This window comes from Adiantum capillus-veneris, chromosome 15, assembly GCF_014529385.1.
Source record: "Adiantum capillus-veneris isolate H3 chromosome 15, ASM1452938v2, whole genome shotgun sequence".
Lineage (NCBI taxonomy): Eukaryota > Viridiplantae > Streptophyta > Polypodiopsida > Polypodiales > Pteridaceae > Adiantum > Adiantum capillus-veneris.
In genome coordinates, this window is record NC_140945.1 from 120,929,381 (window position 1) to 121,034,284 (window position 104,904).

General features: G+C 44.4%; 1 protein-coding gene across 1 annotated transcript; it reads left to right on the forward strand.

Moving 5' to 3' along the window:
• The first annotated feature begins 12,667 nt into the window (after positions 1 to 12,667).
• LOC147441399 (Acyl-CoA N-acyltransferases (NAT) superfamily protein) lies at positions 12,668 to 67,250 on the forward strand. The gene is made up of 4 exons (XM_086483046.1): positions 12,668 to 13,088; positions 66,382 to 66,440; positions 66,681 to 66,737; positions 66,820 to 67,250. The coding sequence occupies exons 1-4, from the start codon at positions 12,699 to 12,701 to the stop codon at positions 67,007 to 67,009; spliced, it is 696 nt and encodes a 231-aa protein (XP_086339172.1). The 5' UTR covers positions 12,668 to 12,698; the 3' UTR covers positions 67,010 to 67,250.
• The last annotated feature ends 37,654 nt before the right edge of the window (positions 67,251 to 104,904 follow it).

The window sequence follows — 104,904 nt, forward strand, 5'->3', positions numbered from 1 at the left end:
CTCACTAAAAAAAGCCCATTGCTTGTTGGTCGTTCTCATGTCAGACAAATCTTGCAATCAGTGCATTGCAAGAATGACTTCCTCGATACAAAGCTGCATCATTCACTTCAAATCAAGGCACAACTCCAAATTTTGGTAGATCGTGGTTGTCTAACACTAGAATGGTAACATGACACTTTTATGTCCTGTTAAGTGACCATTTTGCTTGAATTATTAGAAGAGTATGAAATTGAATTTCTAGGTGCTATATATCCACAAAGTTGCCTTATGAGCTGAGAAAAACTTGACATTTTTTTGGAACATCAATCTCACCATTAACCTTACTCTTGCACAACATTTTTGAACCTAAACTGTGTAAAAAAACGGGTCTTGTTTTTGGCTTTTTTTCAAGGTTTTGCAACTATACCGCTCTAAACTTCATGCTTGTGAGGTTTAGATTGCTAGAGGATAAGCCTTCATAGTTATCAAAATGTTTTGATGCTTCTAGGGAGAACTAAGTGTTAAATTTGAAAGTTATGACCAGATTACAAGAATTACATAATCCAATTTTTTGGCCAAAATTAGCACTTTTATGATTTTTTTGGTGGCTTTCTTGATATCCAAATTCAATTTTGATTGTGAAAGTGGAATGTATAACATAAAGCTAATCTTCCTTTGAGTTTTGGGGAACCTAATACGCTATATAGCATAGTATATGATGATGGTTGAGTTTTTTTATTGTTGAAGAATACGAGACATTTTAGAGTAGCAAGTATAATTTCCTTAATATTGCTAGTTTCTTAGGCCAGTTGTGTATATTTTGTAGGTAGTAACCATATCTAATCATAAACTACAAACTTGGCTAGATATTAAATAGTTTCTATGGGTTTCTAGAGGTCATAATGAATGCTAAACCCAGTTTTTTCATGTTTGCTGTATTTAGCACTTTATCATTGTCCCCAAGGTTCCACTTAGTAAGAGATCCTTTATCCTTTTGACATGCTCCATGGCTCCTTTTGAACCCAAAGGCCCAAAGGGAACTAAGAAAACATGTATATAGTATCTGTATTGAGCATGACTATAGAATCTTTGATGTAGGTCCGCAGAATGGAAAAAATGCAACTTTTTTGTACCTATTTTTTTTGCCCAAAAAAATTTAGTGAGGTAAAAGCAACCATATGTTTTGATCACCAACCCATGAAGTTAACAAGGAATTTTATCTTTAAATATCCTACAAAAATCCCCACTCTTATTTATATGCATTCAACCGTAAGAAATGGCTGTTTTGGGCAAAATGCACTAGTCCATCAACTTTGGAGGCTTATAGTGACCAAGAGATGAGAAATTTTACAGGCTTCTCATTTTTTCCATATGTAGTAGTCCTTGAACTATAAGCTCATGAAGACGTCGGCTATGGCGGAGAGGTCACAGATCTTAGCAAAGAAATAGAGGAGGCTTGTGGGCAGCCATACAGAGGCTTGCAGGAGAGCTCTCAGGAGCTTCCTAGTGCTCACAGATCAGTCCACAGTTCCTCTACAGATCAGCCCACTGTGTACAACATTTTCCCTCTTCTCGGCAAGCTTTGCAACGGCTACATCAACGACAGATTGGAGCTTGGAGCTTCCATAGACATGGAAGCATTGTGAGATTGATGCATTCAGCTCACGCATCGAGGTGGGAACTGAGTTTGAGCCTTTCTATGAGCTCAAAGAAGCACTAAAGAAAGTCGTTCATTTTTTGGCAGTTTGATAGCAGTCTACTGTTTTGCTCATAACTTGAGCTACAAAGCTCCGATTCCAAAACTTTTTGGTTCAAAACGGAGCTTGCTTCAAGCTCTACGACTTTGTAGAAGGAATTTTTTTTCTGATTCCGAGTACAGGTGGGTCTGAAATTAAAAACACAGAGACTGTTTTTCAGGACAGTTTTGGGCTCTGTTATTTTCTTTGCTGCAGACAGCTTACCCGTGCACACTCCCACAGGTGTTGCCAGTTGCAGTTGAGTGGTTCTTCTGCAGTGTTGTGGCTTGCATACATGGTCTTTGAGCGGGTAATACTCTATGTATGCTTATGTGGTGAGCAGTAGATCTTGTGAGCAAGTGCAGAGGTTGGTTGTGGATGACATGTATGGTCACCCGTGGTACTCTTTGTGAGCATTTGTTGGACACAGGTTTGCAGAGCTTATGCATGTATGTTGAGTGTAGTTTGATGCGCATTGATTGCTCATTGTATTGAGCTTGCACGACAATGGTTATTTTGTGTTGATAGCCATTTTATGCTAAAACTCTGGTGAAATTTTTCGAAGAGTTTTATGCGCATCATTTATACGATCTAGGTAGACATTGCGGGTTGCACTCAACATTTGCGTGCGGTGTTCTCTACAGGTGGGAGATTTGTATGTGTGTATGCATCGATACCGCACAGTGTGGGCTTGGTGATTAGCTCACAGATTGCAGTGTGATACTAGAGAAGGCGAGGCTTGTATTGACATTATGGGAGCTCAATTTTGGAGTGTGTCTCACAGGTTTTACATTGTGTTTCTAGCCATATTTATAGACAATTTCTAGGTGTTGTTGGTGAGGTGGTTTTGCTATCTAGCTTGCTACTTGTGCTCATGGCACAGACAGGTGATCGCTCAGATTATGATCTCTCCGAAATGCGCATGTTTGATGCGTTAGACTTTGCAGCATGGAGAGAGTGTATGCTTGATGCATTGACACAGCGAGGGTTGCATGGACCATTGAGTGGTGATGCATGTAGACCTTCATGCTTGTCTGACAATCAGTTGGCAGGAGCTAGATGAGATGGCATTATCTACGATATGTTTGCACCTTGCGGAGTCTATATTTGCTCTTGTTATGTATGAGACGACTACGAGAGCATGTTGGCGGAGATTGCATGAGATGTATGACAGATCTGAGTCATCTGAGACTCTCGTGAGACAACGGCATTCACATATGCGCCGACGGGTTACGTGTTGGCATTGTGGTCGTTCAGGGCACATAAGACGGCGATGCTTTCGTCGTATGAGACAGCACAGGAGACAGGCTAGTCTCAAGGATGCAGTAGATGCTATAGGCTCAGTTGACTTGACAGTTGCAGGATCAGATACAGAGTCTGAGTACCCTAGTGACAGTGAGGTCACATTTGCTTCCTGTATTACTCCTGATTTTTTGACGTCTGAGGATAATGCACTGCTTTTGCAATGGGTGCTAGAAAGGGACGCTACTTTTCATGTCACTCCGTATCATGACTGGTTCAGTAGCTATTCTAGCAGAGTGCATGATAGTGTGCGATTGGCAGATGGGTCACTGCATGAGATTGCTGGTTCAGGAGATGTGAGAATGTCATTACCGAGTGGTGCATCGTATGTGCTCAGAGATGTGCGTCATGTGCCAGATTTGACGATGAGTTTGATCTCCATTGGTCAGCTCTGGGATAGTGGATGTCGGGTATCGCTGCTTGAGCGATCTTTTGCGTTGCATTTGGGTTCGCTAGTGATTGCGAGAGGTGCTAGAGTTGGCACATGGTACCCATTGCACGTAGTACTGGTGCGAGATGGTCGAGTCTGAATCTTGTTACAGCCATGCAGAGAGCGAGAGACCCGAACAGTCTCTTTTGCTCATGGGTTGCAGGGTGCTTTGCATGGAGTGCAGAGTAGTGAGCTCGTTGTGCACACAGTTGGGGCACGACTTGAGCAGTCACACAGAGAGGTGACAGAGTCATACATGAATGCTTTGCTAGTGACTGAGCAAATCAGAGAGTCAGTTGTGCGAGATACTTCTATGCCGAATAGACAGGTAGAACGGTCTTGCTCTAGTGAGTCACGATAGGAGGACGTTGTGCGAGAGTCTATGCATACGGAGTTAGAGCATGAGAACTCTAGTGAGTCACAACAGATTGAGTGGTCATGTTTGCAGTGGATGATTGTAGAGGAGGCTGAGATGTCAGCGATTATGCAATCATTCCTTTCTATGCTCGACAGTGAGCATGGGGATATAGTTGTGCAGGATATGTCTTCTAGCAGACACCTAGAGCAGTTGGTTTGCTCTGAGGTTGCACGACAGGTTGATGCGTCTTTTGTGGACAGTCCGGAAATGCATGTGGCTGACACGCCTTGTCAGTCAAAGATGCTTATTGCCAGGGATATATATGTTGATGCATGCTCCGTAGAGCAACCAGGGCCCGCTAGCATTGCATCGGCATTCGGTGGTCTCATGTATGAGATGCTGATCTTGAGACCGGATATCGCAGCTGTAGTGGGAGCATTTGCAGTTGGGGTTGTCAGTCGTTTGTTGACTGATGATGGCATAGTGCACGAGGGAGATATGCAGGTATTGCGTACATACTTGCAGTACGTGTGCGGTACGTCTGGTGGTGTATGGACTTACACGAGAGCAGGACAGTCGGATGCACACGATCACAGCCAGCCAGTGGACATCGGTTGAGAGCGGTTTTCTCTCGCCTTTTGTAGTCTTTAGACTAGGTTCTCTTGCTTAAAGGCACAATCGCCTTTAAGAGGGAGGTTGTTGGGGTATAGGTGCATGTGCCTTGCCCGGCCGCCCAGAGTCTGGGCACCCACTGACTTGTATACCTTATACATAGCATAAGTGTATAGGGGGCTGCTCACTCTTTGAGTCTCCCCACCCATATCTGTGTGTCGTGTGTCTCCTTCTCTCTCTCACCTCCCGCCCAGAGTCTGGGCGCCCACTGACTTGTATACCTTATACATAGCATAAGTGTATAGGGGGATGCTCACTCTTTAAGTCTCCCCACCCATATCTGTGTGTCGTGTGTCTCCTTCTCTCTCTCACTCTCCGTCTGTGGTGCTCTCCGATCCCCTTCATATGGGTCACCTGGAGCAACTTGGGATTAAATTCAGATTGATAAAGATGTAGGAGAGAGTCAGGCAAGGCCGCATTTTGATTTGAATTGCGGACTAGTGTTGCAAGACAGTGATGATGTTGTAATGTCAACAAGTAAGCATCATGGGAATCGGGCTCCATTTGTTTCTGATGTCTCAAACTCAAGTGTAGCAGATAGGGTGCCTTCTCAACCTCTTCATTTTGCTACACCCATCATTATGCATGCATGTGCCATGACCAATTATGAGTTCTCTTACCCTCTGGGAGCTGGTGCTCCTTGGTCAACCTCGAGCTTTTTTTCCCAGTTAGTATTTTTTATAGTGCCACATGCCTCAAAGATGCAAGCATAGGTGATTGCATCTAAAGAGACACCCTCGCTTTGCATTCACTGAAAATGGTAGAGGGCTTCTTGGTCGTGCGTCTGTTGGTCTTTTCTCATAATCAATGCAGTTCAAGAGTCAAAGAACAAATCGGTGAACATATCGATGAAGGCATTGCCAAGCATGACCTCTTTTTTCAATAGCCCATGACTAACAATATCACCATCGTGAATTCTTTTGCCTATATGAGCATCTTGTGAAACACAAATGATTACATCTGGAGAGACCACCTCACTTCCATCAGCAAAAACAACTCGGTGCCTACTGGCACTAGCAGTTTTCACAGCTACAATTGAGTGTGTATGGCTCAGACGCCTTATGGCTGATTTGGGTGTTGGACGGGACACTGCCAACACTATCTACTCTGACAGTTAGAGCACATTGGTAGTTGTGAGGAACCCAATTTTTCATGCTCGCACAAAGCACATTGAGGTGCATTACCACTATGTCAGGGAGAGGTTCTCAGCAGGAGAGATCAGCTTGGCTTACGTGCCAATACAGGACAACCTTATAGATCTTTTCACAAAGGCATTTGTCTCATGAGAAGTTTGAAGCTTTCTGCAAAGCTTTTGTTGGAATTAGGGTTGCAGAGAAACGCACACATCTTGGAGAAGACGAAGGAAGCTCAAGGCACACAATAGAGAGTGTGTTACTTAGTATGCAATGGAAAGATAGGTAGCCCTAGTGTGATGGGCGTATATACAATGCACGGGGGTTGTCATGTGTTGGCACATAAGCCAAGCTGATCTCTCCTGCTGAGAGACTCTCCCTGACATAGTGGTAATGCACCTCAATGTGCTTTGTGCGAGCATGAAAAACTAGGTTCCTCGTAACTGCCAATGCGCTCTGACTGTCAGTGTAGATAGTGTTGGTAGTGTCATGTCCAACACCCAAATCAGCCACCATAAGGCGTCTGAGCCATACACACTCAACCATAGCTGTGAAGACTGCCCTGTACTAAGCCTCAGAACTCGAAGTGGCCACAATAGGTTGCTTCTTGCTCAACCATGATATACATGAACTGCCAAGCATGAAACAAAAATGGCGGAAATGATCCCCCCTTGGGATAAAACAAGCCAAGGTGTAAAGTGCCACTAAGGTAGCAAAAAATCCTCTTGACAGGCTGCCAATGCTTAGACCCTGGGCTATGCATGAATCTGTTGACCTGTGAGACTGCAAACTGAATATATGGCCTCGTGTTGCATACATAAATGAGGCAGCCCACAGCAGTTTGGTAAAGAGTGACATTAGCAGGATCGCTAGCATCATGTAGACTCAACTTCAAACCTGTTTCCATGGGAGTGGCAATAGGTTTGCAATCCTCAAGTCCAAACTTACATACTAATGTCTCTATGTAACTTTTCTGACACAAGGCAATACCACCATCACACTGCTTAAACTGTATACCCAAGTAATGATGCAACAACCACAAATCTTTCATCTTGAAAGTAGCATTCAAAGCAGCCTTAAATTCAGCAATATGTCTCTCATTTGGTCCAGTGATCAGCAAATCATCAACATAAAGAACCACAATGAGAAGTACATCACCCTCACGCTTTACATACAATGTCCTTTCTGTTGGACTGTTACGAAAGCCTCGTTTAACCAAATGAGTGTCAGCTTTCTCATACCAAGCACGAGGAGATTGCTTCAACCCATACAAAGCCTTCTTACATTTGCACACGTTGTCCTCTTGTCCTTTTATGACAAAACCGCGAGGCTGCGTTACATAAACTTCCTCAAATATGTCACCATTCAAGAAAGAAGTAACAATGTCTGATTGATGTACATCCCAACCAAAATGAGCTGCCAATGCACATAGAAAACGTACAGTAGTCATACGACAAGTGGGAGCAAAAGTCTCTTCATAATCTATGCCTTTTTGCTGTCCATAACCCTTTGCAACAAGTCGAGCCTTATGGCGATCGATCTCACCATCCAGCTTGCGTTTCAACTTGTAAACCCACTTCGTACCAATGGCATTTTTGCCAGGAGGCAAATCGCATAAAGTCCATGTGCCATTTTCTATAAGTGCATCATATTCTGATTGCATGGCAGCCATCCAATTTTCTGAATTTTGTGCTTCAGACAGAGGCTCCTCAACATCATGTAAACTAGACACAGCCAAAGCATAACAATCTGATGGATAAGATGCATGGCCAGAGCCTGAACGAGTACGACTAGACAAAGGTGCATCCAATTTACTGTCACGCAAAGTGTGCACTAGCCATTTTGGCATACCTCTAGCCTGCTCATTTTTAGCCCTTTCCTCATCAAGTACATCATGTACATCTGCATCAGTATAATAGGCTGATCTGTAACATTTTCAGAAACCCCCATAGGCTGTACATTTGCCTCATTGGAACTTACATTCGTATTTCCACCACTGAAAAGAGGCAACAAAGTGTCATAAATGTCCTGTAAGCTTACATTACTGTCTCTAGTACATGACAGCGAGGGCCGAATAGAATCTTCCACAAACACTACATCCCGTGAAACCAGAATACGTTTTGTTTGCGGATAATACAACCTGTAACCTTTGCTTTCAGCATAACAAACAAAAATACATTTGACAACCTTATCATCCAATTTTCTGCACTGTGTTTGTGGCACCAAAGCATATGCCAAACAACCAAAAACACGCATGTGCTCAATAGAAGGCTTTCTATCATGCCATGCTTCATATGGAGTAATAGACTGCAAAGCATTCTTAGGACACCTGTTAAGTACATAAGTGGCACACATGATGGCCTCAAGCCAAAAAGAATGCGGCAAAGCTTGACTTTTGACCATACATCGTGCCATTTCCGTAAGTGACCTGTTTTTCCTCTTAGCAACACCATTTTGCTGAGGTGTATAAGGCACTGTACATTGGTGTTTTATCCCATGACTAGCCAAAAATGCATTAAATTCATGAGACATATACTCCCCCCCTCGATCGGAACGGAGGGTGACCATAGTACATTTCGAGACATTTTCAGCCATAGCCAGAAATTTTTTGAAGCACATAAAAACATCGGACTTTGCTTTAAGCGGAAATACCCATGCATGCCTGGAGTAATCATCAATGAAAGTCACGAAGTACAGGTAATTGCCCAAGGACGGAGTTTGCATGGGCCCACAAACATCACTATGCACAAGCTGCAACCTGCATGTGGCCCGAACTGAACCATCCTCTGGAAACTTAGAACGTTGCATCTTACCCAAAACACAGCCTTCACAAACATGTTTGACAGGTGCTTCAAGAGGCGGCAAAGAAGCAACCATATCAGATTTCTGCAAACGCAGCAAATTGGCAAAATTCAGATGACCAAAACATGCATGCCAGAGTTTTGCATCTGAAATAGCCCTTGAATCTGCAACAGCATTTGCAAAAATTTGTCCACACTTGTCATACAAAGTGAGCTTATACAGCCCACGGCACAAAAGGCCAGATGCAACAATTTCATCACCAAAACTGAGATAATGAACTGTACATCTGTCATCCACAAATTTGACTACAAGTCCAAGTCTAGCAAGTGCGGATACAGACAAGAGATTCTTCTTGATCCCAGGTACATAAAGTGCATCAACAAGTGTGAAGGAACTGCCATTTGCAGCAGTAAGCACAATCTTTCCAACTCCCTGAATTGGATAAGAGGCATTGTTAGCACAAGTGACTGAATTCCCATGAGGGACAGACTCGAGAGAGGTAAACAATTCATGATGTGAGGTAATGTGCTTTGTATCACCACTGTCAAAATACCACACATGTGAATCTGCAGCAACTGACAAGCATGCATCATGGACAACAGGATTGTAAGTGCACTTTGCGCTAAAAGCCCATTCTGCATCAACATCAGCATCACAGTCTCCTTTCACAGAAGACTCAACAATGGTTGCATTTGTAGTGGAACCACCCTCTTTCTTCTTAGCCTCTTTGGCCTTCAACTTAGGACACGACTTGATCAAGTGATCATTAGCTTTACAATAATGGCAACGCATCTTCTATTTGCCCTTATCACCAGAATTTCTAGATGAATTGCTGCCAGCAGAAGCATTAGGAACATAATTTTTGCCACTCGCAGTAGAACCATAAGAAGAGGCTGCATTACTGTTACCAGCCTTTCTTTGAGAAGCAATAAAAGCCTGTTCAACTGCACGCTGCCTAGTCCTGTTTTTTCTACAAAGTGACTCTTGCAATAGCAATGTGCATAATGCATCAAACTTGAAAACTTCAGGATTTCCTTGGGTCATCAGTCTCCAAGTACTAGCAAAAGTCTGGTAGGAATCTGGTAAGGCATCAAGAACAATTTGCACAAGGGAACTGTCTGAAATGACTTCACCTGTAGAAATAAGTTGCTCATTGATATCCTTGACACTAGCAAGGAAAGTGTCCATATCATCTTCCTCATGTATAATCTTTGACTCCAGCTCTTTACGCAGCAAAGCAATTTTAGCCTCATTGCGGCTTGCATAAAGACCTGCTAGAATATCCCAAGCCTGTTTTGCAGATTTTGCTGAGCGGATGTGAGGAATAATGGTGCGCTTCACAAACAACGCAATCAATGCATGAGCCTGCGCATCCTTTACATCCCAACGAGCTTGTTCTGCCGTAGGCAAAACAACTCTAACAGTAGCAATCCTTGCAGCAAGACCTGCAACATCCTCAACATCGCCTACATCCTCAGAACCAGGACGTACATCAATGCCCTGCACAATGTTCCAGACGCCCTTTGACACAAGAACATGTTGCATCATATAAGCCCACATAGGGTAGTTGTCCCCATCCAACCTGTCCTCAGCATCAAACATCCTAAACACATCTGTGTTGTTGTTGTCAGCCATGGTAAATGCTGCACCTGATGTGAAAACTGCCCAAAAATAGGAGAAATGGAGCGGGAACAACACGTGCTATATAGCACAAACCGTAGAAGACTATAAGGCACATGTTATGCAAAAAACGGCATTGACAAAAATTTTGCACAAAATGACGAAATAGCATGTGCAGTACCGCTTGTAGTGGAAACGGAGGCCGAAATGAGCCCAAAGCAAAAATCTAAGCAAACCAAGCTCTACGAGCTTACCCATAATTTTTGTCGACCTGCGAACGCTCGCCAAAGCTCACTGAAATCGAAGAAAGTGAGCAGGCGTGTACTGGAGCAGCTGGCGTCTAAGCCCGGGAGGACGCAACCTGCTCTGATACCAATTGTTGGAATTAGGGTTGCAGAGAAGCACACACAGCTTGGAGAAGACGAAGGAAGCTCAAGGCACACAATAGAGAGTGTGTTACTTAGTATGCAATGGAAAGATAGGTAGCCCTAGAGTGATGGGCGTATATACAATGCACGGGGGAAAAACGTCCTAAAGAGGGAAAAAATGCCCTGGTGGTTCTAGTGTGTTCACACACATCACTACCACATGTATATGGTAACAGCTTTGGGCTTACTCCCCTTTGTGGGCTGATCATGTCCTCAGGGCATGGCACTTCCCTTTACTCTATGTGCCAACTCTCGTTCACCGCATCACTCCAGGGGGGATTTGTTACCATGTACATGTGGTAGTGATGTGTGTGAACACACTTAGGACCGTCGGGGATTTTTTCCCTCTTTAGGAGGTTTCCCCCCCCCCCCATGCATTGTATATATGCCCATCATTCTAGGGCTATCTATCTTTTCCATTGCACACCAAGTAATACACTCTCGGTTGTGTGCCTTGATCTTTCTTCGTCTTCTCCAAGCTGTATGTGTTTTCATGCAACCTAATTCCAACAACTCCTTGGTCAAAATCAAATTTTTTTCCCATATCAACGTTTTGCCTAGTACCACATGCATTCAAGATGCAATTGCAGGTGATTGCGTTTGGAGAGTTTCCCTCTCTTTGCTAATCCCATAGCTTGCTGGCCCTACCCTTTTGGAAAAACCCCACAATGCCTCTTTATCAAGAGCCCCTGACTAACATGTTCTGGACAAGAAGTCCTTGAAGCACCTTTTGTGCTTTCTGACATGCACCACATTTGGCATACGAAGGGGGCATTTGCCATGAAAATCTTTTGTAGTGCCACATGCCCTCAAGATGCAATTGTAAATGAATGCATATGGAGAGAGACCCTCAATTTGCATCCACCAAAAACAACCAAGAGTTTCCTGGCCCTACCCTTCGATGCAAAAGAGCCTCAAGCCAACATCAATTAAGCATATATAACTTGGATAGACACGTAGAGAATCACACAAATCACACAAACATCAACTGATAATAGCACAAAAAGAACACATTAGAGGGCTTCCTGGCTCTACCCTCCGATGCAAAATAGCCTCAAGCCAGCATCAAATAAGCATATATAACTTGGATAGACACGTTGAGAATCACACAAATCACACAACCATAGCCAACATCGACTGATAATAGCACACAAAGAACATCACATACAACATACATGACCATAAGTGCATAAAATGTGCGCATAGAATGTATCTCGTGTGAAAGGTACATTAGGGGTATCAACACATCCAAAAGATACCAAAAAACGCATCAAATCTTGCTGCGACGTGAGCGTTCAAATTCAAGAAAGCTGTTTTTTGACATGCACCACATTTGGCATACAAATGGGGCATTTGCCACGACCAATTCTGAGATCTCTTACACTCTCGAAGCTGGTGCTCCTTGGTCAAAATCAATTTTTTTTCCCAGATCAGTGTTTTGCCTAGTGCATTCAAGATGCTATTGTAGGTGATTGTGTTTGGAGAGTTGCCCTCGCTTCGCCAATCCTAGAGCTTGCTGGCCCTGCCCTTTTGCACAAACCCCACAATGCCTCTTTATAAAGAGCCACTAACTAACATGTTCCAGACAGGAAGTTCTTGAAGCACCTTTTGTGCTTTTTGACATGCACCACATTTGGCGTACAAAGGGGGCATTTTCCATGAACATCTTGTGTAGTGCCACATGCCCTCAAGATGCAAGCATAAATGATTGCACATGGAGAGAGACCCTCAATTTGCATCTGCCAAAAACAGCCAAGAGTTTCCTGGCCAAGGGCTTCTTGGCCCTACCCTCCGATGCAAAAGAGCCTCAAGCCAGCATCAACTAAGCATATGTAACTTGGATAGACCGTAGAATCTACCTAATCCAAAGTGATCACCGTGTGACACCAACCATTCTAAAGTGATCTCCAAGTGACACCAACCATTCCAAAGTGATCTCCAAGTGCACCGTATGATTTCCACCCCGTCATTTTTGCTATATCATACTATGTTCTCACCCTCCTTTCAAGTGGCATGCAACATCTTAATGGGAGAGTCGATGTCTCTAGTGTCGGAGGTGGTGGGTTTAAATTGTGTGAAGTAAGACCAATCGAAATCTTTTTATTCTTGAGAGTAAATGGACGGCCCACATCTTTCAAAGATCCATCTTTCAAAGATCCTGGACCGCTGATCCCACGGTGTCAAATAGTCCCGTGGCTCTAAACTAAACTTGCGCTAGCACGACAGTTTTACATTTAGATGGCATTGTCAGGAGGACTACTGCCTCAGACCTCGATCTCGCTCAACAAGGATGCTGTGGACGTGGTACAGCTGAGCGCCTTGTTAGCAGCGACACGCCAAAATTGCTTGCAGTTTCCTCTGCTGCAGCCAGATGGCTCTTTGGCAGAGGCCGCCCATCCTTCCAAGCTCCGCCTGGCGCTTCATTACAGCACACTGGTCGTCTCCATCCACATGCGAGGCCCCATCCCGGGAGGAGATTATATGCACACAACAGATCGAAAGCATCAGCAGCAGAGAACCCCCTTTCTCAATTTTAGCCTTGGTCAGTCCCGTCCTGTCCCTAGACTGATAGCTTTCGGCCGTGCTACCTCTGATCACGCACTTACTGCCTCTATCCATGATCTGGCGGTAAGGTTCCATGTTCTTGTGGGTTTGTATGTGAGTGAAAGGGCGGGGGTCTCTCTGGTCAGAACTAGAGTGCTTTGTTAGCTATTTAAGCCAAATGACGTAGAAAAGAGCAATTCATCTTTATCTTAAAGAATATATTAAGTAAAAAAGTATGTCTATGTTTTTCTTCAGCATTTCAAAAAGTATAATTTCTTTGGTTCGATTTCACTTGACCTTGTGTGCTCTTGTCGATTGTCTAGGAAAACACTTATTTCCTTGAGTCTTTGATGTTCCGACATCCAATATTTTTAGCAGATAAAATTATTCAAGATCGATAGTGTTTGTGATATACATTCTTCTAATAGTCTCTCTAAAATATTTAGTACTTTGGGGAGGGAGAAAGAGATACCAAAATGTAGTAGTTGTAGAGAGAGAGAGAGAGAGAGAGAGAGAGAGAGAGAGAGAGAGAGAGAGAGAGAGACTAGTTTTGAGATATACAAGAGATGGACTGTGTATCCAAGAGCCGAGTCTCCAAATCTCAACATTTGATGACCTAACCAGTATTTCCTTAAATTTGGAACAACATATGGGGTGTGTGTGTGTTGAATAGTTTAGTTTCCAAGTCATGATCTTTGTGAAGTGCCTCCCCATAGCCGTCTTCTAGGGGCTCCTAATAGTACCATAGCAACTATATGACATGTATTGTATAATATTAGAGAAGTCCCAAAGGTAGATCAATAAGATCGCCAGTCGTCGATGAAGGTACTGTCACAAACGGCTGACGTGGCATGACCCGATACACCCCTAGAATGTGCAGCAGGATAGCCTCGTGAAACGCAGAAAAATTGCTGACGTGGCACCTCCCGAAAATTGCGGAAATCTGCTGACCTTGCATGTTGTACGGACCCGTAATTTGCGGCACTGCAGTGCTGACGTGGCTGAGTTGTACGAACCTGCTTTTTTCTACGCAAAAGCAGGGCTGAAATTGCGTGGCTGAATTTTGGCAGCTTTTAAGTCAAGCTGCTGTATTTTTAAATGCTTTTAAGTGGAAGCTTTTGGGGCTCTGCTTTAGCAACCCTTGTAACCTTTGTAAGAACCCCAAGGGGGCTCCCTCTGTAGAGCATCTGGACGCAGAGTCTGAGAGAGAGCACCCGCGGGAGTTGTATTTTGCTCGAAGATTTTTATAAATAGAAATACCGAAAGGGGTGCCAGTCTTTGGGGCCAATATCTCTAGGCACAGAACTCAATGTAACAGGGAATGGGCGGAACACAGCTCAAACGTTTCGAAACGGCGTTCCGGACGAGTCCCGTTCCCAAAACGGAGTCGGGAATGGAACGCCGTTCCGGAACGGAGTGTAACCAAAATGGTGTTCCGGAACGGAGGGAACATGAGGCGGAACGGCGAAACGCGGGGCGGAACGGGCAAAAGCATGCATTTGTGGACAAAAAAGTAGGCATTTGGGGGCAGATTTGGGGTTGTTTGGGGAACATATTTGGTGCAGTTTGAGGGCAGATTTGAAGGCAGATTTGGGGCAGTTTTTGGGTTGTTTAGGAGTTTATTTGGGACTAAGCTGAATGGAGGTAGTTCAAGCCTTACTCTAGCCGACCATTCCGGCCCCGTTCTCGTCCTGTTCCGGACCCTCCCGTTTCCTTTCCTCGTTCTTGTTCCGGGTAACTATGACAAAACTCCGCCCGGCCGTGTCGAATCAACTGTGAATTGTGAACTGTTTTGAAGTGATTCTCTGCTGTGTCGCGGTAGAATCTTGACTTGGAGTGTCCAAGTCTGTTACAGTGGTATTGGAGCACAGAAAAATTCTTCTTCTACGGAGGATCCGATCCTTTTTACAACGCACACAGCTTTTGGGAAAGAATCTGTGTCCCGACCCCAGACTTATTAGCCACTCCCAGCCTTCATACATCGCACATCGAGCGTGCTTCCGTCTTCATCGCTCTGTCTTACAGGGCATAAAGCCATTAAAAATCCCAGATTACACATGGGTTTTGGTGAAGAATCTGACAGAGATGACACCTCTTAGTGGGAAGGCAAAGAAAAGTTGAAGATCCGGCGCGAGAATTGAAGATGTCACAAGACGGGCACCACGTGCCAATAGAAAAGAACAGAGTGAACAGACTTTTAGCACTTCAATAACAACTGAACTGAAAGAGAGACGACACGCGACACGGAGTGGCGGAATTCCACCCCAGAGAGGCCCCAAACCTTGCCGCTCCTTTCGGTATTTCTTTATATTGCATCAACACAGTACAAGCCGGTACTCCACACTTTGCACCTTCGCTAGGAAGCATGCCAGAGAATGAGCCCTAGCCTCATATTTAGAGGCCCTTGGCCTAAAAAGCAATTACAGTGAAAAGCCTTCAAACTTAAAAGCATCTGGTCCAAAAGCAAAGCCAAAAAGCTTCCAGCGTAAATCACGGAAATCCGTACAGCCTGCCATGTCATCAGCCAGTGCAAAATGTGGAAATCTGTCCTTAGGGTTAGGGTTAGGGTTTTTGCAGTTTTAGGGTTTTTGGCAGCAGAATTAGGGTTTGCAGGTTTTAGGGTTAGGGTTTCCAGAATTAGGGTTTGCAAATTTTAGGGTTAGGGTTTTCAGAATTAGGGTTATAGCAGTTAGGGTTTCTGGCAAAAATTAGGGTTAGGATTTCTGCTCTCGGGCAACCACGTCATCACTTTGTGACACTTCTTCTGTTACTTGTTCTTCTTAGGGTTTAGGCCCCTCAGCGGTAGCTCCGTTCTTCAGTAGGTTGACACGTCAGCAGTTTGTTACAAAAGAAAAGAATGAAGATTTGGGCCTTTTTTTTTTTGGACAAGTTTGCAAGAAAAGGAGTATAAACCTCAACTGCAGATTGGCATATGTGTGAACAGATTGATTAAGTTCTCCAGGAACCCGAGATTGGTAATACACCTGAAGAATTACCCGATTGATATGATTTACTCGAGATGGCGTGTGGCCATTGCTTTTGCTCTCAGGAAGGGAGTAAAGCCCAAAAGACAGACGAGTACAGAAAAGCAGAACTTGTACTCGCAGAAAGACATGGAAAAGCAAAGCTTCAGAAAGGGCAAGAAAAGGGAGATTCTTTGGACGCTTATTGTGAGAGATTTTGGAACTCTTTTCTACTAGCCTCTTCATTTATGAAGGTCTTGTGTAAGGAACAGATTGAGGGGTTTTGTTGCGGACTTTCTACAGAGATCCGAGACTACTGCTTGGAATAGAAGTTGAATTCTTTTGAAGAATTGATGGGTCATGTGAAACGGGGTTTTTGTGATACATCGGGAAATTTGACTTACCCCACTGATGAGATCTTGACTCAGAGAACCCAATAGACCTCTCACAATGAAAGTAGAAAGAGAGTTCCCAGAACAACGAAAAGAACGATACACGTCCCCGACAGATTCTTAGAGAAAGGGTTATCTATCTCAAAAAGGGGAAGTGTTTGGGATGCGGGGAACATGGACACGTCTCCGCAAAGTGCCCCAAAAAGGCACATCAAGAACATATTGAAGACAGGCCAGAGAGTTCTAGAACAGCAGAGGAATGTGGCAGAAAAGGCAGATGAAAACAAAATTGGTACCACATTGCGTGGGGCCCGAACTGAATTAGATGAACGAAAGTACAAACTTTGCCGCACCTAGGGCAAAGTGAAAGAACAGGAAGCCCTCTTTTTCTTTTATGAAGGAGCCAAGGCCAACTTCTTTTCACTTGAATTGGCGGCTCGATTTGGAATTACGCTCGACAGGCTGAGGCCATAGGCAGAGGTAGTTCTAGCGGCACCCGGACGGGATGTTGCCATTACACCGATCATTGGCAAACTTCGTTTGCAATGTCAAGGGTGTTAAGGGCACGAGGATTTCTACGTAATTTCCTTGGGAGGTTGTGACATCCTCCTTGAAATCCCTTGGTACCATACGCAATGCCGTGGTTGACTCTCGGGTTGAGAAGGCGACTTTGACAAATGAAGGGCACAGAGATTGTACTGGATGAAATTCAGCTTCTTTCCTCGATTTTCTGGAGAGAACTGAATGATGATTGAAGGTCGAATATATTTTGACATAGAAAAAGAACGCCAAGATTTTCTCCACACTCATGCCGATTGCTTTTCTGAGGGCTTGCCAGGCGAGTTACCACCAGCTCGTCCCGAGGATCATACCATTGATATGATACTTGGAAGTACACCACCGAACCAGCCACCTTATCGTGTGAGCTGAGCCCAGTCACAGTTTTACTTTCGGAGTGTCCATGTGCAGGGACAGAAGAAATTGGTAGCAGATACTTTGTCCTAGAAGCGGTTGGTTCTGGCTATTTCCACGATACATCATAGAAGCCTTGAGGATATGGTCGGTCAGTATGCCACAGATACAGATTTTGCAGAGTTATTCAATTGAATACAGAATGGGGAGGTAGTAGCGGAATATTCCCTTCAGGATGGCTACTTGATGAAGAAAACGATGGTTGTGCGTTACAAAGCCGTTGAGGGAACAAGTCTTAACCGAATGCCACTGTCCACCTTTTACGGGTCACTGCGGCATTGTTACCACCTTGAAAGGTGTGGAAAGATACTTTTGTTTGGCCGAGACTCAAGGAGGACGTGGATGATTTTGTATGCAGTTGCTTGGTATGCCAGAAGGTCAAGTTTTGACAGGCATAAAGCACAGGGATTGTTACAGCCTCTACCCATACCCATCCGCCCTTGGAAAAGTATTGCAATGGATTTCATTTCTGATCTCCCGAAAACACAGCGTGGGCACGATTGTTTATTGCCCAGATCTTCAGATTACATGGCATGCCTGAGACGATTGTCTCCAACAGAGACCCTAGATTTACGAGTTTGTTTTGGAAGGCTATTTGGGAGAACATTGGCACGCGGTTGCAGTTCTCGTCATCGTTCCACCCGCAGATTGACGGGCAATCAGAGATTGCTAATTCACTGGTACTGGATTTGTTGAAGTCTTTTTCTTTGAATCTGAAGACTTCATGGGAAAAGGTTTTTACCTTTGGGGGAATATGCCAACAGAAACATGCTTAACTCTTTGATGGGGAAGGTGTCTTTTGAGATTATTGAATTTGCTACGAAGGTTCCACCCTTCCTTAGCACGAAAGATAAGATTTTTCTTTGAAGCCGACCAATGCACGAGGGACTTGGACTTGGTCCGGAAGGCTTTGGAGAAATCTCAGAAAAAAGCAGCAGATCGACATCGTTGCGATTTTAAATTGAAGGAGAACGATCGGGTGCTCTTATATTTTGAGAATGCATGCCTGAGAAAGAAAAAGGGAAAGGAGCGGCTTTCTTGAAAGCTTAGCATGAGATACTATGGACCTTTCTAGGTTTTCGAAAAGATAAATGATGTCTCCTTTAGACTGAAGCTGCCCGACACTTCGGAGACTTTACAATGTTTTCATGTGAGTCTGTCACGAGCGTGTGACTACTATCTATCCTTTTTGTTGATTTCTTTCTTATTATTTATTTACTTTCACTTTTTGGAAACACCCCTGGGGAAATCTAACTGCCCTGCATTGCATAGCTAGTGTGGAACTGTCCAGAGGGAGTCTAGGCCTGAGGGCAAGAGAGCACTAAGGTTGGACAAGGACTATGGTTAGCCAAAGTGGGGTCATTGACTAGCCAAAGTGGAATCCTTTGCTACAGAGGCTACATTTCAATTCTGGGTGTGGCTGCAGTGTACAAAGGGGGTCAGATGACCTAGAAAGATACAATGGCAGCATCTCCTAAAATTTAGGGAACTGCTATTTTGGGACCTGAAAATGTGTTTGCGTCATTACCTCCGGAATGACAAGGGGAACATTTTCTTACTCTGTGAAGTCAATTGGGCAACCGGTTGGGAGATTTTTAGGCGGCAACCCCGAAACGGGAAATAGGCTGTAAATGTGCCAAGTGGCACATTTCTGTGCACTTTCCTCATGCAAGAAGAAGTGGCGTTGCATTTATAGCTGGGAGGCTCATTGTGCAAGTTCCTGTCACAGGTTAAGAGCTATGGAGTGCTTCCTTTCCCTCCTATGTACAGTGCGGTGCCAGGAGTGATGCCTTGCACGCTACGCACTGCTCTCTCTCTCCCCTATGGCAGTATGTTATGCCCCACTAGTGGGCTTTTCAATTGACTAATGTACAGTTGTGTGGGTTCATGCGCGATTGTCGAGGCAAGAGCCTCTTGCACAGGTACTAGATTAGCTAGCGGCTAATCCCCCGCAGGTACAGGTGAATTCGGAGAGGTTTCACGCCAGAAATCTCGTCCGATTCAAAGGGCAAGTAGCCCTACAGGTGCGGGAGCTCGAGGACTTGCTACGGATGCGACCGGCACGCGAAACGGAGCCCGAAACAGTAAATTACAGCCTGCTGTGTATTTTTGCAGGTTTAGGGTTTTGGCCCTAAACGGACCCTAATACCCCCAGGAGGTTCGGGGACGTGAGGGGACCGCTGTACAGGTGATCTGGCGCATTTTCGTGGCTGAAAACAGAGAATTCAGCGTGCTGCAGATTCTCGCCAGGTTTTGCAAAGTGCCCGTATGCGTCGGGAAAGTCATTCAATGCGTGGGAATACTGACTGTGAAGGGTTCTAGTACAGTTATGTTACCGAAATCGGGCCGGAATAGTTGAAATTCAGCCAAGTTTGTGCAGGGCAGCTTGTAGGGAACCACAGCGTTTATTCCCTCTTTTAAACAATAAAGAAATACCGAAAGGGGCGCCTAAGTTAGGGGCCAATCTGGTGTCGGTCTTCTCATACATGTGCAATCTAGCAGCCTGTATCCCTCTCCCCTTTGTTGTGTCTTGGAAGTACAGGTAAAGTGGGCGACAAATTAAATGGGTGAAAGCAAATAAGGTTTAAGGTTTAAGTTTAAAGTCTACGGCCCTTTTTGAAAGTACAGGCCGGTTTCATGGTTCCATCCCCGGGATTGAATCACTTTTTCCCATAGAAGTGAGCCTTGGTCAGTTTGGGCTTGAAGACATAGGGGATCATAGACCAGACACAGGGAATTGCAATTATGGCTGACAGAACAGATGATGTGACGGAAGAGGTTTCCTCTTCACAGGGACAACAGACACATCAAGACCACCATAGACGGATGATGATATATTCAGGACCCAGTTGGCTACTACTGTGGCTATGTTCACACAAGTAATGCAGAACCTGAGGTTTTTAGCCTTTCTGCAACCTCCTCTTCCGTCTCAGCAAGTTGGGTCACTGGATCATATTCAAAAGCCTGTTAAGGCTCGAACACAGGTGATTTATACTGCAGAGTCAATGGAAACACCCGTACACTTAACGGAGAACATGCAGTCTCCAATACCTGTGCCTAAGGTGCAAGAACAGGTGGCTGAGATGCCAGTCTTTCAAGCTGTACCAGTTCAGCCAGCCACTTTTCAGCAGCCTATAGCTGGTTCTAATGGTCAGGGAAGCAACCTACAGGCTATGCAACAGGTCTTCCCACCACCTTCAGTACACCCTGGCTATTTTGGAGGTGGATCGGTATTCCAGAGCATGGCTGGTCATGCACCTGGAAATTAGTTTTACACGCCAAGAACAGTGTTCGGGGGTGCTCAAACAATGATGCTTAACCCCATGTATGGTGTCACGGGCATGCTACCAGGGTTTCAGAGCACTCAGGACCAATTTGGGATGCCACAGGCAAATTTTGGTATGGCTGGAATTACAAATCAGCAGCCAAATATGGCATTTCCAGGTCAACTTAATTGCGGTCAGGGAACACAAATGAACCCTAACAGTGTTCCCATGTTTCAGTCACTTCCATATGACAATTTAACGCTGCTGGAGAGGCCAACTCCGTACAAAGAAGGTGGCAAAGGTGTGACTTTCACGACCTTTACAGGGTTTGATGACAGGAAGAAGGCTCTCTCATTCCTCCAGCAGTTTGACAAGGCCTATGCAGGGGGAAACTTTACAGAGGCTTCAAAGGTCCGCAAGGCAGCCACTTTCTTGACAGGGAATGCGAGACAATGGTGGACAACTTTATTGCTTCAAGGGCAAGCTCCGTCCACATGGATTTACTTCAAGCAGATTTTTGCAGCAGCATGCTTATCTGATGACTTTGAAGCAGATGTCATGACAGAATGGCACCAGCTTAATACTGCTACTTGCAAGAATCTGGATGATTACAATCGGAAGTTTTGGAAAGCTCTACCTCCAGTAACTTCCTATAGGTTTGTGCCATTGACAGAACAGATTGAAAAATACTGTTGTGGCCTACCCAAAGGATTGAGAAAGTACTGCATGAAGACCAAAGTCACTACTTTGACGCAGCTCATCGAGGTAGCAAACACTGGCAATGGTTTGCTCAAGGGAGAAGATTGTGAATTCAATACTGGCGTCAAGGAAGGATCAGCCAAGAAAAATTCAGCGAAGAAGCACGTTCCCAATGAGGTTCCTAAAGGGACTCAGGAGCCAGCCAATGCAGGGAAAGACAAAGCTACGGCTGATTCAGAAAAGAGACCAGCAAAGAAATGGAAAAGACGTTTTCCTCGCAAGTCGGAAGAGCAAAAGAAGGTCCTGAGGTTAGAGAACAAATGCTTCATCTGTGAGCAGCCTGGCCACATTGCTTACAATTGTCCTACAAAGAAAAGGCCAGCTGATTCTGAAGACAAGGAGGACAAGAAAGGAAAGAAGCCCATGGCTGGTTTAGTGCCAGATATGGTGGGCGACAAGCCAAATTCAGATGCAAGTGAGCTTTGCAGAGCATGAGGAAAGGTCAGGGATCAAACAGTGCTTATCTTCTTTGATCCAGGTGCCAAAGCCAACTTCATTTCCCCAGAATTGGCTTCAAAGTTGGGAATCAGACCTGAAGAGATGGGGTATACAGCAGAGGCAGGTTTGGCATGTCCTGGTCATACAGAGGCTGTGACACCCATCATCGGAAAGTTGCGCCTACATATCCAATCCTATGTAGATGCTGAAGAATTTTACATTATGCCACTGGACGGATGTGATGTGGTGTTAGGTATTCCTTGGTTATTTCGTGTACAGGGAATCATGGATGCCTACAACAAAAAGATCCCTGTACAGAGCAGTGGAAAGACTCACATTCTGGATGTAAAGCTTAAAGGGGAGTCTATTCCCACTGTATCAGCTTCTGCTATTACTTCTGTAATGAAAAAGCATCTTTCTTAGTACTTGGTTTTTGCACGTGAAGTGTCAGATTGTGATGAATCAAATTCATTTGTGCTAGATAAAGAAAGGTCAATGTTTTTACAACAGTATAGTGAGTGTTTTTCCGATTCATTACCGTCTCAGTTATCGCCAGAGAGACCTGAGGACCATGCGATAGATTTGGTGCCAGGCAGTAGCCCACCAAATAAGCCTCCGTACAGGGTTAGTGCGGCTCAGCAGAAAGAGATAATGGGCCAAGTATAGGAGCTGTTAGAAAAGGGGCTGATTCAACCCAGTTCATCTCCATTCTGTTCTCCAGTGTTGGTGCAGAAAAAGGATGGCTCATGGCGTATGTGCATCGACTACCGTGCACTGAACAAGAATACCATCAAGAATAGGTTCCCTATACCTAGAATTGATGATATTCTGGACAAATTAGGAGTAGCAGCTATGTTTAGCAGGATAGATCTAAAGAGTGGGTACCATCAGATCCGCATTAGATAAGAGGATGTGCACAAGACTGCTTTTAGAACAGCGTTTGGCCTTCACGAATTTTTAGTGATGCTCTTTGGTCTCACAAATGCTCCTGCTACGTTCAATAGGATGATGGACAGAATTTTCCGTCCACACCAGCAGTTTGTTGGTACATTCTTTGATGACATGATAGTCTACTCAAAGAATGAAGAGGAGCATATGCATCACTTGGCCATTGTGTTCGAAGAGCTACGCAGTCATAGGTTGCTCATCAATGCAAAGAAAAGTGAATTTTTTCTGGAAGAGATCCACTTTCTGGGACACATTGTCTCAAAGGATGGTGTCAGAATGGATCTTGCAAAAGTTGAAGCGATCAAGTCAGGCCAGATTTGAAGACGGTGCACGATGTCCAAAGTTTCTTGGGACTATGCTCCTATTACAGAAGGTTTATTCGAAATTTCGTTGAGATTGCTTCACCTTTACATGCTCTTCAAAAGAAGGCAGTCACCGTTAGATGGACACAGAAAGAGATTTCAGCTTTTAATCTCTTAAAGGAAAAGATGACTTCAGATCCAGTCATTGTGTTGCCAAATCTTAGGAAGTCATTTGTGGTCCAGTGCGACGCCTGCGGTAGTAGCATTGGTGCAGTGCTAATGCAAGATGGTAGGGTAGTAGCCTATGAGAGTAGAATCTTGCAAGGGCCAGAAAAGACTATGCAAGTCTATGAAAAAGAACTGCAGGCCGTGATTCATGCGCTCTTAAGTTGGAAACACTACCTGCTAGGTGCAGACTTTGTTGTCCAAACGGACCATCAGACCTTGCGATACTTCTTGACACAGGCAAAGTTATCTGAGAAGCATATGCGATGGGCAAATATCTTGTCCATGTTCCACTTTCAGATTGTGCATGTGGAAGGCAAGAAGAACGTTGTGGCTGATGCCTTGTCAAGGAAGCCACAAATTTCAGCTGTGTCAATTCCTTATCATCATGAACTTGATGAAATGAGGGAAGAGTATGCAAATGATGAAGATTTTGCAAGGGTCTTCGAGCAGCTAATGGATGGACAACGTCATGAACACTATCTTCTAAAAGATGGGTTCATGATGATGCATGGCAGATTGTGTGTCACAAAGCCATTGCGATGCAAAGTTATGGAAGAGAGTCATGTCCCACCGTATGCAGGGCATCGTGGTATCGATGCTACAGTTAAAGCGGTTGAGACATTCTTCTACTGGCCTACATTGAGAAGAGATGTGGATGCCTTTGTGCGAGAATGCCTAATTTGCCAGAAGGTCAAGTTTGACAGGCAAAAGGCACCAGGGTTGTTGCAACCACTACCTATTCCAGATAAACCATGGGAAAGTATTGCTATGGATTTTATCTTTGATCTTCCGAGAACGCAGACAGGAAACGATGGTATTTGGACCATTATTTGCTGATTCAGCAAACAGGCTCATTTTATTCCTGTCAGGAAGAAGATAAAGCCAGATCAAATGGCACGCTTGTTTATGAGCAATATTTTCAAGTATCATGGCATGCCACAGTCGATTGTTAGCGACCGTGATCCACGCATGACAAGTTTGTTCTGGAGAGGCTTGTTTGAGAATATGGGCACAACGCTCAAATTCTCTTCGTCATTTCATCCTCAAACAGATGGGCAGTCAGAAGAGGCAAATTCTACTGTCCTAGATCTGCTAAAGTGCTACGTGTCAGAGCATAAAGGAAAGTGGGAGCAGTATTTGCCATTGGTGGAGTATGCATACAATAATACAGTGCATTCATCAACTGGCAAGGCACCTTTTGAGATAGTTGAAGGTGGCAAGAAAGTTTCTCCCATACTGCATACAAAGGACAAGATATTTGAAGCAGATAAGTATGTTCAGGATATGGATGAAATGTACAAGAAGGTCAAAGTGGCCTTAGAAAAGACTCAGGCAAAGCAAAAGAAAGCAGCTGATTGTCACCGTCGTGAAGTGGTATTTTCACTTGGTGATTGGGTGCTTCTATGCTTTGAAAAGGCAAGGTTAAAGAAGATGAAGGGCAAGGAAAGATTGTTTCCAAAGCTCAGCATGCGTTACTATGGGCCTTTTCAAGTATGCGACATAATCAGTGATGTTGCATATAGGTTGAAATTGCCTGATAGTTGGAAGATTTACAATGCGTTTCATGTGAGTCTTCTCAGACCCTATGTGGGTGATGTGCCAGAAGATATGCCAGCTGAAGATTAGCCGGAAGTCGAGGAACTTGATGAGATCTTGGTCCCCGAACAGATTTTGGCACATAAAGAAAGAAAAGTGAAAGGCAAGGTTGCTAGGCGTTACTTGGTAAAGTTGAGAAACTATCCACCAATGGATGCTAAGTGGATGGAAGAAGGTGAACTTGCAGAGTCACCAACTGTGTTATCACTTTACCTTGAAGCCTTCGATTTGCAACCTACCTTGACCCCTTGAGTTTCAAAGCTACATGGATTGTCTGTGTGACAATGGCTTCTGAAAGAACTGATGTACATGGTATTTAAAGTGAGCTCAAATGAAATACCTGTTACATGAATGTTAGAGCTGTACAGATTGTTAGTTTGGCAATTGCTCTTATGGAATGTCCAAAAGTTTGGTTAGTGCTATAGAAGTGAGTATTTCTTGTCAGTTTGTCAAGGATACAGTAATTGCTTCTATTAAAGGGTACATGTGTAACTGCATTCTTAAACTGTCGGTTTGGGTATGCTCGAAAGTGTTACTGGGCCCAACGTGTACTATAAGACAGTGGCAAAATGTGTGGCTATCATTTTGTCATTGGAAAGTTAGTGACTCAAAGCAATGGCAGAGTGTGAAGCTACAACTATGTCATTGGGATAGGGTTCACACGCAGGCAATACATGTGTCGACGAGGTGTTGAATACACCAGGGTTGACAATGAGCATGTATGTGTCGTACATATGTCGACAGGTGTTGAATACATTAGTGTTGACTGTGAGCATGTACGACATAGATGCAAACGAGGACGTTTGAGATTTCAAGAGGGGGGCATGTCACTAGCGTGTGACTACTATCTATCCTTTTTGTTGATTTCTTTCTTATTATTTATTTACTTTCACTTTTTGGAAACACCCCTGGGGAAATCTAACTGCCCTGCATTGCATAGCTAGTGTGGAACTGTCCAGAGGGAGTCCAGGTGTGAGGGCAAGAGAGCACTAAGGTTGGACAAGGACTATGGTTAGCCAAAGTGGGGTCATTGACTAGCCAAAGTGGAATCCTTTGCTACAGAGGCTACATTTCAATTCTGGGTGTGGCTGCAATGTACAAAGGGGGTCAGATGACCTAGAAAGATACAATGGCAGCATCTCCTAAAATTTAGGGAACTGCTATTTTGGGACCTCAAAATGTGTTTGCGTCATTACCTCCGGAATGACAAGGGGAACATTTTCTTACTCTGTGAAGTCAACTGGGCAACCGGTTGGGAGATTTTTAGGCGGCAACCCCGAAACGGGAAATAGGCTGTAAATGTGCCAAGTGGCACATTTCTGTGCACTTTCCTCATGCAAGAAGAAGTGGCGTTGCATTTATAGCTGGGAGGCTCATTGTGCAAGTTCCTGTCACAGGTTAAGAGCTATGGAGTGCTTCCTTTCCCTCCTATGTACAGTGCGGTGCCAGGAGTGATGCCCTGCACGCTACGCACTGCTCTCTCTCTCCCCTATGGCAGTATGTTATGCCCCACTAGTGGGCTTTCAATTGACCAATGTACAGTTGTGTGGGTTCATGCGCGATTGTCGAGGCGAGAGCCTCTTGCACAGGTACTGGATTAGCTAGCGGCTAATCCCCCGTAGGAACACGTGAATTCGGAGAGGTTTCACGCCATAAATCTCGTCCGATTCAAAGGGCAAGTAGCCCTACAGGTGCGGGAGCTCGATGACTTGCTACGGATGCGACCGGTACGCGAAACGGAGCCCGTAACAGTAAATTACAGCCTGCTGTGTATTTTTGCAGGTTTAGGGTTTTGGCCCTAAACGGACCCTAATACCCCCAGGAGGTTCGGGGGTGCGAGGGGACCGCTGTACAGGTGATCTGGCGCATTTTCGTGGCTGAAAACAGAGAATTCAGCGTGCTGCAGATTCTCGCCAGGTTTTGCAAAGTGCCCGTATGTGTCGGGAAAGTCATTCAATGCGTGGGAATACTGACTGTGAAGGGTTCTAGTACAGTTATGTTGCTGAAATCGGGCCGGAATAGTTGAAATTCAGCCAAGTTTGTGCAGGGCAGCTTGTAGGGAACCACAATGTTTATTCCCGCTTTTAAACAATAAAGAAATACCGAAAGGGGCGCCTAAGTTAGGGGCCAATCTGGTGTCGGTCTTCTCATACAGGTGCAATCTAGCAGCCTGTATCCCTCTCCCCTTTGTTGTGTCTTGAAAGTACAGGTAAAGTGGGTGACAAATTAAATGGGTGAAAGTAAATAAGGTTTAAGTTTAAAGTCTACCGCCCTTTTTGAAAGTACAGGCCGGTTTCAGAGTCTCTTGAAGCCTTTTAAAGGCGATGTGCCCGATGATGGGGAGCCAGATGAGCAACCCGAATTGGAGGAAAACGAGCAGATACTTGTTCCAGGACAGATATTGGCACCAAAAGATAGAAAGATAAAAGGTAAAGCGATAAGACGGTTCTTGGTTAAATTCAAGACCTATTCTGCATTGGATGCGAAGTAAATGGAGAAGGAGGACCTGGCAGGTACCACCTCGGATTGTGAATTTTTACCTCAAAGCATTTGGTTTAGCATAGTCTATTCCAAATGGAACCCTGAACTCAGCTTTGGCGGAATTTGGTGCAGCGGGTATGCACGAGAGGGGAGTCGCTCCACTTTTTGTCAAGAGATTGCCCCGATTTTTGATACTAAAGTCACTGATGTCTCTTTTGAGTTTCAGGGATACTGTGAGCTAATAGTATTTTGTTGTATGACTTTATAAACTGGAATTCCCGATACTGACTTGTTCTTGACTTGTTTAAGTGCAAGAATTGATAGACGAAATGACTGCAGCATTTCAGTCTGAAGGATCTCGATAGACATGGTTGCAATAAGGATTAGTTAATCGGGTATCTATGAGGTCCCGAGTGGATCTAGATGCGATTGCTAAATACGTTGCCGATTAATCATGGTCTGAGATCCGAATGAATTTTGAATGTGATTTGTCATGTGATGTCCTGTCGATTGGTACATGTGCTAGATGTGTTTTCCTAGTGTGTCGGTACTAACAGTTAGTGTCTATGGAATGAACACATCCAATATTGCACTACAGACCGCTCGTTGTCACTGCCTCCTCTCCCTCCCTCTGCGCACGTTTTTTGCAACCCCTCTTCCTCGCCATTGCCCTTCCCCCCCCCCTCCCCCCAAAACCCACCCTCGCACTGCCTGCCTTGCCCTGCACTCTGCGCAGCCAGCTAGCTTGCAGTCAACCAGCTTTGTAGCCCGCCTTAGTCCTCAGCCTCCGCCTTCCGCCTGTGCAGCCTGCCCGCCCGCTTGCCTCAGCCCTCAGCCCGCCTGCCCCTAGCTCTCCCGCCTCAGCCCACCCCTTGCGTTCCCGCATTCATTCTTCCCCCCCCCCCCCCCCCAATCCTCTTTGATAAGCTCGCAGGAGTCTATCCTTGTAGCTTTTTGGGAGCTTCCGTCATTTTCGCCCTCTTCGACTCAGCAGCAGGCATAGAATGGCGGCTTCTGCTCCACCTTAGAGGGACTCCACTGAAGCCCCGTCGCCCGACACCGCGGAGCCGACCCTTCAACTTGCTCTTTCGCCAGAAGAGCAAGTGAGCTTGATGGCCGAAGTGGAGCGCTTGCAAGCCACTTCGGTTATCTGTAAGATCATTGGCACTCGGCCCAGTCGGGACGAGGTTCGGGATTTACTATAGGCTCGTCTTCTCTCCAATGTGGGCAAGATCACCGATGTCCAGATCCTCGGAAGAGGGTACAGGTCGAGTTCGAGTCTGCAGATATGACGACCAAGGTGATTTCGATGAGCCCACTCGGCATCAAAGCAGCTCGAGCTTACTTCCAACGTTGGCATCACGGTTTTGACTATACTACAGATGTGTTCGAGGAGGCAGACTTACCGATTTTGGTCTGTTTCCCAGGCCTGAGGCGAGAGTACCATCCCCTCCTACCCAGGATTGGTTCCATGTTCGGGACAGTTCTGGAGTCTCTACGCACGGCAGCTTCAGTTGTGGCCAAAGCCGCAGGTCTACCTACTGTGCGGGTTCTCGATCGTGGCACGCACTCACTCCCCAAGGTGGTACTACTGCCTAGGGTGAGTGGGGGATGGATCAGACAGAGTGTGGAGTATTCGGGTCTCCTGAAGCAGTGTTTCATTTGCAGGCAGATGGGCCATATGGCAAAGGCTTGTCCTCGTAGAAGACCTCGACCAAGGTTGAGCATGCCAAGCAGCCAGTTACACAGGATGCACAGGCTGGTACATCGACAGAGACTAGTGATCAGCCAGCTGATGGTTGGCAGCAGGTGCCTGGCCGCCCCCGTCAGGGGAGAGCTCGACCCACTGCTGCTCCTGGTGGCCGACCTTCTGCAGCTCAGCAACACTGGGTTCCGACTGGGAACCGTTTTGACCCCCTTCACCAAGACCTGCCTGAGGAGGTCCGGTCCACTTCAATTCCTCCACCACCGCCTCCTCCTCCCTCAGCCCCCCACCCCCCCCCCCCCCCCCCCCCACCTCCACCTTCACCTTCGCCTCCCGCCTCTCCCCTCTTCCCAATGATGCCCTTAGTCTCATCTCTCGACCCTTCCGCCATTCCTCTCAGACACAGGGTACTGGACATGCTTTTGCCGCGAGGCGTTCTCTTGGTAGTGCTTTCGCTACGAGCCGTGTGGCTCGAGAGGGACAGCCCCACCTGAGGCCGCCTTTTTTGGTGCTCACTTCTCCCTTTGCAGCGGTCCCTAGAGGTCTGACCAGCTTCGACATGTCGTAGACGTTGGGACTTCTTCGATTACAGCTTCACTCAATTTCTGGGTGACTTCTCTCCCGACTTGGAGGAGGCCAGCTTTCGAGTCCATGTCCTCTTTCTTGTAGCTAGAGGCATTGAGGCCCTGGACACAGCAGTGGGTTTCTCCTTTCCATTGTGTGGCAGGGATCTCACAGAGTGGACCCAACACATAGTCCTTGACTAGCTCCAGACCCAGGCTACTGAGTTCTCACACCACACAGGGGACTTAGCATCGACAGATTTGGTGCAGACTCTTTGGCCTCTTGCCACGTGACACCTCCAGATGCAGCGGGTTGCAGGCACATTGTGGTGCATTTGTTTGCTGACACTCAGTGCCCTCTGCATTATGTTTTTGTGCATGAGGATTCTTGGACAGAGGATGTAGCCCTTTGGGCTACACGCTCGGCTTGGGCCTGGGCGGGACAGTCACTTCTTGCACGCTTGTCTAGAGGTCGTTCGGATGCGGATTACTCTCCATCTAAGCCTCAAAGATAGCGAGGTTGGCTGCTGTGGCAGCATCTGTTTTCTCTCATTGACTCCATGAGGATCATCTCATGGAATGTGCAAGGCTTAGGAGGGTCCCAATTTCATTGCCAGAGGGGTCGGCTGCGTCAGAAGCTGCAAAGATGCCTTGTGGGTGGTGAGATTGACATTCTTATGCGGCAGGAGCATCATCTTTGTGAGAGCCGTATTCGGCGATGTGGTGAAATTTTGCGTGGCCGTTATGAGACTTTTTGGTCAGCTGCTTTTGGACCTGGAGGCATACAGGGTGGGGTATGTATGACCATTGCGGACTCTTTGCAGCAGGCCATGTGGGAAAGGGTATTATTGTGCCAAGCAGGGCTCAATGGATTACTATGCAGGTTCAGGGTTTCCTGATGGGCTTCCTGAACATTTACGCGCCCAATGTGACGAGCGCATGTGCAAAGTTTTGGGCTCACATTGCAGAGTCTCTGCCACAGGCAGAGCAATGGTGCATTGGGGGAGACTTCAACATGTTGGAGGACCCAACTGACAGGGTTGGTGGTAGCCATACTATTGTGCATGGAGATGAGTTGGCAGCTTGGGAGAGGTTATGTATGACTCCGAGTTTCAGATCTGTGGTAGCATTCTAGCTTTGTGAGGCCACGTGACAGCGTGGCCTTCTCTCGTTCGGACCATCAAGTGGGAGGAGTGAATCTATCTCGGATAGATCGCTTCTACACTAGTGATCACTTCTGTGACTTGGGTGGGACTGTCGGCATTTTGGCTGGGACTTCCTTTTCGGACCATGCACCAATGATCCTCACAGTGACTGATAGGCAGAGGAGGGGGAGCACGATGCTACGCATCCCTGAGAGGGTCTTGCTGGACTCTGCGCGTAGAGAGCGAGTGGAGGCTCTTTAGACAGAGAGCTTAGACTTACAGGATTCTCCTGCTGACAGAGTGGCCTCTGGACTTGCTCAGCTTAGTCGTCTCTTCCTTCAGGAGTCTTCGGCTCGCCTGGCTACAGCGAGAGAGGTAGTGCAGCGTCTCCGACGGGGCGTTGCTTCCCTGCAGAGGATGCAAGAGCAGCATCCAGACAGTCCTTGGTTGGAGGAGCAGTTGCAGCAGGCTTGCCAAGAGCTCGCCAGCACAGAGGAGAGGCGCCATGAGTTTGCTTTCCATAGACAGACATCTCAGTGGACCCAGGTTGGTGACAGAGTGACAAGCGCTTTCTTTGAGGCAGTGGGACCCTGGCATACGCATGCCAAGGTCAGTCAGTTGAGGAGGCCCGACAGGTCAGTCGCTTTAGAGCCAGAGTATATGCGTGCAATTGCTACTGACTTTTACCGAGCTCTACTGTCTGCAGAGCCTCAGTCAGAGCGCCAGGAGGTATGCAGAGAGCAGGTGTGGGCACAGATGCCTTGTCTTGTGACTGAGGAGATGCGCCAGAGGCTTAAGCTACCTCTTCAGCTAGAGGAGCTACACGAGGCTCTCAGAGCACTCCCCCGTGGTAGCTGTCCAGGTGAGGATGGTTTGACTCCCAGCTTTTTCCTGGAGTATTGGGACTTGCTTGGCTCATATCTTTGCAGCGCTTTTCAGTACATCTTGCACACAGGAGAGATGCCTGACATCATGAGTGAGGGCCTGATCTACCTCATTCCCAAGGAGGGTGGCTCCTTGGATGAGATTCGACAGTGGCGACCCATCACCATCCTCATCTCATGTCACGAGGGCGTGGCAACTGCTAACCTTAGTTGTTGGTTTCTTTCCAATGATTTTTGTTTTATTTCTGAGACCCTCTTTTTGAAGTTGCAAATGGTCGGGCATTGTATGGCCAACGTGAACGGTAGTTTCACCCGCAGAAGGGAATTGGTCGGCACTGGAACTCGTAAAGTAAAAGGATGTCTAGGCTCAGTTCAAGATCATGTAGGTCCCCCCGTCGCACTTAGCAAGTTGGTGGATACTAGGAAGTGAACTCAATAAAGGCATAAAGTCAAGGTGGGATCACCAACAGAAAGTATCCGACAGTTGGGCCACATTGCACTTTTGGATGCGGTCCCAATGAGGATAGATGGTCAGATGACCAGTGGGAGCTCAACAGAAGCATCTCCTAAAAATTAGGGAACTACTATTTTGGGCCGTAAAAAGTGTTCGCGTCATTACCTTCGGTATGACCAGGGGAATATTTTATTACTCTGCTGCAAAGTCAACTGATGCACCAGTTGAGAGATTTTTAAGCAGGAGCGCCAAGTGGCACTTTTTGGTCAATTTACCAAGTCTGGGAGAACAGAACTCGTAACTGACTTTTTGGAGCAGTTTTGGAGGCTGTTAACGCTGATTTTCAGCCGTTTCTCTCCATTTTTGAGCTTCCCATGACTTTGCCTAGGTCCAAGGAGCTCATTTTCAGCATTGGAAGGCATTAGATGCGTGTTTACAAGGCTGTTTCGCTGTGTTTTCAGCGATACGCAGGTTTTGGCAGCCATGGAAATCTTTCCCTTTTTGCATCTATTTGTTCACAGATGCATTACAGGTCAAGGGCAACAGAGGGGACGCTCGATTTATGCTGGGGGGATGCTTCATTGAGAACCTGTCTCATAGGTTAAGAGCTATGGAGTGCTTTCTTTCCCTCTCATGTACAGTGTGGTGCTAGGAGTGATGCCTTGCACACCACACACTGATCTCTCTCCCCCCTACGGGCAGTTATGTGATGCCCCACAAGAGGGCTCTTCATTTGACTGATGTACAGTTGTGTGGGTTCATGCTTTTGTGTTGAGGCAAGAGCCTCCTTGAGCAAGAACAGGGGTAGTTAGCTGCTACTCCAAAGCAGGCACCGGTGAGGGTCATAACCTCACCGTACAGGTGCAAATTCAGCGCTGTGTATGCACAGAAATTGACTGTTTTTCAGCCACACGGATGCCAGAACCATTGGGAATCGTGCCCCACTGGTAGAGGACAGTTAGGGGACTGTTTGGGGTTGAAAACAGGGCAAAAACCAGTAAAAAGCGTGCTGAATTTACTGTTTTTGGGCAGGAATCAGAGGGTTTATGCCAGTGGAAGAGAGTTCCAGCAGGGGAATTGGTTTCGCGCAAGTTTTGGGGCTCTTATGTTGCCGAAATTTGGCCAAAACAGGTGGTATCTAGCTCGATATAGATAAAGGATTCCTAGGACTCTTCTTTGTAATTTACCCTCCTAAAGAACAAAGAAATACCGAAAGGGGCGCCAATTTTGGGGCCTACAGGTTGTCGGCGTCTGCTCGGGGCATTCTAGCTTCTGAGCTGTGTGTGTATTCAAGTGTTAATTCCCGTCGCAGGTTCTCTTTGCGAAGTGCTCTGTGTGTGTGTCTAAAGTAAAGAATTTCGAGTGAAAGCCAACGCCTACCGCCCCACCACGGGCCGGTTTCATCTCATCCTACAAAATTCTTGCCAATGCTCTGAGATTGAGGATTCAATCACTTCTAGAGAGCATTATACATGGGACACAGACAGGTTTTTTCAAGGAGTGTAGTATCCTTGACAACATCTTTACTTTTTGGGAGGCTTCTGCCCTCGCGTGGCTTCGTGGTGAGGATCTGGTGATACTTCTTCTCGATTTTGAGAAGGCCTACGATCGAGTTGACTGGGACTTTTTGGAGGGCACTCTACGCAGGATGGGCTTCTCAGATGCTTGGATCAGAGGTGTGTCAACTCTATACAGACAGACACACAGTCAGGTACTTTGTCAGGAGGTAGAGGTGATCGTTTCATGCTCACACGTTCGGTCAGACAGGGCTGCCCGCTTGCCCCCTTCCTCTTTCTGTTCTATGCTAAGGCAATGAGCACGTTTTTGGTTTCATAGCAGGTTGGTTTACGAGGCTTAGCGCTTCATATTTGGGGAGATGAGCTACTGGATGCTGAGTTTGCAGACGACTCAGCCCTGTACTTAGATGGCTAGGAGGCCAACCTTCAGAGGTGTGAGCATGCTCTTGAGACCTTCTGTTGTGCATCAGGCGCATTGATCAACTTGAGAAAGACTGTGGCTTTCTCGGTTGGTAGTGCTCCTACACCTGATTGGATGCCATGTGAGGGTTTTAGGTGGATACCCGCAAGGACTGCAATTCGTTACTTGGACTGTCAGGTTGGCTTGGGCTGTCTCCCGAGCAGCAGATTGCTCCCCTCCTCCTGTCCATCAGGAGGAAGTTGTTACATTGGAGCTCCGCACGACTTTCTCTAGCAGACAGAGTTGTAGTGGCCAACCAGGTGTTGTTGGCTACTATGTGGTACATCACTTCTTGTTGGATCTTTTGGAGTTCTTGCATCAGCCAGGGGCAGAGGCTGAACAGGAACTTCCTTTGGTTAGGGCGTGACACTTAGATAGCCCGGGCCAAAGTGGCATGGCAGGTCATCATCCTTCCTTGTTCTTAGGGAGGGTTGGGGATCATAGACCCAACACAACAGAATAGAGCCCTTTTAGGGAAGTTCATCGTCAAAGGACTCCTTCCAAGAGAGGAGCCCTTGAAGGAGTTCTTGCTTCAACGGCTTAGTGCTAGAGTGCCTCAGGCTGGAGGCCCCTGGCGACCTTCGACTAGATAGATTTTCACAGAGATGCGCAGAGTTGGCTTGAGCAGGAGACTGGAGGATCGCTTTGTTGTGAGTCTGCTTTGATCCTGGGAGCAGCTACGGGAGAGCCTAGAGTAGCGGCAGCTTACTTGCATGGAGGAGCGCCTGAGACAACCCCTTGTTTGGAACCCCATGGTTAGCACTCAGAGAGGCCACTTTGTTGGTAGTAGGCCTCATGTGTCCTGGGGTCCCATGGTAGAGGGTCCAACACGCACTTTAGGTGATTGGCTTCAGTTTTTAGGATTGTCAGAGGAGCTTCATGGCATCCAGCTACAGGGCATGAGAGGGGTGCAGAGCATGTGTCAGGACATCTCAGAGGCACTACCTGCTGAGTGGCTCACACCTCTCGAGTCAACAGCGCCTAGATGGATGGGGGCCTTCACGTGACTGGAGGTTCTCATCTCAGTTTGGACTTGCTCAAAGACTATACCCTCCGTGTTCTTCGAGCTACAGGGTGGGGGATGCTTACACCGAGTTGCAGCAGAGGCCCCATAGGTGGCAGAGTGCTGTTTTCAGAGGATCTGAGTGGTGGGCATTTGTGGTAGGACTTGTGTCATTGGTCTTGACCCAGTAGCTCTTGCAACTGGCCACTTGAGATTGTGGGCTTGGGAGAGCTGTCCACTGGCACGGGTGCAGTGGGACCCTGGAGAGTGGTGTTGGAGGGACTCCTCCTGAGCAGATCATCCAGGTGTCCCATTCTTTCAGTACCCCGTTCGATTGGGGCGTCACATACTAGCAGCGCAGAGAGAGGCTCGTCCTACTGCAACACCTCATTGGCAGGAGGAGGATCTCACAGCTGAGTTCTTGGTAGCTCTTTGGGAGAGGTTGTGGGACTCCAGACAGCCGAGGCGAGTCACGCTGTTCCAGTGGCTGGTTGGACATCGAGCTACAGTGTTAGGTGCAGCGGAATGAATGGTTGCGCTTTGCTCAAGATGAGTGCTCCGAACTGTGCTCAAGGTTCCTTTTGTTCTTATGGAAGGTAGAGCCTTCCGTTCTTAATGAGAGAATGCTATGATCACAAACAAGTGAATGGACACTGTGCGTGCAAGTGTATGAGACTGAGAGATAGAGAGAGAAGAGAGATACGACACCGGAGACGTAAAAACCCTCCTGCGAAGGCCCCACTCTCGTCGGCGAGAGTGGTCTACTTATGATTGCACAATTTGGTACAAATGGTATGCATGAGACTGATGCAAGTCTAGGCTATGCCGGTGACGACGACGGGGATGACGACGACGACTTTAGGGCTGAAATCTGCGGTCTTCTATCTGCTGTCCATAAAAACGCTATGGCTGAAAATCTGGGACTGTTTTGGGTGGCTGAAAAACGCTGTTTTGGCTGCGTTTTTGATGGCTGAAAATGACAATCTTTTGCAAGTGGCTAGGGCTGAATCTGTTGCTGTTCCTAAGGGTAAAAACACTGGTGCATCTACTGCAACAAGGGCTGAAAATGGAAAACGCTGGGGCTGCTTGTAGCGTTAGTAAAAACGCTAGGAGTCTAGGACTGTTGGCGAGGACTGCAAGGCTGAAATCGCCAAGGCTTGAGGGAGGTGAGGATGGAGACCAAAAACGCTAGCTGATGGGAGAGGGAAACGCCAAGGTTGGGGGGTACTACGGGGTTCTTGCTGAGAAGATGCCTGTTCAGCGGGGAGCTCCTGTTGCCTCTTCGGCCATTTAGTGCTAACTTTGGTTTGCTTATATATTTTCTTAGCAAAATTGCCCTACCTACTTTTGTTGGAAAGTCACTTAAATTAATAAGTGAAAAATGTCAAAAATAGGGAAATCAGGCTAAATGAACTGGAAAATTTCCCTGAAGGAATCTGATGGATTTTGGTGGGAATACTGATGATCATGTTGTGTGCAACCAGAGGATATGCATCTATACTAAGTGACTGGGCATGCACGGTCTACGAATAGACTCACAAAAAAGTGCCAGATCACTTCTAAATCTAGACTAACTGGACTGCCTGAACCCTGATCATGTTGTAGCTTGTCCACGGACACATAGGGTTGGATGTGTCACGTGACATCCTCTCCTTTTCAAAGTGAGGAACTGGTACCGAACTGTATGGCGTCGAGGGAGATCGCCAATAGCATCCGGAATCTTGGAAGGGACTCTTCGTCGGCCCACTCTGATGTGTGGGTCGCGCGGTACTTGAACTTCATAAAGGTCTGCAACGCTTGCTTCTTTGGGTCGCGCCGAAAGCAACACAAAGTCTTTTGTGGCTCCTTCGATGCTTCAACTTCGTCGAGAGTCATGCTTCCTTCTTCTTCAAGAATCTCCATGGCTGAAAATTCCTGAAACCATTTCCAACACAAAACCATGAACATACCAGTGGAAAAAATCTTGTCTTCGCTAAAGACTGTGTATGCAATGTAGATGAACATAGAGACGGAGTGCCAACCCGTTCACCACACACACGCAAACAATGAGATCGAATCTTGTCATTCTAATCCAAATCAATCAACTGTGGCAATTCGCAACGGAAATGCCCATGCTTGGTGCTCATACTTTCATGTGCTCGTTCTATGAATGTGTCATGCCAAGGAAGAGACATGGAATGTGACTTCCTTACATACATACTTTTCAGCTTTTCGTGAAAAATCCGCATACATCCGTGCTCATCCACGAGAGAAACGTGCTCAACATACAATATGTCATGCGTAGGAAAAGGGATCACATAACGATGCTGACTAAAATACAGGAAACGATCATGAACGAAACACTCGAACAATGCGTGCGTATCAATCATGCGAACACATAATACTTCCTGTGAGGGTTCTTTGGACCTAAGCTCGAGAGCCAAGATCGGTTCTTCGTGAATGATCGAATCGTCCTGTGGGGGTTCTTTGGACCTCGACTTGAAAGCCAAGATCGGTTCTTCGTGATTGATCGAATCTACAACGAGGTTAGCTGCGCTAGAAAAAGCATCCACTAACACATCATCCTTGTGAACAATCACATCATCTTCATGCAACTCATCATGCTTGTGAGAAATCACATCTTGATCATGCAAAGAATCATGCTTGTGAGAAATTACATCTTGATCATGCAAATCATCATGCTCATCATTATCATTCAAATCATCATGCAAATCATTGTCATTCAAATCATCATGCTTATCATTGTCATTCCAATCATCATGCAAATCATTGTCAATCAAATCATCATCATGCTTCACACAATCATGCAAATCCTGTGTATCATGCTTTGGAGACGAAGAGATTGAGAGAGTCTCCTTTCCCCAAATCTCTTGCATATGTGCCTGAACTTGAGAATAGAGTTGCCATAACTCTTTGTTTTGTCGGTCGCTCTGTTCTTGTATTGCTTTTCTTTCTGCTTTGTCTTCTGCGTGCCTACGATCCATTTCTGCTTTTCTTTCTGTGTGTCTGCGTTCCATTTTTGCTTTTCTTTCTTTGTGTTCACGATCAAATTTTGCCATTCTTCTTGCATTTCTTGCTTCGTGTTCTAACTTCCTTTCCATAAACATCTGGTCTAAAGCCTCGATAGGAGTTAGTGCAATCCTTGACGTAGATGGGGAAGGGGGAGGGTCGGAAAAACCTCATGGTGGGGAAAATTCTTCTTCGCCTCTCTCATGCTCATCACCTCCAAGCGAAGTATCCATTCCACTTCGAGTGATGACCATTCTGCAATCGTGGGTTCTTGTGGTCTTAAGTTCACGAGGAGCTCGGGTTCTTGAGGGTCTTGGGTTCTTAAGTTCACGAGGAACTTGGGGTCTTGGGGGTCTTGGTTCTTGAGGTTTTCTTTCGCTTGCAAACCGTGTTTGAGAAGAATCTTCTCTTCACCCGAGTTCTACTCCTTTCCGCGGGCGCACCCCTTGGCGGCCTTGCGCTCACACAAGGTTGCTTTTTCTCACCTCACGTCGATTGGCCGGCCGCTAAGTGCACGGTCCGCTCTCAATGAGTGAAAAGAGACACAGGGGAGGCTGGACAAGCCCTTCTTTCTTGGGATTCTTGTCACTCTTCAAAATACACGATTAGGAATCGACACGCCCAAGCGAACTTGGGTTCGTGCGACCTCAACAAGCAAAAAAAATTCTTGTGATTCTTGTGGTTCTTTCCTTGAGTGATACAGAACACTGCCAAAGCTCTGATACCAATGTTATGTGCAGCGGAATGAATGTTTGCGCTTTGCTCAAGATGAGTGCTCCGAACTGTGCTCAAGATTCCTTTTGTTCTTATGGAAGGTAGAGCCTTCCGTTTTAATGAGAGAATGCTATGATCACAAACAAGTGAATGGACACTGTGCGTGCAAGTGTATGAGACTGAGAGATAGAGAGAGAAGAGAGATACGACACCAGAGAAGACGTAAAACCCTCCTCCGAAGGCCCCACTCTCGTCGGCGAGAGTGGTCTACTTATGATTGCACAATCTGGTACAAATGGTATGCATGAGATTGATGCAAGTCTAGGCTATGCCGGTGATGACGACGGGGATGACGACGACGACTTTAGGGCTGAGATCTGCGGTCTTCTATCTGCTGTCCATAAAACTCTATGGCTGAAAATCTGGGACTGTTTTGGGTGGCTGAAAAACGCTGTTTTGGCTGCGTTTTTGATGGCTGAAAATGACAATCTTTTGCAAGTGGCTAGGGCTGAATCTGCTGCTGTTCCTAAGGCTGAAAACGTTGGTCCATCTGTTGGGAGAGGGAAACGCCAAGGTTGGGGGGTACTACGGGGTTCTTGCTGAGAAGATGCCTGTTCAGCGGGGAGCTCCTGTTGCCTCTTCGGCCATTTAGTGCTAACTTTGGTTTGCTTATATATTTTCTTAGCAAAATTGCCCTACCTACTTTTGTTGGAAAGTCACTTAAATTAATAAGTGAAAAATGTCAAAAATAGGGAAATCAGGCTAAATGAACTGGAAAATTTCCCTGAAGGAATCTGATGGATTTTGGTGGGAATACTGATGATCATGTTGTGTGCAACCAGAGGATATGCATCTATACTAAGTGACTGGGCATGCACGGTCTACGAATAGACTCACAAAAAGTGCCAGATCACTGCTAAATCTAGACTAACTGGACTGACTGAACCCTGATCATGTTGTAGCTTGTCCACGGACACATAGGGTTGGATGTGTCACGTGACATACAGCAATTGGGAGTTGGCTGGTACATAGTGGTCTCTCGGCTGCATGTGCATCTTGTGACCATCTTGTGGAGAGTTAGCGGCATTGTCTTTGGGACTGTCCTCTGGCACAGCAGGTTTGGCTTCGTGTTCTTCGGCTAATGCCAGCTCTTTCCACTGCTCGGCAGTACACGTGGGGGCAGCTGCTTTGTCCACTCTCACGGGCCCGACACTTCAGTTTGAGCTATCCTCCACCAGCAGGATGATAGTGATGTAGGGGGGTCGACCTACACTCCAGCCTGCTACAAAGCTTACGCCATAGGAGTGGTGCAGTGAGAAAGAGGAGTGTTGGGAGCTCATCTGCGGCTTGACACTTTGGTTCATCTGGCGGGCCCGCTGCTTCTGCATCTTCGAGGCTCGCCTTGTACCACCAACAGAGACTGTTCGGGATTTTTGGCTAGAGCTGATCTATAACCGGCCTCTATAACGTAGAGCGGTACTATTTCAATTACTTGTTAACTTTACACAGAGCACTGAGAAGGGAAGAGAACACAGTTGCGTCCAGCGACTAGAATGTCACTGCGCACACGAGACCGACACCCTGTAGGCCCCTAAGACTGGCGCCCCTTTCGGTATTTCTTTATTCAAATTAAGGTAGACGATCCGACCACTTCGCACAAGCTTTCACAAAACTGTCCAAACCTGGCGAGGGCTGAAAACGCAGGTTTTCGACCTGATTTTGGCAGCATAACGGCGCAAAAATCCCTGTAGGTCAAAAGCACCTGTCTAGGACGGATTCCCTCGCTATTTGGAAGCTTTTTGGTGAGCTGTCACAGAAATTCAGCGGGCTGTAATTCCCTGTTTTTCACTGCCGGGTGCCCAAAAGCCTGTACACGCATCCCAAGGCTCTCACGAGGCTCCCCCGGTGTTCCCTTGCAGTTTAGGTGCGAAACCCTAAACCTGCAGAAAAACACAGCAGGCTGTAATTTGCTGTTTCGGATCGTTTTTAGCGGAGCGAACATGCCTACACGTGTCCCAAGGGCTCCCGCACACAATGGGATAGTTCCCCTGTGAATTGGACGAGTTTTCACGCGAGAAAACTCTCCGAACTCGCAATCTTTCGCGATGGAACTGTGCGTACCTGTGGGGGATTAGCAATTAGCTAATCCAGTTCCTGTTCAGAAGGCTCTTGCCTTGGCAAACGTGCATAAACCCCCAGAACTGTACATGTTCAACTGAGTAGCCCAACTAGTGGGGCATTACCATATGTGCCAAAGGGGAGAGAGAGATGCGCGAGAGCAAGTCATCGCGCTACATGAGACAGAGGAGAAGGCAAGCTTTCCATTAAAGCTGTAGACCTGCACCCACTACTCACACACACACTGTAGGTCACTTCTGTGTGAAAAATCAGCCCCCTCTCTCTCTTGGGCGCCTCCTCCAGCTGAGGTGTCCTGCAGATGGCTCTACAACTACCAAGTGTCCAGTTTGCCCCTTTGAGTTAATTCCCTAGTTTCCACTGACTTATAAAGTTATAAGTGACTTTCCGAGTGGCCCAGAGTTCATTTGGCGCACACAGGCTTCCACACTCATCAGAATTCAGTGCTAACTGGCCCGACCAGTCCCAGACTCCCGCTGTGAGAAACCTATTCGGCCGCAGCCGTTTCACACTGGCCAAGCAATGTCCACTTGCACCTTTTCAAGGGTCCTAGGGAAAACAAGTAAAAATAAAAATAAAAAAAAATATCTAATACTTATTTACGGAAGGCAATAGGAAAAATACACTTCCTGGTGACACACCCCACCCTTGAAATACTGCAAGCGACCTCGCTTGCATGCCAATAATACATGCAGTATCTCCTGATATCACATATATTCTATGATGGGAATCCAAGATATACATGCTTTCGGAAATGTAGCGTTGGACGATTAAACAATCCCACCAACCAGGCTACGACACATATATCAAGCATAGAAGTCTTTTAGTGTACTCTCAAGCACAAACTTCTCTAGCTAAATTCTGTATGGAAAGAGTAGATACAATTGCTTAACTACTCTCTTGAGCATCATGAACCATGCTCTTGCCTTGCTCCAGAAAAGGCTACATCAAGTCACTGTGGGTTCCATTTGAAAGGCTTCAAGATACAATTGCAATAGCTGAGGTGAATCAACCAATTCAGACTCTTCCATCCATTTGGCATCCAACGATGGATAGTTCTTGAACTTCACCAAATAGCGTCTTGCAACCTTTCCTCTAACCTTTCTTTCTTTATGTGCCAATATCTGTTCAGGAACAAGGATTTCATCCAATTCTTCCACTTAGGGTTGTTCCTCATCAAGCATATTCTCTGGCACATCACTAACAAAGTGTCTTAGAAGGCTGACATGAAAAGCATTATGTATTTTCCAGCCTTCGGGTAGCTTTAATCTGTAAGCTACATCGCTGATCTTTTCTGAAATCTGAAAAGGACCATAATATCGCATACTGAGCTTAGGAAACAAGCGTTCCTTGCCTTTCCTTTTCCTTAACCTGGCCTTTTCAAAGCGCAAAAGCACTCAATCACCAAGTGAAAATACAAGTTCACGACGGTGACGATCAGCAGCTTTCTTTTGCTTAGCCTGAGTCTTCTCAAGAGCAATCTTTATCTTCCTGTATGTTTCATCCATATCTTGCACATACTTGTCTGCCTCAAAAATCTAGTCCTTAGTCTGCAAAATGGGCGGGACTTTCTTCCCTCCTTCCACTATCTCAAATGGTGCCTTACCTGTTGACGTATGCACAGTGTTATTGTAAGCATATTCAACCAATGGAAGATGGTGTTCCCAAGTTGCCTTGTGCTCTGACACATAACATTTGAGCAGGTCCAAAACAGTAGAATTTGCCTCTTCTGACTGTCCATCAGTTTGCGGATGAAACGAAGAAGAGAACTTTAGCGTAGTGCCCATGTTCTCAAACAATGCCTTCCAGAAAAGACTCGTCATACGTGGATCCTTGTCACTGACAATTGACTGAGGCATCGCGTGATATTTAAAGATATTGCTCATAAATATCTTGACCATGTGTTCTTGCTTTATCTTCTTCCTCACAGGAATGAAATGGGCCTGCTTACTGAACCTACAAATGATAGTCCAAATCCCATCATTGCCTGTTTGCGTTCTTGGAAGATCAAAGATAAAGTCCATTGCTATGCTTTCCCATGACCTATCAGGGATCGACAATGGCTGCAACAATCCCGGTTGCTTTTGCTTGTCAAATTTGACTTTTTGGCAAACTAAGCATGATCTTACAAATGTGTCAACATCTTGACGCAAAGCTGGCCAATAGAAGAATGCCTCAACCCCTTTCACTGTCGCATCAATTCCACGATGCCCAGCATAAGGTGGAGCGTGACTTTCCATCAAAATCTTTGGCCGTAACTGTTGAGTAACGCATAACTTTCCATGCATCATGAGAAAGTCATTCTTAAGCATATAGTGCTCATGATGTTGCCCATCAACAAGCTGGTCATAGATCCTTGCAAAATCTGAATCTTCAGCATATTGTGTCTTCATTTCGTCTAGTTCACAATGGTACAGAATTGACACTGCTGAAATTTGGGGCTTTCGTGACAACGTATCAGCCACCACATTCTTTTTCCCTTGCACATGCACAATCTGAAAATGGAACATTGACAAGATGTTTGCCCATCGCATGTGCTTCTCAGACAACTTCGTCTGTGTGAGAAAATATCGTAAGGTTTGATGATCCGTTTGGACAACAAAATCAGCCCCTAGCAGATAGTGTTTCCAACTAGTGAGAGCATGAATTACTGCCAGCAATTCTTTCTCATAGACTTGCAAGTTCCTTTCAGTTTTCAAAAGAATTCTGCTTTCATATGCGACTACTCGGCCATTCTGCATTAGAACTGCACCAAGACTATGGCCACACGCATCACACTGAACCACAAAAGGTTTTGAAAGATCTGGCAAAATGATTACCGGATCTGAAGTCAGCTTCTCTTTCAAGTGTTTGAACGCTAAAATTTCCTTGGCTGTCCACTTGAAAGTAACTCCTTTTCGTTGTAGTGCATGGAGTGGAGAAGCAATCTCAGCAAAATTTCGGATGAATCTCCTGTAGTAGGAACATAAGCCTAGAAAGCTTCGAATGTCATGTACGGACTTCAAGTCTGGCCATGACCTAATTGCTTCCACTTTAGCAGGATCCATGCGTACCCCATCCTTTGAAACAATGTGCCCAAGGAAGTGAATCTCTTGCAAAAAGAATTCACTCTTCTTCGCATTAATGAGTAGCTTGTTCGTACATAACTCGTTGAAAACTGCAGTCAAGTGATCCCTATGCTCCTCTTCAGACTTCGAATAGACAATCATGTCATCAAAGAAGGTACCCACGAAGTTTCTATGTGGTCTAAAAATTATGTCCATCATTCTATTAAACGTGGCAGGAGCATTTGTGAGACCAAATGGCATGACAAGAAACTCATAGAGACCAAATGTTGTCCTGAACGTAGTCTTATGGACATCTTCTGGCCTAATGCGTATCTGATGGTAGCCACTCTTTAGGTCTATCCTTGTAAACAATGACGCTCCCTCAAGCCGATCAAGAATGTCATCTATCCTCAGTATGGGGAACCTGTTCTTGATGGTATTCTTATTCAAGGCGCGATAGTCAATGCACATGCGCCATGAACCATCCTTCTTCTGCACTAAGAGTACAGGCGAACAAAAAGGGGATGAACTGGGCTGAATCAGCCCCTTCTCTAAAAGCTTGTTGACCTGACTCATAATCTCTTTCTGCTGGGCTGCACTAACCCTGTATGGTGGTCTATTCGGTGGACTAGAACCTGGCACAAGATCTATGGTATGATCCTCAGGTCTCTCAGGGGGTAACTCCCCTGGCAAAGAGTCCGAAAAACAATCACTGAAACCACTCAAAAAAGTTGACCCGTTTTTATCTAAGGTAGACAAATTAGATACAACTTGAGGTACTTCTTTTGCAAAGATCAAGTACGCAGAAAGATGATTCTTTATTACAGATGAAATAGTAGAAGCAGAAACAACTGGAACAGACTCGCCTTTAAGCTTTACATCAAGGACATGAGTCTTTCCTCTATGTACAAGGGTAATCTTTTTGTTGTAAGTATCCACCATAGCATGCAACCTGTAACACCATGGGACACCCAGTAACACATCATAGCCCTCAAGTGGCATAATATGAAATTCTTCCGCATCCACATAGCTCTGAATGTGCAGACGAAGCTTCCCCAAAATGGGAGTAACAGGCTCTGAATGACCTGGGCATGCCAAACCTGCTTCCCCTGTCATACCCATCTCCTCTGCACGAATGCCCAACTTTGATGCCAATTCTGGTGATATGAAATTTGCACGGGCTCCTGGATCAAAGAAAACGAGCACTGTCTGGTCTCTAACTTTGCCCCAAGCTCTGCATAGCTCCGTGGCATCTGTGTTTGGCTAGTCTCCAACCAAATCTGGAACAAGTCTTGCACTTGGCTTTGGCTTCTTCCCTTTATGGTCTGACTTGTCATCCTTATCCTGTGACTTCTTCTGTGGGCATTCATTTGCAAAATGTCCTTCCTGTTCACAAATGTAGCATTTCTTGGCCTCCCTAAGAGCTTTCCTTTCTTCAAAAGTTTTGCCTGAAAAATGCCTTTTTTGTCCTTGTCCTCGTCCCGAAGAAGACTTAGACTGCTTCTTGGACGTATCACCTTCTTCAGTGGAGGGCTTCTTTGTGGGAGGCTCAGAAGGCTTTGTTGCAACATTGCCCTTGGCTGAAAACTGTTTGCCCTGGGACCCTTTCTTGTGGCTATTAAATCCATCGGAATCTCCCTTCGACAGATTGCTGGCCACTCTTGCATTCTCTATCAATTGAAACATATTCATGACAATAGTCTTTGTGCAATAGTCCCTGATTTTCTTGGGCAATCCGCAATAGTACTTCTCAATCTGTTCTGACAATGACACAAACCTGTAAGAGGTGACTGGCAACAGTGCGGCCCAAAACCGTTTATTGTACTCTTCCAGATCCTCACACTGTTTAGCATTCAACTCGTGCCATTCCGTCATTACATCCACTTCAAAAGTGTTTGTCAACCATGCAGGCGCAAAAAGTTGTTTGAATTGGACCCACGTTGTTGGGGCTTGACCCTGGTTCAACAATGCGGTCCACCATTGGAGCGTATTCCCTTTCAAGAAAGTGGCAGCCTTGCGTATCTTTGAAGATTCCGTGAAGTTTCCTCCAGCATAAGCTGCATCGAACTGCTGTACGAAGGTCAAAGCCTTCAATTGGTCCTCAGTTCCTCTGAAAGTTTCAAACTTCACTCCCTACCCACCTTCCTTGTAATCCTTCAGCTGATTCAAAGGAGCCACATTATCATAAACAGGTGCCTGTAACAGTGGTGCTCCATGATTGTTCATTCCAACACTCGCATCAACTGTTTTACTTGTCATATCTGCATTTTGTACGTATGGCTGCGAAAAACCAGCCATACCAAATTGTGTTCCAGGCACTCGAAACTGGCCATAAGCACCCTGAAAACCTGGTTGGACACCCATGTTCGCGTACATAGGGTTACCCATGCCTGTTTGCATTGTCTCGAACACATCCCCTGGCATATAACCTGTGGAAGGTCCAGCCATAGCTTGAAACACCGATCCACCTCCAAAATAACTAGGATAAGTATTAGGTAATGGAAGGGTCTGACGCATAGCGTGTTCATTACTTCCTTGACCATTCACAATTGGTTCCTGTCCAGCTAAAGCAAGTTGCTTTGGATCATTGGACACCGCTAGTTGCTCAACCACATGGGCTTTCCCTCGAGCATCATGAGTCCTCTGCGCATTGGAAATCCCTTTTCTTGCAACGGCTTAGTCATGCCCTGTGTAGGAGGCTGAAAACCTTGTGTCGAAGCCTATAAGAACTCCTGCATCCTTGGGTTGTTAGCCAATTGCTGAAACATGTCCATGCAGCAACGCAGTTGAGTTCTAAACAACTTGTCCTCTTCTTGAAGAGTTGAAGGAACTTTCTCCGTGCCATGTGAGGAAGATCCCTCTTCAGGTACTTGGTCTCTCTTCTGTGCCATAACGACAAGCTCTGTGTTGCTTTCACCCACAACAATCCACGCTGCACTTTTTGAAGAAAAAGTGATTATCCCGTCGATGGAACCATATAACCGGCCTATACAACGTAGAGGGCGGTACTATTTCAATTACTTGTTAACTTTACACAGAGCACTGAGAAGGGAAGAGAACACAGTTGCGTCCAGCGACTAGAATGTCACTGTGCACACGAGACCGACACCCTGTAGGCCCCAAAGATTGGCGCCCCTTTCGGTATTTCTTCGACCTGATTTTGGTAGCATAACGGCGCAAAAACCCCTGTAGGTCAAAAGCACCTGTCTAGGACGGATTCCCTCGCTATTTGGAAGCTTTCTGGTGAGCTGTCACAGAAATTCAGCGGGCTGTAATTCCCTGTTTTTCACTGCCGGGTGCCCAAAAGCCTGTACATGCATCCCAAGGCTCTCACGAGGCTCCCCCGGTGTTCCCTTGCAGTTTAAGTGCGAAACCCTAAACCTGCAGAAAAACACAGCAGGCTGTAATTCGCTGTTTCGGATCGTTTTTAGCGAAGCGAACACGCCTACGCGTGTCCCAAGGGCTCCCGCACGCAATGGGACAGTTCCCCTGTGAATTGGACGAGTTTTCACGCGAGAAAACTCTCCGAACTCGCAATCTTTCGCAATGGAACTGTGCGTACTTGTGGGGGTTTAGCAATTAGCTAATCCGGTTCCTGTTCAGAAGGCTCTTGCCTTGGCAAACGCGCATAAACCCCCAGAACTGTACATGTTCAACTAAGTAGCCCAACTAGTGGGGCATTACCATATGTGCCAAAGGGGAGAGAGAGATGCACGAGAGCAAGTCATCGCGCTACATGAGATAGAGGAGAAGGCAAGCTTTCCATTAAAGCTGTAGACCTGCACCCACTACTCACACACACACACTGTAGGTCACTTCTGTGTGAAAAATCAGCCCCCTCTCTCTCTTGGGCGCCTCCTCCAGCTGAGGTGTCCTGCAGATGGCTCTACAACTGCCAAGTGTCCAGTTTGCCCCTTTGAGTTAATTCCCTAGTTCCCACTGACTTATAAAGTTATAAGTGACTTTCCGAGTGGCCCAGAGTTCATTTGGCGCACACAGGCTTCCATACTCATCAGAATTCAGTGCTAACTGGCCCGACCAATCCCAGACAGACTGACCGACCCAGACTCTCGCTATGAGAAACCTATTTGGCCGCAGCCGTTTCACACTGGCCATGCATGTCCACTTGCACCTTTTCAAGGGTCCCGGGGAAAACAAGTAAAAATAAAAATAAATAAAAATATCTAGTACTTATTTACGGAAGGCAACAGGAAAAATACACCTCCTGGTGACACGATCCATACTCTCAGAGGACGGTTTGAGAGACTCTAGGGCAGCTCTGGCAGCATAAGGGAGCGCAGAGAGGCTTTTCTTCGACTCTGGCCCCTTGGGCCTTTCTTCATCATGGTCCAGGGTGTGCTCAGATGGCATTACCGTCCACCTGTGTGGCTTTTCCCTCCTTCCATCTCTTGATTTAGCCTCATTGTACATATGCGGTTTCTTCATTGGGAGAGTCTCCCCGTCATGTTTGTTGTAGCCCTCTCTTGTAGAGGTTGTTGTAGCCCTATGGGCAGCTTCATTAACTAATAGAAGGATCTTTTTCTGGGAAAAAAAAACAGTCAGTGTCTACTAAGACAATTATGGCCTCTGTCTATTTTGCAGGCGTAATGGAGGGCGATTACAATACTTTCAAGAAGGGGGTGTCACAAACCGCTGACGTGGCATGACTCGATACACCCCTAGAATGTGCAACAGGACAGCCTCGTGAAACACGGAACAATTGCTGAAGTGGCACCTCCCGGAAATTGCGAAAATCTGCTGATGTGGCATGTTGTACGGACCCGTAGTTTGTGGTACTGTAGTGCTGACGTGGCTGAGCTATACGGACCTGCTTTTTCTACGCAAAAGCAGGGCTGAAATTGCGTGGCTGAATTTTGGCAGCTTTTAAGTCAAGTTGCTTCATTTTTAAATTCTTTTAAGTGGAAGCTTTTGATTACTTTGTTAGCGTAGCAGCCTCTTTTGAATTCTCGACCTCTCAAGTCTCCACGTGGATGCACTTTCAAACGGCTACGTCCTTGTTATTTTTATCAGGTCTGCACTTTTTTTTCTCGACCTCTCAAGCCTCCACATGGATGCACTTTCCAACGGCTACGTCCTTGTTATTTTTAACAGGTCTGCACTTTTTTTAATCGTCGTAGGAAGATCGCACTCATCAAGGCAGGCAACACTCACGACTTTCAGAATTGTCACCCGTTTTCAGAAAATGCAAAGCGAGGACCTCGCTCTAGATGCCTTCATGTATGCATCCATGAAGGCATGTCCAGAATGTTGCCTCTTGAAATGCATTTATTACGGGATGTGCCCAACAAGAACATGGCTGTTGATGGAAGATGCCATGCTTGGGACTGTCTTGGTCGATATGTAAGCCAAATGTGGTGTGCTTGAGAGAGCACAAAAAGTGCTAGAGTAGTTTTTTTTCCGGACTGTCGCCCCTTGGAATGCACTGATTGCGGGTTGTGCGCAACAAGAGCAGGGCAAGAAAGCTCTAGGTTTCTTTTAGCGGATGCAAAGCAAGTATATCTCTCCAAATTTAGTCAAGGCATGTTGCTCTATGCAAGTGTTCGAGGAGCTCCATGTCCTGAGTGTGGACTCTTGGAATGCGCTGATCGAATGATTTGTCCACGAGGGCAGGGCCAGCAAGCTCTATTCTGTTTTTAGTAGATGCAAAGCGAGGGCCTCTCTCCAGATGCAATCATGTATGCATGCATGAAGGCATGTCCGGAATGTTGCCTCTTGAAATGCATTGATTACGGGATGTACACCACAAGAACATGGCTATTGAAAGAAGATGCCATGCTTGGGACTGTCTTGGTCGATATGTATGCCAAATGTGGTGTGCTTGAGAGAGCACAAAAAGTGCTAGAGAAGTTTTATGTCCAGAATGTCGCCCCTTGGAATGCACTGATTGCGGGATGTGCGCAACAAGAGCAAGGCAAGAAAGCTCTAGGTTGTTTTTAGCGGATGCAAAGCAAGTATATCTCTCCAAATTCAATCACTTATACTTTCTTCTTCAAGGCATGTGGCTCTACGCACGTGCTCGAGGAGCTTCATGTCGCGAGTGTGGACTCTTGGAATGCGTTGATTGCATGATTTGCTCCACAAGGGCAGGGCCAGAAAGCTCTATTTTGTTTTTAGCAGATGCGAAGCAAGGGCCTCTCTCCACATGCAATCATGTATGCATGCATGAAGCCATGTAGCTCTACACAAGCTTGTATGGACACAAAAATTCACAATTATATTGTTAGTTAGAGGCTGTTGGATGCAAAGAGAGGGCCTCACAAAACGTGCCTGGCGAGCTTCCTGTCTCAAGTGGCACACTTCTCCTTCCTCCTTTCAACCAAAGCCATCATTGCAGCACGTTATAATTTCCACACACACATACTCACAGGAGTAATTGCTACAGGAGGTTGCGACTTCTTTCTAGCTAGTACTGCAGGAAGTGACAAGCATTGCTGGATGTGGATCTACATATTACCCTTCTCTTTCCATGCTTTTCTTCTGTGCTCCAAAATAGCTCGCATTTACTCTACGCTTAAGCAACTTATTAGGAGGTTAATTAGCAGCTTCTACTCACATATAAAGTCATCTAAGAGAAAGCAATGGAGACAAAAGTTAGAAGTACTTGTTCGCGCAGAGCTTTAATGGAACCATCAAACGCGGACCCTACTGCCTTCGACTCATCCTCTGATCTATGGTGCTGGGAGTGGCAACACCCATCTATGGTGTTGGAAGTGGCAACGCCCAGCTAGCTGTTGTACTGGCACCTTATACCTGTTCACATGAAAGCAAAGAGCCATGAAGAAAAGCCTACCTCGTCGACATGGCGAGAGCATTCTTCAATATCATAGAGTCTGTAGGCAAACAACTCCATACAAATGCAGCTACAAAGGGATGCTCTCTCTCTAATTGTAGTCGCCTTGAAGGCTTGTATCGTTCCACCAGTTTGTTACCCACTTGTAGTCATGTAGGCTAACGAAGCACTCTAGTTTTGAATCTTTTAGGGCTCTGCAGAGCATCTGTACGCAGAGTCTGAGAGAGAACACCCGCGGGAATTGTATTTTGCTCGAAGATTAATATAAAAAGAAATATTGAAAGGGGCGCCAGTCTTTGGGGCCAATATCTCTAGGCACGGAACTCCGCCCGGCTATGTCGAATCAACTGTGAATTGTGAACTGTTTTGAAGTGAATCTCTTTTTTTGTCGTGGTAGAATCTTGACTTGGAGTGTCCAAGTCTGTTACAGGTACTGTTCCCAAGGTTGTAGCAGTCCAAGATAACGGCACGGACAACCACCGGATGGTGTCCTGACGAGCAAGGGATGGTTCAACCGCACAAGAGGTAAAAATTCAGCGTGCTGTCCGGCCAACAAATGCTGCAAAGGGTGCTGAAAACACTGCTGTAATAGAGATTTTAGCGTGCCTGTATGCCACCGGTCAGTGCGGGAGCGTCGCAGAGTGTCAGAGGAGAGGGTTCTCGCACTTTTCAGCCATCGAGGGGCTGAAAACAGAGAAAAAACAGCAAGTAATAAGTACTGAAAATGGTGCCGATTGGGTGTAGATACCTATTCAAGGTGTAGATTTGCAAGTTCCAGGCAGTGTAGAAGACTCCTGGGTGTTCCTTGGTTGCTCTTGTTGGTGCACAAGATCAGCATTTTGTGAAAAAACGCCGCAAATCACCAAAAACACCAGCCAAACACAAAAAAACGTAGCAAGATCTGCAAAACGCAGATCTGTCCAAAAACGCCAGCAAATGTTGGTGCCGGTTTTGGTGCGATTTTGCTGCAGGAGGGAAGTGCTAGGGAGAAAGCGATGCAGATCAAGGCTACAGATGCAAAAACGCTGCATTTCTTGCAAAAAACGCTAGGGTTGATAAACGCTAATCATCGTTTTGGAGATCCGCCGGTATGGAAACCGGCAGAAGTGCTAGCGCTAGCCTCAGGAGGAGAGATCGACGCAGATTCTCCGTTCTTGGCGATTGATACCATGTGAGTGAGCAATGAAAAGAGTGTGAGCCACGCGCGCCGAAAACGCTGAGAGAGAGAGAGAGAGAGAGAGAGAGAGAGAGAGAGAGAGAGAGAGAGAGTGCTCTGCAAATGATGCTCTCAATACACAATCTGTATGACTACAAGACCCTAAGCATTCTATTTATAGAAGAAGCTTAGTTTGAGGTAGGGCAAAAATGTGTAACTGGTGCAAAAAACATATAAGCCCAAAAATGGCTAAAAATGTGTGCACCCAGCTAGGCTAAGAAAATGACCGGCCGGACACATGCTAAAAGTGTCCGCCCATGCAATCTACATGATGTGCGATGGGTGGCCAACCCGGGATAATCACTAGCCGTACAAAATGGCGAAGCAACGGTGGTGTAACTCTAACAATGGTGTCAGTCGCCTGTTGAGTCCAAGGCTCATCATCCGCATCAAGTTTTCCTCCCAAGGGCTGTATCAGCCAGTGTTTCTGCAAAATCTGCCAGCGTTTTTGTATCTGCCAGGCAAGCAAACAAAAATGGAGCTTTTGATCGTGGAGAAACCTTCTCAACCTGCATTTTTGCAAGAACCTACGTTTCTCACCTAGCGCTGGTCTTTTCGGGCTCTTTCCTCGCCGGAAATCCCCCTCCATCAGCTTTTTTTCTGCCCATGCACTTCTCCCTTGGGAGCAGCTACGTTTTTGGGAGCATCTGCGTTTTTAGCCAGCTGTTGTGTTTTTGACACGCTGCTGCGTTTTCAGCAGAGGAGGGAAGCGCTTGGCCACACCCTCTACGGATCTTGCTTTTGCCCCACCGGCTTGGCATTCGGTGCCTTGCCGGGGCACATCCTCTCCATTGTACACTGTTTACAGCCAGGTTCACATGCTGTTTTCTCTGTTTTCAGTCCACTTGGGGTTGTGACTTTGATTCCCCACCCTCCCTAGACCCTCTCGTGCCGCTCTAGACTTTGCTGGGAGTGTACGAGCATGCTGAAAATCGCTGGACGGCAGCGTTTTCATCACCTCGCAGTTGCTTTTTTGGGTGGATAGTAGCCTCTTGGTTTGTGTTTTTTCACTGAGGATGAAGTTACCTCTTGCCAGGACACCATCTGGTGGTGGTCCATGTGATCTCTCAGTGACTGATGTAGTACACGATATCTTCGACATCGGCTTGATCATCTGCCGGCGTACGATCCGTGGGAGATCATTCATTCCAGCCATCATCCGGCGGTTGCGTACTCTAGAGGGAGTGGTGACTTGTGGTTTTCTATGGACACACCTATGCACTCATCAGAGGAGTTCACACAAGACATAGCCATGCTCATGGGATATGGGATTCCGACATTCCTAGAGAGGACACCACCATCTTGGGTGGACAGACACTTACCACTTAACCTCGACACGTCAGGTCACTTGCTTACATAGGAGCATCTACATGGACTTACGGAGATGATCTTGGATCTCTTGTCAAACAGGTTCATTGATTGGATCTACAGACTGGAGTGGGACTCAGTGCTTTGGACTCTCTTGGAGAGTTTACCTGCGAGATGCGGGAGATCAGGCATCCTGCGACTACATTCGGAGTCACCCGAAGCTTGGCTTAGATGGTAGTGTGGTTGCACTTCTACACTCCCGATCATTTGGATTGCTACCTTTAGAGTTGCTTACACTCACCCTCGGTAACCTTACAGCAGACTTATCCCCTGACCTGGGCAGTAGGCCACTCCCAGCTCATTCACATTGAGAGCCACACCGAGTTGCGGTTTGGTGGCGTTGTTGGCATGGATTTTGTTTTGGCGGAGGATTGGAGGCAAGAGATACAGGCAAGACGGCTTGGACAGCCCCTCCTCTTCTCAGAGGAGCTTCAGACCGCAGACTACTTAGTCTGGCTTCCCTTCCTCATACAGGATGATCACGATGCGAACAGCTTGGTCTGATCACACCTTTTCTTAGAGGCCCTTCACATCGCAGACTGTTGAGTCTGGCTTTCCCCTCATCTTGGATTACCCTACCAACTGACAGGACACCATCCGGTGGTGGTTCGTGTGGTCTATTAGTGATTGCTGCAGCTTACGGTAGCTTCTACAGTGCAGATTGTTTAGTCTGGCTTTCCTTGTTTCAGAGGACGTTTACGACGCAGATTGCTACATCTGTCCTTCCTGGAGTTTTAAAATTTACACACCTTAGCCACCTGACCACACTAGGTTGCAGGTTCATGTATTAACAGGATTTCCAGTTATTCTCATGAGGGTTCTTGGGCTTCTCCATTTTCTCCAGACAGTTTGACCACACACTTGACCACAGACACCGCAGATCCTATTGATGGTCTATTGGCAATTCTTTGATGACAAGGAGTTGTTTTTTACACTCAGTTCGGGACCTTTACGCAGTATCTTCACCCTGTAGCTACGGAGTACAGCAGTTTGCTACACTGCTTGTGACAACACTTTGCCATGGAGATCTCTCGGAGGTTGGGACACCCCAGACTGCTGCTACACTCATGGAGTATCCTTCAGTGGACATTGCAGCAAACATCTTCATCATTTGCCTCACATCTTCGACTTCATGCGGTTTGTTTAGCATCAAGTGCTAAGAGGGGGTGTTAGACTTACACTACTCTGCTGCTTCAAAGGTCTAGGGCATGCATGTACGGCTAGTGTGCCTCTGGGTTGGCCACCCTTTGCATATGCATTTAGGTTGCATTGTCCGACCGCCCACTTCTGGGCCGGCCACCCACCTTGTATTGGGCGCCCTACATATTTCTTTTTCTTGCTGGGTCATAGGGCATTTTTAATACATTGCCCTACCTCCCCTTAGGCTCCTATATATGGAGCCAAGGGTGTCACAAGACGGGCACCACGTGCCAATAGAAAAGAACAGACTTTTAGCACTTCAATAACAACTGAATTGAGAGAGAGAGAGAGAGAGAGAGAGAGAGAGAGAGAGAGAGAGAGAGAGAGAGAGAGAGAGAGAGAGAGAGAGATTGAGAGAGAGAGAGAGAGAGAGAGAGAGAGAGAGAGAAGAGAGAGAGAGAGAGAGAGAGAGAGAGAGAGAGAGAGAGAGAGAGAGAGACGCGACACGGAGTGGCGGAATTCCACCCCAGAGAGTATTGGCCCAACCTTGGCGCCCCATCGGTATTTCTTTATATTGTATCAACACAGTACAAGCCGGTACTCCAGACTCTGCACCTTCTCCAAGAAGCATGCCAGAGAATGAGCCCTAACTTCATATTCAAAGGCCCTAGGTCCCAAAAGTAGTTTACAGTAAAAAGCCTTCAAACTCAAAAGCATCTGGTCCAAAAGCAAAGCCAAAAAGCTGCAAGCGTAAATCATGGAATTCCGTACAGTTGCCACGTCAGTAGTCAGTGCAAAATGCGGAAATCCGTACAGCATGCCACGTCATCAGTCAACGTGATTTTCGGAAATCTGCCACGTCATCAACCAGCTTCGCGATTTTCTCTGTGCGTTGTGAGTCCTGCTTTACTTCCTGTTGCTATGCCTCTTCACTGCCCCTCGGCCAACATTTGTAAGTTGGCTCCATTCTTTAGGCTTTAACACGTCAACAATTTGTGACAAAGGGGGTACCCACAGATATACACATCTCAGTTGTATAGGTCTCTTGTTCTTGTAGACAGGGGGGGGCTGATCGCCCCCTTTTCCCATCTCTAGCATTTTGTCTCTCTCTCTCTCTCTCTCTCTCTCTCTCTCTCTCTCTCTCTCTCTCTCTCTCTCTCTCTCTCTCTCTCAAGTGCCCTACGGAGCACCGGTTTCCCTCACCAGCCAAAACCTTGCATTAAACCCCGCCGGGGTTCCGAAAGGAAATGCCTAACCCAATCTGGGCGTCGGCTCAGGCAGTGTCCCGTGGGCCACTAATGACACCCGAAGGTAGCCCGGTTTTCCACCAAGTGCCAAAACGCGTGCTTCGTCTAGCCAGCACCACACCTTAATCCCGGGCAGGACCTTTCCTAATCTCCATGTGATCTGACAAGCTAGGCACGCAAAAATGCGGGTCAAGCTTGCGAAGTTCCCCTTTGACAAGGGGGTGGACTTAGTCCACGGGGTAATGGTGGGAGGGGGGATGAAAGGGGGGAGAATAGAGGTCTACAAGACAGTGTTCAATCTTGACTTCCTGGGTGTTGATGAAACGTAGCAACCGCGGACTGTCATTGTACGGACCCGACGTAAGGGGGTGATCATTGGCGGTCACTCCCTCTTCCAAGGCCGCAGGAGGGCCCATGAGCGGCAACCACTCCCTTGGATTTACTCTCTCCATGAGTCAAAGGCAGGTCCACCCAGGGGGGGACTCTAAGCACCCTCCTCGTAGGGGGATGGGGCAACGGGGTCTGGGGCGACATGGTATCTCTCATTGGGTCCCAGTTTAGGGATGCTGCGTGAACCACCTCCAGCTGGGCTGACACCCGAATTTCACTCATGGGTGATTTTCACAGAGATTCCCCTAGGACCTAGGTAAAGTCATTGGAAGCTCAAAAATGGAGAGAAATGGCTGAAAATTACAGTTAATAGCCTCCAAAACTGCCCCAAAAAATCAGTTACGAGTTCTGTTCTCCCAGACTTGGTAAATTGACCAAAAAGTGCCACTTGGCACTCATACATGCAATTTCCCCGCATTGGGCTTCCTGCTTAAAAATCTCTCAACTGGTGCATCAGTTCACTTTGCAGCAGAGTAATAAAATGTTTCCCTTGTCATACCGAAGGTAATGACGCGAACACATTTCATGGCCCAAAATAGCAGTTCCCTAATTTTTAGGAGATGCTTCCGTTGGGCTCCCACTGGTCATCTGACCATCTATCCTCATTTGGACCGCATCCAAAAGTGCAATGTGGCCCAACTGTCGGATACTTTCTGTTGGTGATCCCACCTTGACTTTATGCCTTTATTGAGTTCACTTCCTAGTATCCACCAACTTGCTAAGTGCGACGGGGGGACCTACATGATCTTGAATTGAGCCTAGACCATAGTCACATGGGGACGGGGACAGGTCTCGGGGACGGGGACGTGGCAAAACAAGGGACGGGGGACGGGTCAGGGGACACGTGTTAAAAAACACTTGTTCTATACTAGACAACACTAGGAGCAGAAGGTTGCAAAGAAAAAGTGGGGTTTGCACTCATAAATGCCAAAATATAACATGCGGTAAGAACGCGGCGAGCACGCGCCGCACATGTTGACGTGATGATCAATCATCATACTCAAAGGGAAAAAAGTAATGATGTAGAAGTGAAGAGTGGGTTAGAAGAGTCTGGTGGGAGACATTGGCATATAGCTCAAGACTCTGAAAAGCCTAAAAAAAGAGTGTGGGGTCCCCTGTCCACGTCCGGCTTGCAAGTGTCACCGAGGACCCGCGTCCCCTCAGTGTCCCATGTGAGGGACCCGTCCCCGTCCCCGTCCCCATCGTGTCCTCGTGTCTCCCGTTGCGTCCCTACCAAAAAAGGCCACGTCCCCGGGTCCCCTGTTTCTATGGCCTAGACATTCCTTTACTTTACGAGTTCCAGTGCCGACCAACTTCCCTTCTGCAGGTGAAACTACCGTTCACATTGGCCATACAATGTCCGACCATTTGCAACTTCAAAAAGAGGGTCTCAAAAATTAAACAAAAATCATTGGAAAGAAACCAACAACTAAGGTTAGCAGTTGCCACGTCCTCGTGACATACCCCCCTTTTGAAATAAAAAACGTCCTCGATTGCATACCATAAATACATGCCACTGATGATCTTGTGTTTTTAGCACTCTTTTATCATCGCATGTATCCGCAAGAAAGGTCGTAACACATAGATACAAATGACTTAATGATACCTTCATACTTTTGTCATTTCCATCTATTACACTGAATCCATATGTACATATGATGTGCTAGCTCTATCATTATCCCTCCTTTGCACACGTTGGGTTGGGGCATAAGTAGGCTGTAACCCAAAGACCTCAAGGTAAAGCTACAATACATTTGGTGACTATGACAGTTCATGCTCTTCCATCCACTTTCCATCCATAGGTGGATAGTTCTTGAACTTCACCATATAGCATCTTGCAACCTGTCCCTTAACTTTTTACCTGTGCAAAAGGCTGTTGCCTCTGCAAACGAGCATAATTTCACAACACAGTAGCGTACTACCCACGACCAAGAAAGCTCAAATCTCAAGATGATTTACCAGTGTGTCAAAGAATCCAAGCAATCGCCTTAGAGAATCGGCGAGCAGCGTGCCACTTGGCAGACCCACATCACTTCCGCAGGAGATCTAGTGGCCAATCTACCACCGTGAGACCTCTCCCTATCTCATCTTGGTTCATACTTGCAAACCCTAAAAACGCAGCAGAAAAGCAACCTTAATTTGATCACTTTTTGGCAAGGCGAACATGCGGAATTTCCTGTTTGTCTTGTGAAGAGGAACCCTCTTCCATAATGCCCTTCTCTTTGTCGGCCATAGTGTAATCCCGCGTTCTTGTACTCTTGTGTCTTTACCCAAAACAACCAAGGCTCACTCTTTGAGGAAAAAGTGATTGATGTCCCGGCAACGGAACCTTGAAACCGGCCCGTGGGGCAGTAGGCTTTGGCTTTCACCCGAAATTCTTTACTTTAGACACACACACAGAGCACTTTGCAAAGGAAACCTGCGACGGGAATTAACACTTAATCACACACACGGCTCGGAAGCTAGAATGCTCCGAGCAGACGCCGACAACCTGTAGGCCCCAAAATTGGCGCCCCTTTCGGTATTTCTTTATTCTTTAGGAGGGTAAATTACAAAGAAGAGTCATGGGAATCCTATATCTGTATCGAGCTAGATACCACCTGTTTTGGCCAAATTTCGGCAGCATAACAGCCCCAAAACTTACGCGAAACCAATTCCCCTGTTGGAACTCTCTTCCACTGGCATAAACCCTCTGATTCCTGCCCAAAAACAGTAAATTCAGCACGCTGTATTTACTGGTTTTTGCCCTGTTTTCAGCTTCAAACAGTCCTCTAACTATCCTTTGCCAGTGGGCACTATTCCCAATGGTTCTGGCGTCCGTATGGCTGAAAAACAGTCAATTTACAGCACATACACAGCGCTGAAAACGCACCTGTACGGTGAGGTTATGACCCTCACCGGTGCTTGCTTTGGAGTATGTCACGTGCACATGGCTCTGTGTGCCACGTGGACATACTTCATCGACTTCCAGAGCCAGTTTTCCCCTTCTTCCTAGATAGGGATGTCTAGAATCCTAGGAGGATTAGTACCGGCAATTTTGTGAGCCTGTTTGCAGGACCTGCATGTCCGGACAAATCCATTAGATTAGGTTTTCCAATTTGGAACCCTCTTGCATAAATGGTTTGTATACGCGTTTTGACAGATGTTATTACACTACGGTGGGCATCTGGCATGACGAGCATGTAGTTCTAGGTTAGAGGAATCCGACGTGCCAAACTGCGCGTCGATCGGATTCCCAGGTGGGCAGATGTGCGACAATCTCACCAAGTTTGGACCAATTTTTAATAAATCATTTATTTGTTGAGAAAACTTGCCCTACCTAAGGTCTAATAATTACTTAAGGCCTATTCTTTCCCTATAAAGGCACCCAAGGAGCTAGTGCTATTCTCATTCTCTCAGGGACTGCAATTCAGCCAGCGTTTTTGAAGAGGAGCAACCAGCATTTTCAGAGCTCAGCCCTGCACAACAGCCAGCGTTTTCAGTTTTCAGCCCATCGCCGTCGCGGTGTGGGTGAGATCTAACCTACACAGCTGCGGTCCGGTACTTCGGCAGCCCATCGAGCCTCCTCTCGGCCATTCCCTCGCCGGCATCGAGTGCTCACATTTGCTGCCCATCATCGCCGTCATCGAGATCTGCGTTTTCAGCCCTGCTCTATGGAGAGATCTGCTGCGTTTTTGCAGCCATCATTCGCCCCTTTATTCCTCTCACAGCGGGAGCGCAAATCAGCCCCAAATCTACCCTTGGTGGCCATCCGCAATCCCACATCGAGAAGGATCCAAAGGTGCATCAAATCAGCCCCGGAGGTGCCTCTTCCTGAGGAGTTACCGTGGTGATTTTCCGTCGTCAAGTCATTAGTTCACTGTGAGAGGTGAAATCAAGGTTCTAGTGGGTCACTCTTTGCATGGCAGCATAGCCACCAGTTGCGAAAGACCGAAGCAAATTGAACATAATCTCTAGGGCAAGAGACTCACCCGCGTGTTTTTCATTTCAATTTGAGGTATTGCATTGTGGTATTGCATTGTGTATACATTCCATTTACGCAATCTAAAGCAAATACCACAGCGGTAACGGTGTGGGGGGCCCTTGAGAGGGTTGGTTGGGACCCCATCGGGTGTCGCTCTCTTCTCTCTCTTTCTCTCTCCCTCTACACAGCTCTATTGCATTCTCTCAACCCCTTTCTTCAGGGAAACATAAAAGGAACATTCATTGAAGTACAAAACATTCACTAACGCAAGGAAAGAAGGAAAGGATTTTGTGGAAGTGTAAAACTAGATCTTCACCATTTTTATTCTGCTGCACTTGACATTGGTATCAAAGCTTTGAAGATTTTGCATTAATCCGCTAATCCACAAGAAGTTTTTTTTTCTCTCTTGTGTTTTTTGGTTGTGTTGGCAGCCCTTCGGTGTATACTCCTCCCACTCTTGGAACAACAGGCATGCCATTGCGCGTAGAGCCGTGTACCTTGAGCATCGGAAAATAGCAACCAATTGTATACCGGGTGTTGCATGCGGGGTGCGCCGACCAGGGGGTAGATAGTCTCCTGAAGATTAGTCTGCGACCTTCCTTGAACCAAGAGGAGAAATTTCAAATCCTTGCATGGTCAAGACTCGTAGCGGTATGAATACCTCCACAAATCAAGAAGGCGAGCAAGAGCCACCTATGGATCCTCCAAGCCCTCCCCCAATTCCTCAACCTTGGCCATCAAATCCCATGGATGCTATGATGCGCATGATGATGGAGATGATGATGCGGCAAGACGAAGCTCGACGACAAGAGCGTGTGGAAGTGGCGGAGCGTGAGGAGCGTCGTTTGGCGGCCGAAGCCGAGGCTCGTAGGCTGGAAAGGGATTCAATGCGTGATCTCATCACGACCTTGGCGGTGCAACCCAATCCCCCATCTTCGGAGCCCGATTATGAAAAGCTTGCCAAGACCATCGCGGAGGCAACCATTGCTACACGGACGACCAGTGATCCAATTCCCGAGAAGATCACGTTCAGTAAGTATGACGGTAAGATGGATGCTATTGTCATTTACTCTTGGTTGTATCAATTTACATCCTATTTTGCGGTTGTTAGAAAGTCTGAAAATAACAAGGTTCTCTTGGCTTCCATGCATCTCACGGGTGATGCCATCACTTGGAAGGATGAATGGATGGAGAAGCAAGAGGTGGCCCATGCGGCTGCCCATGCCGATTCCTACCTCGTTCCCCCTCTCGAGCTTAGTTGGGAGGAGTTCGCGGAGGATCTCAAGACTCGCTTCCTCCCTCCACAGTACTTGAAGCGTTTGAAGGAGGATTTTCGGGCTTTGTCTCAACAAGGTAAACCGGTGATGTCGTATGCTAACCGTGTGTCACAGCTAGGTGGACAATTGCGAAAATCGGATGAGGAGAGGTTAGAGGCTTTTCTCTTTGGATTGGACCACTCGATCAAGTTTGACGTGGAGGCCGGTGATCCAAAGACATTGCAAGAAGCAATCCGCTTGGCTCAACTCCAAGAGATGAAGCACAACAAGGGTAAGCTTAAGACGGCCTCAGGTAATGATACTTCTTCCTCTCATGACTCGTCTAAGGAAAAGGACAAGAATTCTATTGGGAATGGTAGCCATAAAAAGAATTCTCTCAGTTCTTCTTCTCAATCTAATTCTCCATCTCGATCTCAATCTAGGGGCGATAACTCTAAGGAAGGAAAATCTGATAAACCTCAACTCACACGTGATGAAAAGATTGCCCAAGGAGTTTTAGGTGGTCAATTAAGTGAAGAAGAACAAGCATTGTATGCAAAGGAACATAGGTGTTTTCATTGTCATGTAGTCGGTCACATGAAAAGGGAATGTCCTAAGAAAGAATCTAACAAGGAAACCTCTACTGCGTCAACTTTTGACTCTACCCCTCAGGTGAATGCCATGTTTGGTAGAGAAAGAAGCTAAGCAGGAGGGGACTTTCGAAGAGGATGAACTCATAAAATGTTATGGACATGTTAGTGGTCAAAAGGTCATTGTGTTGTTTGATTCTGGAAGTTCTCAAGATGTCATAAGTGAATCTCTTGTAAAATGTGCACGTCTTCGGACTTCTACCATCCCCACCCTCTCGGTGTAGGGGTTCTCTAAAGGCATGGACGCTTCGATTTTTCAAGAATGTGATGATGTCAAGTTGATCATTCAACAAACCCAATTCACTCGTCGTTTTGTAGTCTCTAAACTTACAGGTGTGATATCATTTTGGGTATTAAGTGGTTTCGCATGTTCAAACCCATTATCGATTGGGAGAAGCTCACGTTTCTCATCAAAGATAATGTGTTGCAACCCGTCCTCATTCGAGGCGAGAGCGGTATTCCCTCTCTCCCTCTCATCTCTCATATCCAGGCAAACAGAGAACTACGTCGAGGAGCCCAAGCAACGGTCATCTATGTCAACCCCACATCAAGGAACTTGGGTATTCCTTGCAGGTATAGTGAAGGTTTTGTTAAGGTCAATTCGGTATTTTCCCAGGATCATCATTCCCCTATACACCCTCCCCATCGATCTATGGACATTGTCTCCGACAAATTGCATGACGAGGAACATGTAGGTAAAAAATTTTCTCCATTGGATAAAGAGAAGCCAAAACCAGGCGATTTCTCATTTAGGAGGCTTCGCCCTCCCAAGGTACGGTCTTTTGGTTTACCATTTCTCTTTGTTCGTAAGAAATCAAACTCATTTCAATTTTGTGTGGGTTTCAGGGAACTCAAGTCAAGGATGGTCAAATTCCAGAAGACGAGACCTCACGTGACCGTTCCTTTGGAACGTCCACAGGAGGCACAACGAGTTTCCAAAGTGGACCTATCGAGTTGCCGCCACAAGGGTTGACTTCCAAGGAGCCATCCAAAAGAAGAACCACCGGAGATCATTGTTTTAGTCAAAGTCACCAAGTCGAAGTCTTTTCGAATGCTTCCATTTCAGTTTGGTGATAAGAAAGAAGTGAAGCAATATTTCCTGAAATTCAAGGATCGAGTGCCACATGAAGCGGCGTGGGTGGACGAGGAATTCGTCATCGATTATCCGGATTTGCTAGCCTCATACAAGGAGGCCATGCAGATCGGTACCCGTACCTCACCTTAAGCAGGAGGGGATGTCACGTGCACATGGCTCTGTGTGCCACGTGGACATACTTCATCGACTTCCAGAGCCAGTTTTCCCCTTCTTCCTAGATAGGGATGTCTAGAATCCTAGGAGGATTAGTACCGGCAATTTTGTGAGCCTGTTCGCAGGACCTGCATGTCCGGACAAATCCATTAGATTAGGTTTTTCAGTTTGGAACCCTCTTGCATAAATGGTTTGTATACGCGTTTTGACAGATGTTATTACACTACAGTGGGCATCTGGCATGACGAGCATGCAGTTCTAGGTTAGAGGAATCCGACGTGCCAGACTGCGCGTCGATCGGATTCCCAGGTGGGCAGATGTGCGACAATCTCACCAAGTTTGGACCAATTTTTAATAAATCATTTTATGATTTATTTGTTGGGAAAATTGGTGGACACTTGCCCTACCTAAGGCACCCAAGGAGCTAGCGCTATTCTCATTCTCTCAGGGATTGCAATTCAGCCAGCGTTTTCAGAATTCAGCCCTTGGTGTTTTCAGCCCTGCACAACAGCCAGCGTTTTCAGTTTTCAGCCCATCGCCGTTGCGGTGCGGGTGAGATCTAACCTACACGGCTGCGGTCCGGTACTTCGGCAGCCCATCAAGCCTCCTCTCGGCCATTCCCTCGCTGGCATCGAGTGCCCATATTGCTGCCCATCATCGCCGTCATCGAGATCTGCGTTTTCAGCCCTGCTCTACGCGAGAGATCTGCTGCGTTTTTCGTCGCAGATCTGCGTTTTTGCAGCCATCATTCGCCCCTTTATTCCTCTCACATCAGAAGCGCAAATCAGCCCCAAATCTACCCTTGGCAGCCATCCGCAATCCCACATCGAGAAGGATCCAAAGGTGCATCAAATCAGCCCCGGAGGTGCCTCTTCCCGAGGAGTTACCGCGGTGATTTGTCGTCGTCAAGTCATTAGAGTCTGCATTAAGGTATTGCATTGTGTATACATTCCATTTATGCAATCTAAAGCAAATACCACATCGGTAACGGTGTGGGGGGCCCTTGAGAGGGTTGGTTGGGACCCCATCGGGTGTCGCTCTCTTCTTCTCTCTCTTTCTCTCCCCCTCTACACAGCTCTATTGCATTCTCTCAACCCCTTTCTTCAGGGGAACATAAAAGGAACATTCATTGAAGTACAAAACATTCACTAACGCAAGGAAAGAAGGAAAGGATTTTGTGGAAGTGTAAAACTAGATCTTCACCATTTTTATTCCGTTGCACCTGACAAAGTAGCAGTTAGCTACCTCTGTTCCTGCTCAAGGAGGCTCTTGCCTCAACACAAAAGCATGAACCCACACAGTTGTACATCAATCAAATGAAGAGCCCTCTTGTGGGGCATCAGATAACTACACGTAGGGGAGAGAGAGAGCAGTGTGTAGTGTGCAAGGCATCACTCCTAGCACTTAACCTGTGAGACAGGTTCTCAATGAAGCATCCCCCCATCATAAATTGAGCGTCGCCTCTTCTGCCCTCGATCTGTAATGCACCTGTGAACAAATAGATGCAAAAAGGGGAAGATTTCCATGGCTGCCAAAACTTGCGTATCGCTGAAAACGTAGCAAAACAGCCTTGTAAACACGCATCTGATGCCTTCCAATGCTGAAAATGAGCTCCTTGGACCTAGGTAAAGTCATGGGAAGCTCACAGTCAATAGCCTCCAAAACTGCTCCAAAAAGTCAGTTACGAGTTCTATTCTCCTAGACTTGGTAAATTGACCAAAAAGTGCACTTGGCACTCATACATGCAATTTCCCCGCATTGGGCTTATTGGTTAAAAATCTCTCAACTGGTGCATCAGTTGACTTTGCAGTAGACTCGCAGAGTAATAAATGTTCCCTTGGTCATACCGAAGGTAATGACGCGAACACATTTCACGGCCCAAAATAGCATTTTCCTAATTTTTAGGAGATGCTTCCGTTGGGCTCCCACTAGTCATCTGACCATCTATCCTCATTGGGACCGTATCCAAAAGTGCAGTGTGGCCCAACTGTCGGATACTTTCTGTTGGTGATCCCACCTTGACTTTATGCCTTTATTGAGTTCACTTCCTAGTATCCACCAACTTGCTAAGTGCGATGGGGGGGGACCTACATGATCTTGAACTGAGCCTAGACATCCTTTTACTTTACGAGTTCTAGTGCCGACCAACTTCTCGTCTGCGGGTGAAACTACCGTTCACATTGGCCATACAATGTCCGACCATTTGCAACTTCAAAAGAGGGTCTCAAAAATTAAACAAAAATCATTGGAAAGAAACCAACAACTAAGGTTAGCAGTTGCCACGTTCTCGTGACACAACAAGGTTCTTCTCTTACCTTCTTCAAGAAGGCATAGGGTAGAGCCATCACAATCCAATGGAAGAGTGAAGACATGCAGCCCATTTGCAATCCAATGTAAGAGAGAAGACCAACGCATATCTAGAGAGGACAGGCCTGGAGATAGGACGTAACGAAGAGGATGGCTTGGTTGACAAGTATCTTGCTGTCGTCCAATCCCAATGCTGCTGCAGATGGTTGAAAATGCTGCTGTGCGAGCGTAGCGGTAGTGGCAAACGGACACAGCAGTAGAGAGAGACGGTGAAAACTGCCAAGGTCGATCAGCAATCAGCACTGAGCAGGTGCCACATAGCTGCACGGGAAGGCCAATGTCATGTGCAAAAAGTGCTCATGAGGAAGGTCAAAGTCTTCTGCTGTCCAGCCAAACGGTAATGGAAATTGGAAGAGGCCATCTCAGATCAGCAAAAATGTCAAAGATGAGGGAGGATGCATGGCCACCAGGAAACTTCATCACCAAAGGAGCCAACAGACATAGATCATAACACATGAAGGCTGGTGGAGGAAACGTCTCCCCACGTAAGATTCGAGTTTCCCCACTGTCCATTTTATAAGATGTTACGAGCTTGAAACAAATGCCAGCTCAAAATTTATGTTTTAGAGAGCAAGGGAGCTTCTGTGTGGTATTGGCAAAGGAATGGGTGCAGTAACGTCTTTCAGGGCCTTGAGGATTTGAGCTTCAAGTTTATTGGCTATTTGTTGATAGTTATGTTTCAAAGTTAACACTCTGCGTCAGTGCTTTTCTCATAATTTTTTCCCATTGACTCGCAGGTAGCTCCATCCTTACAAAGGCGAGGTTTTGGTCGTAGAATTCTGCAGAAATTACTCAGGTGAGACAGGGCTGTTTGTCTCTTTCTGCTCTCATAATAGAAGGTATCTTCTGATACTGTTGAGTCGGGATCCTTATTTCTTAGTTCCTTATTGGCCCTCATTTGCAACTACAAGAGGGCAACTAGTCTCCTGCTAGTTGCCCTCTTGTAGTTGCAATGCGGGCCAATAAGAAACGACTATTTTTCAAGGTCTAAAGAAAATAGGTTATGCTGTAGACATGAACTATAACAACCATGCAGAGAGCTTGGACGGAGGGGAATAACTGACATTGCGGCACTTGCAGCACCCGAGCAAAGGTTGGCTGCAGCTAAATTTTCTTTGAAGGAATTTCCCCCTTTGATGGGCTATTTCTGGCTATAATTTATTGAGCTGGTGCAGGCCTTTTTTCACTGCCTGTGGATTTGGAGATGATGAGCTGAATTCCACCACCATGTTATATTTGAGAAGCTCCATGACCTCACGTGAAGATTCTGTGAAACGGTTTGGAAGAAAGAGTCTGGTCATACCAGCCGCATTGAGGGCAATGTACATGCCTAGCAGTGGACAGCATGACATGGAGAGAAGCTAATATAAATGTTGTATAAATCTCTGGAAGGGTGCTGGCGAGTTGCAAATGTCTCTTCCTAGATACGCTTCTTGTTGCTTTGTAAAATTCTCTCCTCGTGTCACTCTTTGAAATCCATTTGAAAAATTATCGGCCACCCTACAGAGTACAGCACTGGATTAGTATGTTTGGTGTCCTTAGGCACCTCCCTCAAAGATTATTTGTTTTATAGCTTTACAACAATCATAAATATGCAATTCCAGTATGTTGATGATGTGTTGTAGATTTGGGCATTTTTAATAGGCTATCAAGGGGTGCCTTGCTTCGCAAATTGCATGTAAAATCGGGGTGTGATTGCATGGTTCTCAAGTGCAGGTGTGTGTGTGTGTGTGTGTGTGGTTGTTTTACTTAAATAAGACAACATAAATGAACTTTTCAATTCAAAGGACAATTGGCTTTAGACAAGTGACAATGATTAGTACCAAAATAACTTAGTCTTAGAACTATTTTTATACATTGCTATAAGAGAGGTTTCATCTTCTACAGCGTATGTTTCATAACATGACAAGAACGTGGTATGTCGAGGGTAGACATTTGCTTCAAGCCAAAAAAAATTCCAAGAAAGGATAGAGTCTTTACTTGCATTGATCCAAACAAAACAACAAACATGTTAGCTTTGAATGTGTTTTGCAAGTGTTAACGGACTATATTAGTTGTTATCTATGTCCAGCTTACAACTTTTTAAACTTAGAACAAATGTTCGAAGTGTTTATGTAATTTAGATTTGTAAAGTATAAGGTGTGTTTAAAAAATATATATATCCTTTTGAATTATGGCAGCAGTTATATGTAAGGTTTTTATATAGTTCTATTCTTATTAGACCTTAAATAGATATTAATATACATATCATTCTGTTTGGAAGGCCACCATCTCTTTTGATCCAAGTGTTCTAATATCCTTTTTCTTTTAACCCAAAGATATTATGTACTTATGTCTCGGCCATATAACACCGTAAAACTTTTTGCAAGGTTGTCTTGCTCTTACTTGAAGTAGTACATTAAACACCACATCTAGTTTCAATCAAGTGTACCTGGTTTCAAAAAAGGCCATCAGGCAGACCGTACTAGCCTATGCTTCATTTTTAGATATAACTCTGAGAAGAATCATACCTGTCTTTTGTTTTGGTTCGGGTATCAAGCTCAGCTAGGTCTATCAAGCCAACATAAATCCCTAGATTAAATGTAAAACAGAGATTGCTTCAACGAGCATATATCCGCCAGCCTAAAAGAGCCATAAGTAATTGTATTATGATTGTAACCCTTAGTAAGCAGTCCAATATCCTAAAGGCAGCAACATCATTACATTAGCAACGCATCCTGATACTCGATGCAACAACAATTACCCATAGCAAGAAATGATGCATATAATGCGCCAAATCCCAACATTTAGAAATCTATGACAGTAGCCTTTTGGACCAAGAGTATCAAAGATACCTATACTCTAGTTTAATCTTGTTAACATCGAGGGTCTAACCACTCACTCTTCTCTTACCAGCTTGGGCAACATGTTTTTTAGCCAAGTTAAAATATATCGAGCTAATGTCTGTCAAAAAATCAATTTATTTACAGAAGCTTAGTACAATGACAGCATCTAAAAAATCCAAAGAGAACGAAAATAATTGAAGAGCTAGTCTATTGCTCGTAGCCAATAAACCCAAGCCAAACAATCATAACCATAATTGCATGGGTAGAAAGTTTTCCTCCAAACCATGGTATAGTATATAAAACCAGACAGTGCAACGAAAAAAATCGAACTCAATTTAATCACGTAACCACCTAAGTGAGAGTAGGTTTTAAGCTTGAAATAAAAAATGAGAAGTTCTTGGTAAGCTACCGATCTGAGAAGTATCCCCAATTTTCACCAACTCCATAGCTATACAACAATCAATCGAGCAGAGGAAGCCCTCAAAAACAACTCCCTTTCACATACACACACAGTACGCAAAAGACAAGGCTAAGTGAGGGGTATAGAGCCTCTCTCACCTTGTTTAAATAGTGGAGCTCCTATAATGGATGTACTCAGTAGCGTTTAGCAAGGAGAATCCCTTCCACATTCATTCATCAACACGCCAGAATCCCAAGCTATAATGACAGGTGGCAGTTGCCATGGCAACCTCAATGGGAGAGAGGAGTCGTCCTTCACCCACTTGGTGCATACGTATAGTAGAGAGATAGTTTTTTTAGAGAGAGGTGGGGAGTGGGACGTACAGAGTGCATACACGCCAGTATGATGTGTCTCATAAATGAGCCAAGCTCCCTTATTTGGGAAGACATTTTTACGCGTAGAATTTACCAGGGGAGGCCAAGCGCCTAGTGAAGGGCCCTATCATATGGGGATTTAAAGTAAAAGCTCATCTGGTGAAGGGGTTTATCCCACCAAGATTATGCGGATGCCCTTTAAGGGAAAAAACTAAGTTCAAGTCAGAAGGGGTCCCGAACTGCGTATGTGTATAGAGTACTTGCCCATCCCATGGGAGTTTTTCTGGAAAAAAATCCCAATTCTGTCAAGTAGTGAGACTTAGTTTGTAAGCTGGTCTTGTTCTGGTGTAGAGCCACAACTGTATAAGTAGAGAGAGAGAGAGAGAGAGAGAGAGAGAGAGAGAGAGAGAGAGACAGAGAGTACTCGCCCTGTCCATACACAATGGGTCGACAGTAGGCCCTTGTGCATGGGCCTACTGCCTAATTAAAGAGATGAGATTAGAGCGGCTGGATTGCAAGCCAGGTAAGTCATTCAGGGAAATAATTTTAATGATTGTAGTAATTAGATCATTCTTTTTTAACCCATTAAGGCAAAATTTGTGTGTAAGAACTGTAATGTCTTCCCAAGCTAGGAAGCAAATAAAGAAGGAATACAAGATCAAGTAAAGGAGGTTGATGCATGTATCAAGAGCTACTTTATGAGGTCGGTTACCTTTTTTTTAATGAACTCAATATATGAGATATTCAAAAGATCTCTTTTCCAGGTGAAACGGTAGTCAAAGCTGCCATTACAGGGTTTATGCAGCATAATTGTAAAGTTGAGGAATTGAGCAGAGGTGGAGAAGAAACCAGAGGATGTAGTGAAATCTTCACCATAAGGTGGTTCAATTTTAAAGAATTTTGGGTAGATGAGGCTAATCTCCTCTGAAAATATATATTGTTGAGGCTTAGAATGTCATCCACGTATCTGTAACAATGTTTAAACAGGGAGAGTTTGTGACAGTTAACCTTATCCTTCCAGATTTTGAGAAACCAGTTGTATTCAAAGAAAGCTAAATATAAATTACACATCAGGGGGGAGCAAGAAAAACCCTTAGGGATGCCAAGGCTTTGGTTAAAACATTGGCCTCCGAAGGTGATAGAACAGTTGTCAAGAATCCAAGTAATGTTATATATCAATTTTTCCTCATTAAAGTGGTATTTATGGGATGAGTGGGGTTTCTCAATCCATCTAGGTTTATTAGCGAGGGTGATGTAAAACAATCCTTCTTCCTTAGCGTGTTGAATGCTATCCCGGTCGTCTTTTTTAGAATATACTTCAACCCCGATTCCCTGTTCAAAGTAATATTTTCATAGCATTGAGTGATATCTGCAGTAAAGAGATGACATTTTTGTCCAGGTAAGTTGAGAGTCACTTTGGTGAAGTTTTTTACTAACCAAAAGGGGTTATAATCAATGGAAGTTTCAACAATTTTTTTGCTTAGTTGCACACACGGATTCAAACTTAAAAAGTATAAGGTCAAGGTAGAGGGTGATATCCTTGGTAATGTTGGTGAATATTCAATTTCAGGCATCAGATATCCATCTGAATTTATGTTTATGATGTCTATATGTGGGAAATAGTACAGGGAGTTTGACTATTTTAAGAGAATATCCAATATTATTAAGGTGATTAATGATCCTACCAATGTTCATTTTGGGGATTGTTTGAAAATCATTCAATCGCTCTAGACCAAGTGGTGGTTGATCGTTTTGGCGAAAGGGCGGTCACTTTTGTGACTTTTACCCTTCCGCCTACTCCGTTTTGTGTGACCGATTGGCTACGACGCTCACCCGCTCTGAGGTTTCCTGCGAATTGAACCCACGATCTTTGGGGAGTGTTTGAAAATAGTTCAATCGCTCTAGACCAAGTGGTGGTTGATCGTTTCGGCAAAAGGGCAGTCACTTTTGTGACTTCTAACTAGGGGAATGGCTACGCAACGTGAATTCTCTTCCAGAAATTCAAAATTGTGCTGCTTTCCAAGCCAAGTTTTTGCAAATAAGAGTAGGACAATTGGCGCTTTTATCAAGCCCTACAACGAACCAATTATGTGTGAGTTTTTGAAATTGAAGTCCAAGGTGCGGTGTGACCCAAGTATTGTTAGTGGACAGCCATTTGTACGCTAAAAAAGAGCTTTTTTGAAGAAAACATTGTTGAACTAATTTAGGTAAGTCCATTAGGAATGTCTTCTCCAGTCGGAGAGAACTGACAAGGTCAGTTAAGCAGTTAAGTAAAGAGTATAGGGCAAGGTATGGGTTTTTTAATAAACTAGGGATGTGATTCAGTCCTTTAGCAAGTATTTTTTAGACTGTAATATCGTCAATTATATTAAAATCACAAGTGCAGACATGTTTGCCCAAATTACCAAAGTCTTTTAAAAAAGTGATATCTACCACAAGTGCGTTCTGGGATAGTGTTCTGACGTAGAAAATCATTACTGTAGACAAGATTCTTAATAGGTTGCTGATATTTCCAACCAATAAGGATATAATTAAGCATCTTATGGTTGCCAAAAAGTAAGTCAAAGCACTCACAGAATATTTTTTTGGGGGGAAACCAATCCAAAAGCTCATTTTGGAAAGGACAATGCAAATAGATATACTCCAAAGTAGTGGTCTTCTTAGTGAGATACATTCTTCCACATGGACCAGAACCAACCTGACATTATAGATGATCATAAGTCAAGGAGGTGCCGGATGGGAGTATTTTTGCCTCTTCCTCTAGTAAAGCTACGAGATTTTCCTCTATTAAAGCTGAAGGAAGAATTGGGGGTTAAAGAAGATGTAAAAGAGTTACTGGGGGTGGTTAAAGAGTTAGGTCTTTTAAGTGAGGAAGAATCGTCATCCTCAATGTAGGGTTTAAGTAGACTAGTGATGATTTTGACACCTTTATAGTTGGCATAAGTAGTTAGATAAGTCTCTGGTTCATCAGATTTGAGCTCCTTAAGGATATCCAACATTAGCCCATGAAAGATGTTGAAAGCAATTTGAGCAATCACCAGTTGTTTGGCATGTCCTCCTAGCCCAAAGCAGATGAGGGACAAATGAAAGTCCTTTGGTTTCTTAGAAAAGTGTTGATCAAGATGGTTGAGGATATACTAGATAGCATGGTCAAACCACAAGACGTTGGACTCACAAGAGGCTTTGGGGTTAAGAAATTTGCAGGCACAGTTCAAATAGGGTCAAAAAACATTCCAGATGGATTTAGTGTAGAAGTCAGGATTGCTTTTAGCAAACTCCATGATTCCTTTTGTACGAATGTATAACCCTGCACTAGAGGAGCATTTAGAATGGTCAAAAAATTTAAGGTTTAAGGGGGCTTTAATGAGTTCTCCTTTGTCTAAAAATTGTCCTCCTTTTAAGATTTTGAGTCTGCAATCTTCAACCGTGGATGCTGGTAGATTAGCCAAATAAACCCAAGTTTTGCTAAGGATTAGTGCCAGAAAGCCCTTGCTGGGGAGGACCTTGAGTTGATGGTCCACACCAAAGGACTCAACTTCAATTTGTCTAATAGGTAAAATAGAAAAAACTTTAGAAACTTTGAGCACCATTTCTAAAAGGTTAGAGTCGTTGAGGGAGCAAACTTTATTTTTAAATTCTTTGATGGCCTCCAGAGCAGCACTATCTCTGCCAAAGATGTCTCCCGTTTGAGGGATAGCAAGAGTAGTGGGGGCACTGATAAAAGCTGGGTTAAGACCACATAATTTTTTGAGAAAGTTAGATAAATCCGATCTTGATGAAGAGAACTGAGCTAGCTCTTTCTGGTATTGTAACAAAAGTATGGGTAGTTGGGCAATGTACTGGGCAATTATAGCAACCTTGTCTTTGGTGTCTGTCTAGAGTAGCCAAGAATTTGACCCAATCGTTGAAAGAAAGCATATGCAAGATAGAAGACTTTTTATTTGTAGCTAAGGACGATTCATAAATAAGTTGAGAAGCATCCAAGCTTCTTATACATATGAGGACAAGAGAGGTTTCTACAGAGAGAGGTTTAGAAGTTAACTCCAGGCCTTGTGAGAGCACAAGGGTCTGCAAAAAATTGCTCAATTAGCAAGAGATTACTTAGGGTATGAGGTTACAATGCTCTTGTCCTTTCTAGCAAGAAAAGGTCTAGTTCTAGTAGCCATGGCTTTTTTAGGAGGATGGTCCTTTAAGTAAAATCTAATTTGTTCTAAAATTATTGCATGCTTCTCTAGGTCGTGGATTATCCTCATGCGAGCAGTCAAATTATATTGTGTGTGAACTTGAAAGTTTATACAAAGTATAGGTCAGTATTGTAGGCTGGCCCTGCAACCCTTAAACCGGCAAAGTAAAAACGACTACGATAGTCGTGAGCAAATATCCAAAATTATAGTCTACGAAGGACCACCTAACACCAACCAACGTAGATAGGGTTGATAGACAATGGGTCCAACATAGCACTAAAATTTGATCACAATCCTAAAGCCAGCATCCTGGCTTCCCAGAGAACTAGGAAAGCCTTATGTATAGGACGTATGTGTAGTTGTTTTACTTAAATAACACAACATAAATGAACTTTTCAATTCAAAGGACGGCTGGCTTTAGACAAGTGACAATGACTAGTACAAAAATAACTTAGTCTTAGAATTATTTTTGTATATTGCTATAAGAATGAGGTCTCATCCTAGTGTAGAAGTACAGTGTATGTTTCATGAGATGACAAGAGCCTGGTATGTCAAGGGCAGACCTTTGCTTCAAGATAAAAAAATTCCAAGATAGGATAGAGTCCTCACCTACATACATCCAAACAAGACAACAAGCATGTTAGCCTTGAATTTGTTTTACAGGTGTCAACGGACTATATCAGTTGTTATCTATGTCCAGCTTACAACTTTTTAAACTTAAAACAAATGTTCAAAGTGTTTATATAATCCAGTTTTGTAAAGTATAAGGTGTGTGTTTCTTTCAAAAAAATGTATCCTTTTGAATTATGGTAGTAGTTATATGTAAGGTTTTTATGTAGCCCTATTTTTATTAGACCTTAAATAGATATTAATATACATATCATTCTGATCGAAATGCCACCACCTCTTCCAATCCAAGTGTCCTAATATCCCTTTTATTAAAACCCAAAAGATTTTTGTAACTATTTCTCAGCCATATAACACCATAAAACTTTTTGCAAGGTTGTCCTGCTCTTTCTTGATGTAGTAAATTAAACACCACATCTAGTTTCAACCAAGTGTACATGGTTTCAAAAAAGGCCATCAGGCACACCGTAGTAGTTCAAAAATCTGTGAGACAGGAGCCTTTTGGACCGAGATTATCAAAGATACCTATACTCTAGTTTAATCTTGTCAACATCAAGGATCTAAACAGTCACTCTTCTCTTACTGACTTAAGCAACATGTTTTTAAGCCCAAGTCAAAACATATCGAGGTAATGTCTATCAAAAAATTGATTTATTTATAGAGCTTAGTACGACGACGTCGTCTAAAAAATCCAGAGAGAACGAAAATAATTGAAGGGCCCCTTCATATGGGCATTTAAAGGAAAAACTCATCTAATGAAGGGATTTATCCCACCAAGATTAAGCGGATTCCCTTTAAGGGGAAAATTTAAGTTCAAGTCAGAAGAGGTCCCGGACTCCTTATATGTATAGAGTACTTGCCCATCCCATGAGAGTTTTTTTGGAAAAAAATTCCGATTCTATTAGGTAGTGAGACTTAGTTTGTATATGGTCTTGTTCTGGTGTAGAGCCACAACCGTGTCATTACTTGAGAGAGAGAGAGAGAGAGAGAGAGAGAGAGAGAGAGAGAGAGAGAGAGAGAGAGAGAGAGATCCCCTCAAACTTGAACCTTGTAGGTGAAATTGCATCAAATAATACATTAAGTATTGATACATTATAATCACATAGGACTAATAATCCTTTCTTATCATATTATTATGTTGTACTTCCTTGGATTAATCGTTTCAAAAAAAAGTATAATTTGTTACTTCATATTACAACATTGTTTAAATATTCTCTCCATGTCTATAACTGTGCATATGGAGGGTTGCTACAAACCTTAGAAAAAAGCGAGAGTCCAGCTATCATGTTACCAGCTATCATGTTACCATCCACAACAAAGACTGATTGAGGATTTAAAATGCTTAAAGCAAAGCATTGACACTAGACTCTAGTTGTTATCCATGTCACGCTACCGTAGAATCTAACAGATATTCTATTGTCTGAAACTCGATTAGTATGCAATGCTGAGTTAAGCATCTTTGTTTTGATTTCTCAAAAATTCATATGCAGCCATCTCATATGAGATCCTCACAAGAGGATTGAGGTAAAATAAATGTGTGGGCAACAAATCTCTCGGTATAGGAAATCATGTATCATAAAAATCAATGTTCCCTTGAGAAGGGGCCATTAATGACAAGAATTTGGCAAGGTAGATGCTATATGATGTGAGAGTGGGTGAGAGGGAGATATGAAACCCAAAGAAATATTTTTCTCAACTAGATTAAGAAATTATCATTTGTTACACTTTCTTGAACATTTGATCCAAAAATCACACTCTTGAACAATCGATCTATGAGAACATTCGATCATATATTATGCTTCTTCACACATCTGGCATTGATATTCTTTGCTATGTTTATATGTTAACCATGTGACCATTTCCATGACCATGTAGTCTCTATCAAATGGTAGATCCCAATCCGGAGGCAACAAGAGTCCGCAGATTAGATGCGAAAGTGCATACTAGTATACTTCTAACATGACGCACAAAAAACCTTCACAAACTTAACAATTACTTTGAGCACCGAAGGACAACATTGGTCTCAAATCAATCTATAATTTATTGAGCAATAGGTCACCATAAATATGTGAAGGCAATAAGAAATTACCATTATACTTTCATTCTCATAGAACAATTGAGAATTCACAAAGGAAGCAATGACATAAAGAAAGAAATTGTTGAAAAAATTTGGTTGAAAAAAACCACGGGATAAGCTCTTTTTTAATCATGTAATGATTGCGCTCAAGAAGGAGAGATACTCAATAGATGTAGTAAATGAGAGATTCTACTCTTGGTTCTTGGGAGGGCCATGAGTGGCCACAGCATAGCATTAAAGAGGTATCACAAGTGTGTGTCTTGATGAGAGAGTAAGTGAAAGCAAGATAAGCTTCAAGGAAGAAGATGTCAATAGAGGCCTGAGATTTGGTCACTTAAGTACGTTGCAAGAGGTATGGGGCACGGAGTATCCTTGAATATTGGGTGACCTCTAAACACTCATGGTATGTGAAGCCACACGTAAACTATCAAAATGATTTTGAAGTGTTAAAAAGTTGATTCTCATCATGAGATCAAAATGGATCATTTGAATCTGCCACAAATGACCACTAGAGCTAGAATTGCCCCAAATAAAAGGTTCTCCTCAAACAATTATCATGCAAACCAAATACCGGGGCAATCAAAGGTGTTAGTATACGTATGGCACAATACATGGTACTCCAATCAGTAGGGGTAGAAACTTGGTATTCAGACAACGACCCAATGATTAAGGTCAAGGTAAATTAGATCCTACATATCAAGATGTCAATATGTACGCAAAAATTAATGAACTTAGTCTAATTACTAAGTAAATTAACCCATATTCTCTCAAAAATCCTTTCATTAAGGTGAGGATAGATTAGAGTAGGTCTAGCAATGTTCAAAGTATTATTTTCATTACAATCCACTTATAAGATACTAAGATAACCAAAAACTAGTACAAGGAAACAAAAATGTGTGTGTTTATGTATGAAAGATCCCCTCAAACTTGAACTATAAAAGTGAAATTGCATCAAATGATACATTAATTATTGAAACATTATAATAACATAGGACCGATAATCATTTCTTATCATATAATCATATTGTACCACCTTGGATTAATAATTTCATTAAAGAGGACAATTTGTTGCTCCATATCAGAATACTATTAGAATATCTTGTGTATGTCCATATTTGTCCATATGGAGAGTTGTTGCAGACCCTACAAAAAAATGAGAGAGGCTAGCTATTACCTCTCACCATCCACAAAAAACACTAAGTTAAAACTTAAGATGTTTCAAGTGGGAAGACATGTATCACCACCACACTTTGGTTGTTATCCTTATCATGCTACCCTAAAATTTAATAGATGCCCTACTGCTAAAACTTGGTAATTATATATTGTTGTGAATAAAAAATGGGCAACATATCCTCTCTTTTATGGATAATTTTTCAAAATTTTTGTATGCATCCATCTCAAATGATATCCTCATAAGAGGATCAAGGAAAATAAAATGTGTGGAGCGACAAAACTCACGGTACAGACAATCATGTATCATGAACCAATGTTACTATAAGGAGGGACCCTTTATCCAAGAACAAGAATCTGGTACGGTAGATGCCAGATGATAAGAGGGTAGGTGAAAGGGAGAGATGGTCCCAAAGAGATATGCTTAATTCTCTACTAGATTCAAAAAATATCATTTGTTACACTTTCTTGGACATTCCACCCCAGATCACATTCTTTTGGACATTCTTAAACAATCTCTCTATGATAACAATCTATCATAAATTATGCTTCTTGACACTTCTAAAACTGATATTCTTTGCTGATGAGTGTTGTTGCGAAGTGGGCAAGAAAAGGAAGCATGCAAGAGAATGGGGAAGAGAATTGGGGAAGAAGAAGTTACACAGAGAGTTGGGTTAGTGGAGAGGAAAGTGAGAGAGTGTAGTCAACTCTCTCACTTTCTCTCCCTATATTCATTAGGTAAAGAAAGTGAGTAAGGGTGGTTTCCCACGGCCACCTGGTGTACACCCCAACAACCTCCCACTTGAAGGTCATAGTGGCCAATAGTGGCATTAGTATAGTTAGTCTATACAAAGTTGATGAAGCATCACCTAGGCTTCATCTTACACCCATAAGTTCTATGCAATGTGTAAATTTCTCCGAGGCTAAGCTCTTTGTGAGAGCATCTGCGGGGTTGTCGTCAGTGTGAACCTTGACAAGCTCGATGCGCTTGCCAGCCAATGCATCTTGTATAACATGGTATCTGACCTCTATGTCTTTCAACTTTGAGTGAAACACTGGATTCTTTGCCAAAGCAATGGAACTCTTATTATCACAATGCAGTATTGGAACCTCGCGAATACCCAAAGCTCCCACTAGATGAGCCAACCATATGTCTTCTTTGCTTGCGTTAGACGCATCAACATATTGTGTCTCAGTGGTAGATGAAGACATGCAGTCTTGCAGACATGATCTCCAAGAGATAGTTGCTCCAGCAAACATGAACACATAGCCAGATGTGGATCTCCTACAATCCACACTTCCAGTGTACATCAAACTTCCAACTGCTATAGAATATGGCACTTTTGTTATTTCCTCCTTCTCGGTCGCTGTCTTGGGAGAATCTTCCTTGCTAAGTTTGGAGTATGCTTGCATTGGGATACTCAATGACTTCCCCCCGTGCATACTAAAATGTTGCAAGACTTTGTGGATGTACTTTTCTTGAGATAATTCAAGAATTCCACGTTGCTTGTCTCTCTTGATTTGCGTACCAAGAAGTGATTGGCATCTCCCAAATCTTTCATGGAAAACTGAGTGCTTAGCATCTTTTTCAACTGATTGATCTCATCAATTGATTTTCCTACGATAAGCATATCATCTACATACAAGATCAAGATGATTAAAGAACCATCATTCAATTTTTTCGTGTATAAGCTATGATCCTCTTGACTTCTTATGTAACCCTAAGACCGCATGAATTTGTTGAATTTTTTATATCACTACCTTGAACCTTGCTTGAGGCCATAGAGTGCCTTTTTAAGTCTACAAACTAATTCTGCCCTGGTTGGCTTTTGGGTGTCACATACAAAATCCTCTGGTTGTTTCATGTAGACATCTTCATCTAGATCCCCGTGAAGAAATACTGTGTTCACATCCATTTGGACAAGTTCCATGTCCTGGATAGCAACCAAGCCAAGCACAGTGCAAAGAGTAGTCATCTTGACTACTGGAGAGAAAATCTCATTGAAATCCACACCTTTTTGCTGCTTGAAACCCTTGGCAACTGGATGAGCCTTGTACCTAGGCTTGGGATCTTTTGTTGTATACTTCTTCTTGTATACCCATTTGCAAGGTAAAGCATTTTTGCCTTTTGGTAATTCAACCAAATCCCATGCCTCATTAGCCACAATCAAATTGTATTCTAATTGCATAGCTTGCTCCCACTTAATGCTATCATCCATTTTCATAGCTTCTTTGTAGCAGGTTGGCTCTCCATTGTCAATGACCAAAATGTGGTGTATACCCAGCTCAAACCGCTTGGGTGAACGTGATACTCTTACAGAGTGTCTGAATGCCTGATCAATGCTTGATTGTTGGACTCTGCTCTCTCTGGAGCAATAGTAGTATCTTGCACTTGAGGATTAGGTGCAACACTACTGATTTGAGTTGGTTCGGAAGCTACACCCTCAAAGCGAATGTATCTGTACTCAACTTCTTTAATGGGCTTCTTGTGCATTTTTGATTCATTAAAAATCACATGTGAGCTACAAATGAATGTTGGATTCTGGGTGCTAGAGACGATAGCCCATCTCTCCATTTGCACTATAGTCGAAAAAAATGCATTTGTGTGACCTAGGATCTAACTTGTGACGAAGGTCTTTGGGCACATGTGCATATGCCTCACATCCAAATATAGGTAAATGCTCATAGATTGGCGTTTTACCAGTCCATAACTCCTCTGGAACTTTGAAATTCAAAGGAAAACTAGGTGGCCTGTTGATAGGACAACTTTTCCCCAAAACTATGGCGTAAGCTTCACCATAGACATCATAGAGATAACTCGTTCTTGAATCGTGTGATTCATTTCTTTAGCTATCCCATTTTGTGCAGGTGTGTATGGAGCAGTAAATTGCCAACGAATGCCTCTTCTATTGTAAAAATCCTTGAACTCCGTGGAGACGTATTCTCCACCATTATCTGTGCAAAAAGCTTTGAGCTTTTTTCCAGATTGGTTCTCAACCATGGCGAGGAATTTTTGGAATGTTGAAAATACCTCTTCCTTACGCTTAAGGAGATACACCCACACCTTTTTGGTAGAATCATCTATGAACGTGAGAAAGTAGTTTGCCCTCCCTAGAGTTTTGTGTGGCATTGGACCACATAAATCACATTGCACTAAGTCTAGGGGTTCGCCTAGTTTCTTGTTCAATGGCGAAGATGTCAACCTAGTTTGTTTTTCGTATAGACAACACTCACACAATGGAAAGTCCATGTAATCTAACACAGGTAAGTAGCCAAAATGCTGAAGTGTTTTCATTCCCTTTTGGCTAATATGCCATAGCCGGCTATGCCACAACTCAATAGATGGCAGCTTGGTAACATAGATAGAGTGTTCTTCGACACTCAAAACAAACATAGAGTACAGGGATCCGTTTTTACAACCTTTCATCATGATAAGGTTGTTCTTGCAGATCATCCAAGAATGATTGCCAAAAAATATAGTGTAGCCAAGATCATCCAATTGCCCTATAGAAAGCAAGATTTTTGTAAGCTTGGGTACATGTCTGACATTCTGCAACACAAAAGTAGTGACATTATGCATCTGAAGTTTCACATCACCAATGCCAATAATATCAAGCTCATAGGAATCACCAAGCTTGACTATGCCATGCATGGATGCATAAGAGGAAAACCACTCTCTATGCCGTGTGACATTAAAACTTGCACCAAAATCAAGAATCCAATTATGTGCATAACCCTCATCTTGTGCAATCAAAGCATTTGGAGTGAGATCTGAAGTGAAAATGAGAACATCTGAGGGATCTGATGTCACCTCTGCATGAATCTATGTTGCATAATGATCATCACTGGAGGAGGAGCATCCTCTACTGCAGTGGTAGGTATGGGAGACTCAACCACATTGAGCTCCTCTATCTTTACCGTACTTTTGCCTTTGCCAAAATTATCCTTTTGCATGTTTTTTTTATCTCTTAGGAAACTGCAACAATCCTTTTTGTAATGGCCCTTCTGTGGAGAATAGTAACACTCAACATTTCTGATATTGCGGTCTCTACTTGAGTTCTTGTGTTTGCTAGGACTACGAGGATTTCGCTCTCTACTTTTGCTTTTGTATTTGTGCTATATATGCATCTCCATGACTAGCATCGTCAAGAGATTTACGTCTATTCTCTTCGGTGAACAACACATCTGACAGCATTGAACACCAACTTGCCATTCAGAGCCGAATTGCTAATGGTTGTGCAAAAGATGTCCCATGAACTGGGTAGAGAGCATAGCAAGAATCTAGACTTGAGTTCGTCGTCAAACTCCTTACAGCCTTGAGATGTCAACTAACTAAACAAGGAGTTAAGTGACCAGAAAATGTGCTACCTTCTTTCACGTTGAGCTTCATAAGATTTTTCATGAGAAAAACTTTGTTGGATGCACTTTTGCTCTCCCATGTTGAACATAAGTTGTCCCAAAGTTCCTTGGTTGTTGTCTTCCTTATGATAGTGAAGAACACTGACTCAGCTAGATGTAGACGTATTGTAACCATGGCTCTCGCATCCTAAATCTCCCACTGAGCTTTCATATAGTCATCATCCTCTACGCGCTCTTTCAACGGTTCTGAGAGGCCTTTGTTTGTTAAAACATCTTTCAAGCGCTCTTTCCACATGGTGAAGTTGCTGCCATCGAACTTGTGTCCTCCTTTTTTGAAGAAGAAGCCATCACTGACAAGAGGGTTTGAGAGGTGCCAAACTATGGCGAGAAACTGCCAAAAATTGGGCAGAGTAACCTTTGTATCAGGAGTAAAATCTCAACCGAAATAGGCTCAAAAGTGCCAACAATGAAAGTCATGACTCGCAGGAAGGAAATCCAATAGATTCTCCTTTGTATGAGGAGTCAAAACTCAACTCAAAATACACATAAATGTGCCAAATGCACTAACTAGGCATCTATTGCACAAAACCACTGTTGTGTGAAAAACGCAAGGGTGAGCCTACTGGCGGGAGGCGAGCTGACAAGCAAGGGGTTGCAAGGTGGAGGTGTTGCAAGAATAAGCCTGTCGGTGGGAGGCGAGCTGACAAGCAAGGGGTTGCAAGGTGGAGGTGTCGCAAGGGTGAGTCAGCTTGAGGCGTGTGTGTGGTAGCCACTGCAAGCTCCACACAATGAGGGTTGGACGACCAGTGTTTTTTTTTATATTGAAGATACCAAGTACCTTACAACGACTCTGTTGGGCTCCTATGGTTAGCACAGACGATTCAATGCTCATGTGTGTATGGGAGAGTTTGCGTCTAGGCTGCAATGCATGGTTTTGTGTCGAGATTTGATTCAAGTGGGTAGATGAGAGGAATTTAGGAAGATACTAGCTAATAGAAATAGAAAGAGCCAGTAAGTAAGCTATGGTAGATTTTTCTCAATCTATGCAAACATAAAAATTAAATCACAATGAGGGCTGTAACAAAAAATCGCAAAAGTAGGCATTACATTCGGTACAATTTTCTATAGCCATGTGTATCATTGAAGCATGTCATTTCCTAATATAAGATGCTTCTATTCTATTCTTTTCTATGGGGGGCTCTGCCAATGGGCTTTAAGGTTCAAGCTAGAGTTCTTGGTTTAGATCGGTACTCGGGGTGCCAAGCAGCGAGGATTCCTCCCCCCCCCCACCCCACTTATTCAAGGAGTGAATATCAACTACTAGAGTCCTTGCGGACAAGATATGCAAATGGATTCAAAAGACCCAGAAGATTGGGTTCTCCAAGAACGATTTATTCTTGGGAGTGAAGGTGATGAAAAGCCAACCTTTGTTAATATGCACGCAAATTGTTTTCTTTCGCTACTTTAAGCAAGTTTGGAAGGCTAGGATCCGCTCGGTAGGTCTTTGAAAACAAGCTCTTGATAGCTAGCTTCAAAGAGATTATCCAAAAAGAAAAGATTGTATTCGTTGGAAAAAGGAAGAACTCGGAAGAGTGGAATCAAGAAATCCTTGCCGTCATGGCCTCAACTCAATAACATTGCATAAGGAATCAATGCATATATACTAGATCTATGACTCCATTACTTAAGGCGATACTATTTGATGGTCATGCAAGCCACATTTGGTCATTTATATTGTTAACCCTCACGGCACACGGACACCCTATGATCTATAAACGTTGTATTATTTAGAGTCAGGTACCGGGCTTGTCGGACCAATAGGGAAAGGTAGAGTGATCGCCGATGAGAGGCGCACTTTAACTTGGACATTCAAGGGGTTAGTTGGCTAAGCATGGGCGCCCAAGTGTGAATGGGGTGAGCTCCTATAAAAGCCAACTAAACCTAATTTTTACTCATTCTCTCATTTGTGCAATTGAAGAGTGCTCTTGCTCCATCTCCATCTTCTTCTTCTTCACCCTCTTGTGTGTGTGTGTGTGTGTGTGTGAGAGAGAGGGAGAGTGTGTGTGCGATCGAGCATTACGAAGGCACGACGGCGGCGAAGCGGTTGAGCGCGGCACGACTGCAGCTTCTTCTTCATCGCGGCGAGGAATCCACCACGAAGGCGAGCGTAGAGCGGTGAGTGACACACCCTTTGTTTTCTTGAGCTTGCTAGTTTAGGCTTGTTGTGTGCTTGGAGCCGTTTGTGGCTCGCATACGGTGTATTGGCAAGTCCCTTGCTTCGACAGTGCGGCAAGGAGCGCACATTTTTGGCGCCGCTGCCGGGGATATGCCCTACACTAAGCTCGGTTAGCACTTTACGCTTCCTTGTGGTGCAATTTCTATCATAGGAAAGGCAGGGAAGGAGTGTGTGGAGATTTCTGTTTTTTGCGTTTTCTGCATTTGCTGTCAAGTTTCAATTTCTGCTATTGTCTGCGTTTTTTCAATTTCCGCAATTTCTGCATTTTCAAGTTCGGCGTTTTCAATTTCAGCATTTTCTGCAATTTTTGCATTTTTTCTGCAATTTTTGCAATTTCTGCAATTTTCTGCAATTTCTGCATTTCTGCGTTTTTCAATTTTCTGCAATTTCTGCGTTTTTTCAATTTCTGCGTTTTCTGAAATTTCTGCATATTTGCGTTTTCAATTTCTGTATTTTCTGCATCAAAAAAAAAAAAGTTTTTTTTGGAAAAAAAAAATTTCTGAAAAAAATAAAAAAATAAAAATAAAAAATCGGAAATTAAAAACGCGAGTGAGCGGGGCGGCGAAATTTTTCGAAAATAAAAAACGTGACTCTTAAAACGGACGGGTTGGTTTGTATAAAAGATAGATCGGGATAAGGATCATTTTCCCAAGCCCAGGCCCAAGCCCAGGCCTCAGTCCTCAGTCTTATGATATATACTATACTCACTCTTATATATATACCCTACTCCCTCAAGAGAGAATGAGAGCATGTGGGACAAGTCCTCCACTCTCCTCCTTTCTCTTCCCACTTGCACCCTTAGACTTTCTAGTTTGGGCCTAGTTCCCTACTGGAAATTGACAGTTTTAGGGATTCTGAGGGCATAGAGTGACCAAACGGAGGGCTGTAAAGCACGGCACGACCCTCTGACCGATACGCTCGTTTCGAGCTATCACACGGCCCATTCCACGACACGCTCTAAAAAATCTAGCAAAAAAACAAACAAAAAACACGCTAAAAACTAGTCACAAGGCCTCCTAGAGCAGCTTTTTGACACCTTAGGGTATCAAAAGCACATGCACTTACGCTCTGGACGAGTGTTAGAGCACGATCACATTGGTGGTGCCTCTGTTCATACGGACACCCATTACCCATCCACGATAAGCTCTAGACCCTCAGCGGGGACACAAGGTAGCACCACCCAAGACCCTAAAATAGCCGCTAGTGATTCCTCCTCCAACTCAGAAATCATGGAAGCATACCCTACCCAAAACACTGAGAGAGAAGGCCATGCATCTCCCGAAGCTCCACAGCCTAGTACTAGTATGTTTAGCCGTTTCATGGAAACATTAGGTAGAGCTACTCGCTCGGAACCTGATGCAAATGAAGCACACGAAGGGGGTGGGGAAGTGGACTCTCCTTTCACATCGCACGTGGACCCCACACCCCCAAAGAGTGTCCATGTGGATATCCTGCCAACTTCTTACCAAGAAGGCCCTGTTGAGCTGCCCCCTTCAGAAGTTCCCTCTAGAGTACCGTTGGTGGCAAGTAAAACCACGGGGAGCAACATTGCTTCTACCTCACAAGAAACGGTTAACACGTCGACTCTAGAAGGATTGTTCATTAATGATCATTGGACATACGACCTCCACACTGAGGTGTTGACGGATCTACACTCTGGCCACGCCTACCATGTAGGATGGATAGAGATTGTACAATCCACCTCTAGTGCCACGAGCATCGAAGATCAACAGAAAATGATCTGTAATGTTATCCATGGCATTATTCAATCAGAAAGGCAAAATCGAGGGGTAAATATACTCTCAACTGGCCCCATGAGATTTCTGGATACGAGCAAGGCTCAACAGCCTACTCTATCACAAATGGAGACTCCTCTAATGAGCCCCATGGACCCATCTTACGTCATTTCACCTGGGGTCTCTATGCAATCTGAGCCTCCGAGCGAAAACTTTAGCTTCCCTAACTTGGCTCAACCCTCTATCAAGAAAAACACAGTGCTCACTCCAGGGATAAGCCTGACAGAGAATGTACCGATGACATCTACGGTTAGCGCAGTGCCACTACCTAGTGTCGTAGTACCTAATATGGGGCCTCGACCATATGTGCCTCTAGCCCCTTATGCACACATGGCCCCCACACCTCCAATTGTACCACTTGCTTACGCTCCTCGAGTGCCGCTCCCTAGCTCTTATCCGAGTGGACCTATGCCCGGTTATGTTCCATATCCTGCATCATCTACACATATGCCAAGACCGGTACCCGTTCCTCTCCCACATATGATTCCAAGAGTACCTCCACCGGCCCTGCCTCCTCACATAGGTGACTTGGCAGCGTTTGCTCAAACCATAGGTCGATCTATCGCGGAAAATATGCATCATGCATCTGATAGAGAGCCTAGAAGTAAGGCAGTACAAATTGCCAAACTCACGCAAAAATTCAATGGGGACGAAGATGCTAGGAAACACATTGAAGTGTTTGAACAAGTATGTGATTCCTTAGGGGAACGCAACGAACTACATAAGTGCAATGCCTTAAGCTTGACATTAAGTGGGAAGGCTGGAGATTGGTATAGGACCCTAAGGGTGGACGAGAAAACAATCTACCCTACCCTTCGAAGGTTGTTTCTAAAGGAGTACATACGAGAAGGTGTGCTTTGGGGTGTAGCATCTCAGCTACAGAAGGCCGAACGTAAGGAAGGAGAGTCAGTAAGGGACTTCATTAGTCGTCTAAAGCACTTAAACTCTCGTTTCCCTGTAAATGAGCGCTTCAACAATAACCAACTGCTTGATCGATTCATTCGAGGGTTGAGGAATGAAGGAATCTATAATGGACTAGTGATTAGAGGTATCACAACCTGGGAAGATGTCACTGCCAATGCAATCCAATTAGAGGACAACTTGATGATAGCAGGCATGAGGGTGTCTACCGACACGAGATCCACTAGCTCACAAGCCATTGAGTATGAACCCATGACTGCAAAGCCCATTGCCAATGAGCCAAAGGTATTTGAGACATTCTTGACAGACCTCACCAAGGCAATCCAAGAGTCTCTTAAGGATAATCGACCCCCTCAAAATAGTCACATGTATCCAAGAAGGGAGCAACAATGGTGTTCCATTTGCTTAGGTCCACATAGCACTAGTGAGTGCCCTACGTTTAGAGTAAAATTTAATGGAACTTGCAACGCATGTGGTAGGTATGGTCACCAAGCTAAGGATTGTTTAATGATCAAACGTATGATGGCAAATAGACCACCTGTAGCCTGGACGGATGCGCCTCGAGCTCCTGTATTGATGCCTACTCCACCTGTTGAGCAACTACCGCAACACATGGTCCCTAGATCTCAAAATGTTGTACAAGCTACACCGCTACCACCTCCTGTGCTAGGACCGCAGCCCCCGCATCCAAGAGTCGTCCCTATGAACCAAGTGGGTTGCGAGCCATCAAATGCTTATGCAGATGGTTGTGAGGAGGAAATAGACACTAGTATTGCCTACGGACTTGATACATTGGAAGAATGTCCTATATACTACATGGAAGATTGTTGGGGACAAGTCAAGCCGGTTTATCAAGCTGCTGCTCTCGCATCCAGAGGTCAAAATATCAACACCCAGGCTAGGAGGCCACCTCTTCAATGCTACGAGTGTGGTGGACCACATCGAGTAGTGGAGTGCCCTATTAGGCTGCAAAAGAATGCTGCACAGATGCAAGTGAATCAAGGGAGCACGTCTGCAATGCCAATACTCACATGTAATCGTTGTGGCATAGATCACTTGATTGCCCAATGCCCCTATAACCCAAATGCGCCTAAAATCACACCCCTAAATTTGGTCGAAATTGCTAGTGTGACATCACCAATGCCACCCGTCACACCCGCTTATGCGATTACACGGTCCATGCTTCAAGGGCCAGGACATATCCTCGAAGAGAGAGATACCGCGTCAGTTATCCAAGCAAAGAAAAAGAAGACACGAAGGAAGAAGTCGCAGAATACGGAAAATTCAAAGCCAAGTTCCAAAACAAACATAGGAACAGGAGATGACCCCGTGTATATGAATGACCTCGAGGATGATTCAGATTCAGTCGAGACAATGGAGACTAGAACCAATACCACAAAGGGAAAGACCGACAAAGAAAACCGTAACATGGAACCAGATGAAAACCGAATAAGAGAAAACCATAAAGAGCCTCTGAAAACACCACAAGTGTTTCCAAATCCAATCCAAGACCCCCAAGATAAATCGCAGGGGCAAAAAGGGAAAAATCGTAAAAAGAAGATTGGGACGTACCCAAACCCAGTAGACGAGATTGAGCAGGTGAAACATCTAAGAGGTTTAGTGGAGGAGACTCAAAGGAAACTAGAACCAGAACCCATGCATGTCAAAATTCATGACACAGTGTTTCCCACGCAAGTTCATCCACCCCACATGAACCATAGACCGTTAGCCATATCTAGTATCATCCAAGAAGGGAGTGAGGACAGGACATCAGAAAGTGAGCATACACCCTTCTTGTTGGAAAGGATGTTTAACGAAGGAATACCTGATCCCATTGAGGAATATGAGATTCCATCCTCACCAGTTCCTAGTCAAGGACCTACACCCTGCAAAACGCCAATGAATGTTGCCAAACTAGTGGACTTCATGTCTTCAGAGGTCCGAACCACGATCATAGCAAAGCTGTATGGAGATCCTGAGTTATTCCTTGCACTTCGAGCATTCCTTAACGGAGAGCTACGAACGGGATTACCGCAGTTTGCGCAACCAAATAGGCCTGACTCGATTATGATTGATGAGGAAAATCATGTGCAATCACTTGACTTAGATGGACACGAGTCTGTGATCGAGGTACCCATTAACGAATTAGGGCAGTATTTTGAAGGCGACGAGTCTAATGCGACCCTACCCATCACTACCAAGGGATTAACTATAAAGGGAATTCTTGATGGTGGTGCGGGAGTTAGCATCGTTACAAAAGATTGTTTGGAATCCATGGGAAAACCCCGCCTCAGTGTTACTAACATTGTGGTAAAGATGGCAAATGGTACCATAGCCAAACCTATGGGGATGCTCAAGGATCTTAAGATCAAAGTTCTAGGACACAAGGTTCGACATACGTTCATTGTAATGGATTTCTCTAAACACCTTATGTCATATGAAATGATTTTAGGATGACCATTCATGAGGGAAGCACAAATGGTTCACGATTGGTCTAAAAATCATGTCTATTTGCAATTCCAAGACTCTGTCCTTAGAGTGGATTTGGTGACTGGTAAGGTACACCCCTTGGGGAGTAAAACCATTATTAATCATCGCTCTGACACCACAGTTCACTCGGCCCCACTACAATATTGTTACACTTGTAAGAAGGATACAGACATTGGCCAAGATTCTCCTTATATGGATATCCTACCTGGGATGACTGAATCAGACAATGTGGATTGGGTCCACCTAGCATCAGCCATAGACACTTGGGGAAATAGGGGGACGACCTGGGTAACACCTGAGGGGGATGAAATGCCTATACCCTTAAATATGCTACAAGCAATGCATATCGCTTCTGACAAGACTCATCCTAAGGTAACGAAGAAAACATACAAGTGGGTCCCTAAAGCTTCTTTAGTGACCATAGCTAGTGCTAAAAAACAGAAGCCTTGTAAGAAACGTACCACTCGCTCCAAGAAAAGTAAGAAAACGTTGCGATGGATCCCTAAACGACTATTGGAAGCCCAAGGCTACTATCAAGGAAATGATCAAATCTGGGTGCCAAAACGTAGATTGTGCTCTTAACTGTCACCTGGCCCATGTAAACCCAATCCCGTAGCTCCAAAATGAATCAATGATCATGGAAAGGAAAAAATCATAGAATGCTACACACCCGCTCCCGAGCTAGTTTGGGTACCAAAGAAAGAACGATTTGTTCCACCTAGCTCAGGAAGGGGGGAGTCCCATGAAGCTTCTAGCTCCTCATGTAATACATCCATAGAGGTAAAAGCTTCTACACAGCCTCCATCTATAGTAGTGGACCTCCATGAAGCTACAAAAGAATCCACACCTCCCAGTGTTCAAGAATCACCTGATGAACCACTTCAAGTTCGGCGATCCTGGGAGAGTACCTTACCACCCTTGCAACTTGACGAGGCACCTAGGGTAATAGAAAACTACTGGCAAAAATCCTCACCTATTACCAACTGGAACAATTGGTTTCAAAGGGTGACAAGCTCATTTCAAATGGTATGATCTACCCAAGGAAGGGGGGAGTGTTTGCTGACAGTCATCATTCATTTGTTTCCCTCTCAACCTTTTTCCCTGACCTCTCAATTCCAATCTTAGGGAATGTACATATAAAGCTTTATACTCACAAAAAAAAAAAAAAAAGAGCAAGAGCAATTAGCAAACGAGTATGCACATTAAAAGTCAAAACATTGACTCAGACCTACACATGTCACATTTGGTACAGTGAAACAGAAACCTATGCCATAAAACACCTTTGATCCTCATCACTTGAGTGATGGAGGGTAGGTAAGATTGGTACGATAGGAGTGTTTCTGTTTTAGAGTTGAGTGATTAGAAAAGTTCTCTTTTCCCACTGATGTGCCTCCTAGAGGTATTGTTTGTGTTTCATAGTGTGTACAGGAGCGTGTTGCTATTGATAGGATTTGGACCTTCATGGAACCTTTCTCTCGTTCACCCTTCAAATCAAGCGCGACCATCAACACAAACAGGTGTTTCTTGTCCATTAGCATTGCCCTTATCTTTTTTGCATCCATGTTTGTCTGCTTTGATTGTGATTGGTAGCATACTATTCAGCGCATTGGCTTAGTATCCAACATTTAATTCAATGTAATGTTTTGTCATAATCACTTGTCTAGGTTTAAAAATCAAGCAGTCCGACTAAGCTAGTTTGACCAAGCTAGGTGTTAGAGATCTTCTCTTAATACCATGGGGAATGCCTTCCTAATAAACAATGGTTACTTAGGTTCTTAATCCGATTTAGGCAGCATTGTATGAAATGTACTAGGGCTTTCTAGTGGGCTTAACCCTATTGACCTTTAGCGTAAGTATTATAAAGGGAGTTTACTAATGTGATGAGCCTGGGGAGGGTAACAGTGTTATATGGCCCCCCAAAGTTACAAAATTAAAATGTTGAAAATGAACAAACAAAAAATCAAAGTGCCACAATGTAAAATTTTAAGCTGGAAGAGAAATCTCAGCTTGATTTGGTACTTCACTCACATGTATCGCCTATGGTACTAGAGCCCTAGAGGTTCCCAGTGTGGGCGCTTTTCCTTGAAAAGCAAAAAACCCAAGGCATACAAAATAAGCACACACATCATAATTGAATCAATGTGAAAAGACCTTGGGGGGTCAAAGAAAAAGTAATCAGTCAGGCGATGATTTCATGAGAAATTCCTTTTATGGTAGCTTAACTACAAAGTTTTCTAGATATAGCCTCTAGTCAGCCCTCGAACATGAATACTTGGCTCTCGCGATTAAACAACTTACTTGACCACAGAAAATTAAGAAGCTTACCCATGGTATTAATATTCGATCTCTAGTGCTTTTCGACCGTCAAATTAGCGACCCCAGACTTGTTTAATTTTTTACCTTTACATCTGTTTATGCATTTGATTACATTGCAATTTAATGTTCATTGCTAACAAATTGTTTGAAATTCTTTGACCAATCAATGTGTCTACCTAAAACTGCATATGCTTTTTAAGAGAATGCAATTACTGTGCCAATGTTGTTTGATTTTGCAGTGACTGAAGAAGGCTAAGGACATTCATCTCAAATGCTCTTCCACCTCGACGAACCAGCTTCAACTCAATAGCTTCCGAGGACGGAATCTACATCAGGAAGGGGGGCATGTTAACCCTCACGGCACACGGACACCCTATGATCTATAAACGTTGTATTATTTAGAGTCAGGTACCGGGCTTGTCGGACCAATAGGGAAAGGTAGAGTGATCGCCGATGAGAGGCGCACTTTAACTTGGACATTCAAGGGGTTAGTTCGCTAAGCATGGGTGCCCAAGTGTGAATGGGGTGAGCTCCTATAAAAACCAACTAAACCTAATTTTTACTCATTCTCTCATTTGTGCAATTGAAGAGTGCTCTTGCTCCATCTCCATCTTCTTCTTCTTCACCCTCTTGTGTGTGTGTGTGTGAGAGAGAGAGAGAGGGAGAGTGTGTGTGCGATCGAGCATTACGAAGGTACGACGGCGGCGAAGCGGTTGAGCGCGGCACGACTGCAGCTTCTTCTTCATCGCGGCGAGGAATCCACCACGAAGGCGAGCGTAGAGCGGTGAGTGACACACCCTTTGTTTTCTTGAGCTTGCTAGTTTAGGCTTGTTGTGTGCTTGGAGCCGTTTGTGGCTCGCATACGGTGTATTGGCAAGTCCCTTGCTTCGACAGTGCGGCAAGGAGCGCACATATATCAAATCCTAAAAATTGTGCATGTTGTTATTCTTATTTTTATTTATCAAAGATTAGTCTTAAAATAAATTACACTTTTGGATGTTTCCATTCATGTCACTTATTTGTATACAAATACCTCATATGGACACAATTGGGGAATTTATATACACACTTTCATTAGTTTTTGTGCGGTTTTACCGCACATGTTGGAGGCTGGGAGCTTTCCAAACAACGTGAGCAAGCCACAAATGGCTGCAAGCACACAACTAGACTATCCTAGCAAGCTCAAAGGGGCAATGGTGTGTCACTCACCGCTCAATGCTTTCCGTCGTGAAGGATCCTGTGCCACGAAGACGAAAGAACCACTGCCACCGCCGCAATGCTCTCTCTCTCTCTCTCTCTCTCTCTCTCTCTCTCTCTCTCTCTCTCTCTCTCTCTCTCTCTCAAAAGCATACACAAACGCACACACTTGTGAGCACACGAAGGAGAAGAAGATAGAGGTAGAGCATGAGCACTTTCTTAGCATGCACCTCAAAGAATGAGGATTTTAGGTCAAAATGGACATTTTATATGAATTCATACCATTCACACATGGACGCCCACAATGGCCAGTCATTGCCAAAATACTATAAAAATAAGATAAGTGGTGCGCCTCTCATCAGTGTTCACCTACGCATCTATTGGACCGACAAGCCAGGTCCATGACTCAAATAAGTGATAAGGCATCCATCAAAGGTGATAGGATGTCCATAAGGGTTAACATGCCCCCCTTCCTGATGTAGATTTCGTTCTCAGCTAGTGAGATGAAGCCCGTTCGTCGAGGCGGAAGAGCATCTGAGTTTGTATTCTTGAGCTTTCTTCCTGATGTTAAAAAGCATATGCAGTGAGTAGGCACACAGATTGATTGGTAACAGAATCTTAAACAATTTGTTATCAATAAATATTAAACTGAGTATAATCAAACACATAAGCACTTGTAAAGGTCAAAAAATAAACAAGTCTGGGGTCGCTAATTTAACAATTGAGAGGCACTAGAGGTCAACTATCAATAGCATGGGTAAGCTTCTCAATTCTCGTTGATCAATTAAGTTGTTTAATCGTGAGAGAAAAATATTTCATGTCCGAGGGATGACTAGAGGCTATACCTAGAAGACCTTCTAGTTAAGCTACGATAAAGGAATTGCTTATGAAATCATCGCCTGCATTATTTCCTTTGTTTAACCCCCAAAAGTGTTTTTTTCACATTGATTCAATTTTTTATGTATGTGTTTATTTTGTATGCCTTGGGCTTTTTTTAAAAAAGGAAAAACGCTCACACTGGGAACCTACCTCTAGGGCTCTAGTACCATAGGCAATACATGTGAGTGAAGTACCAAATCAAGCTGGATTTCTCTTTCAGCTTAAGATTTTACATTTTTGGCACTTTTGTCTTCTTCTTTTTTTTCATTGCATTTCAATTTTGTAACTTTGGGGGGTCATATGGCATTGTTTCCCTTCCTTGGCTCATCACAATAGTAAACTCCCTTTATAATACTTAAGCTAAAGGTCAAGAGGAATTAAGCCCGCTAGAAATCCCTAGTACATTGCACACAATGCTTCATAGATCGGATTAAGAACCTAAAGGAACCATTCACAATTAGGAAGGCATTTCCCACGGTATTAAGAGAAGATCTCTAATTTCTATCTTGGTCAAACTAGCTTAGTCAGACTTCTTGATTCATAAACCTAGACAAGGGACTATGACATAAAATTATATTGAATCTAATGTTTAATACTAAGCAAGCGTGCTGAATATTGTGCTACCAATCACAGTTAAAGCAAACAATTATGGATGCTAGAAAAGACAAGAGACAATGATAATGGACAAGAAACACCTGTGTGTATTGATGATCGCGCTCGATTCAAAGAGTGAACTAGACAAAAATAGCATGAAGTTCAAAATCCCAACACCGTAATGCGTTCATATACACACTAGAAAACACAAGGAATACCTCTAGGAGGCACATCAGTGGAAAGAGGCACCAACCTTTATTGAACACAATCAAAACAACATAAAGAACCCTAACCTAATTATTTGCACCTCCCTAGAGGGTCAAGGGAGCAGGATGCTGAATAGATGGGCGGGTAACCCTAAGTCCAAATTCCTATCCTCGTCATTGTCGAGAAAAAGTCATCATCCGTGAGACCATACGTACCATCCATGTAATCATGTAAATCTTTCTCATCATTAGATGCACATATGTTCACTGAGAATATCACTAGGCGTATATAGTCCTCTTGGTCAAAAGGGTAAGCTTGAGCAATCAGAGAGACGTTCTCTACTAAGTAGGGATCGGTCGTGGTGGTCAAGAGATGTATCAGCCATTCTAATTCCTCAAAATTTCTCTCACACGCTAGTGTGTCTACCAAATCGCATTCACAAGCAAGCACCGGGTAGACTATGTGAAACACTTGCAAAAAGTAAAGAGGGTACCTCTCACCCAAGGCAGGAGTGGATGACTCTAGCGTACTAGCCATATCTGTACACAAAGATAGATTTTGGTTAGTGTGTAAATATTATAAGGGTCATGTCAAAAGGTCATGTCCTTGTTATAATGTGTTATTATGATTTTTGTGTCATGGACTATAATTTGTAGGTTTCCAGTTTTTGTTTGGTGGCTCTTGCTCTCTTGCTTTTCTATTTTTGTTAACTTGAGTATAGGGCTATATATATATACATTCCCTAAGATTGGGAGATTGAGAGGTTAGGGAGGAAGGTTAAGAGGGGAGCAAGTGAATGATGGATGTCAGAAAGTACTCCCCCCTTCCTTGGGTAGATCGTACCTTTTGGAATGAAGTTGTCACCTTTGGAAACCAATTGTTCCAAGTTGTAATGGATGAAGACTTTGACCATTAGTTTTTTACCACCCTAGTTGTTTCATCTAGTTGCAAGGGTGGTAAGGTACTCTCCCATAATTTTACTTGCAACGTTGTTGTAGCCTGGTGAACTTACAAACGGGAGGTGAAAATTATTTCTTGTTTGTATGGATATTTACAGTGGTAGGTGAAAGTTGAATCGAAGCTTGTATTTCTGTATAAGAACTACATGAAGAGCAAGAAGCTTCATTTTTTTTTCTATGTTTGATCCAAGCGCTACAAGTCGTTCTCGCTTGGATACCCAAACTAACTCTGGATCATGTGTATAGTGTTATGTGATCTTCCCTTTCCCACGATCTTCAATTGGCTTTATCGTTACAGGATTTGACTCGCATGGGTTTATAGGTGACATGTAAGAACACAATTTACATTTTGGCATCCAGATTTGATCATTCCCTTCATAGTAGACTTGGGCTTCCAATGGTCGTTTAGGAATCCAATGCAACATTTTCTTATATTTCTTGGAGCAAGTGGGGTGTTTCTTACAAGGATTCTATTTTTTAGCATAAAAAATGGTCGCTAAAGAAACTTTAGGGACCCATTTGTATGTTTTATTTGTTATATTACGATGGGTCTTGTGTGTCTCATGTTTTGTTCCAGTTATAGAAGTTGAAGCTCTAGAGGGTTGGGCCATAGGTACAGATGGTTCAACCTCTTGGACATGCAATGTTTTGGGTTGTATTTCCTCATGAGGTGATTTCTCAGGGACTATCGCTTGAGTGGTAGGGCTAAGAGTTGGTTTCTGTGTTGTGACAGCCCTAGTCCTCCAATCAATAGTGCATTTGGTCACTATCGCCTTCCATCCATAGTTCTAGCAGGCATGACCAAAAAGTCTAACCCCATTGTCATAAATAATAGAAGTGTGTCAAGTTCCAAAAATCGTAGTTTTTTTCTTGTTGATACCCTTCACTTGGATAGTACTCTCAGCTAGAGATGGTTTTCCTAACTGACGCCATACTCCATATGATAGCAGACTATATTTAGCACCTATGTCCAATAAAGCGTTATATAGCACTTTTCCATAGGTGCTATTTGACTCAATAGGGTATCATAGAGGTGTGTCATATTCCAACCAATTATCCTCTGTTTCAATGTGAAATGCATGTGTATCTCCAAGGTTGGCCTCTCGTTGGCGTCTAATACATTGTTGTCGCTCCTTAGCCTCAGCTTGAGCTTGTATCTTTTTCAATTCTGCTTGTGCTTTCACTACCTTTTTTTTATGGATGGCACGTAGCTCCTCTTGGATTAAAGGATCATAGTATCTTTTTAATTTACTCCCATTGAGGAATCCAATGGTTTCAACTCCATCAAGAGATTCCACGCAAATGGTACCTTGTGGGGTGATTTTGCATACTCTATATGGTCCTTTTCCCACATATTTCAACTTTTTCTTCTTGTTACGCACTCCATACATAAGGACTTTAACCCCAACCTTGATATCTTTGGTCTTTAAATGACGGTCAAACCATTTCTTTCTCCTATCTTTCTCCACAAGTGCATTTTGCACAGCCAATTGTCTTTCTTCATCTAACCTCTGAAGGATATATAAATGCTCAACTAGAGGGTTACCATCCCAACCTTCTTGTGAAGCTACCCGTAGACTAGGAATTATAAACGCCAATGGCATGATTGCTTCTTGGCCATATACCATCTTGAATGGTGTACAATTAATAGCCACTTTGTAAGTAGTATGATAAGACCATAGAGCTGACGTCAGCTTCAAATCCCAATTTGTGCGATGAGCTTCCACTGTTTTGGTCAAGGTAGAAAGTAGTACTCTCAGCTTTTCCATCTGCTTGTGGATAATAAGGTGTAGACTTATGGTGGGCTATCATGAAGTTTGTCGTGAGTTCATTTATCACTCCATTTATAAAATGAGTACCATTGGCATTCACAATCTCAAAGGGACAACCAAATCATGTAATAATGTTCTCAAGAAGAAACTTAGTAGTTGACCTTGCATCAACCTTGCGTGTTGCCTTGGCTTCTGCCCACTTTTCCACATAGTCAGTGGCAACAATAATATATCAAGATTGAGTATTACGGGTTGTCGGACTAATTGGGCCTACAAAGTCTAAACCCCATTTTATCAAATGGTTGAGTCACTTTAATAGGATGTAAGGACATCTTATCCTTTCGTTGTGCGATCTTGTAATGTTAGCATTCATCACACCCTTTTGCAAGAAGTGATGCATCTTTGAATAAGGTAGGCCACCAATAGCCTGATTGCAACACCTTCCTAGCAGTTAGTTATTCTGAAAAATGTCCTCCAGCTATACCCATGTGGGCTTCTTACAGTATGTATAAATACTCATCTCACGAGCACAACGTCTAAGAATATCGTCCTTCCCTAGCTTGTAGAGAGTTCTTGCAATTAGAGAATAGGGTTCACATTCCTTTAATAGTTTTTGAGCTACATCCTTACAAATTTCTTTGGGTGAAAAACCATTAACTAAAAAGTTCACAATCTTCTCACTCCATTCAGGCATGGTCTCAACTAGGAACAAGGAAGTATCGGGTAATTCATCATCGATTCCACTAGGGGCTTCACCATTGGGTATGCGATACAAATGATCCGCCATGACATGTCTTTTATCGGGTCTCACCCACAACAGTAAAATCCAACTCAAGAAGAATTCATAACCATTGTGTGATTCTTCCTGTGGAACAAGGTTTATTCACTAGATACAACAACGCTTGATGATCCACATAGAAAACAAACTTGTTGGCAAGAAGGTAGTAGCAAAGTTTCTTTACTGCATAAATCATAGCTAAACCTTCCCGCTCTTTAGTGGTGTAGTTCCTCTCAGCATCATTCACTTGACGACTTGCAAAGCTAATGGGGTAGTCCAATTTATGTTCTCCTAGTTGAGCTAGACACCCAATAGCAAAGTTTGATTAGTCCAATTTATGTTCTCCTGGTTGAGCTAGACACCCAATAGCAAAGTTTGATGCATCAATATTCACATGAAAAATTACATTCCAATCGGGCATTCATAGAATGGGAGCACTTATTAAGGCCTTTTTTAATAATTGGTAAGCATGGTCACACTTCGCGGTTCAGTGGAACTCAATAAGAAGCTTGTATAATGGATGAGCTATCTCGGCAAAGTTTAAAATAAACCGGCGGTAATAACCAACATGGCCCATGAACCTTTGAACTCCTTTATAGTTTGTAGGTGGTGGAAAATTGGAAATGGCTTTAATTTTGCTCTCATCTGTGGAAACCCCATTTTTGGACACTATATGTCCTAAAATGACTCCATGTTTAACCCAAAATTGACATTTGAAAGGGTTTAATAAGATGCGATACATTTTGCACTTTTCAAACACTTTTTGTAAACATGATGGATGTTCTTTCCAAGAGGAATAAACACAAAGGTCATCTAAGAAAGCTTCGCAAAACTCCGTCAAATATTCCCTAAAAGCAGTGTTTATTAATCTTTGGAAGGTAGAAAGGGCATTGGTTAAGCCAAAAGCCATAATACGAAATGCGAACACGGTTATATAAGCAGTTTTAGCTTGGTCCTCTAATGCAATTGTGATTTGATTGTATCCAGAGTACCCATCTAAAAAGCTATAAGCTTCCTTCCCTACGACTCTTTCAAGCGCATGTTCTGAATATGGCAAGGGGTAATGGTCTCTCCTAGTGGCGGCATTGACCTTCTTTAGATCCACACACACTCTGAGTTTCCCATTCTTTTTGGCACAATAACTAATTGAGACACCCATTCTGAGTGCTCAATAGGGTATATGAATCCTCATTCAACAAGCTTTTTAATCCTTCTTGAACAATGTTTGCATACTTAGGATTCATTGGGTAGGGTCGTTGTTAGACTGGTTTAGCCGTGCTATTCATAGGAATTGTGTATTGCACCATGGAAGATGGAACGCCTTTCATATCATGATATGTCCAAGAAAATATATCCTTGAATTCCTTGAAGATCTTTTTAAGTACATATTCCTCAATCTCTGTCAGATCTTGGGAAATGGAAATAGGTTTTGACTCCTCACCTGGATCTGCTAACTCTATTTCCTTAACTATCGCTGGACCATCATAGACTCTATTACTTCTGTTGATAGGTGTTTTGTGGACCTTTGTATACACAACCTTACACTCCTCCGTGGTATAGGATTTGACATGATCAGTTGTTGCAGGGTGCAAGTCTGTGGGGTCTTGTTGCTCTGTGGACTGTGATTTCTCTTCCGTTTCCTTTTGTTGTTGAGCTAGCTCTTGATTTTGTCGTCTCCTTATAGTACGGCTCAACTTTGGCTTCTCTGTAGCTTCTAGTTGTGCGATGTCAATGGGTTGTGGACTACACCACATGACGCTTTGAAGGTATTCACCCCAATTATCTACCAACTTCCGATGAGCATCACATGCCTCCGTATAATTAAGCCATTCTGCAGTAGATTTCTTTTCATTTATCCTAGCACGGACATTTTCTTGATATCGTCGCCTCTTATATCTTTTAATTCTGTAGTCTAATTTTTTATTATGGCCGATCTCCAGTGAAGAGTCACTAGATGAATCGCTACTCGTGTCTTCTCCTCTCCCGGATAGATTGTCATCTAGGGTACCATTGGGTCTTGAATGGTTTGTCCCCACATTTGCACCAACATTTAACTTAGATTCTTCGTCCTCAAAGTCAATTTCAATTGATGATTATGACTCCGAGTTGTATGGTTTATAGTCTTTTGAGACGCTACTGGTTTCAATGTCAATCAAGCCTTCATCTGGTAGGTTATTAGAAGCTATATTCATTGCTCCTTTCATATTTAAAGGTACGAGTTGTGGCATTTCATCCCCCTCAAGTGTTACGCAGGTCATCCCCCTATTTTCCCAAGTGTCTATGGTTGCTGCTAGGTGGACCCAATCCACATTTTCAGACTCAGTAATCCTAGGTAGAACATCCCTATAAGGGGAATCTTCCCCAACATGAGTGTCCTTTTTACACGTGTAACAATACTACAATGGGGCGAGTGAATTGTGGTGTCAGTTCTATGATCAATTACAAATTTGTTTCCTAGAGGATATGCTCGACCAATTCCAAGATCAATTCAAATGACAGAGTCTTGGAACTGCAAGTAGATATGTTTTTTATACCAGTCATCCACCATTTTTGTTTCCCTCATGAAAGGTCGTCCTAATATCATCTCAAATGACATAGTGTGCTTGGAAAAATCCATAACAATGAAGGTATACCTTATTTTGTGTCCAAAGACCTTGACCTTGAGATCTTCTAGCATCCCGATAGGTTTAACAATAGTCCCATTGGCCATCTTTACCACTAGGTTTGTAGTCCCAAGGTGAGGTCTTCCCATAGATTCCCAGCAATTCTTAGTTATAATGCTAACCCTAGCACCACCATTAAGGATTCCCTTCACAGTTAATACCTTGGTAGTGATTGGTATGGTCGCATTGAATTCATCACCTTCAAAGTATTGTCCCAACTTGTTAACAGGTATTTCAACAACAAAGTTCTCGTCTAGGTTGGGTTGTGGATCTAAATGTTCCTCGTGTATTGGCACCTCCCTAAATCCATCCATCTGTGCAAATTATGGTAGCCCGACTTTCAGTTCTCCATTGAGGAAAGCTCAAAGAGCTAAGAATAGCTCGGGGTCTCCATATAGTTTAGACATGACGGTGGTTCTAACTTATGAAGCCATGAAATCCATCAATTTGGCAATATTTAACGGCACTTTCTGGGCTTCAATTTCTTGACATGGGGAAGATGGTATCTCCATTTCTCCGATAGGGTCAGGTAATCCCTTTGTAAACATTCTCTCCAACAAGAAGGGAGTATGTCCACTTCTCAATGACTTAAAGTCACTTTCTTCTTGGATGACACTAGGTATGGCTAGTGGTCTATGGACTTTGTAGGTTGATTTAGCATAGGGAACACTGTGTCGGTAATCTAGATCTACCTAGGTGCTGAATCTAGATCCCTTCGGGTCTCTTCTACCAAACTCATTAATTGCTTGACTCAATCGATCTCTTCGATAGGGTTTGGGTAAGTTCCTATCTTCTTCTTGGTTCCTTGGGTCCTAGCCATTGTGGCTCATGATGATCTTCCTTGTTTTTTTCTTTTCTAATAATCGTTTTAGTCTCCATGGTCTCACCTGAATCAGAATCTTCTTTAGCGTCATTCATATACATGGGATCGTCACCAATCCCTATGTTGGTCTTTGAATTGGGGTCTGACTTCGCTGCTTTTTGTGATCTCTTCCTTCGTGTTTTCTTCTTCTTTTGAGATTGGGCAATTGATGATGTGTCACTTTCTTCAAGAATATAATTTTGGTTTTGGAGCATCGATCATGTGAGTATATTTACTGGTACCACAGGTGTACTTTGTGATGGCTCCTTGGTAACCTTAATTATACTCAATGGCATGATCTTTGGTGCATTTGGATTATTAGGACATTGTAAAATCAAATGATCTATGCCACATCGATTACACATGAGTATCGGCATTGTAGATGTGCTCGCTTGATTGGTTTTTATTAGTGTGGCATTCTTTTGTGGTCTAATAGAACACTCGGCTACACGATGTGGACCCCCACACTCGTAGCATTGAAGAGGTACTCTCTTGGCAATGAAATTGATATTTTAGCCTCTTTCCACAAGAGCAGCTACTTGATAGACAGGTTTGACTTGTCCCCAATAGTCCTCCATGTAGTATTGTGGACTTTCCTCAAATGTGTCAATTCCATAGGCAATATTAGGGTCTATATCTTCCTCACCACCTTCCAAACAAGCAATAGATGACTTACAACCCACTTGATTCACAAAAATGATTCTCGGATGTGGGGGTTACGATCCTAACATAGGTGAGGTGGTAATGGTGTTGTTTGAACAACATTTTGGGCCCTAGGGACCATGTGTTGTGATGTTTGTTCAAGAGGTGGGGCCGGCATCAATGTAGACACTCGAGGTGTGTCCGTCTATGCTAGGGTTAGTCTATTGGCCATCACACATTTAAATACTATGCAATCCTTAGCTTGATGACCATACCTCCCACATGTGTTGCAATTCCCATTAAATTTTACTATAAACGTAGGGAATTTACTAGTACTATGTGGTCCATAGCAAACTGAGCACCATTGTTGCTCCCTTCTTGGATACATATGATTGTCTCTAACTTTCTTGAATGGCCTTGGTAAGATTTGCTAAAGTCATCTCATATATCTTTGGCTCTTTAGTAATAGGCTTTATGGTCATTGGCTCATGCCCTGATGCTTGCGAGCTAGTAGATTTAGGCTCAACAGACACTCTTTCTCCTTGAATCATTAAATTGTCCTCCAATTGGATCGCATTGGTGGTGACTGCTTCCCAAGTGGTGATACCTCTAATGACTAGGCCATTGTAGATATCCTCATGTTGTAGTCCCCTAATGAATCTATCGAGCAATTGATTATCATTGAAGCGCTCATTTGGATTACGACGAGAATTCAAATGCTTCAAGCGACTAATAAAGTCTCTCACGGACTCTCCTTCCTCTCGTTGGGCTTTTTGGAGCTGAGATGATGCACACCAAAGCACTCCCTCTCATATGTACTCTTTCAAGAACAGTCTCCTAAGAGTAGGGTAAATCGTCTTCTCTTCCATCCTTAGGGCTCTATACCAATCCCCTGCCTTCCCACTTAAGGTCAGGCTTGAAGCATTACTCTTATGCAGGTCATTGTGCTCTCCTAGGGAATCGCATATTTGTTCAAATACTTCCATATGCTTTCTCACGTTTTCTCTTCCATCCTTAGGGTTCTATACCAATCCCCTGCCTTCCCACTTAAGGTCAGGCTTAAAGCATTACTCTTATGCATGTCATTGTGCTCTCCTAGGGAATCGCATATTTGTTCAAATACTTCCATATGCTTTCTCACATCCCCATCTCCACTAAATTTTTGTGTGAGCTTGGCTATTTGTACTGCCTTACTTCTAGGCTCTCTATCAGGCGTGTTACGCATATTTTCAGCAATAGGTCAACCAATAGCTTGAGCAAACGTTGCCAAGTCACCCAAGTGAGCAAGTATAGTAGGGACACGCGCTCTTGGGGCTACATGTGGAGTAGGGATTTGGCATTGGGCTTGGTGTATAGGCAGCCCTTGGGTTCCAAGTTTGGTACACTGTTGTGCCATGTGGTGGCCCAAAGTTCAGGCATAGCCGACATGGGATGTGACATGCTAATGCTAGATGGTATGGTCTCATTGAAATAAGGGCTTGAACGTTGTGGTCGTGGAGCATAAGTTGTTGAAACAATGGGAGGGGTAGGGGCTACATGAGCACAAGGACCCATAGGTGCATATGATTGATACACATTTGTAGGAACTATTGTAGGCATTGAGCCACCATGTAGCAGTGCTTTACTAACAAATGAGATCCATGGCGTGTTATTTGTCATGTCCATCACTGGAGTAGGCATGGTATGGTGTCATCAAGAGAAAGATGAGCTAAACTTGGAAAGGTAAAGCTATCACTTGTGGGCTCAGATTGTACTAAGACCCTTGGCGAAACAACATATAGAGGATCCATCGGGCTTACCAAGGGAGTCTCAATAAAGTTGGTTGCTTAGCCTTCTCTGTAGCCAAGAATCTCATGAGACCAGTTGAAGGCATGTGGATCCCTTTGTTCTGTCTCTCCAGCTCAATAAATCTATGGATGATATCACAAACTCTTTGTTGTTGCTTCTCTACGCTAGTAGCACCCGATGTGGATTGTAGGACATCTAACCAACCCACGTGATAGGTGTGACATGTGTATAGGTCAGTTAAAGTCTACGTTTGTAGTTCATACTCCCAGTTTTCATTTAGAAATGCTCCATCTAGGATTGAGGTGCTAGGGGTGTCCTTTGAACTAGATGCAATGTGGCTTTCTATGGGTTGACCCTTCGTGGTTGCTAATTCAAGAGCACTCGATTGCTCGACTAGCATGGATGTTGACATAGGGGCCTTCGCCTTTAGCTCTCTCTGTTGCTTTTCTTTGCGTAAGCTCTCGATTTCCTTTTCCCTAGCCGCAATGATATATCACTCAACCTCTTGCACTTTGGCAAAGCTTCTACCATCAGGCAGTATAACCTCGGAGGGGAATAGCTCTGAGGAGTCAAAGAGTGCAGTGAATGGAGTATTCACATGCACACTTTCAAGGAGCACGGAGTCTACATTGGTCATGAATGGTGAATTTACTTCCCCACCTTCTTCGTTTACATCGCTAGCTCCATGTTCGGAGTGAGTGGCTCTACTCAAAGTCTCTTTCAAGCGGCTAAACACGCTCGGGTGGGTCCATGGCATGCATGTCTTGGTTTGAACTATCGGGATTGGGCATCAGGTATACCTCCATGACATTGTAGTCAGAGGAAGAGTCACTAGATGCAATATGTGGGTCATGAGTGGTACTACCTTGGGTTCCCATTGAGGGCCTAGAGCCTAATGTGGAGGAATAATGAGTGCCAACATAGACGGAGACACTCTCTATGTGATCGTCCTCTAGCACACGACCAGAGCGTAGGTACATTTGACCTCAATACTCTAGAAGTGTCGGTGAGTGCTGGTGGAGGCCGCTCACCTAGTTTTTTGGGTGTTTGCAACCCAAATTTACTCTCATTTTATTTTATTTTTAATGGTCCTTTTTTCTAACCAATCCATGGAATATGGCGTGTGATAGCTCAAAACGAGCAT

Excerpts from the sequence above, each read along its gene's own strand:
- LOC147441399 (XM_086483046.1), top strand. The coding sequence starts at position 12,699 with ATGGCATTGTCAGGAGGACTACTGCCTCAGACCTCGATCTCGCTCAAC. Across the intron at positions 13,089-66,381 it reads CCTCTATCCATGATCTGGCG|GTAGCTCCATCCTTACAAAG; the intron begins GTAAGGTTCCAT and ends ATTGACTCGCAG. Across the intron at positions 66,441-66,680 it reads ATTCTGCAGAAATTACTCAG|AGAGCTTGGACGGAGGGGAA; the intron begins GTGAGACAGGGC and ends ACAACCATGCAG.